This window comes from Canis aureus, chromosome 16 (assembly GCF_053574225.1).
Source record: "Canis aureus isolate CA01 chromosome 16, VMU_Caureus_v.1.0, whole genome shotgun sequence".
Classification (NCBI taxonomy): Eukaryota; Metazoa; Chordata; class Mammalia; order Carnivora; family Canidae; genus Canis; species Canis aureus.
In genome coordinates, this window is record NC_135626.1 from 38,439,595 (window position 1) to 38,562,171 (window position 122,577).

The window sequence follows — 122,577 nt, forward strand, 5'->3', positions numbered from 1 at the left end:
GGCCTCCCCTGCCAGGCCCACTACCCTCTAAAGTGTCACATTAGTTCCCAAGAATTAGGAAAAGAAAACTGTCCTTAGGCTGAAAGCCCATCCAGCCCCTCGCCCAGCTCCAGCCAGCCCCAGAGCTCTCTCCACTGCTCTCACTGGCAAATGGGATCAGGTCTCTGGTCTCCCTTTCTCTCTTAGTTGCTCCTACTTTGTGAAGGGACTGGGGCTGAGGAAGGCCACATACCACTCTCTCTAAGGCTGAGAATCAGCTACCCAGAAGCCACTTTTCAATGTAGTTAGTGTTAGAATACAAAGGCAGGCTGCCACACAATTCCTCTCTCCCTGCCCTGAGTGCTGAGACTGCAAAGCCTGCTGGAGAGCCTCCAAATAATCTGATGCTGCAGGGAGGGAGTTGGTGCTGAGTAGAGAGCCAGAGGAAGTTGCCACCAACCAGGTCCCACCTTTGCTAATCCTAAACTTCAGAAATGGCTTTTTCCTGCCTCTCTCACAAAGGAGGGGAAAGGGAAGGTGTTCTGGAGGAGGCTGAGCAGAAGGTCAGATCACCTCCCAGACTCTGGTCTGACATGTTCTAAGAGAGAACAGAAGATACCAAGACAGGGAGAAAGCTAAATAATCTCTATGCCATTCTCCTAGGACTTTCTCCTCAACACTTTAGGTTTGGGCCCCCAAGTATCTTAAGACTATATTTAAATGCAGCTGAGGCACCTGAGTAGCTCCATTGGTAGAGCATGTGGCTGTTTGAAAATAATTTATTTATTTAAAGATTTTATTTACTTATTCATGAGAGACACACACACAGACAGGCAGAGACACAGGCAGAGGGAGAAGCAGGCTCCTCGAGGGGAGCCCGATGTGGGACTCAATCCCAGTACTCTGGGACCACGCCCTGAGTCGAAAGCACTCAGTCGCTGAGCCATCCAGGCACCCCTCTTTTTTTTTTTTTTTTTTTTTTTAAGATTTATGAGAGAGAGGCAGAGGGAAAAGCAGCCTCCATGCAGGGAGCCCAATGTGGGACTCGATCCTGGAACTCTGGGATCACGCCCTGAGCTGAAGGCAGACACTCAACCGCTGAGCCACCCAGTGCCTCCAGAGCATGTGACTCTTGACCTTAAGGTTTAATTTTGAGCCCCACGTGCGGTGTAGAGATTACTTAAAATCTTAAAAAAAAAAAAAAGTAAAAAAGAAAAACTTGGCTGCATTTAGTGACTGCACTTGATTTTTCCAAATTCCTACGAAACTTGGATGTTTCTGAGACCCCAGACATGAAAAAGCCAGGACTTGCCTGTCTTGCCCTTGGTGGGAGCAAGGGCAGAGCTGTGTCTTGGAATTGAGAGATACTGCAGGGTTGATCCTGCCAAATCCAGTCCCCAACTTTCTCTGGTCCCCTTAGTGAACTAAGGGCCAGTGGAACCAGAACCCGACTCTAGGAGTATGGGAGCAACAGCAGGATGCCAACGGCAGGCTCAGCAAGGCATCAGAACAGATGTCTTATTCAGTGAGAATTTCATTTACCTTGGTACTTGGACTTTAAGAAATAGAGGGGCTAAATTAAGAAAATAGTCCTAGAGACAGAATTAAACTCTTCCATTTTCTGACAACTACAAAGGATAGGCATGCACAATGACTAATTTTAAACACACCAGTATTTTTTTTTTTTATTTTTCAGTGTAAAAATCAAACATGATAAAGAAACCTTGAAAACTATTAGCAGTTTTTTTTTTTCTTTTTTTTTTTTTTTAATGTGACGACGCACTCATTATGGTTCTGGCAGGGTTACAGCATTGCTACATTTCAGAAGCTGACTTTCTTTAAAGAGTCTTTACAGAGGAGTAGGATACCTTACGGTACTCCAAATGGTTGGACTGTGGGTAAAATTCAAGAGGAGTTAAGAGGGAAGGTCACTGCTGGGCAGGGAGGGCATTTCTGAGAAACCCAGATGAGAATGCTATGAGCATAGGCCGTGTCAAAACCACTCGGTAAGGTCTCCCTCTCTTCCTCTTGGGGAGAAGGCCACCCTGAGCCCCTTTGAACCCCCAAACCAGGTTCCCTTCTTCCCCTGTCATTCTGCAGACAAGGGTCATCCACAGACCACACGTGTGGTGGCTTTGGCAACCAGAAATTAAAAATAAGCTATGGTTTTTCCAGTAGCCAAAATGATCCCTCACCAAAGCTCATAGATGAGAACCTGAGCATGCAAAACCACAGTCTGGGTGAAGGGATGTCTGCTTTTCAAATGATCTGCTAATACTTTGCAACCCACAGTAATTTGGTTTCTGTGAACCCACAGAAGCAGGCCCACCTAAAAGGGTTTTGTCTGCTAACCTGGAAAAGTCCTTGTGTAAATGAGTCACTGGCAATGGGATCATTTTTAAGGCTGCCCCATTTTCCTAATACGTTAAAATGTTTGTTCTCAGTCTTTTTAGGAGAGGAAGGAGCAAAGTAGCTTCAGAAGCTAGGCCTCACAGATGTGTGGCACAGGCTTGGGAGAAGGGGGTTGGTTGATATTATGGGACTGCACTCCGGGCTTTTTAGAGTAGGGTGGATATGGAGATGGACAGTGAGGACCATTTGAGGAAACTCTTAAGTTACTTGGGGAGTTAATAATTGAGAGCTGATGAGACAAGGAGGGAGCAAAGCCATTCTACTTCCCTGGCTGCAATGCCGTGAAGGGTCTGTACCATGAGGTTCACTCGTGTTGGTTCTAACAGTCAGCAATATTCTTTACTCTTACTCATTAAAATAGCATGATGGAGACTGTGTGTTAGAGATCAGACGCCTCCACTGCCTTCTGAATTACTGAACTGTGATCCTAGTACGGCCTTTGAATATTTCCATGTCTTTAAATCCACATACCATACATATAGTGGAAAATTTGTAACCATCCAAAATACACCTCCCCTCCCTGGCAAGTAACATCATCTCGTAGACAAAATTACATAAAATCTCATAACATCCTTGGGAGGTAGATATTATGTCCTTACATTTTAAAAAATCAAACATTAACATTCCATTTTCAAATGATAACTCAATCAATATCAATGTACATGACAGTCCAGTCTTGTAATATTCAGAGGAAACTTGCATTCAACTTTTTCAAAGTGCGAAGATCTGTTTATCATGTTGACAGCATGTTGGGGTACACACTATCTACAGGTTGGGTGAATGGAGCTACAGTCTTGTGTTCTGAGCTTAGGCAAGTCTAAAGCCTACTCTTTTCCTCTAGGCTCTTCTGAGTCCACACTTAGAGGCAGCAGTGCCCAGTCCTGGGTTCACTGATCATTCACAGAGTCATTCGATCCTTCAGCTTTAGAGAACAGAATCTTTTTCCTAGGGTGTCCCAGGTCTAGCCTTTAGTTTCAGGCCAAAATTGTCTTCTTGCCAGGCACTTAAGTCCCAAATCCATTCTGTTTTTCTGAACTCTTCTATAGGGAGAGATTCTCTGATCTATACTCTCTGAGCATAAAAATAACTTCCAATTCTTTAAAAGAGATTATCACTGTATATCTCTTCACCTTTGCACAGCCTGATAGTATTTTCTAGGACATAATTTTCCTCACTCTACTTTTTCTCTTCTTGAGCTCATAATATCAATTCCAAGTTTTTGTGAAAAGGCTTGCCTGTTTCTGAGGATTCAAATCTTGAGTGGCCTGGAGTTTCCAAATCTCCACTAGAGATAAATGAACCTATTCTCTGTGGGGTACACTTTAAAGTTAGGACTCTAAGCATTTAAAACATTTCCATTACGGTCTTACTGCCTATGCTTGGATATGTATCAGCAGTAACGCTTTTTCCTTTAAAACATGCTAAATCTCACATTTAGCAGAGAGGAAAAAGCAGAGGAGGAGAATAAGAACAGTGATACAGAGACTACTTGGAAAAACTTTATGTTGGTGTGAGATTTGTTCATAACACAGTGTTTCAACTAAGCAAAATTTTGTGCTTTTTTTCTTTGCAAAAGAAATCTGAGGTCATTTTATATCTGGGCCACTGTGAGTATGGACCTAGCAAAATGTTAAGCACTGCATTTAAAAGGTGAGAAATGTTGTCACTGACAAAGTCAGAAGCTGAGTCAGGAACAGCTCAGAATGGGTAACAAGGCATAAGATTAGTTAGCTTATCTGTGTCAAGGCAAGTATCTTTTAGGGAGAATGACTTAAAGAACCTAAAAGCTAGTGGGTTTATCAATATCTTTTTTGCCCTGGTGGTGGTGGTGGAGGGTAATGGGGAAGACACTTCTGTTTAGTTCTCTGCCAGTAGGAAATACCTGTGCAATGATTCAAGTGAGGTGATAAGGAGTATCTGGAGAGCCAGTTCTCTTCCCTTTCTCCCTCACTCCAATTCTGTCACCTTGGCTGCAAGGAACTTCTCCTGGGGTTGGTTGTTCCTTGAATTGTGGCCTCCTGGTGTGTGGTGGGAAATGATGGAGAGCCCAGACCTATGAGGTGCATGTCAGAGGGACTCTGACTGAGAAAGGAAATGTGCTGCCTGAAGCTGCTGCAGGACCTCACTGTCCAACATGGCCGGATGTGAATCCTGACTCTGTCCTTCTTTCTAAGGGATTTTGCTAAGATTCTCCTTCCCCCTGTCCTCTCCTTCCCACCCCCCACCCCCCAGCAAGGGCGAAGGGCATTTATTGGTATAAGGGGTACCTATAGAAGGAAATGTTTACCTGTGTGGTGGCAACCACTACATACTACCTGGTTTGACTTTAGGATTTAAAAACATGGAATTTGCACATACAAATTTTCTCTGGACTTGGTGTGCTGCGGTCTAGTCCCAGAATGCTACAGTGAAAGTAGCATTTGTGAGTGGTCACCCCACTTAGAAAACTGACCTCTGAAGAATGGAAATAATCTGTTAGTCACAGGGAAAATGAGGGTCATGTCTGCAAAAAAAGTCCCTAGGTTAGTGGGATGGGCCTCTTTCATTATCTTAAGGTGCAAAAGTTGGTTTCTTCAGAAAGACTTTTCCACAGCTCTGTTGGAAATGTTCACTTTCCCTAGCTTTCTCTCCAACTAATACTTGCTTCCAAATTCTCTTTCTTTTGTCCTCTGAAGAGTCAACAGGATGTGTGGCATTTCAAGAGTATAATGAGCAGCTCCATTGCCACAATGGGTGTCAGCAACCTGGCGTAGTTTGGAGTCTAGGATTACGGAAATACAGTGACATGCTGAAGACTATGCACTGAAATACATCTAGTCTTTTAGCTAAAATCTCAAACATGTTGGGACTGTTACCATGGAATTTCACAAAATCTTTTTTCCTGAGACAGACACCATGTTACATGGAAGGATAAGCCATTTGTGCAGTGTGAGGTGGAACATTTTAATTACTGGCAGCACATAAATTAGTTGAGTTTGAGTCTAATGCCTAAGCCCTTTCAAAATATCAAGGCAGATACATAAAATGCGAATCTACCAGGAATTGGAGATTCTTATTCTTGGCTTTGGTAGAATTGTGCACAAAATTGACTCTTAATTTGTAAATAGGTTCCATGAAGTTGTCCCTGGAAGCAGAATTTATTTTCACTAACACCAGTTCTTAAAAAGGGGGGGAAAAAGGTTTTGGCAAGCAGCTGCAGGTGCCACTCTGTGTATATACACTTTGGGGCAAGATCAAAATACCTTCCTGTTTTTTGTTCCTCCCACCATCCTCTTCACATTCACAACTCAGTGGTTAAAGGAAAAATTTAACACTACCATTTTCACACCAAAGAAATGTGAAACAGGTATTCATATACATATTCTCCTACTTAATACCTATACATTAAAAGGCTTAAAAGATAATTAGGGTTATAGCATAATCACATAAATTTAAAGCTGAAAGGGACCTTAGAGAGTGTCTAAGCCCAACTCTTATTTTATGGTTGAAGAAACTCAGTTTTAAGAGTTTAGTGATTTGCCCAAAGTCTTTCAGCTAATTAGCAGCCAATATGGAATGCATAAAGATTTTGGGACCCCTACTGCAGTACTAATTTTACAATTATCCTTGCACTTTTCCTTGATAGCATATTGCATAATTTAATGATACAGCTGGCCAATACATCTGCAGAACCAAGATCTGACTTTCAGGAATCTTTCTGGCATACAGCAGCTCCACTTAGGGAGAAAAACCCAGTTTGATCAAGGGAGAACCTGTCAGCAGAGGTATGTCCCTCTTCACCCCATCAGAAAGCTCAGCACTGACCCAAACAACACTCATGATGTCTGTCCCTGTGGGGAGGGGGAGACTAAGTTACGCTTTTTGGATTGTTTGGTGGTTTTCTGTAAAAAAGAAAAAAAAATCAGCAAGTTTGCTTTGGGTCTGTACACTAATGCTCCATGGAGACCAAAACCTTTCAAGTAGCTGCCCCCACCTCCGGGGTGCTGCTAAACCATTTCCCCCTCAGAGTCCAGTTCTGCCAATCTTGATCACAGGAAATGGATGCCACCATCCATAGCTGACAACTTCCTGGAATTTCAATGATGCTCTATGTTTAAAACCATCAGTTCTTCTGGCACAGAATTTCTTCTATAGATGATTGGTTTAACCTAAAGCAGCTTTTAAATTGATATGGGAGGGTAAAGGGTAGAAGCAGAAGGATCATAAAATGGCTTGATTTTTTTTCCCCTTCTGTGATAAGAAATGGGTCTGCTGTTTGGAGACTGGAGTCTTCAGTTACTGGTAACAGATACTTATTTTATGGCTGTTCTTTTCCTTACTATTAGACTCTAATTTGGGATGAGGAGATTATGTCCTAGACTTTCAGTCTGTGTTAAGTGCAGAAGAGTGTGGCTTCCCAGGGAGGTTAGCTGGTGAGCTCTTCTTTGTGGCCCCGGGACATATGACCAAAAGGCTTTTCCACATATGGAGGATATATCTCAGGAAGAATGTCTCATTCAGCACAACTGGAGGGCTCTTTTGACTGGCAACAAACTCCAAGGACTGCTTGTTCCATTGCTGCAAAAGATAACGACCAAATACTTCACTGGCTTTTAAATATTATAAAACTTCAAGTCCCTGATGAGAAAACAAATGTCTCACAAAAATGATAGCATGATATATCTGCAAACAATTTCTGAATGAAGACAGTGTTTCCCTGTTGCCCATGTGAACATGACCCTTTGGACACTAAAAATAGTATGGGAATGAGTTTGGAAGTGAGTTTGGAGAATAATTCGTTAGGTGGGGTGTCGGTTTTTACAAATGATGTCGAACACTCAGGCGTAAATCATCTCTGGGACCAGATGTTCACTTCAGCATGGCTCTGTGCTCTCCTCTGGCTATGTGAGATGAGAATTCATACCGATCATGGCTTCGATATCCACACATGTTACACTCAAAAGGGTCACGAAAGCCGTGGCAACCCATGTGAATAGTAAACATCACGTAATCCAGGAAGAGGACTCGACAGTGGTCACACCGATACACATCCATCACCTCCCCTTCTTTGTTGATCACTTTGATGGAGTCCCTTGGACAGATAGGTGGGGGCTTGAGGAGTTCATAAGAGCGGGGGATCTCCTTCAGAAGTGGCATCCCATTGCGGGCCCGAGGGGGGACCATGTGATTTTGCTGGTAGATGTGATTCTGGCGTTCTTCATGATTGCTATCAGTGTCCGTGGAGTCATGGCCACTATTGTTGGGGGAGAGGCCTCTTTCAGAAGGCAGGCTCTTCTCTGGCAAGTGGATATTCTTCTTTTCCAGGTCCTGGGGGTTACCATTTGGCATCTCTGCACGGGTGAGGGCTATGGGATACATGCTGCTGATAACTGGAACCATCTCTGATGTGGGAGCAGGTGGGGTCTGGACCAAGGGGCGCAGGGCTTCCGCACCAAGATAGCTGATGGCATTATTGATGGCTTGATCCATTATCCGGGTCTGTATTATCTCACTCTCTTTCTCGTACATATAGCTGGGATTATAGTTGACATCAAAGCAATGGCGCTTCTCACCTAGAACAAGTGAAAGAAAGAATTACAAGAGGAAGAACACAAATGCAGAGTTTGTAAAAGGATTTTCCAGAGTCCCTGAAAAGGGAGGAAACACATGCCTGTTTAACACCCAGCCAAGGCAGGATGGTTCCAATCGGTGCTGGGGACAGTTGTAAGGGACAGTAACTGACAGCACACGCTTGGACAGTCAAAATAAATTAAGCCAGCAGGCAAAAGGGTGAGTCAGAGATGTCATTAAGTTGAGGCTACAATATGAGCTGTTTCCACTGCACACGTCAGAGGGAAGTGCTGGAGAAAACAGAGAAAAAGAAGGAAGAGGACACCGGGTCAGGTTCACAGGGAGCCAGGGAGCTACCACTGTGCAGGAGCATGGCCACTTCTGCACTTCGACTGCTCATGGACTCTCAACACTCAATGGATTCCTAAACTGTTATTTTGTTTGTTATTTTCTGCTCGTAATACTAGGGACCCTGGGGGACGGAAGTGCTGCAAGAAGTGAGGACCTCAGCAACTGGCCTCTGCAGCTCTTTAAATAGCTACAGAGGCAGAAAAAATAGCCCCCAAACCTCCAACTTACCACTCCCCAAACACATTGTCTCCAGACTGAGATTTAAGTAAAAGAACTTCAAATGTAGAAAGTTTTAGAAAAGCCTTCTTGAAAGATCATGGTCTTTGTCTTTTTCATAAAGTATATTATTCTTTTGCTTGAAAAAACTGTATCATTGATACACATGTGATCATTAGGACCCATCTCACGTTTAACTGAAAAATTTATTTGTGGTCACCCTCTCATACTGCTCATGTCAAACTGCTGAGAAATTCTGAAAACAGAGTTTAGCCACCTTTTGGGTGTGTGGGTGTTGTGTGTTAGAAAACAGAGGCTCTCTGGCCACAGGGAAGCCAGGAGCAAGGGTCTGCAGTGATGGCAGATGTGCTCCATGGTGAGTGGCTGGCAGAAGGAAGAGAAAGCAGGGAGGATGTGTCAAGTACTGAAAGTGAGGCTAAGGTATCGCTGATGTTTTTTCATTCTGTAGACACTAGATTCTGGAGAGATTTACTGAACCATATCCTCTCTTCCGTAACATTCCAAAATGTTATGGTTCCAAAATCTGTCACTGCCATGCACTAAAGGGTCTAATAAAGAAACAACACATACACACACAAAAGGGATCAGAAGAACTAGTTCCTGTTCTTGAGATGTCTCCAAACTAGTGGGAGAGAAACAAGTGGGAATTGGAAAAAAAAAAAAAATGTTAGAAATTGTGAAAGGGCTTCTCTGCTCTGTGGGGACCTTTGATTTTATTATTTTATTTTAAAGATTTTATTTATTTATTTTGAGAGAAAGAGAGCATACAAGCAGGGGAAGGGGCAGAAAGAGAGGGAGAGTGAGAATCTCAAAGAGATTCTGTGCTGAGTGCAAAGCCCCATGTGGCGGCTCAATCCCATGGCCCTGAGATCATGACCTGAGCTGAAATCAACAGTCAGATGCTCAATCAACTGAGCCATCTAGGCATCCCTGATTTTATTCTAAATGCCATATTTGAGGCACTTAAGCAGGGGAGTGATACGTCTTCTGTAAAAAGAATTATAAGACAAGAGTAAGGCAGTTTGGTACAAATTGTATATTTAAGTGTTAAGGAAATCATAAAATTCAGGAGTACCTGGGGCAGGGAAAGCATTCTTGGAAAACCCAGATTTTGAGAAGGTTTTTTTTTTTGTTTGTTTGTTTTTTTAAAGATTTTATTCAGGGCAGCCCCTGTGGCGCAGCGGTTTAGCATCGCCTGCAGCCCAGGTATGATCCTGGGGAGCCGGGATTGAGTCCCACGTCAGGCTGCCTGCATGGAGCCTGCTTCTCCCTCTGCCTGTGTCTCTGCCTCTCTCTCTAAATAAATAAATCTTTAAAAAAATAAAGATTTTATTTATTTATTCATGAGAGACACACAGAGAGAGGCAGAGACATAGGCAGAGGGAGAAGCAGGCTACTCACAGGGAGTCCGATGTGGGACTAGATCCTGGGATCATGCCCCAAGCCAAAGGCAGACGCTCAACCACTGAGCCACCCAGGCATCCCAAGAAGGGTCTTGATGAACTGGTACAACTTAGATTTTTCCAAGAGGTAGATGAGACATCCTGATAAGAGGGAGGAGCAACCTGAAGGCAGAGAAGTGGGACTACTTCTACTACTACTACTACTACTACTACTACTACTACTACTACTGGACAGAAACAGGGAAGAGTAAAAGAGTCTGGGTGTAGCTATATCAGGAAGTATGAAATATAGCATTTCTCAAACTTCACTCATCCTTCACATTCTGCAACACTGACATCTCAGGGTAGTGTTGTGGTTGAGTGCATGAGTTCTTGGATCAGATGGACTGATGCTGGCTCATCAGTTACTGTTTGCATGACCTTGGGCAAGTTACTTGACATGTCTATGGCTCCGTATCCTCATGTGTAACAGGGATTATAATTGTATCTACCTCCCAGGGTCATTGGGAAGTGCTTGGAACAATGCCTGGTACATAGAAAGCACCCAGTAAATGTTAGGGCTTTTTGTTTTGTTGGAATCAGCTCAAATTTTCTTTTTTCTCTCTCTCTTTTTATGTCTCTAAAATTAATTTGCTTTTTATTATTTTTAAAGATTTTATTTCTTTATTCATGAGAAACACACACAGAGAGAGAGAGAGAGAGAGAGAGAGAGACAGAGACATAGGCAGAGGGAGAAGCAGGCTCCATGCAGGTAGCCTGACATGGGACTCAATCCCGGGACTCCAGGATCACGCCCTGTGCTGAAGGCGGTGCTAAACCACTGAGCCACCCAGGCTGCCCTGAATTTGCTTTTTAGGTAAACTTTCTATCACTAATATAAACAGAAGGCTAGACTCACGCACCACAAATAGAAGGTTAACTATGAAAAATAAAAACAAGGAAACAGAGCGATCAAGTTTTGATCAGATACTGTGACTACTTGGAAACAAAGATCCCCTCTCTTTGTCAAAAACAGAGATTACCAAATGTGAGATTTGTATGAAAGAAGACTAACATAAAATTAAATCTAAATCTTTTCATAAAAAAAAAAAAACCAAAAAAACAAAAAACTTTTCCCTTGGAATAATCAGCAAGAATGACAGAGAACTAAAAAATGAAATAATTTTCTTGCCCTATGGGTCTCCTGGCACTTTGCATCCCACATTTGGGGGAGTTATTGAAAAAACGTTAATACACAGAGGAACCAAAAGATAGACATTCTGAATGACCAACCACAGGATTTGGATTTGAACAAAGAGCAAACTGCTTCATGCCCTTGAACAAGGGAGGCTTGTGACAAAATGTTATTTTCAGAATATTAATGGAACAGCAAAATGTAAGACCAGAACAGCAAGGAATTGGAGCCTGAAAGACCAGCTAGAAGATCTAATTGAATAAGATGGATTTGTCTTGCATCCCTACTACCTTAAGGCCAACCTGATAGTTTCTAGACAAATACCTGAGAGAAAAAATCTGCAAACACCCTGCCTTAGCAACTCAATAAAAAGCAACAGGAAATTAGACATGTGCCAAAGTCATCAGTGGTTTTTATTTTAAACTTCCAGATTGGATAAATCTTTGATCAAAGCTATTTGAAGGGAAAAAAAAAAAAGCTATTTGAAAGAGTGAGGCTGAGAACATGAAAGTCAGCTAAGGGCACAAATTCATTCCTCTGAAAATGACACAGAAATTGTGAACTTTGGTTTCTTGACCTTTTCAAGGTCATTGATGATTTTCCAGTGTGGCTGGCTCTACTCCACTCCTCAAATACCAGGGGGTCCCTGAGAATCTTTTTATCTTTTTACAGAGAGGTTCCAGAAGGTTTCTGGGGGTAGGACAGGCACATCACAAATTCTGTTTTTATCTTTTCTCCCAAGAGTTTTCTTTACTGAACTAGGCCTACAGTTTCACAGTCTCTACCACCTGCAGCACATGTCAGAACAGAGCTGAGTGCTAAAGTTGTAAGAGGCAAAACAGTAAGAGGAAAATACACCCCTGGATGAGTGGAAATATGTGACTGAGTTCTGTGGTTAAGGCAGACCATTGTTCATTGTGAAGACAGGAGAGCCTCAGATCTTCACGTGCACGCAACCTGCAATCATCAGATCCCCTCATCTCCGAGTTACGGTAACTTGAGTAGTACAGATGATTATCAGTCACCTGTAGACACGATGACTCAATGTGTATGAAACCCAGAAGGGGTTAGCTACAGTAATTGAAAAGCCAACAGCTCACGTTTCTTTAGTAACATACTCATAAAAAAGGTTAGTCAAACCACAAGCGTATAACTTCTCCCAAACCTGCACGGAGCCTCTAGTCCAGCTTGTAGTCAAAATCGTACCACACCTTTGAATGATTAATGATAGCAGCTTCAGGCTGAATTAGAGGTTTCCTTCTGATGAAAGTACAACTGGCAAAAGCAAGTCCTGAGTTTAGGAACCAGGGCCATTCCTTACCTGTGCTTCTTTTTTAAAGGTGTGAATCCCTAGACTTTGGAAATTCTAAACCAAGCAGCCGCCTGACTTGAATTGCTGCAATGTGGTGAGGGTATATATGGGTGTTGTCTTTTTTTTTTTTCTTAAGATTTTATTTATTTATTCATGAGAGACACACAGAGAGAGGCAGAGACATAGGCAGAGGGAGAAGCAGGCTCCCCATAGGGAACTCAATCCCAGGACCCCGGGGTCACAACCCGAGCCAAAGGCAGACTCTCAACCACTGAGCCACCCAGGTGCCCCTGGTTGTTGTCTTTTGAGTGCCAACTTCAAAGTACAGAATCACCACTTAGAGCTAAAAGGGACCTTAACTGAACACGTGGATTCAGACCTCTGCTTCTGGGGTCAAGTGACAAGATCCACCACTCTAATGTTTACCTCTGGTTTTTATACTTCACACTACCTAGCACTGTGCCTTATATATAATACTCATAAAAATAGCTCCTATTTATTGAGCCTTTATTATGTACTCAGTGCAGTCCTAGCTACTTTTTGCATATTCTCTCATTTGCCTAAGATGAATTAGCACCTCTTACTCAGATGAATAACCTAACCTACAAACAGGTTAACTTGTCAAGGCTGCTTAAGTTGGTAAATGGAGAACTAAGTTGTAATCTAAGGGCCCATATATATCTGCCTGTGTCTGAGCTTTTTTTTTTTTTTTAAGATTTTATTATTTATTTATTTATTTATTTATTTATTTATTTATTTATTTATTTATTTTGGAATAGGGAGGGAAAGGTGTAGAGAGAGGAGAGAAAGGGTCTTAAGCAGACTCCACACTGGGTGGGGCTTGATCCCACATGGGGCTTGATTCCGCAACTCTGAGATCATGACCTGAGCTGAAATCAAGAGTCAGATGCTTAACTGACTGGGCCACCCAGGCACCCCTGTGTTTGAGCATAAATTATTGTTTCCTGACTGCTACCTTGCCCATGGCTGCACAATCCCACCACTGGCAGTGACTTCAGATTCTCTGCTGGGATGGTCCCCATAAGCAGTGGACAAGCAACTATGCTTTGTTCCATATGGACCAGCACCGTGCATTCAAGAAGTATTTATGATGCACAGAGTTGTGATGTCTGTAAGTGCTTAACAGAATGCCTGGCATATGTAAGCACTCAATAAGTGGTAGATTTTTTTTTTTTTAATTTACTTGAGAGAGAGGGAGAGTACAGAGGGAGAGTGAGAGTGAGAAGCAGATTCCCTCCTGAGCAGAGAGCCTCATGTGGGGCTTGATCCCACAACCCCAAGATTGTGACCTGAGCCAAAGGCAGATGCTTAACCGACTGAGCCACCCAAGTGGCCTTATATCTTTTATTATTATTATTATTATTATTAGCCTCAAATCACGTTAGGTACTTTGAGGAGTACAAATATAATTGCAGTCCAGGAGATGCAGCATTTATACAATTTCATTGCAAATTAGTACCCCGAACGCTATGTGGTAGAACAAAGTATAGAGTAGTCAAGAAAGTGAAGAGAGAAAAATATGGACAGCTTCTCAATATGCCATGTAATGCGGGACAAATATTAACTTTTTTTTTTTTGAAGTCTGCTTGTAAGTGATGGTGGTGAAGACAGTTCTATATATTACAAAAAACTGTGACAGTGATGGTGGTGAAGACAGTTCTACATATCACAAAAAACTTAAACTTTTTTTTAAAGATTTTATTTATTTATTCATGAGAGACACAGAGAGAGAGACAGAGACAGAGACATAGAGGGAGAAGCAGGCTCCTTGCAGGGAGCCTGATGTGGGACTATATCCTGGAACCCAGGGATCATGCCCTGAGCCGAAGGCAGACGCTCAACCACTGAACCACTCAGGCATCCCAAAACTGTTAAACTTGCCTGAGTACAGGGGAAGAACAGAGCAGAGAGAGAATTCAGGAGACTATGGGAATGTAGACCACATACACTTTTTTATTTATTTTTATTTTTTTTTTTTTAAATTTTTATTTATTTGTGATAGTCACAGAGAGAGAGAGAATGAGGCAGAGACACAGGCAGAGGGAGAAGCAGGCTCCATGCACTGGGAGCCTGACATGGGATTCGATCCCGGGTCTCCAGGATCGCGCCCTGGGCCAAAGGCAGGCGCCAAACCGCTGCGCCACCCAGGGATCCCCCACATACACTTTTTTAAAAAAAGATTTATTTATTGGGGTGCCTGCTGGCTCAGTTAGGCGTCTTTTGGGTCAGGTCATGATTTCAGGATCCTGGGATAGAGCCCCATGTTGGGCTTCCTGCTCAGCAGGGGGTCTGCTTCTTCCTCTCCCTCTCCCCCTACCCCTACTCTTGCTCTCTCCCTCTCTTTCTCAAATAAATAAAATCTCTTTAAAAAATTTAAAAATGGGGATCCCTGGGTGGCGCAGCGGTTTAGCGCCTGCCTTTGGCCCAGGGCGCGATCCTGGAGACCTGGGATCGAATCCCACGTCGGACTCCCGGTGCATGGAGCCTGCTTCTCCCTCTGCCTGTGTCTCTGCCTCTCTCTCTCTCTCTGTGTGACTATCATAAATAAATAAAAATTAAAAAAAAAAAACCAAAAACTAAAATCTTTAAAAAAAAATTTAAAAATGTATTTATTTATTTGAGAGAGAGAGAGAGAGAGAGAGAGAACGGAGTTGCAGAGGGAGAAGGAGAGAGAGTCCCAAGCAGACTCCTTGCTGAACATGGAGCCCTACTCAGGGCTCCATCTTACAACCTGAGATCAGGTCCCAAGCTGCAACCAACAGGTGGATGCCTAACAGACTGTGCCACCTAGGCACCCTAACCATGTATACTTTCTAATTTTTTAAAAATTTTTATTTATTTATGATAGTCACACAGAGAGAGAGAGAGGCAGAAACATAGGCAGAGGGAGAAGCAGGCTCCATGCACCGGGAGCCTGACGTGGGACTCGATCCCGGGTCTCCAGAATTGCGCCCTGGGCCAAACCGCTGCGCCACCCAGGGATCCCCCATGTGTACTTTCAAAGGCAGATGTGAGGGAGGGCATTCCAGGCAGACAGCATGGACATAACGATTACATACAAGAGGGAAAGTATTACATAGAAGTGTGAGTAGTTCACTGTGGCTGAATTAAAAGATCACTTGGCTGAAATGATAAAATTAGAAAAGGTAACTTGGAGACAGATTGTACAAGGCTCAGAACACCTGGGTGGTTCAGATTTTATTCCAATGGGAAGCCATTGAAAGGGTTTTTTGAAGGGGGGATGATTTGAACTTTAGAAAGATAACACATTTCCACTATTATAGGCATCATGAGGGGTGATGAGCAATGTTCAGGTTTTATGTTTCTGCAAGTCACTGAAATGTACTTGCCCTACCTTCCTACCATATCCCATGTGTATTATTGCTTACTCTTACTGCAAGCACATGTTCGATAAAAGGAGGGAGGGGCAAGTAAGGAGGTTAAATGAAATATCTGTGAGGTAATGGCTCTGATCTCAAGCTCAATGAGACTAAAGTGAATAACATTTCTTCCAGGAGGAGGAAAGTAGAAGGGAGCCATAGAACAGGCAGGAAGGGGAGCAAACACAGAGATAGCCATGGGGTGGGGGGTGGAGGAGAGGAAAATTGAGTTGGAGACCATGTTTTGTTGCTGCAGAAGCCCTGTCCTTTGTGAGAGGTGCTATTTGGATGTCATCGGTCCTGACGGAGTCACCAGGGGAAGACTTTTTTAAAAGATTTTATTTATTTAATAAAAAAAAAGATTTTATTTATTTATTCATGAGAGACAGAGAGAGAGAGAGAGAGAGAGAGGCACAGAGACATAGGCAGAGGGAGAAGTAGACTCCCTATGGGGAGCCCGATGCGGGACTCGATCCCAAGACTCCAGGATCACACCCTGAGCTGAAGGCAGGTGCTCAACCACTGAGCCACCCAGGTGCCCCAGGGGAAGACTTATTCTCTCAAGAAAACACACTCCTGAGGGAGAATAACTGCCCTTCTTCAGGGGCTTTTTCTTCCACCAGCTTACATTGACTACACTCCTCCCTATCCAAAGACCTGGTGCAGCACACATGACCCCACTGCTCAGGGGGACCTCCAGGGAAGGAGGCTTTGGCTCCACTATTGGACCTTGGATGGCAGTGCGTTATAAGGTCCCAGTCCTGACTCTGCTCTGTCACCCACTAGCTGTATCTCTTCATCTCTCCATCCTCCCTTCTTCCTTGGGACAAGAACTTTGCTGTGTATTCCTGATATCTCTTCAAGTTCTAATATGCTAGGATTCTGTAATACTTATAGGATTATAGATTTCAGCCCTTTGAGAAGGAGTGGGAGAAGATACGTTTTGCTGTTAGAAATGGGTATTCAAACTGCTTCCTGTAGCTCTGTTAACCAAAGCAGACAATTTCTCATTAGTTACTTCACAGGGAGAATCGATGGTGTTTGTTGAAGTGTCAAAACCTCACTAAACATGTTTACCACGGGTGAGTGAGATCTTTTTTCATGTTCTTTTCAACATAAAAACTTCCTTTAATAAAATAATACATAAAATTAAAAATAATAAGGAGATGCTATGGTAACCACTTTGGTTGGAATAACACATCTGTTTTTGGAGAAAGAATGAAAATCAGAAAAAGAAATATGCAGAAATGTAGTCATTTTCCTCCTCCCTCCAGGAGAGAAATCTGGCCTCTATTTTGAGCCAAGTATTTGAAGATGGCCTAGTTAGAAGTCTAGTCAAACAAGTTTATAACAGAAGAATAAGATGCAGAAAAGGACAACTCTTAAAAGGCTAGGTGCTAAAAGTAAGCCGTTGTGTCCTTCGAAAAGAGCAACGAAGAACTATTTTGATGATGTAAAGATGCCGACATCTAATGAATGCGTGTCAATTTATGTCCTAAATACAGAGAACAAAACAAAATTTCTTGGAGAATTAGGAAAAATGGCTTTATTTTTCTTCTATGTGGGCAATTTAATTTTATTCTTACTTTTCAACAAAGGCATGTTTCTGTGTTTCTAAATGCACTTAGAGGGCACCTGGGTGACTCAGCCAGTTAAGCTTCTGCCTTTGGCTCAGGTCATGATCTTAGGGTCCTGGGATCCGGCCCTACATAGGGCTTCCTGCTCCAAGGGAGAAGGCCTCTCCCTCTCCATCTATCTGCCTCTCGCCCAGCTCATGCTCTCTCTTGCATTCTCTCTCTCAAATAAATAATAAAATCTTAAAAAAAATAAGTGCAGTTAGACTTAACCCAATCTTGTCCCTCTTCCTCAATTCATCTCTAATTTATGAAAAAAGCTACCTACTGGTAATTCTCTTTAGCCTTCTGGGAAAGTAACAGGTTGACCTGATGGTATAATTTCACCTTTACCCTCATAGTTCAAGAGGTCAGGGAAGCCAAGGTTGGTCTGAGTGCTGTGCAACTGTCAGCAAGGATTAAAGAGAGTGACTCATTCTTCCTTCACACTTTACCCTTTGCCATTTCCCTGGCAGCTGAATCTTTTCAGAAAAAGGTGCCTTGGAGAGGAAATACAGGAGACAGGCGAGAAGAGGAGGGAAAACATTAGCCCCGTATGTTTTGCAGCACTTTATCCCATACACTGCAGTGTCAAAATGTTCCTTTTCTCTCCCCAGTATTGCTGTTTTCTATCAAAAAAGTTGACTCCATTAAATGACTCAAGGGGTTTCCTTTATTTAAAAACAATCTCTAAAAGGAAGGTTCGGGATATAAGCTAATGCTAGAAGTTTAGAACAGGGCTCAGGAACAAGATCATGGGCATGGCAGGAAGCGCTGTCCCCATTTCCCGACCAATGAACAGGGGAAAGAACAAATGAACAAGGAGTAACGCCCTCAGTAAAACAGATGAATGTTGGGCTAATGTAGCTGTTTTATAGATTCTCATTTAACCACACCTTCCTAAAACAAAAACAACTAAAATATATGACATGGTTCATAACATAAACACCTTGTCTGTATAGTCTTGAGAAAACCGTTATCTGAATCTACACATATGGGCTTAAAAACACAAAGTGGTATTCATAATTGCAGCCTCTGCTAATTCATCTTGCAGACTTGTAGAATGATAGAGCTGGGAGGGACCTTCCCAATCACCTCATCACCTATTCAGTCTCCTCATTTCACAGATGAGTAAACAGAGGCCCAGAAAGGTTATGTGATTTGTCTAAACACACACGGTTAAGAAATGACTGAGCTAGAATCGGAACCTGGGTCATTTGGCTTCAAATCCAGTGTTCTTCCTACTGCGCTATACCACAATTTACCAAACAAAATTTCCCCCAGTTATTCAGAGCCCTGAAGCCTTGAAGTTGCTACCTCAGCTCAAATCAAGAGCTAACTCTACTGGGTTTCCTGATTCCAGGATAGAATGAACATGATGGTTCAGAAGATGAGAGAAATCAGCACCTACAAGCATCTCTCCTCAGTCTGGAAATGGAGTAAAAATCCCCTGGTTACAAGGGTAGCAAATGGAACAGATCCCCAATGCACCAAGCAGAATGGCAAGGACTTGGACATAGGAAACATGTTTTCTGAAACCCACAAAAATACCAAAGCAGGTTTTATTATATTAAGGAGGGTTTTAGCTCAACTGTAGGTGTAGGGCAGCTACAAGGACCAAGCACCTTCTCTCATATGTAAGTTCTCTTTGACCAAAACGCCTTGACCATAATTGGATTGAAATTGAGTCATTTTACATTTTTTTCTTTGCCTATTTCTCCCCATGTCCCTCTCCACACCAAGTACAGCCATTTCTAGAGTCAAAACTTTCCCCAAATTAAATTACAAAGTAAATTACACTCATAGAATAACAACCTCTACTTTCCTTTGTTCTGACTCCAGTCAGAACTTCTTCACAGCAGTCAAGCTCAAAAGATAATATAAGCAATGTCTTAAAATCATGTCTTGGAATCACATTTGATCCACTGTTCCTAAACTCCACATGGAGGCCACTACATGCTCCCTGACATTTCTCACAAAGGAAGATGGTAACAGGGGTGGGGGGTAGGAGGGGTGTATCTCTCTAAACTGAAATGCACCAACTTAATTTAGTCTGACACAATTCTTGAAGTGATTAAAAGGATATGAAAACTTTTCAGCTAATCAAAATAAAAAAAATAAGGCATAAGCACTTAAATAAACATAAATGCCAAGCTAGGTAATTTTGAAATATATGAGTTCTTTCAATATGTCTCTATAATTCACATAAAATACCTGCCTGTACAAAAATGATCTAGACCAGAATAAAATTTAACCAGGTTTAAAAACCAGGCAGGTACTTAATATCTGTACTGAAAAGAACCAAGCACAAAAGGACTGTAGTAAGACATCAATAGCAAGTATCTTTGGAAAAACAGATTGGCAGTTTTTTAAAAATTCTGCTGGTGTTAAGGGAGGTCTATTTTCGTGTGATAACTATTTTTGTTCAATATCACCAAATTTCAATTTATAGCAAAACTGATGCATTCAATTCAACTGTCCCCTTCACAAATATAAATCTATTTTAAATACGATGGTCACATTTATGTAAACATCTGGAAGAGCTGGGCAAAACATCTCTGCCATTCGGCAATCCTAACACTTAACATAATTCTTTCTTAGCCATCTCATTCTGTTGCATTGTTTGACAATGTGAAAACCGATGGCATAAAAATTAACTCCCTTAAGACAAATGATTGAATCTAGCTTTGTTATTTAAATATCTAATTTTTCAACTTTCTCTTAAAGCCTATCCTCAATTAAATTCAAGAAAGTATGGCAATAAGTTTTAGAACATGAAAAAAGTTGGGGCATGATTACGGAACCAACTTGTAAAATATAATTACAAAAGGTTACAAAAATGCTATCTCAAACATCTTACTGGTGTCAATTGCATAAACTCTCTCATGCAACATATGTCATTCAGAATAAAGAGGAAGGAACAGCATTTTTAACACCAACTCCATTTAGGAAATTGGATATCAAATACTCCCATCTTTAGGAGTTAAGATTATTCAGTTAAAAGATTTTATTCTATTTGCTCTAGCTATCAAAATGAAGCACAAAGAATAAAAGTGTACAATGGAAAACGAATTACCTAATTTTAACAGAGATTAAGGGCCTGTGTAATATATAAACATCCTATGTTATCTCATTTAAACTATCTGCTAACAACAGCAGGAAAAAGGGTCGTATTCTTACCAATGAATTTCTGAGGCATTGAGCTTTTTCGTTTTGCCACATTGCTTGCTAATCTGTCCAGAACGAGAGCTCTTTCACTTCCCATCTCTGCTTTGATGTGTCTTGCCTCCGCACTTGCTGGTTTGGAAAAATGTAAAAAGAAGAGGGAAAAGAACATGGTGATAAATGAGGGAGGAAAGGAAATAAACTGGAAGGAAAAGTGTCAGAGGTCTGATGTACACTCTGTCGTTACCTGTTATTACTGCTCAGATTCTTGCCTGGGGTACCTGCTGTGGTCAGTGAAGCCAGCACCAGGGCACGTTCAAATCTTGCAGTCTTATGCTGAGATGGGAAAGCCCGACCCATCCCCAACCAGTATCTTCATTAGCAAGAGGAAGTATTAAATAAACAGCCTGGACGTGGTTGGTTGCAAAAAGATAGATAGATGGAGATCTTCTAACCCCCGATCAGCCTTCTTTCTGATTCTGAGTAACTGCGTGTGACACCTGCAGACTGATATAATTCTTCTTAACAACTTAAAAAAAAAAAAAAGTATGGTGCCCCAGATTTACTGCTCTGTTTATGTTAATAGCACTTTTGAAAATAGATACACTTACCCAGACAGCAAGAAATCTACTCAGTGATTTGTGTATTGAAATTCTGAGTGGTTTTTTCCTTTTCTTTTCTTTTCTTCCAGCATGCTCCTTTCAGTTCCTATCTCTTAAATTCTATTTCTCTGGGCTCTGCATTATCTGTTTCATATGTTCCTCACATTTCAAACTTGTCTCAGTTAAAATTTCCCTGAGCAACACTTCTGTCTTGAAATTAAAGAGCAATTTGTATAATACATCTTTATATTTCTAATGAACAATGTGAATAAAAACTGCCTAAGAATATGGATTAGTTGTTAATCCACAAATAGACCTTTAAGTGGTGTAGGCCTGTAGTTCTCAGACCTGCCTGTACATTAGAATTAGCTGAAGTGAATGTAGGAAACACTTATGCCCAGGTTCTCCTTCAGATCCTGAAACCAGGATCTCTGGTACAGGTGGCCAGGCCACAGTACTTTTAAAGCTCTCCAGGTGATTTTTTTAATAAAGATTTTATTTATTCATGAGAGACAGAGAGAGAGAGAGAGAGAGAGGCGCAGAGACACAGGCAGAGGGAGAAGCAGGCCCCATGCAGGGAGCCTGATGTGGGACTTGATCCCGGGACTCCAGGATCACCCCCTAGGCCGAAGGCAGGCACCAAACTGCTGAGCCACCCAGGGATCCCCTCTCCAGAAGATTTTATTTATTTTTTATTTATTTTTTAGTGAGCTTTTTTTTTTTTTTTTTATGATAGTCACACACACACACACACACACACACACACACACACACACAGGCAGAGACACAGGCAGAGGGAGAAGCAGGCTCCATGCACCGGGAGCCCGACGTGGGATTCAATCCCGGGTCTCCAGGATCGCGCCCGGGGCCAAAGGCAGGCGCCAGACCGCTGCGCCACCCAGGGATCCCATCCAGATGATTTTAAAATGCAGCCAGAATTAAAAACCACTAGAATATATACTTAGGACTAATGTCTAGTCAACTAAACAGTACACTGGAATAAATAAAGTATAATTTACCCTGGTACAGTAGGCCGTCGTCAATAAGAGTCCAAGCCTAAAGATCAAAGAGATACCAACTGCTCTAAATATAAGACTTTAAGCTTGAACACATGATGCTGACCCAAGCTTGAACACATGATGCTGACCCAAGCTACAGATTAGCAAACTGTTCTGCAAAGGGCCAGATAGTAAATATTTTAAACTTTGTAGGACACACAGAGTCTCTGTCACATATTCTTTGGTTTCTTCATCCAACCACCACCCTTTAAAAATGTAAAAACACCTGTGTACATACACAGTCTGCTGGCTATGTTTGGCCCAAGGGTCACAGTTTGCTCACTCCTGTCCCACACATTCATATTGTGTTACTACAAACATTGCTCTCTGTTTTATCACAAACATTTCAGGAGGTCCAAACTAAAATGATATATCCATATATTTCTAATGTCTCTAAGGAAGAAGAAACTGAAATTAGCTTAAGAGATTGAGTTAAAAGCAAGGGATGGCTGTAGAACAGATTTTTTCCCCCAAAATATATGCAGAGATTTAGGGATGGTCAGTGCTCATTCTGTAAAGGAGTTTGCTGTATGAAGAGAGTCTAATATACAGAAAGAATATCACAAATTCCATAGTCCTCTCAGACATTCGGTACCACAAATTGAAATACCCAGAGAGAAGAAAACTGGCCACTTCTGCAAGGAAATAAGAGAAAAACCTCCAGGACAAGACTGTCAAGTATGGTCAGGGCACAAAAACCAAAGCCAAATTAGAAAAAGAGAAATCAAAATGTTAAATATGTTTCATTTTATTATTAGCATGTTTTTGTCTGTGTTTCCAGTCATTACACAATAAATTATAAAGCTCAAGGCTTTTAAAATTCAGGAATAAAATGAAATCTAGCTCCAAAAAGGATTAAGAGGACGATGACTGTATTTACTAGACTTTGGGAGTTTCTTGTCAAACATAATTATATGCTCCAAAGAAATAAGTCCCAGCCTTCGGTTTCAGTTATTAATAATACTATTTGTGTAAATGAAAACAATAAGGGTCAGAATAAGGGGCCTGGGCAGCTTTGGGGCTGGTGGTAAAACACTATCACTGGCTGACCAGCTGTTGTAAATAATGGGCATGTTAGCGACAGGACACTGTGCTATTGAGTGAAGTGGGTCAAATTCTGTCCAGAACAGGGATAGGTTTAAATGACCAAACAGGAAACTATTATATATATTATTTCCTTTCACACAAACCACCACCAGATGTGGCACTACCCGGAGCCCCAAGAGCAGAGAGATGAAAGACAAAGCTCTGGGATTTGAAATCAGTTCCTGAGGCTGTTACAAGGAGGCTTTTTCTTAGAAGCATCTGAGGGGGAGTTAAGCGGTACTTTCATTGGGGACAGTCATTCTGGTTTGAGCAACTTTGAGAGGATTAAATCCAGGTAAACAGCTGCTCCCCCCACCCCCCAGGCTCCTCCCCACCCCCAACATTGTATTATTATTAGAAAGATTTACAGCAAAACGAGAATGCAAAACAGTCCAGGGGGAATTTTTAACTCCAGCCCCATTTTACCACTATTCATTCATATTGGCTCTTCAGTCACTCCTCTAGTGGGCCAATCATCCCCCAGAGATCTATCCCTTCAGCCCCAGGACTCACCTCAGGCATTATGTCACCAGCCTACTTTCCTGTTCAGCTCTCCACAGTTACTATCTACATTTTACCAACTCACTATCAGTTACCACGAGCAGCTTTCTGAGGATACGTACTCAATATCCTCTATATTTGGGAGGATGCTAGAGCGGGGATACATGACCTAAATAATGTAATGAGGGCATGTCACTAAATGGCAACCTTCCGAGATAATATCACCTTTTATCCCTGGTTACTCACCAAGCCGGTCTTGACAGTCATTTCTAGATAAATCTTACTCTGTAAAACAGTGGCTAAATGCCTGACATTTAAAAAAGATAACATTCTGAAGTGTTTGGCTGGACAGATAATTGGGGGCATGGGTGGAAACTTTCCCATCTCCACAACTCTGGTTAGAGCCAATAAAATCCTCTGAAGGTTTCCCCCCACTCTCACTCCGCATCCCTGGCTTTTTCACTCAAAATATCAACTCCAAGATCCCAACCATCAATGGACATGTAAACACACTCTAGAGATTAAGCTCATCTTTACTGAGTTAACCGATTTCTAATGGGCAAGTTAGGCAAAAGCTCCAACTTCAATAGAATGTGCTGTATGTACTCCTTTTTCCCCCAAACTGTTGGTCTTTTGCCTTGTAGTTGTTGGACAGTTTGCTGCATAATACCGCTACATGGGCACCCTTTATTTTTTTTTTTTTATTTTTTTTAATTTTTATTTATTTATGATAGTCACAGAGAGAGAGAGAGAGAGGTGCAGAGACACAGGCAGAGGGAGAAGCAGGCTCCATGCACCGGGAGCCCGATGTGGGATTCGATCCCGGGTCTCCAGGATCGCGCCCTGGGCCAAAGGCAGGCGCCAAACCGCTGCGCCACCCAGGGATCCCAATGGGCACCCTTTAAAACACAAAGAAATGCTCTGGGGTTAGAGGATCTCTTCAGGATTACAGGTTCAGGTACTCTAAAAAGCTAACAAAGAGGACCACTGCTTTTTGGTCCTCTGCTTCAACTTGAAGACCCAACTGTCTGTTTATATAGTCTAGACTTGTTATCTTGCCACATCATGTCTCAAAAATGTAAGTGGAGGGAAACCAGTTTGGCAAGATAGTAAGGGGACAAGATAATGGGTTTAAATGATGAAATAGGAAATCCGTTCCTGGGTGGTGTTTGGCAGTTTAATGTTGCAAGGGGTGGGTGTGGGGGAATATGGGATAGTGGCAAAGAGCAATTTATACACTTGGTTCCTGAGTGAGCACAAGAGGGCTGTAATTCTGGATCAATTCCCCTTCATGTCACTTGCCTGCTACATAGTGGGTATACCAATTTTCATTAGCAAAATGATTTTAAAGAAATGTTGAAGATATAAATAATAAAACTAATATGAAGTCATAATTACAGAACAAGTTTCAACCTTTAATCTCCATACAAGTCTTAATTGTCTGGTTTTCAGTTAACTATTTCCATGATGCAATTTCTTTCTCAATGTAACTGCAGATTTAACTATGTAATTGGTTGTGTTTTTGTTTGTTCAGAATCTTTCATGAAGTGTTAAATGGAGCTCAACTAAGAGGCATTGCTTCCTGTCTCTTCTCTGGTGTGGTCAGTGGTAGCTAATGGACAGTGGAACATAGAGGTGTTATTGTGTAACAAGAATTGTCTAACAAAAGATTGCTATCAAAGACTGAGGCAGCTTCTAACAAAAAAGTTACATAAAATTGTTGCCTTTTGGAGCAAGTAGAATAAATACTACCTGTAAGATAGTATCATTTTTTAAGAAAAATCAGTTGGAAAGATCAACTTTTAAAACACTTTAAACTTTTTTGTTGGTCTGCTACTTGGCAAAAATGTAAGTTCATTAAAAAATTCTCATGCTTGTATTGGCTCAGCTGAAACAATGAGTATGAAGACTTGAAGATTCATAAATAAATATAATTATCCAATTACTTTAAAAATCTTGTTATTGTTAGAACTTGTCATACAAAAATACGTCCCACTCCAAGTACTCATAATTTGCATGAAATGAGGCTAAATGAATCTCTATGCCAGGTATTAGTCCCTTTCTGGAATAAAGATCAAGCTAATGAGAAAACGAAATCTGTGTTCTTCTCTATTTCTTCTTCTTCTTCGTTTTTTTTTTTTTTTTTTAAGATTTTATTTATTTATTCATGAGAGATAGAGATAGAGAGAGATAGAGATAGAGAGAGAGAGGCAGAGACACAAGCAGAGGAAGAAGCAGGCTCCATGCAGGGAGCCTGACATGGGACTCAATCTTGGGACTCCAGGATCACGCCCTGGGCCGAAGGCAGGAGCTAAACCACTGAGCCACCCAGGGATCCCCCTTTATTCTTCTTTTCATATACACACCATTAAGACAGCAGAATTGGAGTATCTTGATGACATCATTTATGAGGTCTGGTATAGAAACTTGGACTGAAGCAACAATATCACATGTGTCTCTCTTAGACCTTGATAATATATTAGCAGATCAAGTGCCCATTGCCTTGTTGGACTATTAGTTCTCCAAGGGTAGGGGCTAAACTCTCATTTTTACAAACAGCTCTAGCACATAGAGAATCCAACAAATGCTATCTGACTAAAAGAAAAGTGACTAGTAAGGCTATATGTAAGTCCTGTTACCCAATATGGCATTCTTTTGTAGACTGGTGTCTAGTCCAAGCCTTCTTTTCTGTCCTGCTTCCATGAAGATCCGCTTACTCAAAGCTTGGGTCTTATGTTAGGCTGCACTTCAATTTATAATAAGCACTTGATGAATAAAGGGCCACATCCATAGTAGCAATGGCGTACCATCACTTTAAAAGCTAGGGATGAAGGAATAAGATGTACCACTGGTGATACTATGTTGGTCAGGTTCAGACTGGAACATGATATCTAGACTGGGACTCCCAATTTTAAGAAAGAAACAAATGAAAACCATATAGGGAGCAGTGACAAAAATTAAAGGATTGGCTTGTGTGGATTGATTGATTGATTGATTGATTGATTTAATTTACTTATGATAGTCACAGAGAGAGAGAGAGAGAGAGGCAGAGACACAGGCAGAGGGAGAAGCAGGCTCCATGCACCGGGAGCCCGACGTGGGATTCAATCCCGGGTCTCCAGGATCGCGCCCTGGGCCAAAGGTAGGCGCCAAAACGCTGCGCCACCCAGGGATCCCTGGCTTGTGTGGATTAAATATTCTTTACATTTTGGGGGCACCTGGCTGGCTCACTTGTAAGAACCCGTGGCTTTTGGTCTCAGGTTGTAAGTTAGAGACCCATATTGGCTGTAGAGATTACTAAAAAAGAAATAAACTAAAACCCACATTCTTTACATTTTAGATTTCAGGAAAAATCATGGAAGCTATTTGAAATACAAAAGTAATATATTGACTGATATGCAGTTTTTATTACACTTGATTAAACTGTGACTTTATACATTTTATAACATGAAACCACCATTACAAAATATTTTTTGTAAAATGTTTTAAGCAAAAAAATAAAAACTTGCTGACTTAGTTAACCCTTTATTTTTTTGCTGAGACTTCAAGTATGTTGTTGAATGCATCCATCAAACCACCCTATGAAATGCAAATTAACTCAGTCTCTGTATTTCAGCATTTCCTGAATCACCTGAAACCACTGAAGATAGCTAAAATATTTCTTTGATACTTTCCTAATTTGAAATTCCTAAAAAAGGTTATGCAGATGGGAAATAAGGTGGTAACTTTACTTTAAAATCAATAATTTTGAATTTACTACTCACAGAGGATAGTGTACTGATTTTTCCCCTACTTCCAAGAGAATCAAGACATACATATATGCATATGTGTGTGTCTATTAGTATGTGTGCTACTATACTTCTTTGGCTGACCAGATAATATATAACCTTAAAAAAATAGCTGATCAAACCATATTTTCTCAAAGTGGAAAAAAACCAAATGTCTATTAACTGATGAACAGATTTGTTTTAAAACTAGTAAATCCAGGGATCCCTGGGTGGCGCAGCGGTTTGGCGCCTGCCTTTGGCCCAGGGCGCGATCCTGGAGACCCGGGATCGAATCCCACGTCGGGCTCCCGGTGCATGGAGCCTGCTTCTCCCTCTGCCTGTGTCTCTGCCTCTCTCTCTCTCTGTGACTATCATAAATAAATAAAAATTAAAAAAAAAAAACTAGTAAATCCATATAATGAAATATTATTTGGCCATAAAAAGGAATGAAGTCCTGATACATGTATAACAAGGATGAACCCTGAAAACATTACGCTAAGTGAAAGACGTCAGACATAAAAGGCCACATATTGCATGATTCTATTTATGTGAAATGTTCAGAATAGGCGAATCCATAGAAACAGAGAATAGATCTGTGGCTGCCAGGGGCTGAAGAGAAGAGGAACAGGGGATGACTGCTAATGGGCACAAGGTTTCTTTTTATGGTGATGAAAATCTAATGGAATTAGTGGTGATGGTTGTATAACTTTATGAATGTATTAAAAACTATTGAATTGTATACTTTAAAAGGTAAATTTTATGGTAAGTGAATTATACTGCAATGAATTTTTGAAAAAAAAAGAAATATAGCTAATCATGAAAACAACAAAAATTCTAGTGATTTTTAAGTAAGTCACTGAATTTTTTATGAGTTTCAATTTCCTCACCTCTAAAATGAGGTGGTAGGATTAGATGCTCTCTTTAACCTTCTAGCTTTAAATATTAATAATTCTATTTGGAATATATTAGATTTTCATAACCTGGGAATGTCTCACAGCAAGAGCTCTGTCTGTTGTAAACATTTCTCTTTAGAAATAAGGAGGAAATCCAACTCCTTGATAAAACAAAAGATGCCATCAGGATAAAAAGCAGAAGCAGTGCAAACCAACGGAATTCAGTTGGCCAGCTCCTAACACCATAAAATAGGCTTTATCTAAAACAAAAGTTTCCTCTCGCTCAAAATAGGTACTGTTAAGCTACTAATGATTTCCACTCCATTTTTCCTGAATTTCACATTATTTCGGTCATATTTTTGTAATCTTTCTGTTTTAGAACGTTCAAATCATTCAATTCCACCTACTGCTGGCAAACACCAAATCCTCTGAGGATTTGATACTCTGAATATGCAATTGGTTCAATTAACCAAATAAAAATGTCGGACAACCCAAACTGTAGAACCAGGATGACGGTCAACAGGATGGGACAGAGTACAACTGCAAAGATGTGACACAAAGAGGTTTCATGCTGTTTTAACTGAAGAATGTGAAGGAAATAAAATCACGATTGATATATGGAAAGGCATCTAGTGTTTCAACCAATTGCCCTTAGGCATATAATTCAAAACACTGAATAAAATATGAAATTATCAAAGCCAAAGATAAGCATCACAATAAATCATATGAGTAGGTAAGTATATGATTTGGGGCCCTTGGGCAAATAAAATCCTTGTAGTTTTAACTGATTCTGCCTTAGCCACCCCTCCACCTGCTCTGCTCTCAATTGATCTTTCAGGGAATGGCAACTGCATTCTTCATCAAATCCCATGTCAATCTGTTACGAAATCCTGTTGGCTCTACCTTTAAGACACAATTTTTTCCCACTTGAATTATTGTGATGGTTTTCTAACTGGACTCTCCAATTCCCAATCTTGCTGCAAATTCAATGTCTTCTCAATAGGAAATGATTTAAAAGGGTGATTGTTCTAGAATAAGTCTAATCATGTCACCTCAGTTCAAAACCCTTTGAAGATCTTCAATTTCACTAAGAGTTAAAGCCAGCCTTATAATGGCCAACAAGGCTTGATAAGATCTGGTTTCCCATTTCCTTTCTGGTGTCATATTCCCTTACCTACTATGCTCCAACCACATAGGACAATTTATACTTCTTCAAACTCAAGACCCAGGGCTTTTGCCCTTGTTTTCCTAATTATCTGTAAGTCTGTTAAAATGTCACCTCTCTGACTCACCTTCTGCCCTCAATACCTGCTTCATTTTGCTTAATGGTACTTACTACCTTCTAATACACTGTATATGTTACTTATTTACTTTGCTTATGGTCTGTCTTTCCCCATTAAAATGTTAACTGTGAGGGAAGATTTTTTTTTTTAATTTTACTACTACTGAATCCCACCACCTAGAAGAGTAGATACTCACTACATGTGTGTAAAATGAGTGTTGCATGAACTCACCAGTCTCACCGAGGTCTGTGCTCTGAAGAAATGTACGACAGCGTTCCTTGTGCTCCTCAAGGGAGCTTCTCTGCTTATAACTTCTTCCACAAAACTCACATTTATAGGGTTTCTCAACTATAAGGAGAACACAAGAGGGGCATTCAATGACCCTCAGGGGTTACAGAACAAATGGTGTCTTACGGCTCTGTGCAAACTGTCCTTTAGGAATGAGGCTGCTAAGAGAAGCCAGGATATATGGATCCTTTTGCATCTATATTACTTTTAAATTTAATAAACTGAAATAAGATAATAGTCTTAAATTGATTGTTATGTTAGAGTTTTCTTTGAAAGAACAGTCTCCTTTCACATATAAAAGGATTTGGATTGGGGCGCCCAGATGGCTCAGTCAGTTAAGTGACTCTTGATTTCAACTCAGATCATGATCTCAGTGTTGTGGGATCAAGCCCTGAGTCAGGCTCCACCCTCAGTAAGGAGTTTGCTTGAGATTCTCTCTCCCTCTTCCTCTGCTCTCCCCCTTGAAAATAAATAAATAAATCTTTAAAAAAAAAAAAGAAAGAAAGAAAGAAAGAAAGAAAGAAAGGATTTGGATTTAATGACTATCATTGAGCAGAGTATTTTGGTTGCAGATCCATTGTGGTTTCTTCTTTTTTTTTTTTTTTCTTTCTTTCTTTCTTTCTTTCTTTCTTTCTTTCTTTCTTTCTTTCTTTCTCTCTCTCTCTCTCTCTCTCTTTCTTTCTTTTTTTGATTATGTATTCATTTATTCACGAGAGACATAGAGAGAGAGGAAGAGACATAGGCAAAGGGAGAAGTAGGCCCCCTGCGGGGAGCCTGATGTGGGACTCAATCCCAGGACCCTCAGGGAACACGACCTGAGCCAAATGCAGAGCTCAACCACTTAGCCACCCCGGAGCCTCCACTGTTGTTTCTTTAGGAAAAAATATAGGGCCATTTCATTCTTCAAGGAGGTTAGTGTGGCTTAAAAATGAAATAGAAAGAGATCCCTTATTTTGTGACATCTATCTAGTTGTAAGTAAAGAATGCTGGGACTTAGCCATTCAGCCAGAAACTGATGGCCTTTCAGAGCATTGACATATGTGGATACACTTAGCATATCCTTGCCAAGTGGCTATAGCAAAGTCTGGACTAAATCAATAAAAACAGAGCTAATTAAAGTAATAATTCAATTTTGTGGGCAGGGCTGATCTTCCTGATTTGTTGATAGAATGTACCCTATGAATATGTCAGAATTTTAGGAACTGAGGCTTTTATTTTCTGATCCTGTTGCTCTGTTTAAAACAGAGTTTTGGGACTTAAAGCACTAAAAGATCTTACTGGAATCTCAAATTAAAATAAATGCAGGTTTGCTAGGGCTAAAATTATTAGGTTTTATGCATAAATTTGGGGTCCTCTAGAATCTAAAAAATTATCACTATGTTTGGATCTTACTTGAAAAAAAGCAGCAGAAGAGAACTAATTTTTTGGGCCGAAATCATCCTTAATTCATTACTTTGAACAATGAGCTGTAAAAGAAACCCTTCTCTTACCACCTATGATCTCTCATGGTGGGTTTCGCTGGGGCTGACTTGTTTAATCCTTAGTCTCTGAATTGTGACCAGTTGTGGGTTTGGGGCTGGGTTTTAGTCAAAGCAGTACATGGATTGACATAAAAACAAACCTTTTTTTTTCTTCAATTAAAAGTTTGTCAGATAACATCAAGAACATGAGGTCCCAAATTTGAAAATAAACTCAGTTTTATTTTTCTAGGAGGGAAATTCTAAATGTTGAAAAAAGTTTTATTATCTTCCTTGGCTAAATAAAGAGTGAAAACATCAAGATCGAACATAATTTTCTTTTTTTAATGAATTCTTTTGCTGCTCATCTTCTAGAGATTAAAAATAAATAGGCTGATCAAGAAGAAAGTCAGGTTTAAGAAATTTAGTCATGTTACACCTAAGACCAATACAATGTTATATTGTCAATTATATCTCAATTTAAAAAAAGTTTTAGCCCAGAATGGCCAAAAAGGAACCCCCTGTAATGATTTATACTCAGTTTACACTTTTACGTAACTTACTATGCATCATTTGCTCGTCCAGACTTCTGAATGAAAAGTGTGTCCGTGTGTTTTTTAGGAAAATAATCTCTTAATAAAGCTTACCATAAGAAAATACTGATGACTATAATTTTTTTACAAAAATTTAAAAGGCATTTTTATAGGGCAAGCTCTTCCAGTCTGACTGTCTGTTTCTCTAGGGGAGCAAGGATGGTAAGGAGATGATCATCCCCATTGAGCCAGACGGAGAGCAATTAATGCCTTAATGGAAGTGTAATTAGCCCTAGAGGTCTCTGCTGTTGTAACCCTTCAGAACAGGAATGACAGATTAAAACCTCCATACTTAACTCTTTCTAGTTTCCTCAATGGGCACCGAGGAACACACATTTACTAGATATGGAATGTTCATTGCTCTCACTTACCAGAATGTGTCCTAAGGTGACCTGTGAGTGCGTCTCTTCTCTGGCATGCATAGTTGCAGAGGTGACACTTAAAAGGTTTTTCCCCTGTGTGCAGTTTAATGTGGCGGAGGAGGTTACCTTTCTGAGTAAAAGATGCCCCACACTGATTACACTGGAATGGGCGTTCACCTTTAAAAAGGACAAAAAGGAGACTTCTGATCACCCAGCAAGTGGCAAAGTATATGCACAGATTAGATGCCTATGGCAAAAGCTCATCTTTTAGACAGTATCTGTTCATATATTGGGATCAGCTCGGGGCTGTATTTGAAGGCAAGTGTATGACTTACTTCTGGAATCTTCCCTGTGGAAGAGAAAAAACATTCATCTAGCAAGGCCATTTTAGGTATCGTTTTGGATCAGAGGAAAACAAAACAAAACAAAACAAAAACCCAAACAAGAGTAGCTCTAGGAGTGTTCCAGATGTAAGTTTGTAAAATTATTTAGCATTCTTTTTGAATATAACCTCAATGTGAAAAAAAAAGAATCACAGACTCAAATCCTATTAAGGCATGGAGGAGCCAGAAATGCTTCTTTTTTAAAGTTTTCATATCAGATGTCAGATGGAATCTATTGGTCTCAGTGGAACTGTTGTGTTTGTATGCATTTCTGTGACTGTTTATTGTCTGAAGATAAAATTTTTAAACTGGTAATAAAAACTATATCCTTTTACCTATTAAATTTGAACCCAATATAATAAGAAGGTCTGCTTTTTAAAAAGTTATGTAAAAATGTATGAATGATGCTTAAGAAGCATATCACACAATTCAACTCCTACTTATTAACTGAAGAAAAATATTTGATTGACCTAGAACACGGCCCTTACTACAGTGTTTTTATTCATGGCATTTTCAATGTTTGCCAAGCGCATAGAAAAGCAGGAATAAAAATCACTGGGTAAATGAAAATGCAGAGAGGGAGAGATACATCAGAATTATAGCAAAAATCAATGAAAGTAATCAAAAGTCATCCAAATTCTACCATTTCATTTCTCACATGGCTGCATTAGAACAGTTTTCAGAAGAATGGATAAAGGAAACTATTTACCAGTATGGCTCCGCTTATGAACCATTAAGACATTGAAGCTAATGCAGGATAATCCACACACATCGCAATTCATCTTGCCACTGGTTGGCCTGCTACTGTCATATGAGACAACATGTCTTTCCAGCTTAACATTTTCATATTCATTATATTCTCTTGAATAGCTATATGGAATTTCAGGCTCTTCTGCATTTCCCATGGGCTCTGGCTTTAAAATATTCTCATCCCTTTCACTGTATTCATCTTTCACTTTCATTGAATCATCTGCAGGGAAGAAAATGAAAGAAATGAACAATGATTGTATTTGGAGCTATCAAAACAGCTCAGAGAGAGAGACTCTCAACTGAAATTAAATATCAAATGAAGCTAACATAATATTGTACATCTACAAAACAAGAAAACACCATTAGGATGAGCACTCATTATTTGAATTCAGAACCACAGTCAGTGGAAACACACACACACACACACACACACACAAATAGATGACAGTGTTTTAGACCATCCAGAAAATGAGAGAGAATGGATTTAGCAGTGACTGATCAAAGCAACCATGAAAAAAAAAAAAAAAACATTTTGAGCAAGTCTTCTCCAGTACTGGGGGAGAAGATAGGTGCTCAGATTTAGTACCTTTTTTGGTGGCTGCAGTTAAAAGGCAAGATGGTGGAGTTCTTCAGTTTCAAGAAGAAAATACTGTTTTAATCCTTCAAATGCATTCAATTTAAGCCACTAAGAGTGGGAGTTGTATAGTTAATATGGTTTTTCTGATTTTAAGCCATGCTTTGCCTCTTCCCCTTCCATGTATATGCACTGCTAAAATGAGTCTTATCTCTGTTTCTCTTGGAACTGATAATGAGACAACATTGTATAGAGAGGAAGCTGGCCATACTAGTGAAATACTGTTGAGAAAGATAAAAGGAGAAGTAATTCTTTAACATAATCTTCTAAGGAGTCACTTTCATTGACACAGGTAAATGGAGTTCAACCTAAGCAAGGGGAAGCACACCTATACCTATGTTAGGGAGGGTGAAACTCAAGATCCTAGAACCATAGGACTAGACAGGAGAGGAGGGACTGATCCAATTGAGTTCGCTGACCAGGTACTATCTTAAAAAGAGTTGCAACACTCTTAAGCTGAAGAACATAAACAGTGAAGAAGGCAAATTTACATAGTGACACTAATAACATCTAAATATTTGCCTGATAAAATCATGACAGATATTGCAAGGGATTTTTCAGATATAAAATAAACTGTATAAATGCATATTTTCCCCAACATTTATTCTTAGAAATTGGAAGTTATGCTTCCTCATAAGGAATCATAAATCAGTGGAATTTTAGGGCTTGAAGGGATCATCTAATTCAACCCTTTGGTTTTTCAGATAAGAAAAATCTACCACCAGAGATCTTTTTGGTGATTTGTCCAAGGTTACACAGCCAATTAATAGCAGATGTATGATTAGAATACTGAACTTGGATCTGACCTCACACATTAGATGCAGAAAGCCTAGGTGGCTTCTTAGTAACATATTCCACTCTCCCATCAGTGGTGTAGACATTAAAAACCAAAACACACTGAAGAAAAGATATTTAAAAAAATTGTATCCCTTCCAAAAAATACCAGTAAGTGCAGCTCCTGTTGCCACATAGGAGGAAGTACAACTGCAGCTGTGCCTGGCTTGCTACCTTCAACTCAAGTTTCAATTTTCACTTCTATCAAGGTTACCTTTTATCTATATTAACTGTGTTTGCTTAATAGAGCAAGACAGGGCCTAACCACCAACCGAGGAGCCATTGCTGCAACACTGTTCCTCTGCTTCTCACCACGGTTCATGGTTCATAGCCTTTCACTGTTTGATTAGAAGAGATGTAAGGCTGCAGGATCAGTCCAACATGTCTCAAATTTGCCAATTCAATGTATCTGGGTCACATATGAATCCATATCCATTTCCTATATGGAAAGAGGTTCATTCCCTTCGCTCTTTGGATAGATTCTCACCTACTTTCAGATGGAATTTGTTTGCTTAAGTGGTTTTGTTTAAAAAATTTAAGAGAAGGATGCACCTGAGGTTTGTACCCTCCTCCCTTCCTCCAGCACTCCAGCTGTGGGTGATATCCCACCAAAGCTTGAGTGCTCTTCAGTTTGCATGTAGGCGTTTTAAAAGAACCTCAACGGAAAACTTCAGCTACTAAAAACCAAAAAACAGCAGACAGGGGCCAGTAGAAAAAAGATCCTTTTCATTTTGGTTATAAAATGTTAACATGAATAGATTCGGGCCATTCCATGGACAATGACAACAAAAACTAGGAAGATCAGTATGTTGGGTCTTTCTGAAAACACAGGACAAAAGAGAGTTGCTCCTTCCCTCAGGATTTTGGCTTTAATGGGCTTGACCTAGAACTCAAATGCTATACCAACCTGGCTCAAGAGAAAAATCTTGGTTTTTGTCCCTTAGGATTTAGCTGTAGAACATGGAAGATGGTATTTGAGATACAGAACCCTAAGGGAAAGCATAAGAGACATATGGAGAGAATATTAGGAAAGTCCTTTGGTATTAATGGACCAAGAATTCCTCAGTTGTTTTTGTCTTTGGAGTCTTACTCCTTTTTTTATTTTTAAAATATTTTGTTTATTCATGAGAGACAGAGAGAGAGAGGCAGAGACAGAAGCAGAGGGAGAAAGACGCAGGCTCCATGCAGGGAGCCTAAAGTGGGACTCGATTCCGGATCTCCAGGATCACATCCTGGCCTGAAGGCGGCGCTAAACCGCTGAGCCACCCAGGCTGCCCTAAGACTTTGTTATATTTCCAAGTATCTTCCTTCTTCCAGTTCCAAGTCTTAAAAATGGAATCTTTTTCCTTTCAATCTCTACATCAAATTAATCTTCAAGACCTACAGATTCTATGTCCTCAGGCTCTCTGGATGCCAACTCCTCTTTTCTATTTCCTATTGCAATTTGGTTTAGCCTCTCATCCCATCACACCTAAAACTCATCCTCTCTCAACACTCCTTTCTAGAGAGATTTACTACAAAAGTAAGCTACATTTTCTGCCTCTGTATACTCAAAACTAATGTAAAATTCCCTGTAACTGGGCTTCTACTTCCTAATTCACTGAATCTTCTCCCTTGAAGATCATCAATCATCTCCTGATTCCTAAATCTAATGGCCTTTTGTGTGCTATTCTCCCCAACTTCTCTGTAGCCCTTAACACTACTGACCACCATTCCTTCTTCTTCTATACTATTTGTTCAGTGATACTGCAACTTCTTTCCTTACCTCTCTGATTGTTTTCTTCTAGCTCCTTTTCCTCCCTATGCCTCCTAAACACTACCCATAATGCTCTTTATCTTTCCCTCAACATCCCCTCCCCTGCGGCAATTTCATCGACTTTTCAGGGTTCAACCAGCATTTTATATGATTAATTCCCAAAAACATAGATCTCGAGGTGTAATCTCCCTCCTCTTACTCTCCCTTCCATTCCCAAAGGCCTCCTAGGCAGCTTCCTGGTTACTCAGGCTAGATTCCTTACAAGCATCTTTTCTTCCTCTTGTTTGGGTCCCACGTTTAATCACCCATTGGTTCTATTTTTGTATCCTCTCTCCAAGCTGTTTCTCCTCCCTACCATTTTGCATTAGCAGTATCCTGAATCTTAGGCCCTGATTCCTGTCCACATTGTTCTCCCTGCCTCCCTTCTCTCTCTTTCCCAGTTCATCCTATACACAACCACCACACTGTTCTTCCTCAGCTATAGCTCTGGTCATATCATGGCCCTGTCAAAAGTCTTCAATACTCTCTATTGCCAACAAAATAAAGCCCAAACTCAGAAAGAAGGAATTTAAAAGGTCTTTCGGTATCTGGCCCCAATCTGTCTTTTATAATGTTGATTTTGAATACTTATATCTTTAACCAAACTAAACAACTGCTATGTATTCTTGCTTTTATTATTTCCATTGCCTACAAGGTCTTTCCCCAGTGTTGGCACAGGTGGATCCAAAACATACCAATCCTTCACAGCCAAGATTAGTATGCATTTCATCCTCCCAAACATACACACTGATCCCCCCAGCTGCAGAATAATCTGTTCCTTCTTTCTCTGAGTTACTTATAAATTCACCTCATCTCCCATATGGTCATGTAAGCTATCTGAGGTCAGAAGCTACACAGGTTTTTTGTTTGTTTGTTTGTTTAACTCAGTATCCCAGTGACACAGCTTGATCTGTATCTGTAGAGACCAGAGGCTATGTGGTTTTATTATTTATTTATTTATTTTTAAAAAGGTTTATTTATTCATGACAGACATAGAGAGAGAGAGAGAGAGAGAGAGAGGCAGAGACACAGGAGGAGGGAGAAGCAGGCTCCATGGCGGGAGCTCGACATGGGACTCGATCCCGGGACTCCAGGATCGTGCCCTGGGCCAAAGGCAGGCACCAAACCGCTGAGCCACCCAGGGATCCCGGCTATGTGGTTTTAAAATATAAATGTTGGAGGTCCTTAGGGATGCCTGGGTGGCTCAGTGGTTGAGTGTCTGCCTTTGGCTTGGGCTGTAATCCTGGGTCCTAGGATTGAGTCCTGAATTGGGCTCCCTGCAAGGAGCCTGCTGCTTCTCCCCCTGCCTATGTCTCTGCCTCTCTCTCTCTGTCTCTCTCATGGATAAATAAAATCTTAAAAAAAAAAAAAAGAAATGTTGGGGGTCTTATCATAGGCCTACTAATTTGGGTGTAGAGACTAGAAATATGCATTAAACATATGTTCTGTAGGTAAATATTGAGCACGATGGAGTTTAAGAACTGCCACTCTAGGGCAGTCGGGTGTGTGTGTGTGTGGGAAGAACCGCTACTCTACAGTTTGACACAGTGCTCTTCATGAAGTACATACACAATAAATACTTAGTACATGACTGTTAGCATTGCATTAGTCTCCTAATTGGCCCACAGTGTATGAGATCTCTATTTTATACTATATTATTTCCAGATCAATCATCCTGTAGCACTAAAACTCTTTTTCAGAAATTTTGAGTAATTTCATTTTGCTTATAGAACAAAGTCCAAACTCCTTAGCAAGACCTTCAAGGGCCTGCCCTGAACCTACCTAATCACCTCATTCCTCCTGAATCAACCTTTTCCCTGCTACTCAAAATGGGGTCCTTGGATCAGCAGTTCCAGAATCTCTTGGGAGTTTGTTTGAAACACAGACTCTCAAGTCTCAACCCAGACCTACTGGATCAGAATTTGCATTTTAACAAGATTCTCAAGGATTGCTTTGCATATTAAAGTTTGAGAAATTACAGCAGCAATCTGACTAGTCGCAGTTTCCCAAGCCTCTTCTCCAGTCTTTCCACCACCCTTCTCCCACATCAATATTCTATTCAAACTTTCAGATGTTATTGAAATGCCATTTCTTCCATGCAGTTTTCCTCGATATCCTAACGTAGAAAAAAAATTCTCACTTCTGTGCTTTTTCATATACCTACCTCACTCAACTTTCTATTTAGCATGATATCATTAACTTTTACAGATTCACCTTAATATAGTTGATGTGTTCATAAAATGTTACATGTGAAACCAATAATATTGTCCCACTGATTTACATTATAAACTCAGAAATATTTTTCTTCATTTTTCTCTGATTTTTAGTTGTCAGTGACTGGTAACATTTGAACTGTTAATAAAGGCCAAAAATCTTAAAGATCTGGCAAGAAATAGTTGAATATAGTGAAGAACTGCCCCATAATGCCCTCAAATTTTTATAAAGTGAATAAAACTTTTGAAATGTGAAGAATACTCCATTTTAATTCTGTAAATTCCAGTTTCCTATAATATGTGTCAGGTTTCTTAGACGTACAACTTAAACTGCCACTTAAAATACTATCAAGAATCTTCACAGGCATTAGCAATATTTTATTTCTTAAGCCAGGTGGTGGGTCCATGGATGCTTGTTTTGTTGTTATTCTTTAAGTTATACATGTAATTATATTTGTCTTTTTTGTATATATGATATATTTCATACTAAAAAATGTTAAAAGCTTCCTGAATAAATTTTTTATAAGTGAACTTGTGGAGAAAAGAACATACCAAACCACAAATTGCTGATAAAGGTAATTGCTAAACATTCCCAGAGGGGGGAAAAAGATGTCTAAATTGAATCTAACCCATAGGAAATTAGATTAAACTGAACTTCTTCCTAAAGGAGCTACTCTGGGGTACAATTGCTCCCATCTTTGTCTATATTCTGGAGGCCTCTTAGGAAGATGACATACACTAACACACACACCCCCCAGAGAGAATTTTGTAGGCTGAAGAGAACAAAGGCTTGGCTCACTGGGGCTGATGCACATGGTTTCATTTCCTGGGGTGATGGTTATCACATGAAAGGCTTGCACTCCAGAGTAGACATTTTTGGTTTCACCTGAGACATTGCAAAAACAATGGGTCTTGGAAAGGATCCAACAGCTAAATCCTTCAGGGGCAATAGCAGTCTCAGCCAACTGTGCCTCAGTTTGTTTTTACAGGCACATAAAATGCTCAGTTGGAGAGAAGAACCTATCAAAGATGGCAAATGGAACAGGCAACTTGGGTATCTTGGATAGCATGTTAGTAGGAATTTCCCCGTGCAAAAAAGGGGATTCTGAATTTCCACTCTGAATTATGAGCTCTCAGAATTCAACTCAAAGAAGGACAAAGTTTGGAGTAATAGCCTTAAGTTTGCCAGAGATATTGTGAGAGGGGGCAAAACAAGATAGAGGCTGCTAGACAGGGAAGACACAAAAGGGTGATGTTGTTTAAGTGTTTTACAAGGATTAGGGGTCATAACCATGAAATCCTCAGCACATGCAAAAGTCAACTGGATAACAAAGAAGCTTAATCATCTTAATGTGGCATTTTAATGATGCCACTGATTTGCTATGCCAATTCAGAGATAATGAGGCCCTAATGCTACAGATGTTCAGCCAGGCTAAAAGAAAGGGGGGGAGAGTGGGTGGGCTTTTCTAGCATGCCATTTTCTAACTATCCAATTAAACAAATTGTGAAAGCATCTAAATAGTTTACCAGGTTTTGACAGCTGTTAATAGGATTTAGAAGCTTGAAGCACTAAAGAGCAAAATGGGAGATATATGTATGGTAGGTATTTAGTCTACAGAATTTGTTGCTATCATCCAATACTGCAGAAATAGATCAACTAAAATAGTCTTCCTTATAAAATTAATATCTTTACTCCTTTCCCACAATGGCCTCTTTGTATTAGGAACAAGAACACTAAAATCATGGGTCATTTTCATTTCCTAATTTACATTTTTATTTGTAAAGTGAGGAGGGAGAAAAACCAATGATATTTTGCCAAGTAAAGAATACAAAGTTTTAGTATTTGCTAACCAGTCAAATTATAAAGCTTCAACAAAAGCAAAACTTCTAGTCATTAATTTATAGGATTCATTGTATTGTCATGTTTCTCTTCATTTTAAACCTAAAATAATAGGCATCTATTAGTTTTTAAAACACTTATTTAAAAATTAGGGGAAAAAACTGGAAAAGGTGAATCAGACCACTAGGAGATAAAGTATTAATATCTCGTTAGCAGCGAAATAAGAGATAGCAGTTTGGATAATATTTGGTTTGGTTAAAGTTTTCATTAAAACATATTCTCATCAGCCTTTCAAATTTGCCCTTAAAAAAATCTAAACTGGTAATTACTAAATCATGTCACTTCAAATTCAAGAACATTAGCATGAAAACATGAAGAAAGTTTCAGCTGCAAAGAAACCACCCTCCATTTTACTAATGATGTTAATCTTTGTCTTATTATCTGACAATCAAATAGCTCATTTGTTGCCATAATAATAAAAATAATTTTGTTTAATAATTTCAGTGTAATGTTTGCTTCCCCAATAGAACAAAAGGAGATTTATTACTTTGAACAACAGGAATATACTACATATCAGTAGTAGGTGAGGTTCCAGTTACTCGGTTGGGTTAAATTTACTCTTCAGATATCATGGGACCAGGTGAATTCTTCATCCACAGTTGTGAGGATTGAAGAACATGATGTGTGGAAGTTATTTCTAAACTATAAAGCAGCATACAACTATAGTGACTTTTTCATTTCTTTTTTTGTTAAATAAAGATTTTATTTATTTATTTGAGAGAGAGAGGAGCACAAATAGGGAGGAGCGGCAGAGGGCAAGGGAGAAGGAGATCCCCTGCTGCGGAAGGGAGCCCCATGCAGGGCGGGATCTCCAGACCCTGGGATCATGACCTAGCCAAAGGCAGATGCTTAACGGACTCAGCCACCAGGTGCATTATGACATTTTTTCTTTCTTTCTTTTTTTTTTTTTGACATTTTCATTTCTATCCATTGTAACTATGAACTTTCTCTATTGATCATTTAATATATATATATACATTTAAAAAAGATTTTATTTATTCATTTGAGACAGAGAGAGAGAGCATATGCAAGCTCACACATGAGCAGGGGGAGGGGCAGAGGGAGAAGGACAAGCAGACTCCCTGCTGAGCAGGAAGCCAGATGTGCAACTTAATCCCAGGACCCTGAGATCATGACCTGAGCTAAAGGCAGACACTTAACCGACTGAGCCACCCAGGTGCCCCAACCTATACATTATTTTATATTTGTATTTCTTAGAAATAATAGCCATCCATTGAAAAATAATGAATGAAAATACATCTAAAGAAGATGTGGTTTTAGATGTTGCCCAAACTTACTAGAGATAGATTATTTACCTAGTAGACATTTCATTTATAAGTCCAGAAGAAAAATCTTTCTTTTCTTTTATGATTCCTTTGTATAGAATATTCATTCTATTTTTGACAGAGTTCAAAACATTTAAAGCACATTAAAATATACCACTTAAAAAAATAAAATATACCACTTAGAAAAACTAAAAAATTATCAAAATACAGTTAAATTGTCTAAAAACATTCTGACTGTCACAACACCAAACTCAGTCACAGGTAAGGGAAGTAATGAAAATCCCTCTGTCTCCATAACATAAGTTCCTGGTATGCATAGTATGTGTTGTGTTATATGACAGTTAACATGTTTATTTCCCATACAGATAAGGAGTATCTTCAAGGCAGGGGCCATTTTTTAAATTTTTGTCACCAGAGCATTTCAGAGGGCTCATTTACTGTAAGTATTGAATGAATGAATGAATGAATGAATGAATGAATGAATGAATTTCTTTGGGTAGCTTGAACCAATTTAAGAAGGTAGCCAGGCAGGGAAGAAGGAATAAGCCACTTTGATGTACCACTTCCTACCTTTCTACAACATTCTGAAGTTGAGATGTGGTATGCAGAATTTCTCCTCATAATACACCACAAAAAGCCCCACAAGTGATAACCAGTCCTATAGTTTACTTCTTTGCCCATGGTGGTCAGTCTTTTGTTTTCCCTAATCCCCCACTTTGGAGCAGAATGCCATCCTTTGAAATAGGATGACTAGTTCCTGCTTCTTGAACTCCTTCCCTGAGTTCTATTCCTGTCTGATTCTATTCCTACCATACTTATTTATTTTCTCTGTCTACTCCTCTTTCTCTGTCTCCTAGGTGTCAATGGTCACCTCAGGTCTGTTTCTTCAACTTTTTGTTTTCTCACTTTACATATTTTACTGATCCAACAACCTTCTACGGTTGATGACTCCCTACATCTATATTTCCAGCCTAGTCCTCCCTGCTAGCTCAACAGCTATTGACAATCATTTCTTATATTTCTTATACTTGTTTCATACTCAACAAGTTGCAACCTAGCTAATTATTTCTCTTCCTTTGATTTCCCTTCCAAATCTGCTTCTTCTATAATAGTCCCTGTTTTCCCTTCTACCTAGTGGCTGCTTGATGTCAATGTCTGTATATTATTCCACTCACATTCTTAACATGTAGCACAGGACTAGGCACACAGTTTAGCAACTGGAACAAAGGAAGGAAGGAAGGAAAGAAGGAAGGAAGGAAGGAAGGAAGGAAGGAAGGAAGGAAGGAATGAAGGAAGGAAAGAAGGCAAGAGGGCAAGAAGGAAGGAAAGGGTGAGTGATTATCCTGTTTTTTGCTTCAAATACAAAATTAAGGCTGGAAATGTTTGTTTGTTTTTTTAATTGCACAGATTGTAATTTTGCCTAAGGCTAGCATATTAGGCTACAGCGATAACAAATTGTATTTCTAACGTAAGGTATACCAACCAGACCCAAAAGGTACATAAAAGATTCTTGAAAGAGAGGAAAATGAATATGAGGATCAAGAATTAGAAGATTCTTGGTCTTTTTAACATTTAATTGATTAAAACAGAATATATACAAAATAATATAAAATTTACTATCTGCCACATATTATTTGGACTTTTCTTCCTCTCTGCTTCCTCCAATCTCTTCTCTGTGGCTAAGAAACATGGAAGAACTCAGTACTGACTTGTCTTAGGTGAATGTATAACATTAAAAGTGCATAAGGGAGTAAACTATCTTGTCACTGGAACATGGTTGTCCCTGGGGGTAAAGTATAACAACTGCTTAACAGCTGCCCAGGAACACACTTCAAGGCTGCAAGCAAAGATGCATCCTTGCTCCACTAGAAAGAGTGGAGAGAATATTGTCTGGCAGGATAAAACTAGGATGGAATCTAGCCAACAAACTGGAGTATAATTTTTTTTTTTCTGTTTCAAAAGGCAACTTCCAACAATCATGAATAGAGAGGTTTCTACTACCAGTATTCAAATAGCACCAGAATGGGTATTGATAATTATAAGGAAAAGACAATATGGTATTTCATTCTTATTTTGCCCGAAAATGGATTTGAATATATATATATATATATATATATTAAAGTTCTGATGTAAGAGCACAGGCTTTGGAGTAAGATGACATCTAGGTTCAAGTTGTACTCTACTTGTATGATCTTAGCAAGTCACTTGATTTCTGTGAATTTTCTCACTTGTGCAATGATGATATTATCTACACCTAACAGGGTTGTTACTGTAATTACGTTAGGCAAAATAATGTATAGAATGCCTAGCATAGTAGCTGACACATATTATCTTTGTGACCTTGAGTTAGGCAAAGATTTCTTAGATATGATACCAAGAGATGATTCATAAATGAAAACATCTTATAATTCAATAGTAAGTCAAACAATCCAGTGAAAAACATGAAAAATATTTGAATTGACATTTCACCAAAGAAATGATACAAATGAGCAACTGGCTAATGAAATGATGTTCAACATCATTAGTAATTAGAGAAATGCAAACTAAAACCCAATGAAATGCCATTCACACCCACTGGAATGGCTATCTTCAAAAAGACAGAAAACAATGAGTGTTGGTAAGGATGTGGAGAAAATGGAACTGTAATCTTCTGCTGGCAGGTATGTAAAACGGTATAGCCATTTGGAAAAAAAAAATTTCCTATGTAATGGATAGCCTTCTGAAATGGTTCCCAACAATCCCTGACTCCTAGTGTTCATGTCCTTGTACAAACTGCACCCTTTAAATGTGGGTTGGACCTGGGTCATTTGTTTCTAATTAAAAGAACACAGCAAAAATGATGGGAAATCACTTCTGTTGTTAGATTATAAAAAACCATGACTTCCATCTTGTTCTCACTCTTTCCCTGGTGCTTCTCATGCACTTCTCTGATGAAGTAAGCTAGAGAGCCCACATGGCAAAGAACTGAAGGCTGTTTCTGGTCAGCCTACAGTGAGGAAATGAGGCCCAGTCCAATAACCCTCAGGGAACTGAATCGTGACAATGACACAGTGAATTTGGAATTTGATCCTTCCCTAGTCAAATGTTCAGATGAGACCGCAGTCTGAGTCAATACCTTGATTGTGGCTTCATAAGAAGCAGAGGACCCAAATAGGTTGTACCTGTATTCCTGAGATAATAAATTTGTAATGTTCTAAGCTGCTAAGGTTTATTATATAGCAATTGATAACTAATATAGACATTTCTTATAAAATTAAACATAAATTACCATACAACCCACCAATTTTACTCCTAGGTATCTACCCAAAAGAAAACATATATCCACACAAACACTTGTACATAAATGTTCATAGCAGGATCATAAAAGCCAAAAAAATGGAAACAGTAAGAAGGTCTACCAATTGGTGAATTAATAAACAAAATGTATTTTATTGATTCAATAGAATACTATTCAGAAATAAAGAGAAACAAAGTACTGAAACATGCAATAACATGGATAAAGTTTAAAAAAAAGAAATATGTCATGCTAAGTGAAAGGGGCTAGAAGCAAAAGACTACATACTATATTATTCCTTTATACAAGATGTCCAGGACCAGTAAATCTGTAGAGACAGAAGTCAGATAAGTGGTTGCCTGGGGCTGGGAATAAGAATGGGGATTCCCTGCAAACAGGTACCAGGGATTTTTTTTAGGATGATAGAAATGTTCTGAAATATGGTGCTAGTTGCACAAGTCTGTAAATTTACTAAAAATAATGGACTTCAACACTTAAAGGTATGTGAATTAAAGCTGTTAGGGAAAAAAAATAACTCTGTAAGGATTAAAACAAAAACCAACCCAACAACTGATATTTAGCTACGCTGATACTCTGTCTCAAGAGGGTAGAGTTTAGCTACTCATATACCAACTATTACAAGAAGCATTGTGACAAGTGTCATTTTTGACCTATGATTAATCTGATACGACAAATCCTCATGAGACTATCTTTAACTCCTTTTGTTCCTGTATAACTAATGTCATGCCCTTTTCACAGAAATTATAAGTGTTGTATTAAAAAACACAAGGTACATCTGTTACTTGGTAGTAGAGAAGAAAACTAAATCAAATGTTAAGAGTTGGCCTCAGGACATTTCCCATACTTAATTATTTTGTTATTAACTTCAGACTGATATTATTTTATTATCAATTTCAGAGAATACCTAAGTAACCACTGATTTTGCTTTCTAAGTTGTGCTAAAATCCATAAAGACCCAGATTTTCTAACTATATTGTCATATTTTGTGCTTTTATGTCTTATGTTCTCATGTCTCACTTTCTATTCTGTTAATAATTTAGTGTCCCTTACTAGGCTATGGTTATTAATTAATTAATGAGTACTATTCCTGCCCTACAAGTCAGCGATAATATAAGATCACAAGGGGAAGCTCTCTGAGGGCTTACTCAGTGATATGAGAGTTTAGTTCCCCCATGAGAAAAGAAAATACAGAAGTATCTTTTTCATATAGTCTCAGAGACAGAACTAGTGCAACCACTACAGCCTGAAGAACTAGTACAATCTGAAGGAACAGTTCATAACAAAACGCCAGAAACAGTCCTGGGCTCCAAGCAATGAAGAGAGGTAATACACGTAGAGTAAATTGTGTCCAAATTTTGGTGGAAGAGAAGTATGGCCATAAGCTTAGACAGACTTAAGAGAAGTTAATAAACAGCCTTTCCTGCTTTCTCTAGGGCTGCTATGAACTTCCTGGAGGGTGACAAAGGGTAACAAAGGCATAACTGGGATTTCTGCTTCTGCAGACGCAGGTGCAAGAAAGCCTGGTTCTAACAAATCTTGTCAATGTTTTTAATGCCACCAGACTGACTAATATAGTGAAATATCTACCACAACCCCATTTTTACTTATTCAGTTGACATAATTAACAAATCTATTAAGGGTAAGGTCACAAATTATTTTTAATTATTAAACCATCAGTCTCCATATGTTACTGTTTAGACAGCATCACCCCCTGCAGAATAGAGTTTTCAAGACTGTCGTTTCTACAACCTCAAATCTAGATCCAATTGCAGTCAGTTAAGAAGCAGATTTCAACCAGACAGCTGAATGAGAAAACATCTGGACCTAACCAGTAAGAATGAGAAAGGTCACATGTTAAATCCAGATAATCTTGTTTATTGGTGTTTGAAGGTTATACACCAAGGGCAGGATTACCAGGGTCCTCCTTTAGGCTTGGCTCTGACATCTTTACTCATCTGCTATGTGTGTGACACTTTAAAATCCAAAGCTTTCAAACTCCTGTGCTGCCAGTCACCTCCAAATGTAATCTTCCCAATTCTAAGCCTGAATACTACATCAGTATCACTAGACTGCCGAGTATTAGGTGCTAAATTAGATGCTGCATAACAGAATTGTCAGGGATAAATGATGTCTATCTATTCCTTTAAAAAACTGTTTTCAAAATTTCCATCCAGCATTTTTCTAGATCCATTTTCTGTGGACAAAGCAACTGTAACTTTATCAAAATTAAGAAAAAGGAAAGGCCTTTGAATCAGCCAGGAATAAAATTAAAAGATTGCTCTACGATAGGTTTCAGGTTGGTAAAGAAAGGAGAATTATGCTTACTTCATGATTTTTATAATTACTATATGTTATTTTCTATACATACAGAGCTGACCCAAAATTGTTTATGTTAGAAGCCATTCTATAGACCATTACATATGGAACTATTATAAAAACAACAGAGTCAAGAAGCTGTAAGATCTTAAATGTTTGGTCAGAAGTGTACTCTTGGCTCAGATAAAATGTACACGTGCCCATAAACACAAAATTTTACATAGTTTTGAGAGGCTTCCCAAACTTTGAGATTTCAGGTTAAGAATCTTTGTCTTAGACCTTTAAGTAGGCTGAGGCTTAAACTGAAGGCTCTTCTGTGCTACATTGTATATACTTTATTTTTATTTTTCCCCCTGCCACCCCTCCCCTTGTATATACTTCATATGACAGTGGTTGACCTTCAAATTATTTGCTCAAGTACCCTCAAAAGAATTTTGAAAAGTTATGTTTCTCCCCTATACACAGTAGACATTAAGTGGAAATTAAGTTGACATCTACAATTTTTCATCATCATTTAAACATTTTCTAAACAAATATACATTTTGTTTATTGTAAATAATAATGATTAAACTGTTAGTGCACCCTTCCAAATGTATCCAATGGAGTATAAATATTAATGACTGGATTTACTCCATCATTAATTTTAAAATAGGGACGCCTGGGTGGCTCAGTGGTTGAACTTCTGCCTTTGGCTCAGGGCATGATCCGGGGGTCCCGGGATCGAGTCCCACATCGGGCTTCCTGCATTAAACCTGCTTCTCCCTCTGCCTATGTCTCTGCTTCTCTCTGTGTGTCTCTCATGAATAAATTAATAAAATCTTAAAAAAAAAAACCTTTAAAATACATACGCTTTTTTAAAAAATCAGAAATTTTCTCCCTGAACTTCTATTTCCATTTCACTTTACCCATAGAACTTCATCCTTAGGTACTGTTTTTTAAAGATTTATTTATTTATGAGAGAGAGAGAGCGTGCACTTCCATGCACACACATACACAGCTGCGCATGCGTGCATGCAACTGGACGGAGGGTGAGGGAGAGAATCTCAAGCAGACTCCCTGCAGAGCACCCAGCCCTACACAGGGCTCCATCTCATGACCCTGAGACCATGACCTGAGCCAAAATCAAGAGTTGGATGCTTAACTGACTGAGCCACCTGGGCGCCCCCTTATGTACTGTTCTTTTATGCTTGAATCTTTACTACTTGTCCTATCATATATCTCTATAGCAACAACAATATATATGTATAAATAAAAATATTTTTGTTACCATGAAGTGCTAGGGGTAAAAAATTTTCTTCTGTATTATTAAAATTATTAGCATACAATTGATTAAAACCATACAAGAATGTTGCAAATCTTGACCAATAATTATTAAATATAAAAAAAAATTTTGTTGGGAATGTATCTTTTAATGAGATGGATGGAGGGGATACATTTACAAAAGTCTGATTAAAGAAATTATCTAACTGACCCTTTATGTGGCATCCTGGAAGTACTTGTACTGTAGGGCAAAGAGTAAGATTTGGGCTGGGTGAGCAATGTGTCTTTTTTTTATAAAATGGAGAAGGATCCCTGTGAAAGGGGAGATGGGACAGAAGAACCTTAACTACAGCAGTCTTATAGGGCATATCAGATTTAGGAAAGAGAACATATTGAAGTTTAAACCCTGGAAATTGATTGTCTTAAAATTATGCACACCCACGTAATCTTTACAAAGTCTTCCCATATTTGAAGAGCAGTTTGAAGAACACAGCTAAAGGACACCCATTGCCAAAATGTAGTCACATGTTCGTCTTCACTTTACTTAACTGACAGTTATTTAATGAGCACATGGAACAATGCAGGGGATGAATGGATAAATGGATGGCTGGATGGAAAGGCAGAGAGAAAAATGGATAAATACTGAGTGTTTACTATATACCCCAAATTCTGGCATAAAAGGAGAGTGACACTAAGAAAACTCTGCCCTTGCCATGTTGTCAGCTCTTTTTAGGAGACAGTAGAGAACAATAAAACCGCCACAAAGGTAATATGTATAAAATTGGATATAACAGGATTGGTGATCATCTCCAACTGTCCACTCTTCCCTTCACCTACAGGAGCAAGTTAAAATTCTTGTGTTATGAGATTCAGAAGGAAGTTACTGACTCATGATTATTTAGGACATTTTAAGTTTAATGTATGGTCAGTTGGGTCTCGTCTAAACTTCACTGTTGTTGCTTTGCGCTTTTTGTAATAGAAAACTCCCTATTATTTCATTAACTTTACAATAATGTGATCCTCATATTTTAACATAAAATTTGTGGATCCTACCTACCATGTTGTGGAAAGGTCTTATGTACTCTTCTCATCTCCAACACTATTTCCCTTCATGCAAATTACAAAAGAAAAAAGAAAAGAAAAAGGTCCCTCTGACAAATTATGAAAAATGATGACCTAGTGAGCCAGAACAGGATTTCATTCAGCCCTCAGTCCAATGGTGTGCTGGTAAGTGCTTAAAAACCAACTCAGAGAGGGGGAAGGGCTTATTTGTAGCATTCGCTGATGTCAGGGGTATGAATACCATGGCCCAATTCAAGCTACCAATGTGAAGTAAGCCGGCTGACAAAATTCCTTAAAGTTTAATAAGCGATTATGAGCTAACTCTGGCACACCACTGGGATTTCTCACTTATTCCTCAGCAGGGTGCCTTTATGTAGTTACCAAACTGCACCAGGGTACACAATGGCCCAGGTCACCATACTGGTGCCAAACTTAGTTTGAGCAGCTGAATTTGCTTGGCAAGATCAGATATTATGAGAATTAGCAGGCACACATGGGTGTTTCACGTGCACAGCTAACCAACTGGACTGGAATTTGTGTTTTATTTCACACTCATCTTGTTTCTGCTCCAAGGAGGCACAAACACTATTGCTCCCCAGTAAAAAAGAAATAAGAAAAAGAAAAAAGAAAGGGGGAAAGAGTCTTTGAGGACCCACTAAGGACAGTGAGCAGATCCATTTTTCTGCCAACTGATACAGCCATCCATTCTTCTTTTGCAGATGCCAAATAGTTTCCTACTAAGTTCCTTTTAGTTCACTGTGCCATGCAGCTTGGTTAAAAAAAAAAAAAAATCCAGAGACGTTTTTTGTTAAAAAGATTCAAGGAAAGGTGTTCTGTCACCAACAGAACATACCGGTTTGACACAGTAGAAACGGTAAAGCCTCTGCCCATTGCGAACACTTACAGAAATCCCCTGTGAGTGAACTTCTGCAGCAAAGCACTGCTGATTTTGTAAGATAACCCCTGCATCCCATGAGCGACAGGTCTTGATCTGGGCTTGAGAGATGTAATATTTTGATAAAAAACGGCACTTCCTTTTGAAGCATATATTTGCGTGTGCTGAGCAGTACCACTGGAACCTCAGTGAGCGCCTAGGCGAGGCTGACTTGGTCTCTCCCAGCTCGCTCCAGCCATAAACCCCTCCTTCACACATCTAAATGTAGCAGTAATTAGCATCCATAAACCGCAAATGTGGCTTGGGTTTTTTCCCCCCCTTTCAGAAGCATCAACGTAGTTTGTATTTTTCATGAGCACAAATATGTTGTACACCTCTTTGACTTGAGACTCTGACATGGATGGAAAGCTACTGAAGATAGGAGCTGTATCTCCTGAGGTGGGAAGAATTTTTTTTTCAGCAGACTTTCTAATTATTTTTTTTTTATCTTTGATCTAAGGTATCACAATAGAGAAAATTTAAGGCCTATCAAAAAATTATCAAATTCAACTTTCCTCATGGAACCAGGCACAATTCTAACTCTTACAGAAGTAATTAAAAACTGATTAATCACCACTGTACACATAATTAAAAAGGAATCCATTTCATCTATTTTATTTCAGGTGTATTTGATAGTTGTAAAGATTAGAGAGAGAAAGAGTATAGTCCATTGAAATGTCTCCTCAAAATTCATGTTTGCCAGGAACTTCAGAATGACTTTTGTAGATATTATTAGTTAAGATGCAATCACACTGCATTAGGGTGGGTTCTTAATCCAATAACTGTATAAGAAAAACAGAAGACATACAGAGATATACACGTGAGGGGAAGGCCATATGAAGGAGGCAGAAGTTGGAGTCATGTTGACACAAGCCAAGGAACACCAAGGTTGCTGGGAGCAAGCAGAAGCTAGACAGAAGCAAGGGAAGATCCTTTCCTAGAGCCTTTAAAGGGAGCATGGCCATGCTGACACCCTGATTTGAGACTTTTGACCACTAGCCCTGGTGTCCAGAGGCTTTTATTTTATTGTGTTTCTCGGGGAACACAGGGCCCATGCAAGCAATAGGATAGTCTAATGGTATGTTATAAATGTTTCTTTAACTTCTGCTTTTTTTTTTTTTTAAAGATTTTATTTATTTATTCATGAGAGACATAGAAAGAGAGGCAGAAACACAGGCAGAGGGAGAAGTAGGCTCCTTCGGGGAACCTGATGCAGCACTAGATCCAAGGACCCCAGGATCATGACCTGAGTCAAAGGTAGACACTCAACCACTGAGTCACCCAGGTGCCCTAACTTCTGCTTTTGACATTAGGGTAACTCAAAGACATTTTAGTTCCAACAGGAAGGTCCCAATGTCCTTTGTATTCAGTGAAGTGCCTATGGCACCCTTGCACATATCAAACACTAAACTTTTGTTTATTTTTATAAAAGATTTGGAGCTCCCTGGTTATTTCCTACTTCTCAAGATTAGTCTGACAAGGATTGTAGTTCATTACCACTGACAAGAGAAATAATGACAATTCATAGAAATCAATGACCAGGCTTGAAAAAGAACTCTGAAATCTCCATTTCTTGTGTTTTTTGATCCAGTTGGATTATATCACTTATAGGTAGGTATTTTTACCAATATATAAATGTAGGCTACTAGGGCTTTTTTTTTTTTTTTTTTTTTTTTCAAAAAGCTTATAATGTAATAAGGTGAAAGTCTGTCATTTGCACACACAAATCCAAATACAGTATAATTAGGTGCTTAAACAAGTACTAATTAAACAGACTCCAAAAACTCAGCCCTAAGACTACACTTGAGAGAGCTGGGATAGTACAAGTAGATCTTATGGAGGAAACAAACTTGAATTGATGTAAATTAGTCTATTAGATTAATAGATTAGTGCATTAGTCTATTAGATTTAAATTTTCAAAAAAAAATTTTTCTATACTCACTATGTATGTGTGAGATAAACAAAGCTGTTAGTGATATATATTTTTCTAATTTAAAAAATTGTAGTGTTAGGCTCCCTACTGATGTCCTTTTGAAATATTTACATAAATATTGTTCTTTCAAGGAGCAAAACCATTCTTAACTCATCATATAATAAATGTATACATCAGGCCAGGAGTCAGCAAACTATGAGCTATAGGCCAAATCTGACTCACTGCCTATTTCTGTAAATAAAGTTACTGGTATACGGCTATGCACATTCATTTATATATCTTCTATGGCTGCTTTACACTACAACAGCAGAGTTGAGATGTTGCAACAGAAATCATTTGGCCACAAAGTCCACGATATTTACTATCTGGCACTTTACAGAAAAAAATTGCCAACTAGGCTTGTAGGAATATATAATTAAAAAAAAAACACAAAAAATCATCTTTGGGTTGCGAGGTCAAGCCCCATATTGGACTGGAGATTATTTAAACACACACACACACACACACACACACACACCAAAAACTCTTAAAAAATGATAAAAATATCTGGAGGGGAGGAAACAAGTGAATTTATGTTAAATGTTAAGATCTTTTAAAAGTTTTTTTTCCAAATATTTTATTTTGTTTCTCACACAATAATAAAGAAAAATAAAGTGAGCATTTCTAATCTTCTATAAATAATTTTCTAAGAGCTGGAAACTTAGAAAGCTACATATGACATTTCATTTTCTTTAAAATATAAATCAGATATGATTATAATTATTGTGAATTAAAAACATTCTAGGACAGACCTTAGTTTTCAAAAGTTTTTAGATAACATAAAAAATAAATGCTTCCATTAAACTTAAATAGTTTAGGATTAAACTATTTAATCCATTTAATCCATCCATTAAACTTTAGGATCCTCTAAAGCATGCTTTTAAAGTTGTTTATAACCATTATTATATTATAGCTAAATTTCCTTTAAAAGTTTAATTCTAATTACCTTTATTTTTTTTTAAAGATTTTTATTTATTTATTCATGAGAAACACAGAGAGAGAGAGGAAGAGACACAGGCAGAGGGAGAAGCAGGCTCCATGCAGGGAGCCTTTTGTGGGACTCAATCCTGGGACTTTAGGATCACACCCTGGGCAAAAGGCAGGGGCTAAACCACTGAGCCACCCAGGAATCCTCTCTAATTATCTTTAAAAGTATAATTCTAGCTAGTCTTAACGTTTCCCTATGCTGAATATGATAAAAAAAAGTACCTTATTACGCAATAGGCATATCTTCTTTCAGTCAATGCTACTTTTCAATTCTTTTACAATTTAGCATGTATAATTTGTATCTACTGGTCATATTTTATCTCTTTAAAAGGCAGAGGCCTAAAAAAGTAAAAAGGCAGAGGCCTGGTAATAACGTTGTCCAAAGGTATATGACCCAGATTAAGTGCCAACGTTAACAGTACAGTAATCAGTTTGGAGTTTAATCATGAAATAAAGGGTTAATCTTTTTTTTTAAAGGGTTAATCTTTTAATGCTAAAGTTAGCCTGCCCATTTCTTTTTTTTTTTAAGATTTTTTTATTTAAAAAAAATAAGATTTTTTTATTTGAGAGAGAGACTGAGTGCAAGTGAGGGGGAGGGGCAGCGGGAGAGGGAGAGAATATCAAGTTGACTCCCCACTGAGCACAGAGCCCAGTGCAGAGTTTGATCTCACAATTCTGAGATCAAAACCTGAGTGGAAATCAAGAATTGGACTCTTAACCAACTGAGCCACCTAGACACCCCTCATTTCTTTTTAAATCAGGCTTAGAGGAAAGAGCCATTTCTTCTGTCTTTCCCAAATTATTTAGAATGACTGATCATATTTTCTAGTCTCTCTAAGAAATGTTATGACACTCCTAGATCCCTAACAATTGAGAAAAATACACTGATACCCCATTCATCCACTCACATGGAACTGGACATAAGGAGATAGAAATTACACTGGCACTTGACCTAAAGTGAGTGGTCCACAGAGACTGAATCTCTTTCTTTCTCCTTGGATGCACTTCAGGAACAGGGTCAAAATGTAGAGGCCTGGAATCTACTATATGGATTCCTACAGAAATGCTGTACCACATGAGTTTTTACAATATTTGTTTTAAATTCCTGTAGTTGAATGGAATTGGGTTTTTTTGTTTGTTTGTTTGTTTGTTTATATTTGGGTATTTAATCTGGTACTCACTTTGGCAGCACATATACTAAAATGGGAATGATCAAGTATCTATCTGTTGTGTTTTTTTCTGACCACCTGAAAACATAAAACTCATAGGCTATTTCTGAATCCAGAGGGAATTCTAACATAAATGATAAATTTCCAGACCAAAGATCCAGACACAAACTTAATGCCATCACCTACCAAAACTCAGAAACCCTAACTCAGAAAAATGCAAGCCCAGTTATTATCTGCCTCATTTTGAATGTGACTCCATGGATAGCATCTTTAAGACGTTGCATGAAGCTGGTAGAACACTGTATGCCTTTCCTCAGCACAAATGACCACATCCTGTGCCAGGCAGCATTTTTCGTCTCTGTGGTTAAGAACTGGTACAAATTAATGTATAGCTAGGCAGAGCTGGAATGTTAGTTGAAGCTGTGATTTGAATCTCAGAAGCTTTAGAGATAGAACTCTAATTGTTGGTCCCTTAAGAATCTAAGACAAAAGAATCATCTCAAGAACTGATTTTCTTTTTTTTCTTTTCTTCCTCTAAGAAACACATGGATGCACACATGTAATTAATCTAATGCATTCATTTGGTCCCTTATTTAACAAATCTTTATTTTATATCCTACTATAGGCCAAGTACTATTCTATGTGCTGCAAATGCCTAGCCTTGAAAAAGACAGCCCAAGATCCTGGCTCATACAAGGTAAAGAGATAAAGACAATAGAGAAATAAATAAAACTCCAAAATTATCCATGGTAAGTGCCATGCAGAGAATTAAAATAAGGAATGTGTTAAAATAGTTACTGGGTTGTCAGGGAAAATCTCTCTGAAGAAATGACATCTAAGATGAGATCTGAGTGACATTCATAAAGTAATAGTGATCAGATTTATCAACATGAATATTAGCATAAAATGTGTACAATGTTTATATAAATACAGTGCTCAGAATTCACAAAAAAGCCTGGAAGTATTCCACAGTGCTGACAAAGACTATCTTTGGGTGGTAGGGAGAGAGGTGAGTTTTTCTTTTTTCTTTCTATCAACTTTCCAAAATGTGGTAAAATATAAAAACATATTTAGTCTTTGTTCCCTGTTCCTGACAGAGTTCCTAAAACCCTTGAATTTCCTGAGGGACAAGAGTGTCTTTTGTTATTCAATAATAAGGTCCTTTCAATTACACCTGAGTTTATGCTAATGACTTTAGGGTGGGGCCCCTATATAATAATCTCAGGAAGGGATGGTCATCAGGAAGACCAAGTGATTAAGGGGAAAGGAGTATGGGGACTGGAGATTGAGCTTTATGAAAATTCTTGAACAATGAAATTCAGAGAGTTTCTGGGTTGGTGGTCACATCAAGATGATGGGAAGGTGGTGTGCCCAAAGAGGGCATGGAGTTTCCATGGAGTTGTGTCCTTTATAATAAACTAATAATAGTAAGTAAAGTGCTTTCCTAGATTCTGTGAGTCATTCTAGCAACTTGTCAAACCTGAGGAGGATGGTTGTGGAAACCCTGTATTTGTAGCCAAGCAGGACAGAAGTGCTGGTAAGGCAGAGACCTGGTAGCTTCAACTGGTGTCTAAAGTGAGGGAGGGCAGTCTCATGCGACTAAGCCCTTAAACTGTGGGTTCTGTGTTAACTCCAGGAGTTAGTATGAGAATCGAATTGAATTTCTGGATGCCCAGTTGGTGTCTGGAGAAATTGATGTCAGTGTTGGAAAAAACCCAGAATTGGTGTCAGGAGTGGGATTTGCTAGAACAATCTGGGCTCATGGAAACATGTGGTTTGGGAAGAGAAAAGAAGAAAGAGCAAGAAATGAGGAACCTCTGATTCCTTGCCACATGGTCACCCATGTTACGGAAAAACAGCTGTGTTGTGATCAGTGATGAGGTAAAGTTACCAAGGGTTTTCAGAGATGGATCCACCACCTGTGAGCTGGTTCATGGGTACATAAGGAAATGCAAACTAACAGGAAAAAAGTGAAATTAGTTACTGTTACCTGAATTAACTAAAATGAAATGAACAGAAAGTGTTGACCAAACCTTGATGTTGGACCAAGCTCAGACTTCGATTGCTTTAAGCTTCAGATGTTAAGTTCAAAGGTTGCCCTAAAAGGTAAAATTTTGAGGGAACAACAGAGAAGACCTCTAAAACCTCTGTTCACCAAAAAGATAGTTCACATGGTGAGAGGCCAAAACCAAGAAACTACTGAAACCAGGAGGTATAATATGAAGGCATTGTCTCATTTTGTGAATCAGTATCATCAGCTTCCTGAAGAGCTATTACTAAAATGGACAGTAATAGTGACTAACTTAGGGGGAGTATATTTGGTTTTGAATTCTACAGAGAAGAAGAGCATGTTTGGGTTGATACTCAACCCACAGCTAACTATGCAATAATCAGATGGCTATACATGATCCAGATACACAGCAGCGTGGTGGACTAGATGAAAGCCACTGTAGGTTCTATTTACCCTGAGAAGAGGAATATCCGATTCCATCTATAAATGCCAGTGGAACACCCAGATTTAACAGTTGATATATTTTGTATGTAAGCTATGTGGGGGCAGCCCTGGTGGCGCAGCGGTTTAGCGCCGCCTGCAGCCTGGGGTGTGATCCTGGAGATCCGGGATCGAGTCCCACATCAGGCTTGTTGCGTGGAGCCTGCTTCTCCTTCTGCCTGTGTCTCTGCCCCTCTCTCTGTCTCTATGAATAAATAAATAAAAATTCTAAAAAAAAAAAAAAAAAAAAAAAAAGCTATGTGGGACTGGCTTTATGATAACAGACATATTTACTCCTTAAATATGCCAGTTATCCAGGTCATGATAACTGGTTTAAGGGGGTGTTCTAAGAATGTGCATATTGGACATGGTATGGTGAAGTTAGTAAAGCCACAGGAGGAGATAAGAACAAAAATTGGAAGGAAGAAATTTTTTATATTCATGAGACCCATAGAGGGGGTATTGCCACATGCCACACAGGGCCACAGGGGAAAGCACCAGTGTCAGTCGGGAGGCAGAAAAGAGCAGTGAAGGAAATCCTCCTAGGCCAGAGTTTTTATTGGAGTTTCTGAGAAAAGGCAAGGCAGGCAGAGTAAACAGTTTAGGATTGGTTGGTTTGAATAATCCTGACAGATTCTAGAACACAGAATGGTCTCTAGTTATCTGATATACTTGGCTGTGGGATGATTTGGAGCAGAGGAAATATTACCTTGGTGTATGAGAATTAGGTAAGGAGATGGTTGGGAGGCACAGGTTCTGGACTGGTTGGTTTGTGTATGAAAAGAATGATCCTGGCTAACTCCTCTGCTATCTATAAGAATTGGCTATCCCTGGGAAAAGCAGGCTTTCCCTGGGTCTGTAAGGACCCCAAATATCAAAGCGTCCAAGATACAGAAAGACAGTACAGTTAATAAAACTGGTCCTGTGATGAGTGGATGCCAAAGAGACAAATACAGAATCTAAGAAAACAAAGTCAGAACAGGGAACCCCTTTGGCATGGGCATGCCATGTAATCTTCCTGCTGCAAAATCAAGCAACAGTAAAAGAAACCAGATGAATCTGCTATTTTACCCTCCCCTCTTGGGTCTTAGAGATGCTAATAAAAACATTAGGTAATTAACAAGAAAATGAGGAGGGGCAGAAGGGAGAGTCAAGGGACTTGTCCCAGCAAGGTGGAAAATTGTAAATGGTTATTAAGAAAAAAAAAGAATAAAGGGAACACTGGTAAGGCCAAAACAAAGAAGAAAAAAGAAAGGGGGAGAGTCAAAGGACTCATCGGACTGAAAATCTTTAGATTGTTATAAAGAAACAGAATAAAGAAACAGACATTGAGGGGTTTGAAACAAAGGTCTTAAGACAGCACTATGCAAGGTTGGGTGGACCAAAGGGACTTTCTCCATTAAAGGGCCCCAAACAAGTTTGCTCTATTGCTCCAGAGTAAAGGAACTTACAAAGCCAGAAGGCAAAGATTATAAACAGAAACTTGATCTGAAATCAGCTAGGGCAATAGTCGGGCAGATTAATCTTTGTCATGACAAAAGAACAGGGCTCAGCCTCTCACTAGGGACCAAAGCCTTATGCACATGAAAGGGTGAAATGGTCAGGGGGCACAGAAGTTTCTGGGACACCCCACACCCCAACATGGGAGCCTCACTCACTGTAGTAACCAAAACTTGTTAGTGAAGCCCTACAGGGGGCTTCAATTTGACTGAGAGAATACAGAAATGTTTATAAGGGTTGACAGGATTAAGGTGGAGGCTTAGATGGAAAGGAACGTTTAAATAAGCTATTTGTGAATAAATTGTGTCTCCTTCACCTGAAACTGTTATGAGAATGGATATTATGTCTGACTGGGGAACTTCTCCCTCACCTCATTTTATAAAACCAAAACTTGTTGATAGGTCACAGTTAGGAATGGAAGGGTTGAAGGATTAAGGTAAAAGTCTGAAAGAAAGCTGGTATGTCTGAAGTGGCTGCATCTCTTTTATTTGAATGTATTATGGGCATGGACATTGTCTGTGACTGGGTATTAATTGTTTCTGTAAAACAGAAAGCATGTAAATCTGTCCTATTAATTGGACATGCTGAATGGGGATGGATAAGATTGCCCCAGTCCACAGTGTAAATGAGAAGTGGCAGTGCTAATGGGAACAGTTTCTGTGTGGTAGCTCTATGTGGAGCATAGATTGAAGTTTATGGCAAAAGCCTGTGACTGCTTCCCATCAACAACTATTGGGATTATGGAAAGGAGATTTCCATTTGAGAAGCAATTAGTAGCCTGCTATTGGATATTAATTGAAACTGCCCCTATGACTGCAGTACAAAAGCAATCTTAACATCTAAAATGCCCATGTCTTAGGTAATGTCACAGAAATGCTTAAGGTTTCTGGGAGGGCAATGCCCAGGAGAGTTCCATACTAAGACGGAAATGGTTTATACAGGATTATGCTACCTGAGGAATGCAAGCAGGAGGTACTCACAAGCAGTGAGCCTCTTTTCCTCAGGACTGACTTTGGAATCATATGAGGCTGTATCATTACTTGGACAGTGCCCCAAAAGCAGATCTAGACTGAACAACATAGAGCTGCTTGGTTTATGGGTGGCAATTCCAAGGTAAACGAACAATATCCTGTTTGGAGGACCACCACTCTGACTGAAGATGCAAAAACAAATGAACTCAGTAGATGAATTTCATGCTGTTTTCCTAGTAGTGATGGAAGGATGGATCAATGACAAAAGCCTCTATCTACATTTTGGTTTTTACCTAACTCGAGTGATGGCCAGTGGCCTCGCCACAGGGATAGGCAGAAGGAAAACTGGTCTTTTAAAGGGATGCCCATATAGGCCATGACCATACAGAAATCACTAGGGATTTATTTTTAATTTTTATTTATTTATGATAGTCACAGAGAGAGAGAGAGAGAGAGAGAGAGAGAGAGAGAGGCAGAGACACAGGCAGAGGGAGAAGCAGGCTCCATGCAGGGAGCCCGACGTGGGATTCGATCCCGGGTCTCCAGGATCGCGCCCTGGGCCAAAGGCAGGCGCCAAACCGCTGCGCCACCCAGGGATCCCACTAGGGATTTTTAAATAAGATTTTATTTATTTATATTTGACAGAGAGAGAGAGAGAGAGAGAGAGTGTGTGAGCATGTGTACAAAGAGGGGAAGCTGCAGAGGGAGAGGGAGAAGCAGGCTCCCTGCTCAGCAGGGAGCCCAACGTGGGGCTTGATCCTAGGGACCTGGGATCATGACCTGAGCTGTAGGTAGGCACTAAACCCACTGAGCCTCCCAGGTGCCCCCACTATAGGAATTTGAGGGGTACATTAAAGTAAGTATGTCAATGCCCAACAGAATTCCCTTCCGGGTTTGGAAGGTGACTGGAAACAAGTGGAGATCGCAGTGTACTTACTTGAAGTGGCCACCTGGGTCCATGGAAGGAGTAGATATTTGGGGACCATAGCAATACAGAGGACTGAATCTGGACATACTCCTTTTGCACCCTCTGAGGCTCAAAATGCCAACAAGAACTGTTCTATCTGCCAACAAGAGAGACAGAGGCTACCTATGGCTATGGGGAAAATTCCTCAGAGGGACAGCCCCACACATAGCTGGTAAGTAAATGATATTGAACTGGTGCCAGTAGCTGGGTGAGGGGTGCTACAAATGTGTTTCGACAGAATAGACACTGACTCTGGACTGTGCATTGCTTACTTGGTGGTAAATGCAAATGGTAAGAGAACCAAAAAAACAAAACAAAACAAAAAACAAACAAAGCAAACAAAAAACAAACAAAACAAAACAAAACCCCCAAAACACAACAACAAAAACAAGTTTGGAAGATATTGCACCAATTTCTTCAGGACAAGAAACTTTACAGCCCATAAAGTCAAATGGGCAGAGAGATATTGTCCTCAGAAGAACAGTTTCATAGAGATTTGGAATAGGCAACTTAACACTGGTTGTTTAAAAGAGGGGAACTTGTAGGCAGGAAGGGCTGTTATACATATATTTAAGAATGTGCGCTCACACTCAGCATGAGCAGGGATAAGGGAGTGTCCTCATTGACAGATTCCTGTTTTTCTGGTGGATCTGGGGAAGAAGAATGGGGGAGGACGCTATTAACTTTTTCTGTAGGGGGAAAATATTGGTATGACTATAATTCTTCCCAAGAGAAGACACTAGTTTGATGACAATACTATTTTTCTTTCCCTCAACTTTTCTTTTTTCTTTATCACTTCAACTTTCTCTTTCCTACTTGATGCAGTAGTCATGGGACTAGTGCTTCAACAAGTGCTGGAAACAGACATGATCCCTAGACAAGAAATGTAACAATAGTTTTATTTATTTATTTATTTTAAGATTTTATTTATTTATTCATGAGAGACACAGAGAGAGAGAGAGAAAGAGGCAGAGACAGGCTGAGGGAGAAGCAGGCTCCATGCAGGGAGCCCAACAGGGGACTCTATTCTGGGTCTCCAGGATCACACCCTGGGCTGAAGGTGGCGCTAAACTGCTGAGCCACCCAGGCTGCCCAGTAACTATAGTTTTAAACCTTTATGTCAGAATTTTTAAAGGTTTGATAGGGCAGGTTGTGCCTTCACTCCATTTCCCCAACTGGAGTTAACAGTGAATGAAGCTCTATTGTTAGTGGCAAAAAGAGCCTGCTGGTTCTGTACCTAAGTAACTCTACTCTATAGGATCAGGAGTGGATTGATGGGAAGGCACTTGCTCGACTAGTATTGTTGCTTGCAATCTAGACCAGCATAGTAGTTTGTTTGTTTTTAAAGATTTTATTTATTTATTCATAAGAGACACAGAGAGAGGCAGAGACATAGGCAGACTACATTCAGGGAGCCCGACATGGGACTCGATCCCAGGTCTCCAGGATCATGCCCTGGGCTGAAGGTGGTGCTAAACCGCTGAGCCACCCAGGCTGCCTAGTTTGTTTGTTTTTAAAGATTTTTTATTTATTCATGAGAGACACAGAGAGAGAGAGGCAGAGACATAGGCAGAAGCAGGCTTCCTGCGGGGAGCCCGAAGTGGGACTCAATCCCAGGACCCCGGGATCACGACCTGAGCCAAAAACAGACACTCAACCACTGAGCCATCCATCCTCTAGACCAGCACAGTAGTTTAACCTAATGTTCCTTCCAAAAGTGCAAAGGTTCAGGTAGAAATGAAAAGAAAGAATGGTAGCTGAGGGTAAAGAAATGAATCAATGGGTTATATAATGAAGGAAATTCAGTATTATACTAAAATCTCAAGAAAGGCTCAGAGCAAGAGAATAATAAATATTGCCTCTCAGCTCAATTATACTAGATGCTGAAAAGGTGAAGCCATATATTGCTGAGACCACTCCTGCTTTTGGAACCTGACAAAATCAAAACCTGCAAGCTTGAATGGCCTCACCCTGGGAAACATTTTCATATGATATGGTGATGGACTGGAATAATTATTAATGACTGACTGTGACTGTAGTAATGTGCCAGTATCTTGATTTTTTTTATTTTTTATTTTGTTTTTTGTTTTTTTTTTATTTTTTTAAAATATTTTATTTATTTATTTAAAGCCTGTGAGTGGGTGGGGGGTGGTGTTGAAGGAGAGGGAGGGACAGAATCTCAAGAAGACTCCTCATTGAGCATGGAGCCAGACACAGAGCTCGATGAGGGGTTGGGCTCGATCTCATTACCCTGATATCACGACCTGAGCCGAAATCAAGAGTCAGATGCTTAATCAACTGAGACACCCAAGTGCCCCACCAGTATCTTGACTTTTATAATTCTTGTGCTATAAGAGATTCATGGTCAAAGATCAGTGGGTGGCCTATGGTAAAGTACAAAAATATATTTGGTCCTTGTCCTAGGTTCCTGGCACAAGAATTCCCAAAACTCTTGAATTTCCTGAGTGATAGGAGTATCTTTTGTTATTTATAACAAGCTCCTTTCAATCATGGCTAAATTTATGCTAATGAGGTGACTTAGGGTAAGGCCCCTAGGTAACCTCAGGATGGAATGGTCACCAGAAAGACAAAGTGATGGGGGGGGGGTGACTAAAGATTGATCTCTATAAAAACTCTTGGATAATGAGATTCAGAGTTTCTGGGTTGGTGAACACATCAAGATGATGGCAGGGGGATCCCTGGGTGGCGCAGCGGTTTGGCGCCTGCCTTTGGCCCAGGGCGCGATCCTGGAGACCCGGGATCGAATCCCACGTCGGGCTCCCGGTGCATGGAGCCTGCTTCTCCTTCTGCCTATGTCTCTGCCTCTCTCTCTCTCTCTCTCTCTCTCTGTGTGACTATCATAAATAAATAAAAATTAAAAAAAAAAAAAAAAGATGATGGCAGGGTGGTGTGCCCAAAGAGGGCATGGAAGCTCCATGCCCTCCCACCCTATACCCTGCCCTATGCATCTCTTCCATGTGACTGTTCTTGAGCTCTATCCTTTGTAATAAACTACTAATAGTAAAGTAAAGTGCTTTCCTAGATTCTGGGAGTCATTCTAGCAACTTGTCAAAACTGAGGGGAGGGGTTGTGAAAAACTCTGCATTGTAGCCAAGCTGGACAAAAGTGCAGGTGACATGGAGACCTGGTAGTTTCAACTGGTGTCTAAAGATTTTATTCATTGATTCATGAGAGACACACAGAGAGAGGCAGAGACATAGGCAGAGGGAGAGGCAGGCTCCCTATGGGGAGCCTGATGTGGGACTCAATCTCAGTACTCTGGGATCACTCCCTGAGCTGAAGGCTCAACCACTGAGCCACTCAGGTGCCCACTCAACTGATGTCTAAAGTTAAGGCAGTCTTGTGGGACTGAGCCCTTAACCTGTGGGTTCTGTGCTAACTCCAGGAGTTAGTATGAGAATTGAATTGAATTGTTGGATGCCCACTTACTGTCTGAAGAATTGGAGAATTGGTTGTTGGTGGGGAAATACTCCATAATGAACAGTTATTATTTTTATAATGAAAAAGAGTCAAATAAACATTTTAAAAATGAAGTGGTATAACTTAAACACTGAATAAACACCTTATATTCTCAAAGTTTGCTGATATCCTTCAGCAAATTTTTAAATATTAATGTTTGTAAAATGAACAAAACTTAATTATTCCCAACTCAACCCACAAATGCAAGCTTTTCTTGGAGAGTTCCTGATTTCTTCCATATATTAAGCTTCAACCATATCTATAACCATTTTTAGTCGGTCGCAGTGGCTTACCTCCTAGATCTTCATCTTCATTGGTTGGGCCTTCTGCACTGTCCACATTTTCTGTTTCATGTGGTTTGGTTAAGTCGTAGTCATTCAAAATCACTGGACATTCTAGGAGATAAAAAGAATTTTAATCATACAGGCCAGTTTTAAAGGATTTTTATAAACATGTATTAAGTAGACTTCCATTTCAGCATAATCTCTTCATGATAGACAGTGCCCCTTTCATACATACTCCAAGTGGAATACATGTGAAAACTCCTGAGATTCAGAAATATGCCCAGGGTACACCAGAGTTAAAATGCATTCATGTTCCTTCCTGACAGGAATACTCTCTCCTTTGGTATGTCTCACAACATTCAGTAGGATGCTATCGCTATTTATTTATTTGTTTGTTTATTTATTTATTCATTTAAATACTTTATTTATTCATGAAAGACAGAGAGAGAGAGAGGCAGAGGGAGAAGCAGGCTCCACACAGGGAGCCTGATGCAGGACTCGATCCCGGGACTCCAGGGCCATGTTCTGGGCCAAAGGCAGGTGCTCAACCACTGAGCCACCCAGGCTTCCCACTATTGCTATTTATGACCAAGAAGCATTTATGTAGTGATGAGAAATACTGAGATAAAAAATACCGGCATAAAAAAAAAAAATACCGGCATAACCCAATTTAGGAAATATGTTTTCCTGAGAGAAAACCCATAAGCAACTGTATATGAAATCCTATTTTCCTTTTCTGTTCACATTATAAATGTGATTCTGTGGAAGACATATTGGCCCTCGAGTTCCTTTATTTCTTTGGACATTTACTAAATGCTAACAAGGCTACAGATATGAGTAAGTCATAATTCCTGTCCTCAAGGAGCTTATAATTTGCAGATGTAGATAAGTCTGAATGCAAGACATTACAGGTCTATAATGTAGACTCAGACAAAGTATTACAGGAGCAGGAATTCATTTGTGAAAGAGAGCAGATATAATAAAAGCATGCTTAAATAAACAGCAAACTTATTAAAAAATTAAGTCTAAAAGAAATATACTTTTGTATATTTGTATATTATATAAATACTGATAATATTAGATGTTAGAAGAAAAGGAACAATGTAGCAGGTATTATTTCATGTACAAGCATGTAGCTTAAAAAGATGTTAACAAAACAAATCAACTAAAAACTTATTTACTTTGTATCAAACTGATTATGTCCTTCCTAATGTTTAATAAAATATTACTGAGTAGCTACTACATACAAAAAATAGTCAAAGATATTGAATCCTGTGGCATTTAAGCTAGGTAAAGTAGGAGAAGTGACTAGAAACTCTGCAGTGGCATTCCTTCCAGCTGCATCCATGACTGAACACATGGAGCAGGACTTTTGCTGGAATGCAGGAATAAAATGGAAATATATTTCACAAAATCCATGATGAAAAGGTGCTAAAAACATGGTTATTGTGGACTCATGTTTTGATTTATAAACAGGTTAAATTTCTCATTTCTACATATTGTAACATATACTCTATGAACTCTAAGACACTATTCTAAATAGTAGCTCACTTTTCTCAAGCTCAATATGACTAAAATAAAGTGCACACCTAAACAACTAACATGATGTACAGGTTCAATTAAAATATAAGGTTACAATCAACAATAACAAAAAGGTACCTAAGTGATAAATTTTGTAATATAGCATAAATTTTGATCCAAAGGGAGTTAATCCAGAAAACACAGAAGTTATTTCTAAGAAATCTGAAATGTTTATAGTTTATTCTAGAGCAGGAATCTGCAAACCATGGCCTGAGAGCCAAAACTAGCCATGGCTTGTTTCTGTATGGGCCCAGGTAGTAGGAGTGGTTTTTACATTTTCAAAGGATTGTTTAAAAAGGAATATACAACAGAGACCATATATGGCCCACAAAGTCTAAAAATTTACTTATCTTGCCCTTCACACACAAAAATTTGTTGACCACTATCTACAGCACAAGTTGATAAAACATAAGCTACTACATTGTTCAACAAGAACTGTCTTTATTTAAACCAGTAAGTTAAAAACAAATTTTTAAGGGAAAAAACCACAGTGATCAAAATTAGGTGGGGTGTGATTTGGCCCTATGATGCCGAAGAATTTATATAATTGAAATGGACAAGTTGTTTTTATATCAGAAAGACTACATTTTTTTCTAACACATTTCTATAGCATTTTTACTGTGATCAGAATATTATTCTTCCTTTGGTTATTTCAGTAAAGGTATATTTCTAGGGAGGAAAGACCTGATGTTACCTGTGGGCATAGACTCTTCCTGACTGCTTTTCAGTTCCACATTTGGTTTTATATCTGAAAAGAAAAGGATTATAAATATTAGCTACTTAGAGTAAATTTTTTTCAGATTTGGAGCATTCTAAATTTAATAAGGATACCATTTTGGGAGCTTTAGCAGATTTCCTCTTCAGAGCCGGGCTGTTCTTTACCTTTATCCTCCCTTTTTTAGGAGGATAAAAGGAATTATCTACACAGTAATTGTATTTTAGAGATTAAGAGGAAAACATTAGTACTTTGTACTTAACATTTCTAGTACTTTTCATTTCATATCATGTCTCTTCAGCCAAAAGAGCTTCCATTAGCATTTTTTTAAAAGATTTTATTTATTTACTCATGAGACACACACAGAGAAAGGCAGAGACATAGGAAGCGGGAGGAGAAGCAGGCTCCATGCAGAGTGTCCGATGTGGCCCAGGGACTCTGGGATCACGCCCTGAGCCAAAGGCAGATGCTCAACTGCTGAGCCACCCAGGCATCCCTCCATTAGCATTTCGAGTAATGCAACTATGTGAGTGATAATTTTTCCTAGTTTTCGTTATTTGTAAATATCTTTATGCCTTCAATTTTAAAGATTTTTATTTATTTATTTGAGAGTGAGAGAGAGAGAGACAATGAGTGAGTGGGGGAAGGGGGTTAAGGTGGAGGGAGAGGGGCAAGCAGACTCCATACTGAGTGTGGAGCCCAAAGCAGAGCTCAATCTTAGAACCTTGAGATCATGATCTGAGCTGAAATGAAGAGTTGGACACTCAACCAACTGAGCCACCCAGGCAACCATCCTGCCCCTTTTGAAAGATTTTAATTTAATTTTGCCTTCAATTTTATTTATTTATTTATTGATTGATTGATTATTTTATTTTTTTGGTATATATTTTTTTATTGGAGTTCGATATGCCAACATACAGCATAACACCCTGCCTTTAATTTTAAAGGATATTTTTACCTGATACAGAATTCTGGGTTGACAGTTTTCTTCCAGAACTTTAAAGATAGCATTCTACTACCTTCAAGGCTCTATTGTTTCTGATAAGAAATCGGTGATATTTGTATTATTGTTTTCCCACACATAATGTATTCTTTTTCTCTGAATGCTTTCAAGATTTTCTCTTTATCTTTGGTTTTCAGTAGTTTGACTATGATATATCTAGGCGTGATTTTATTTGAACTTATCCCACTTGGGATTGCTGAACTTCTGTAAATTTATATTTTTCACTAAACTTGAAATTTTCAGCCATTATTTCTTCAAATACTTTTTCTCCTCCATCTTCTTGCTCCTTTCCTTCTAGAACTTCAACTGCACATATGTTAGACTTTTTAATATTTTCCCACAATTCCCAGGCTCTGTTCTCCCCCTGCCCCAATGTTTCTTCTTCCTCTGTGTTGTTAGATTGAATAGTTTCACTGATATATCTTCAAGTGCATTCACCTTCTTCTGTCATCTTAATTTGTTAAGTTTATCCAGTGAGTTTTCTATTTCAGGTATTATAATTTTTAGTTCTAGAATTTCCATTTTGTTCTTTTGTCATAGTTTTTCTGTCAAGATTTCCTATTTGTTGATTCATTACAAGCATACTTTCCCTTCTGATTCCAATATCTATGTCATCCTGGGGTTAGCCACCATTGATTCTCTTTTATCTTGAGTATGGGTCACATTTTCCTGCTTCTTCAAATGACTTAATAATTTTGGAGTGTACCTTGGACATTATAAATGATATGTTACAGAAATTCTGGATTCTGTTATGTTCCTCTGAAGAGTATAGAAATTTTGTTTCTTTTTAAAGCATGCAGTTAACTTGCCTAGACTCAAACTTGAATTCTGTATCACTGTAGTGAGCAGCAACTAGGGTAACCAAATGTCCCAGCATGACTGAAACTGAGGGTTTTTCCAGATCAGAGAACTTTTCTAGTTCCAGGGAAATTGGGACAAGTTGGTCTCTTGAAGAGGCATAAATCTCTGTTCAATATTTTAGTCTCAGGTTGGCTGCTCAGAGCATGACCCATATATGTGTGGTTCAAGGATCAGCTAGAGATCTGGATCAGCCAGGGAATTTATGATAAAAAAAAAAGCCCTCTCTTCTTTTTTCATACCAAGATTTCCCTCTTTACTTCCCAGCCTGCTTCAGATACTATGGCTTTTTAAGCCAGTGTAACTGTGGATTATCTACTCAAGTTTTGGTCACCTTGAGGCCAAAATTGGTGCCTACCCGTGGGTTAAAACAAATATAAAAACAAGTTGGTTTTTACATTTTCCAATGCTTTCAGGTAATAGATTTTTTTCATATTTTGTCCAGAATCTATCATTGTTATCGGTTCGAAGGCTGGTTCAGTAGGAGGTACCCCTCTATTGCCAGAAAATCTTCTTTGTTCTTTTTTTTTTAAGATTTATTTATTTATGATAGACATAGAGAGAGAGAGACAGAGAGACAGAGAGACAGAGACACAGGAGGAGGGAGAAGCAGGCTCCATGCTGGGAGCCCGACGTGGGACTCGATCCGGGGACTCGATCCAGGGACTCGATCCAGGGACTCCAGGATCGCGCCCTGGGCCAAAGGCAGGCGCTAAACCACTGAGCCACCCAGGGATCCTCTTCTTTGTTCTTTATTTTAATGAAGATCAGGGGATCCCTTGGTGGCTCAGCGGTTCAGCACCTGCCTTTGGACCAGGGTGTGATCCTGGAGTCCCAGGATCGAGTCCCGTGTCAGGCTTCTGGCATGGAGGTCCCAGGGATCGAGTCCCGTGTCAGGCTTCTCCCTCTGCCGGTGTCTCTGCCTCTCTCTCTCTCTCTATGTCTATCATGAATAAATAAATAAAATCTTTAAAAAAAAAACTCAGATTTGGTAAGTTTAAAAAAAAATAATGAAGATCATATACCCAAAACTGTTCAAAACAGTACTAATTTCAAATATTCAATACCATTATCTAGTCACGTTTCAATTTTTGTTTTGTAAAATAGAGTCACTACATTTATATTCTGTTCTAATTTTAAAATTTTAATGTATTATCCATTAGATGATGGCAGCAAAGTATGTTTTTAAAATAAGCAAAGGGGCCCCCTGGCATAGGGTGTCAAAACCCAAGATAGCTGAGAATAAATCTATACAAGGAAGGGAGGCAACCCAGGGCAGGCTGCTGGAGACCAGCCAGCCTGAAGAGTATGACATATGGAGTAGGCAGTATGAATGAGATAAGGAGGAATTCTACATGGAGGGCAGACAACATAGGAAATCAGAGCCTGAGTCAGCTAAAGAGAGCATTCAGGCAGGAGAACTGCCCAACTTGGAATGCTGGAGTCCAAGAGGGATAAAAAGGGTATCCAAGATAAGAGACAGCTTAGCATAAGTCAGAGCCTGAGCATGGTGAATAAGACATCCATGCATAAAGGTGGTCTGGTGTGGGTTTTCCGAGCCTAAATGGGATGAGTAAGGCACTCACATGGGGACAGTGGAGGAAGCTTCCATACATAGGAATGCTCCAGTCTAAAGTGTCAAAATTTGAGTGGGGTAGAGGGCATCGATATACTAGGGACAGCCTTGCATGGAGGTGTCAGAGCCAAAGAAAGCGTAAAGAGTGTCCACATAGCACAGTAGCTATTGTGCAGGATGTCAGAACCCAAATGAGGCACGAAAAGCATTCAGTGCTGAGGAAGGGATGGTAGTGGCAATGGCTGATTGATTACATAAAGGAGAATTCATCAAATAAGTAAATATAACAAGAATAAGAGTCAGATTTTTCTGTCAGAAAAGGGAGTTACAAATGCAAAAAAAAACAAAAACAAAACAAAAAATTCCAAAAAACCCTGTGGTACTGTATTGGAAATGAAGGTACTGGCTTGCACATGTGATTTCTACTTTATATAAACAGATATAAAATACAGATGTAAATATGTATATATGTGTATGTATATATGTATGGATATGTATGGATATACATACATATAGTCCCTAGCCCTGTCCACTGAGAGTCCCTGGGAGCAGTGACACTACAACAACTTCTAGCATCCAGATATTAACTTCTACATATCATTTTCCACTTAAAGAAACCAGGCTCCTTGGAGAAATGGTTGATTCCACAGTTGGGGCAGGAAAAAGTACAAGATGGGTCTGGAACATTCACGAAGCAAGAAAGTGTGCACAGAATGAAGAGTATATGTTAAAGGATATAGAAATTATCTTGAAGAGGTTTCCACTGCCAAATCTGAGACAGGGAAGTATCAAAATAATAATGATAGTATGGGATTATAACTCATTAAAAAAAACAAATTCATGAGTCTATGTTGACATTAATAAGTAAATAAACTGAAAGTCAGATGATTAATGGAATATCTATATAGTTTCAAAGTGCTTCTCTCAAAATACTTATCATTACAAACATGAAAAGAGCAGTACATAGTGAAGAACTTGGTAGACACCACTGTAACTGAACAAAGTGATCATCATCAGTAATGGGACAAATGAAAATTATGTGCCATCTGATAATAAAAAGAACACAGCATCACTTCTGTGATATTGCTGCCAAATAAGCATAATATGAATCTAACCATGAGAAAATGAATTCTAATTGAGGGACAGTTGACAAAATAACTGGCTTTGTAATCCTCAAAAGTGTCCAAGTCATGAGAGATTAAGGAACTTTAGAAACTGTTCCAGACTGAAGGAGAGTAAAGAGACTTGACAACTAAACACAATGTGTGATTCTGAGCTGACTCCTCCTGCAGTAGATAACACTGTAGAAACAACTGAGAAATCTGGATGGAGTCTGAGGATTAAATGGTAGTAATATATCAATGTTTATTTCCTGACTTGGACATTGTTTTGTGGTTATCTAGGAGAAATATCCTTTAGCACATTAAAGTACTCAAGGGTGATAAGGCATCATATTAGCAACTTAGTCTCAAAATTTCTGAAAAAAAAATTGTACTGTATCGCAACTTTTCTGTAAGTTTGATAGTGTTTTTAAAAAGCTAAATGTGAAACTTTTAACTGCACACTAAAGGGATTCTTAACAGGAAAAAAAGAAAACTAGCTCAAAGGTTTCACATAAACAACCTTCATGTGAAAATATCTTTTAGTTACTACAAAGCAAGATGGCTTTTGATTTGGTGACCTAAAGGAAAAAGGTCCCAGCCCCCTGAACCTTTTAAACCCTCTGACAATGACATTTAAATAGCTCTCAATATTCTTTCAAGCAACCTTTGTGTGTTGTAGAGAACATCAGAAACAATTTAGCACAGTTTCTAAGAGAAAACGGAGATTAGTGTTCAGAACTTAAAGGAGATATTAAAACCATCTATGATCAGGCTACATGGAGGAGCTCCTAATATATATATATAAAACACAAGACAGAAGAGATTGAAATACATTTTTTCCACCTAAACTTAAAGGTCCTCGTAAAAACATGAAACCCAGTAGTGGATAGAGAGTGAAGGAATTTCAGAGAGACCAGAAACCTGTTAAATATTTCTAAGTACAGTAAAAACTTTTCAGTTTTTAATGGATCATTTTGTAATTAATTTCTTTAACTTCAGTCAAAAAAAAACCCTCAAAAATGTTCCATTTGATGGGGTCTTTGTAATATACTGGCAGACAATATAGCTTTAAATATTTTCCAAAAGAATGCTCTAGAAAGCTAAGAATGAAGGGTCCCTATATTGCTTTTGAAATAGTTTCCTATACTTATGTTTATACATAACTAGTGCTAATGATGGAAGAATTCCAAAGTGGGTTAATTTTAAGTATAAATCTCCTCTATTTTCTACATCCCTTCTGTTACTTGAATAGGTAAATCATACTCTTGCCTCAAGACCTTTGCATTTTCCTTCCCTTCTGACCAGAATGCTCTTTCCCCAGATCACCATGTGGCTCACTTCCTCTCTCATTCAGACGTGTGTTCAAAAGTCACCTTACCAAACAAGCTTTACCTAACTACCCCATATAAAACATCATCTTCTGTGGGTAGGTGAAACAAGTGATGGGGATTAAAGAATACTCTTATCGTGATAAGCACTGAGCAATGTGTAAAATTGTTGAATCACTACACTGTACACCTGAAACTAATATAATACTATATGATAACTCAAGTGGAATTAAAATTAAAAACTTAACTAAAAATTAAAAAAAAATTAAATGTCATCCTCCATTGTCACTTTCTTTTCTCTTACCCTGCTTTATTTCTCTTCATAAAATCTCTTCATTGTCACTACCTGACATATATACACATACATTTTTGGGGGTGGGGGGGCAGAGAGACAGGGAGAGAGAGAATCCCATGCAGGCTCCACACCCAGCACAGAGCCCAAGGAGGGCCTTGATGTTAAAATTCTGAGATAAGGACCTTAGCTGAAACCAAGAGTAAGACACATAATCGACTGAGCCACCCAGACACCCCATTGTCTGTATTTTTTATTGCTATTTTGCTGTATCTTCAGATCCCAAAATAGTGCTCACTCATGATGGACACTCAAAAAATACTTATTGAATGAACACATGAATTTTTACATCGATCTAGATCAAGGTTCTGTGAAATGTAACTTACCACCTGTTTCTGTATGGCATGTGAAATAAGAATAGTTTTTACATTTTTTCCCTCCTCTGCTGGTTTTTACATTTTTTTAATACATAAAAAAATTAGAATACTATTTTGTATCACTTGAAAATATATGAAATTCAAATTTCAGTATCCAAAAATAAAGTGTTATTGGAATACAGCCAAACTTCTTCATTTATGTGTTGTCTATAGCTGCTTCTATATTCCAGTGGCAGAGTCAAACAGTTGTAACAGAGACTATATGATTTACAAAGCCTAAAACAGTCACTATCTGTCTGGTCCTTTACATAAAAAGTTTGCCAAGCCCTGCTCTAGATCTGTTACTAATACTAATACTGTATTGTCCAATACAGTAGCCACTAGCCATGTATGGCAATTTAACTTTAAATGTAAATTAATTAAAATTAAAAATTTAGTTTCTCAATCATACCTGCCACATTTCAAGTATGCAATAGAACATGTAGCTAGTGGTTACCTAATTGGCCAACACAGATAAGGAACATTTCTTTTTTTTTTTTTAAAGATCTATTTTTTTTTTTTATTTATTTATGATAGACAGAGAGAGAAAGGCAGAGACACAGGCAGAGGGAGAAGCAGGCTCCATGCAGGGAGCCTGATGTAGGACTCGATTCCCGGATCCAGGATCACAGTCCCGGGCAGGAGGCAGGCGCTAAACCACTGAGCCACCCAGGAATCCCGATAAGGAACATTTCTATCATCACAGAATGTTTTTTTGAACAGCACTGCTCTAGATTTTAGGATATCTTGCTGTTGCTGGGATACCACTGAAAAGTTATTTCTTTAAAACAAACATTAAAACTCTGGATCAGGAAAAAAGACGTAAATCAAACTAAATATAAAAATTAAATATCAAGCAAAATTTTAAAGGTATCATACCAGGAAACAACAATAACCATGTTCTACCAATATTTCCAAAATTCTAGCAACTGGAATTTCAAAAAAAGTTGTGGTTTCCAGTAATGCAGTAGTCAAAGATATATAGTATCTACACAGCACCTTTCATACCAATTGAAACATTAATGTGACCTTTTGGAGGGTAAGAAAACAAAAGCAAAACAAAAACAAAACACTGCATGATGCCAAACATCCAGATACAATATCTTTGAAATATGCTTAATGTATGTGTACAAATATATACTTAGCATCATATTACCATTAGGATTTTTTGGTATCATTAGATAAAACTATTCTTATTTCATTTAAAAGCTAAAGTTATGGGCAGCCTGGGGGGCTCAGCGGTTTAGCGCCACATTCAGCCCAGGGTGTGATCCTGGAGACCTGGGATCGAGCCCCACATCGGGCTCTCTGCATGGAGCCTGCTTCTCTCTCTGTCTGTGTCTCTGCCTCTCTGTGTCTCTCATGAATAAATAAATAAAATCATTTTAAAAAGCTAAAATTATAATCTAGCAGAAAACCCTAGCACACACTCTTTTCCTATCATTTGTCTTCTTGCCCTTCCCACAACTAAATAGCCATCTCCTGATATGTTTTAAGTAAATCATTAGTGTTTTCTATTGACACCTTACATCTTAAGTAACAAATCTTATAAAAGGTATAACTATTTATTACTGATATAGCTGACAATGTATTGGACTGGAAAAATTAAAGGTTATTTCTTCTGTAGCTTTCCAAGTACTCCAGAATTTCAAAGCTTTACTAGCAATCTCAAATTGTTTTCTACCAGTATTGAAATCAAGCCTTCATTATATGTCTACTGAGAGATGACAATTTCAAATTTGTTTTTACTCCTTCAGATTCTCTTTTCACTGACAAAGATGCCTTTTAAAACAATTTCACTAGAGTTTTTTATTAAGATACTGATATTTTTCTCAGAAATTCTAGCATTTTATACACTGCTAAATGAAAGGGGGTAGATTACAAATAAAATTTAAACTTGGAAATGGCAGCAGTCTGGTTGAGAGTTCATTAAGTTCATGGGTGAAGGTTTTAACCTCTTAGCTCTAAAATAAATGATCTATGAACAAAACCAAATATTTACATTAGCGAAAATTTGCAACCATATTTTTAACTCAAATGATTATAAATTTGCCTTTATTTTAATACCATTAAGTAATTATCATTCATTTAAAAAATACCAGCTAACAAAATTCTGTTCATAGTTTCAGAAATCAGATTTCTAGCCTCTGTCTGTTTTCCTGGTAGAAAGTATAGGTGCTAAAGGAGAGCAAAATGTTAAATCTTAGAAAAAATCCTAGAGTGAGTTTGCCAGCTGCCAGCGTCATTGGTGCCTGACAGCTGCCAGAAAGCTGTCTCTCAGTGTTGACACTCCTTTTTATCTTCATAATGGTAAACTGACTCTCTTATCTCCATGCTTCTTTTTGTTTTTTTTCCATGCTTCTTTTCAAAAAAATATTTTCTCTTACTTAAATTGTTCACTTTTACCTTTTCACTAAAACCTTTGGAAACTGAGTCACTGACTACAAAAATGTGTTCAACAATCCCAACAGCAACAGTACTTACTATATATGTGAAAGCAGAAGCGTGAGCTACTATTTCTGAAAGGTCTTTCACCAGTTCTCTTAATACTACCATGTATAATCATTCCTGGAATCTTATCACCACAAGAATCTTATCTTACACAACATAATGTGTAATGTATAGTATAATGTATAATGAAAAATGACCTCTATAACCAATGAAATTAGAATATCAGAATTGGAGTGGATATTTTAGCTATCTTATCTTTCTTTCCCCTGAATTTCCTCCAATATTCCCAAACTTGGGTTGCACAACCTCTGCTTAGGCACTTCCAATAATACAGAATGTTATTCTTTTCCATTTCAGAAAAACTCTAGTGGTTAAAAAAGTTCCTCCTTAAAATAGCTGAACTCAAATTTCTTAATGTTTTGATTTCAGGTCCTAGTTCAGCTCTCTGGAAATGTGTAGGATAAGTTCTAATTCAGATGCTACCAATCAGTTCATAGCCATGATGAGAGCTTTCTTCTGAACCTGTTTTATTTGCTTGTGGCTCTCCAAAAATGTGACATCAAGCACTTAGTCCAGTAATGCAAATGACATTTCATATTATCTCATAGCATTTCTGCAAGATAAACAGGTACAGTGGCATATATTATTTTCCCGATTATACAGACAAAATTCATGACACAAAGAAAGACAAAAAATACAAAGTCATGTAATTGTTTTAAGGGTACAACATCAGAGACACATTAAGAAGAGAAGCAGGATTCATGCCTTGAATTACACCTTTGTTTCAAAGAATTTAATGTTTTAAAGTGCTCTTCTATATAGATTATAAATTTTAGAGGAAGGTCAGAACTAAAAAGGATTCAGATCCAATTATTTCAAACACTTCAGTTGACTATGATTGAGGGGAAAGGAAGATATAAAATGAGAGTAATTCCTCTAACCATGAAATACTTCCTTCCTTTCTACCTTGGACTAAAGTAAAGATTAAGAAATATTAATATTACTTCTCTAGGGATGCCAGATCAAATACAGCCCATATCACCACTACAGTTTTTCCTACTTTATTCTTTCTAAATAAAATATCCTATTTTCCCCCCTAGATTAAATATCTAATGAGGAAATTATAGACTGTTGGGCACAGGTCTAAAACAACAAATGCAACATCTAGTGTTATTTTCTTTGAAAGATCAATTATTCTAAAATTGTAGAAAAATAATTTTTTAAAAAGATTTTATTTATTTATTCATGAAAGACCCACAGAGAGAGAGAGAGAGAGAGAGAGAGAGGCAGAGACACAGAGGGAGAAGCGGGCTCCATGCAAGGAACCCGATGCGGGACTCAATCCTGAGACTCCAGGACCATACCCTGGGCCAAAGGCAGACACTCAACCACTGAGCCACCAGGGATCCCTCAAAATAAATATTTTTATTGTACCATGGATATCATGCCACCAAATGAACATGTGGAGAGAAAAGGAAGAATGGGCATTTCATGTTATTGCTACTTCAAAAATATGTGCTAAAGTGCCTGAATCCAACATGTTCCAACTAAGATTTTCATTTTATAAATGTAAAATATCTAGTTTCTGTTATAAAATAACTGGGGTCAAAAACAGAACCATTATTTTGAAGTGGGTAATAAACCTAAATGTGGCGGTGCCTGGGTGGCTCAGTCTGTTAAATGTCTGCTTTCAGTTCAGGTCATGATCCCAGGGTTCTAGGATGGAGCCCCAGAGTCCTGCATCGCACTCCCTGTTCAATGGGGAACCTGCTTCTCCCTCCCCCGCCCTCACCTCATGCTCTCTCGTTCTCTCGCACGCTCTCTCTCTGTCAAATAAATTAATTAAATTTTTAAAAACTTAAATGTGAAAGTTAAAATAATTAAATTTCTGGAGGAGGTTATTTTTATGGCTTTAGAGTAGGCAAAGTTTTCTTAAATAGGGCATAAGAGGCACTTAATCCCAAAAGAAAAAAATTGATATATTTGTCTTAACTAAAGTTAAGAATCCTATTTATCAAATAGATGAAGAAAACAAGCAATTTACAAACTGGGAGAAAAAATTTGCAATACACATCTGACAAAGTACATGTTTCTTTTTTTTTTTTTAAGATTTTATTTATTTATTCATGCGTGACACCACAGAGACAGGCAGAGGCATTGGCAGAGGGACAAGCTCCCTGTGGAGAGCCTGATGTGGGACTCGATCCCAGGACCTCGAGATCACAACCTGAGCCAAAGGCAGATGCTCAACCACTGAGCCACCCAGGCATCCCAAAGTACATATTTCTAAAATATTTGTTAAATGTCTATAAAATCAACAAGAAAAAATACAAACAACCCAACTTAAAAAAAAAGTAAAGAAGACTTACAGAACTTCAGGAAAGAGGATATCCAAATGGTCAATAAACAAAGGAAAAGGTATTCAACATCATTATTCATCAGGAAAATGCAAATTAAAACCACAACGAAATATCCACACACCCATCAGAATGGCTAAAATTTTAAAAACCGAAGACAATAACAAGTGTTGACAAGATGTCAACTGGAACTCTCCAACATTGCTAGTGGGGTGGTAAACTGGTCCAACCACTTTGGAAACTATCTGGCAGTATATATCAAAGCTAAATATACACTTAACCTATGACCCAGAAATGCTAGCCCTACATCTATATCCAAGAGAAATGAATGAATGTATGTCTACTAAAAGACATGAATATGAATGTTCATAATACAAACACTGGAAACAATCAAATGTCCATCAACAGTAGAATGAGTATACAAATTGCGGAATATTCATATCTTTTAATAATAAAAAAATAAACTACTAACAAATGTAACAATGTGGGTAAATCTCAAAAGTATGTTGAGGGAAAGAAGCCAGACACCAAAAAAGTACATATTGTATGATTTCATTTATATAGAACTCAAGAACAGGGAAACTGATCTATGATGATAGAAGTCTGAATAATGTTTAACTCAGGGCAAAGGGGGCATACCAATTATAAATGAGCATGAGGGGGATGCCTGGGTGGCTCAGCAGTTGAGCATCTCCCTTTGGCTCAGGGCGTGATCCCCGAGTCCCAGGAGTCCCAGGATCGACTCCCACATGGAGCCTGCTTCTCCCTCTGCCTGTGTCTCTGCCTCTCTCTCTCTCTCTCTCATGAATAAATAATAAAGCCTTTTAAAAAAATAAAATAAATGTGCATGAGGGAACCTTGTGGGGTGATGCAAATGTTCCATATCTTGATCAGAAAGATGTGTATATAAGGTAAAAATTAATCAAGCTATATAACTTAAGATATGTGTACTGCATAAGTTATTCCTTAATTTCAAAAAAAATCTGTTGAATACTCAAATATATTCAAATATCTAAAATCATAAACCTTAGAAACGCCATTATATCCCTATCTTCCCACTTTTGAGAAAAGTGCATTTCAAGGTTTTCTCATGATTCTTTGTTTTGTTTTTTTTTTTTAAAGTTTTATTTATTTATGATAGTCACAGAGAGAGAAAGAGAGGCAGAGACACAGGCAGAGGGAGAAGCAGGCTCCATGCACCGGGAGCCCGATGTGGGATTCGATCCCGGGTCTCCAGGATCGCGCCCTGGGCCAAAGGCAGGCGCCAAACCGCTGCGCCACCCAGGGATCCCTCTCATGATTCTTTGTAGAAGAGTACAGATTATATCTATACCAATCATCTACTAAATGGGCAGTATATTTCTTAAAAATTCTCACAGTGGGGATCCCTGGGTGGCGCAGCGGTTTGGCGCCTGCCTTTGGCCCAGGGCGTGATCCTGGAGACCTGGGATCGAATCCCACGTCGGGCTCCCGGTGCATGGAGCCTGCTTCTCCCTCTGCCTGTGTCTCTGCCTCTCTTTCTCTCTCTGTGACTATCATAAATAAATAAAACTTTAAAAAAAATTAAAAAAAATTCTCACAGTGAAGAAATGTATTTACATGGCATATGTCAAGTAGATATGAAGATATTTTCAGTGATAGTTAATACTCTGAGAACTTCTCTGAGAATTGAGATTTCAAGATGTTTCAATTTTGTTCCTGGAGGTTTTTTAGTTTTAGTTTTTTTTTAAAGATTTTATTTATTTATTCACGAGAGATACAGAGAGCATGCAGGGAGCCCTCTGTGGGACTCGATCCAGGGACTTCGGGATCAGGCCTTGAGCCAAAGGCAGATGCTCAACTGCTGAGCCACCCAGGTGTCCCAGTTTTTTGTTTTGTTTTGTTTTGTTTTTTAATAAAGTTAGGCTACAGATAGTGTAAGTGTCTTTGCCTTTGGAAAACAAAAACAAAATAAATCTCTTGATCCATATTTCTCTCCACCAACAGCCCCACTTATTTCTCTGCTTCTCTCCTAGCTAAACTTCTGGGAAAAATGATCTGTATCCACATTTCTACTTCCTCTTTTCCCATCCCTCCTTTAACCACTTCAATTTGGTATCCATTCCCACCACTCCACAGAAACCACTTTTGTTAAGGTCAATAGCAAGTTTTATGTTGCCAAAACCTACTCATATTTTTCTCCTCACTTTACTTGATTTTTCAGCAACATTCAACTGACCACCTACTTCTTCATGAAACAGTCCTATTTCTTGAATTCCATTATACCACAGTCTGTGGGCTTTCTTCCTATCTTGCTGGCTGCTCCTCTTTTGCTGGCTCTTCCTCCTCTAGCTGACCACCTAAATTAGATGTTTCTCAGGGTTCAATCCTGAGTCCCCTTCTTATGCTAGCTCCTCTCTTTAGGTGATCCCATCCATTCTCAGGGCATTAAATATCATCTATGTGCCGAAAATGACCAAATTTCTATCTCTAACCAAACCTCTTATTTAGAGGAGAGGTTCACCAACCATGTCCCTGATCATTAATCTCCATATTAGCACTCTTTTTATTTCCTTCATAGCACTTACATAATTTTAATTTGTTACTTACTTGGTTTCTTTTTTTTTTTTTTTTTTTTTTGGTGTGAGGGAGTCTTTCTTACCTGACTGCAAATTCAATGGCAGCAAAAGCATTGCCTATTTTGTTTACCACTATATTGCCAATATTTTGCATACATGGCACATACTAGGCATCAATACATATTTTTTAAATGAATAATGAAGATTTCTGATTTTGGGGTTGTGTTATAAATGTAACAAGACAATTGAAAAATAAATATTATAAAGCTTTTTGTTATTCAACTATCTTTTAAAATCAGTATCTAAATAAAAAATATATTCTAGGAAAGCCTGGGTGGCTCAGCGGTTGAGTGCCTGCCTTCGGCTGGGGTCATGATCCTGGAGTCCTGGGATCAAGTCCCACATCGAGCTCCCTGTATGGAGCCTGCTTTTCCCTCTGCCTATGTCTCTGCCTCTCTCTCTCTGTGAGGCAGAGAACAAATAAAGTAAAATAAATGAATAAATAAGTAAATAAATAAGTAAAATGAATAAGTAAAATATTTTACTCATGAATAAATAAGTAATATATTTTAATTATATATATTCTAAATACACATATAAAGATGATCCAACACTACTAATCCAACATGTGCTATGAGAGTGAGGATAAGCTGCACTGATACTTTTCAAACTGTGGGCAATGCTTATAAGACTTTAATGTGCACAAGAATTCCCTAGGAATCTTGTTAAAATGCAGATTCTAATTCAGCATGTCTGGCCCAAATTCTGCATTTGTAACATTTGCCAGATGTTGCTGATGCTGCTGGTCCACAGACTAATTTTAAAATAGTATAGGGTCTAGAGGGTCTAATTTTAAATTAGCAAGGGTCTAAAGGATCCTTGTAAATGATTTATGTACTAAAACAAACATTTGCTGGGCCTCAACTTTGTGTCTAGTACTTTGCAAAGTGATTTTCATACACATTATCTTATTTAGGCTGTAGCTGTTCTCTTGTAGTACAGTAAATTCAGAGACGTTTTCAACCTTACCAAGGCCAAGTGTCCCCTTTTTATTTTTTTATTTTACTTATTTTATTTATTTTTTTGTGCCTTGTCATTATATTTATTCATGTCACAAAGGAAACAACACGTCTAGCAAGTGTACAGCAATGCTCCATCTAACAGAGCTTCTGAGATTTACAGCCAGACTCATGTGCCATCTGATATGTACTCCAAGTAAAGCTGGTTAATGATGACCATGAGCAGGTGCAGCACTCCTGATTTTATAAATGATGAAGCCCATCAACTCCATTCATACCCAAATCTCCTGGTAAACTTGAGTAGAGTAGGGCTTTATGAGGACCAAAACTTTTTAAACAAGGCTTTGAAACATCTCGGCGCAAGACATCCAGCTCAGGGGGATCCCTGGGTGGTGCAGCGGTTTGGCGCCTGCCTTTGGCCCAGGGTGAGATCCTGGAGACCCGGGATCGAGTCCCACGTCGGGCTCCCGGTGCATGGAGCCTGCTTCTCCCTCTGCCTATGTCTCTGCGCCTCTCTCTCTCTCTCTGTGTGTGACTATCATAAATAAATTAAAAAAAAAAAAAGACATCCAGCTCAGGCCACCCCAACTCACATTTAACGATCTGGAAAGAAGCATTCCCCTTTTAGAAAAATATGTTATAATACCTCTTTTATAATCAGAATTAAATATAGCCTATCCATACATGTAAGCTTTTTTCTTCTTTTAAAGACTGATTTATTTACTTGAGAGAGAGAGAGAGAACGAGTGGGAAGGGCAAAGGCGGAGAGAGAGAGAGAGAATACCAAACAGACTCTGCCCTGAGTACAGAGCCCAATGTAGGGCTTGATCCCAGGATCCTGAGATCATGACCTGAGCCAACACCAAGAGTTGGAGGCTCAACCAACTCTGCCACCCAGGCACTCCTGCAAGCTTTTAATAAAGCCACATCTGTCATATAAAGGTGAAAATGATAATAAAATAATTTGTATCTCAATATATAAGTATACTAGCACAATTATTCTAAAAAACATAATAATAAGGTAGTCAGATGTATTTGTAGAATCACCATGAATGCAAGAGCTAAAAATATAGAAAGATACAGGTTGCATCAATAATGCCAAAAGAGCTTAGCTCTGAACAGAACAAAGAATCATTGCCTCCTCATTTATACAGTAGTTGCATTCTTAGACAATTTAGATTGTATTGAAACCATGCAAAAATACTTCATGTTTATAAATAAAATGGAGTTGGGTTCTGGCAGTTATTAGACATAAAATGTCACTGATTTTCAGAATAACAGAAAAATTCCAACGTGGAATGAAGAATGGCTTCCTAAAAGGGATGGCATTTGCAATAGAATATGGCAAATGAATAAAGATTTCAATGGGATTGTAGTACTAACACTGTTGGGAAGTCAGAAGTTGGTTTGGGTTGGAGAGACGAATTCATTTTTGGACTTGCTGGGTTTGAACAGCATTAGAAAATGGGAAGTTAGGAAAAGTAATGCAGGTTCAGGGAACACTAAGCAATCAGAATAACATTAGAGGACAGAGGATATCACTGGCAAAGGTATACTGAAGCTACATTGTGGATTATCTTAAATGCCCTACTAAGAAATTCTTAAAATGGTTTTTCAGTAGAGGAATAACTTGATAATATTTTAGGAAGATCATTCTGGCAGCAATTCTTAAAATGGACTGAAGAAAGTAAGTCTAGATACAGGGTTACCAATAGAAAAGAACATGTAACAGTCTGAATCTATAGTTTTCAAAATGTGTTCTATGGAATTCCAGGGTTCCAGAGGGCTGCCACATGTGCCAATCTGTGTCATAAGGAAAGGGCCAACAGTTAGGCAAGCCTAGCAGTAGTCTGTTGCTCTCTCCCTCCTCTCAACTGGAACATCACACTTGCATCTGCCCCACATAAGATTTTTGTATAAAAGGGTATTCTGTTAATAAAAACATTTTTTTTTCTTTTTGTATGTGTCTCAACAAAATTCTTGTTGAACTGTGAGATGGACCATGGACTACCTCAAGGAGTCTTCATATAATATCAGTGTCATTGTATAGAGTTCTAACCACAAGATCCATAAGCATTACATTCATTCTTACTATCAACTTTTTAAGTCATTATTTGTCCCATTATAGAGAGTATGTCTCCATCCCTAAATTAGATTATGTGTAAAAATTCCCTGGGTTTGCTTAAGTTTGGAGCAAATAGGACCATATTAAGTCACTGATGTTTGCAATGGAAAACTGTGGAGTCCTTTGAGAATCTCCAATTTTATAAATAAAATAAGAGATTATTTATTTATTTATTTATCTCTCTCTCTCTCTCTCTCTCTCACACACACACACACACACACACACACACAGAAGCAGAGACATAGGCTGCAGGAGAAGCAGGCTCCCTGCAGGGATCTCGATGTGGGAACTCCATCCTGGACCCCTGGATCACACCCTGAGCCAAAGAGAGATATTCAACCACTGAGTCATCCCAGGCATCCCTCCAAATTCCTTTTATTAACGTGTGCATGGATGCCGTTGCTTAGGCTAATATAAAAGCTATATACTTGTGTACTTTGGTTTCTCAGTGCTACTAATTCAAATTTGAGGTAGGACTTCTATATACATTACCCTATTTAAATCTTTACAAGAACCATAACATTTAGAAATTTCCACGTATTATTGTATTCCTTAGGGTCACTCGTAAAGAGTCAAAACAGCTGGTTACATTCGTAAATGCCAAGGGCCTATCTTATACTGAAGTACTGTTTACCAAACAAGTTCACAGTCTTATTTCTAGAATGCATGATAAATGTTAAAATGGTGACTCATCCTAATTCTTTTACTGATTAATTCTGGGGAATTTTGTCTTTATAGTCGCAAGAAGTGTATTGGTCAGGATGGTCCATAAAGTCTTTTGTCTTACTGAAATGATTCTTAAACCAAGAAAAGTCAAGAATCAGTGGTTTATACCAGTTATGAATAATCTCTCTCACCTTGTCCCCTTAAATCCACTGGCACACAACTGCTTTAGACAAATATTTCTTGTAGGCCAATGGGCCAGCTATATCTCAAGGTTTGAATGGTACAGCATAACATCTATGGTATCAAAATGAAGTTAGGAAGCTTAGTCTTAAAAAAGGAAGTTGTAGAGCCAAAGGGAACAGGGATTAATTTCTAATAGTCATAATTGCTACAGAACTTGCTGAATCTTAGACAATACTGGCTTCCAGAGACAACTTGGTTAGAAATGCATCTTCTATTCCATTAGTTTTAAAATATTTTTTTGAAGAAGCACTTCATTTTTCAAATGAAATCTTACACAGATTGCCATACATAAAACAGATAAAAAGGTATCTTAGTAGTATACAATACAGTAAGTTCAAATACATAATTACTGATGAAAGGTCAAACAATGAGGACAGTAAGCCTGTTTTAATAAACAAAAACTAAAAATCTATAGATACAGATGAAACTTACAGCTTTACATCAGCTTGAAACAAATACATTATTTCTGTATTTTGTCTTATTTGTCAATATGAAAAGAAATGACGATGCATATATATATATATATATAAACTGTTACCACCTGCAAGTGTTTCACCTTTTCAGAATAATTTTTTTTAAGATTTTAAAAAAATTTATTCATCAGAGACACAGAGAGAGGCAGAGACACAGGCAGAGGGAGGAGAAGCAGGCTCCATGCAGGGAGCCCCATGTGGGACTCGATCCCAGGACTTGGGGATCACACCCTGAGCTGAAGGCAAACGCTCAATTGTTGAGCCACCCAGGCATCCCTTCAGAATAGTTTTTAATTTATTCCCTGAAATTTGGAAGAAGATGGTAAGTAATCAAAGCTGAATCACTAAAAATATCTAACAAATCTTCACATTCTTTAATTCTAAACACAAAAATCAGACAAGTAACCAAACCTTACAATAAGTACTCTAAAAATTTATAATATATAATCATGAGGTACCATGCTGCACGTTCTTGTTACTGAGCAGTTCATTACTACACTGTGGCAAAAGCATGTTCCAAGCACCTTAGCTTGAGCCTTTATGAGCACTTAGTTAAACAGAGGAAATAGAAGAGTTAATGATGTTCTTACTTAAATAATTTTACATGAGCAAAACATGCATGGGGAAAAAAATACGAGTACAGAACCACAATCTTACTTGTCACATTTATAAAATGTTAGTATTTCAAAGAGTTTCAAAGAGTTAAAAAAGTTTTATTTTGAGGTCAGAGTATGAATTTATACATTGAATAATCCTCAACGCACCAAAACTTGGTAAATGATACTCAAAAAAGTCAAATGAAATTTAACTCAAGTTAGCCTCTGATGCACATCTGTGGTACTATCTACATGTATGCAAACATAAAATCAACTATTAATATTAGTGAGTGAATTCCTAATTACAGAGATAAAGGCAAATTATAGCAAAAATGATTAATTGTTAAATATAAAAATTAGTAACTTTCAGTTTTAAGACTGGACCTGTGATATATCAACTATGATGTAACTCCACATCTATAAAAAGGCTTGTGAGCATGATTTTTTCTCATATACACAGACTCTACATGACTATTACAGGAAACTATTCTGATATGCCAAATATTCTGATAAATTAATAGTCTTTCAAATAGATATTACTCTGCAAGTGAACTGATAGTGCTGTGAACTAGAACTCTAAGTGAACTACGTTGTCAACTTTAAAAACCAAAACATTTGTTATAAAGAAATGGTTTATCGTGGAAAGTGTAGTGCTTCCCTGAAATAAAGAATGTAGCAAAAATATTAAACAAATCCAAAAGTTAGAAGGCACTATATTATTTTGCTCGAGTAGAGCCAATATTGGATTAGAAAAAGATGGTAGTATTCATATTGTTGGAGTTGGCCAACACCCCAAACTCTTCTACCAAACGTTTAACGGCACCTCTGACAAATTAACTAGCAAAATTAACCATTTTCTTTTTTATTTTATTTTATTTATTTATTCATGAGAGACACAGAGACATAGGCAAAGGGAGAAGCAGCCCCCAAGAGGAAGCCTGATGTGGGATTCAATCCCAGAACTCTGGGATCACAACCTGAGGGCAGATGCTCAACCACTGAGCCACCCAGGTGCCCCAAATTAACTAGTTTCAATGTCACTATTACCTTACTCTTTACCTTTAAAGCTGAACAAACAAACAAACAAAATAAAATGACCAAATACATAAGAAACTCCTTCATTAATTTATTCAATTAATATGACTAGTTTTACTACGTGCTGAGGAGTGGGCTGATGATAAAAAGATGCCTACATTTTGTAACCTAACAGTCTAGAAGGGGCTACAGGTATATTAACTAAAATAAGCAAGAAAGCAGAGCCCAGCTGTCCATCGACAAATGAATGGATAAAGATGTGGTATATATATATATATACGCTGGACTCAGCCATCAAGAAAAAAAAAGAAATCTTGCCATTTGCAACGACATGGTTGCAACTAGAGGATATTATGTTACGTGAAATAAATCAATCAGAGAAAGATAATTATCATATGATCTCACTCGTGGAATTTAAGAAAGAAAACAGGCTAACAGATATTATATAAGACTGATGAATCACTGACCTCTACCTCTGAAACCAATAACACATTATATGTTAATTAATTGAATTTAAATAAAATTTACAAAATAAGTAAGAAATCTAGTTACCTTTAGATTATTAAGAGCTACAAGTAGAAAATATAGCTTTGTATTGTTTCATTGGTGATGTTATTGAAATATTTTCAATTTCTCTTATTTTAAAAAAGTTACCTGTATAAATGCACAGATAATCTGATGTGCCAAAAAATTTCATCTCTAAGAACATATATTAACAAATATAATTTTGGGTACATTGCCAATTCTTTCGACATAAAAAGTCAGGAGGTAAGCTGGTTTTGAATTTTTGACAATGAGTAAAGAGTACTGTTCCATAAATGCATTTTATTGTTTCATATCCATTATTAAACACCTAATTTTTTATATCTCCTAAGTGGAACACATATCTAATATAATACAGGATAAACTCCATATTACTTTGATTTATTCTATACCACTTTGGACTCTAAGAACTTTAATTTTGGATGCAGAAAGCAGATCTCAATTAAGGCTGAAAAAATACCCCACTCAAAATCACTGGGGACTAAAGTGTTTTGATAATTATATAGTAATAATAACTAATAGTTATGCATAGGTAATATCTCAAATAATCTACATATAATAGAAATATAATTGGTTTCATTATTTTATCTTTTTTTAGTGATTAAAAGACCTTAGAATCATCCTTATGTTTTTAATTATTACAAATATACAGTTAGTAAAGAGTTGTATTTTTAAAAGGCTAGATAGCAGAGTGATCTCTATGTCTTTGTGATGTTTAGGATCTCTTTTCACAATAATTAATGAATCCTTAGCATTTAAAAATCATTTATTGAGCACCTACTACAGGCAGGTTTCTGTATTAATCTCTCAACTCTTCTCATACAGCTTGAGTCAGGAGCCAACTAACATTGGATGTCTGATAAAAGATCTATGAATAATCTTTTAGGGGGACACCTGAGTAACTCAGTGGTTGAGCATCTGCCTTTGGCTCAGGGCGTGATCCCAGAGTCCCAGGATCAAGTCCCACATTGGGCTCCCTGCATGAAGCCTGCTTCTCCTCCCTCTGCCTATGTCTCTGCCTCTCTCTGTGTCTCTCTTGAATAAATAAATAAAATATTTAGGAAAAAAAAGAATGATCATTTAGTCCTACATAAGGAGTATATATAGTTAATATAATGAGAACTTTATAATAACGTATTAGAAAGGTATCAGTGGAAAGTTGTATGCTAATTTTATGGCATCATCTATATCTTACTGATTGAGAAAGCAAATTTCTGCTCATATTTGATCCATATTTTAATGAACTAATATGTGATCCTAAAATCTGCTGATATAAGTTTAATAGGAATTATTTGACTTTAGGGATAGTTTAGCCAAAAGAAAGCAATTACACTTTTGTTTTCTTGGCTTTCTTTTTCTGTTATACCATTTAATTAAGTACTTTTAAAATTTTCTGAGTTCTATCAAAGAATTGCTAGCACCAATTTCCTACTCATAAAAATTAATTAAATAAAAGGCACAATAATAAACATAAGAAAAATTGTTTTTCAGCACTATTTTCTTAATTGAATGTAGCAAACTCTAAGGGTCTTTTATGAACCAGGAATTATTCCTGGCACTGAGCACACAAAAATAACACAGATTCTCTGCCCTCTAGAAGCTTAAAGACCAGTGTGAGAATAAACATTTAAATCAATAAATAATTTCAATACAATTGGTAGAAATATGCACATAAAGGAAAGACTCAGCCTTTAGGTGGAGGGAGGTGAGGGACCAGTAAGGTGACCACCAGAAGTCAACAGAGAAGTTCATCAGAAGGTCTGCAGAGCCTTCAGGGTGATGATGCTCTGAGCAGACTTCTTGGATGAATAGGCTTAACCATGTAAAGAATGGAAAAATTTAGTGAAGACATGGAAGTGTGAAATAGCATGTTGGATCATAGGAAGCACAAACAGGAATTTTCTAAATTATGTTCTATCAAGATCCTGTGGTCCTTCTGTAGCTTTTGTTCCTTTGAACTTTACCATTTCATCCCTTATGCTCATAATGGAGGGCTACTAAACTCCACCATCTGAGTCTATATCTCTGTAAAACTCAACCATCCAAAGCATAGAAAGGAATTTAGAAATGAAAAATGGCTTCCACAAAAGCCATGTGGTAAGAAGCAGAAGCTGACATCAAGAAGGAGACAAAATTTGTTTAATAACCCTGGAATATTTAGCGTAGGGGCATTCAGCTCTGTAAAGTTAAAAACCCCTGTGAGAATATATTATAGAATAGTAATACATTACCAGATGGTCAGAATTGTGACCCAGGGTCACCAAGATAAAGTTATCTCTTGTGTATCTTGTTTATAAGATAGAGGGTTGTGTAATAAATACAATTTGAAAGATCTCTATCCAATATTGTTTAAATAGAAAGGTTTTATAATAAATGAGAAACATGTCAATACCTATGAAATTCATATTTGTGAACCACCTCATTTCTCAACCATAACAGATAGAAGAAATACTGTTATTACAACACAAATAACAAAATTTAGCAACATCAAGAGTCTTTGGATAGAAAATATTTAGGATCACAGATTGTGAGAAAAGAAAAAAGTTATAGCTTCTGATTTATTATATGTATCAACTTTTCATTTTTACATGACAAAATTTCAATTTCAAAAGCTTATTTCATCTGACATCTTCACACATGGAAAGTCTCAATAAATGTCTGTTGAAGAATAAACTTAAAAAAGATTTCATATGCTGTTGGAATGCCTAACTAAACAGCCTCACATTTAACAATAAACTGTAGCATGTTAATTTGACCACCATATTAAGGCAGAAAATAAAGGTATTCCATAAAATATTCTACTTTCTTATATTGCCAAGAAATGAGAGGTACACACTATTGGTCAAATCTCTGTATATTGAGGCCAAAATGTCAAGATAATATAAATATATTTTAAATATTAAACACACAGGCCAGATGAGTCAATCTCAGGTGGCTATAATGAACTAGATATTTTACTACTTCAACTACTCTGTCCTCAAGGACCTGGTGTTAGAACAGCCAAATTCACATCATTAACCTTTTTTTTTTTTTTAATTTAATTTTTTCATTTAAGTGTTGAAGTTTTTGCACTATCCTATATACCATCCATCTCTATGGACCTATAAATTTAATCTAGACATCTAAAATCACAACTGATCACTGCCTATATTCTATATTCCATTTCTTTCCATTTATAGTTTGAACATTCTAAATCAAATTCTCTACAAGTTTTCATTTCTTTCTTTGATTCAGAGAGTCTTTATTCAGGCTTATCTAAAAGTCTTTGTTAGGGGCATTATTATCCCAAATTATGCTATTTAGTTAATAATTTATTTCACATTAAATAAATGAATTTAGGAGTATTAATATTTACAGGGAAACACTCTAGCTTCCACAGATTTACACTATTCTGTATGTTAGTCTGGAGAAGTGAAATGATTAATAATAAGAAAAAATAGGGATCCCTGGGTGGCGCAGCGGTTTAGCGCCTGCCTTTGACCCAGGGTGTGATCCTGGAGTCCTGAGATCGAGTCCCACATTGGGCTCCCTGCATGGAGTCTGCTTCTCCCTCTGCCTGTGTCTCTGCCTCTTCTCTGTGTCTCTCATGAATAAATAAATAAAATTCTTTAAAAAAAAAAGAAAAAATAGTGTTGGATATTAATTTATAACCACAAAAACAAATTCAGTAACTTATAATAATCAAAGCATGAGTTTTTTAAATTATTTTTTCATAGTGTACAGTGACCTAATTTTTTCCTGTTCTTGGCCAACAAAACCTTTACATGTTAACAATTACACTTCATAAACTTCATTTTTAAATATTCACAATGTCCATTTTTAAGAGCTATTTTTAAGCCCCAATAATTAAAAAATTTAAAAGCATAGTTTTCCATAAAAGAAAACACCTGAGGGATTATTCATAATGGTCATTTTAAAGTTTCCATATCCATACTAAACACATACTGTTCATTGACTTGTTTGGCATTCTATCTAAAAAGAAAAAATTTATATGGGCCACGGCAGTTAGAAAGATTGTAAGCACACCCATGTACAAACTGAGGATCCAGGATCATAAAATTGCACTCAATTATATTGCGGGGGGTGTCTACCACCTGTATCTTGTGTTCCAGAATATTTAATAAAATTTAAATGACTTCATATACTCCAGACTTAGAGTTGCCAAAGATCAAGGTTCATTGACAACAGAAGATCCTTTTATTTTTATGAAAAAAAAATCCTATGCTATTCATAATATGTATCAAATTAACGTTTTCATTAGGTGTCAGTATCTCATTAAGGGAATGAATAGGTTTCCCACAAATTCTGATCTTCGAAATATCACCACCTTCCCCAATTTGAAATGCAGCTGCCATTTTCAAGGTTTTACAAACACTTGTTGAAAAGACCATTAAGAAGTTTACAACTGTAGTGTGAAATTTTAGTTTTCCTAAGTAAGTATCTACTGGAAAGTTTCTGAGAAGTTAGGATAGTTTCATGACTTTAAAAATTAATTCACATGAAACTTTTAAATTGAGCCTGATTTTTGCTTTGGGTAAAAAAGGATCATTAGAAGACAGAGTTCCAAGAACCACCAGTGCCAACCACTTAAAAAATTTTACCTTTCCCATATGACAGCATTTACTCTTACAAGAAAAAAAGAAAAACTTTCACATTTCATTCTAAATAAGTCACTCAGATTAGCATAATTCCAATGGACACTTGAGGCCATGGATGAAAAAAGCATCCAAAAAGATCAGTGACTCCAACCTATGTCTGCTGCCATTTCAGGGATGCCCCTTAAGTACTCTTCCTCTGCATACTTCGAGTCGACCCCTCATGTCTGACAACCCCTAAGACACAAAATTGAGAAGTTATCACTTTTCAAAGTTAGGTGGGGGCTGGGAGGGGGGCAATATAAAGAGACTTATGAGAACCAACACGCTTTGCCTTCTGAAATTCCTCTTATTTACTCTTGACAAAAGAAATAAATAGAAGCAAAACTGAGATTCAGAAAGAACTCTCCCTGCTGCGTGCACTGGTTGAGCTTTTCAAAGACCCCTTAGAAAAGAAGCGGGCTGGAGGCTCACCTTCCATCTCGCCGGCGGGCTGGGCTGGGTTGGAGCTGCGCTCTGGCTACCCGGCGGCTCCACGTGCTCCTGCCGTCGCCGGGACGCAGCGCGCAGCTGGCGGGAGATTCCCGGCGCGGGGACTCCCCGGGATCCGGCCGCCGCGTCGGCGCAGATTGAAAGGGGCAGGAGCCGGCGACCCGCCGGTGCGCGGGGTTACAGCGGCGCTGGCTGGCGGCGGCTTTAAAGCACGATCGTCGCGGAGCGCCCGAGGTTCCGCACCTCCAACCCCCTTTTGAATGTGAAACCCAAGAACCAGATAGGATAGAAATGGCGCATCAGTAAATTGTCCCAAAGTGTCTATCTAATAAGGATAATAGATGGGAGAGTAATACGTGGGAGGAGGGGAGATCTGGATCGTTTTCTTACAAGTTTAAGTTCAAAGAGGTTTGTCTTAAATTTAACAAGATCTGGAACTTTTGGTCTAGATTAGGGGATGATAGCCATGAATACCGTCAAAGAGAACTCACTTCCTTCGAAGTATTATGTTTTTCCTCCTCTGGGTTTTTCTTTTCACATGATAATTCCTGGTTCACGTTTTCAGAAAATTCTAAGACAGCTCAAAAGAATTTGGGCACTTTTATCAACTTAACTTTTTCATTTCGGGAAGCAAAAATTCTCTACTTTTGTTTTCCCTTCTGAGAACTACTTGCCACCACTCACAAAATACTATGCACTCTATTTACATGTTTGTTTTCTACTCTCCGCCTTCTAAGTGGGATCTGAGCTTACAAAAATACATATACATACATATAATGTATCAGAAAAGTAAGTAAAGAGAATTAAGGTGTGTGTGTGTGTGATAAGATAGTTAATTAACTCAAAGATGTTACTGCACAGAAACATACCAGTCAACATCTTTCCCTAACATCCTTCCCGCTTTTAGAGGTAAAAGCATAAGTTTGACTGTAGGAAAAGGAAAGAGGAAGTGCCTATACAACATTTTTTTCAAAAGCAGAATTTTTCTTTACATTGAAGTCTAAGGGACGTTGTTCTGGTGAATCCTTATAAAGATATCTATTGTGTTGAATTGGACAACATGTGAATGATTCTCAAAAAGGCAACTTCCACCCTTGTTAGAAAATTATATTGTTACTGTATAAAAATATATTACAGGCTTAAGGTTGTGGGATGTGCACCAGCAGAAACCCCACACTTACAAGTTAAAGTGTACATGTTGTGATTTTATGAATTTTAGTTTATTTTTAATATGCCTTGGTATAGAAGGTCAACATACATATATGTGTGTGTATGTGTGTGTGTGTGTGGTGGGTGATTTTTTTTTAATGAGTAAATAAACACATTGGCTTTGTTTTAAGATTATGACACCATGGTAGTATCTTGGTAGATTGCATGGGTTGGAGTTCCACAGGATGATATCAATTTTGGAGAAATACTCTAAACACCAGGTCTAATTATAGTATTGAAAGGGGAAATTTGTTGTTTGTTAGTTTCTAGAAGCAAAAATAGCACATCAAAAGTAGCAGAAGAGGAACTGTAAAATTTCACAGGGATGGTTTAAGGATGAATAGTTATTTGGTTATTAAAAGGATGTAAAAACTGTTATTATACTTAAGCAGTGGAACGTGTTACTACTCTGTAAGTAATTAGTTCAAAATGGAGAATTTCAGACTCCAGAGAATGGTACTTAAGGGAATAGATAAAAAGTAGATGGATGAAATAATTTATATAGCTACTCCACCGTTAAGGAGGTGGAGCATAAATCCCCACTCCTTAAATATGGGCTTCCTATAGTGACTTCCTTCCAAAGAATACAGTATAAAAGGGACGGAAAAGAGTAATTTTCACGTAGAGAAACCTGACAAACACTACCTTAGCCAGGTGATCAGGGTAACATCAACAGTGATAAAATGTGTTGATAGTATGTACCCTTAATGTGATATAATGGGAATGGCACTTTATAGTCTTCCACCCCAAAATCTATAGCCTTAGTATAATAAGAGAAAACACCAGTCAAATTTTAATAGAGAGGCATTCTACAAAGTATCTAACCAGTTAAGGTCAGGTAATGTCATCAAAATTGTCATTAACTTTCAAGGTTATCAAAAACAAGAAATGTCTGAGAAACTGTCACAGCCAAGAAGAACCTAAGGAGACCTGAGGACTTAATGTAGTGTGGGAATCTGGATGAGATTCTGGAACATGAAAAGGACATTAAGTAAAAACTAAGAAATCTAAATAAAATGTATACCTTATTTGATAGTAATGTATCAACTCTGGTTCATTAATTTTGAGAAATGTACTAATGTAAGATGTCAAGAGTAGGGAAAACTAGGTGGAAGTGCACAAGAACTCTGTACTCACACTTTTTCTGTAGATCTAAAATGATTCTACGATTAAAAGTTTATTTTAAAAGAATGCACGGGTCCTTTCAACAAATAGCTACTACTTATTTGGTTAAGTCTCTTCTCACACTATTCAAAGTTTATTACATGGGATTTATAAGGATCTATTAGGATTTATAATGTACTTTGACTAAAGCTGGAATGGCGAACTGCTAGGGAATTAAAGATAATGCCTAAATTTGTCTTCATTATCACTCCCTCAAGAAGGAAGGGAACAGTTGAGACTAAACCATGAATCTAGACACAGTAACTGCCATTGGGTGGATCTGACTCACCGAATCACATCTCATGGTTTAAGCTATGTAGGTATAATTAACAGTGACTAAAAATGAAATTACTGACAAAGGTTGCTCCTGGACTATCTGAGATAGTCCAAGTACTGACTTGGCTCAAAGGAAATAAAACTGAAAACTCTTGATCTCACCCAAAATAATCATTCTGCACCCTGTCTGAACCTTGGTCTCTTTACCCATCAGCCTACTCAAAACCACCCCAGAGGGTGTCCCGCTGCTAAGAAATAGACAACAAACAGGCCACCAAACTGGTATCCAAGAAGGAACCATGAGCTCTGTGATCTTGACTCATCTATCATCCATCCCTACGGGAAAAGCATCCCTACTTGGTGGATCTTGCCTTTCAGCTGGGCCCGTTTTCTTTTTTCTTTTTTAAAAGATTTTATTTATTCATGAGAGACAGAGAGAGAGAGAGAGAGGCAGAGACATAGGCAGAGGGAGAAGCAGGCTTCTTGTGGGGAGCCTGATGTGGGACTTGATTCCAGGCTCAGGACCACGACCTCAGTCAAAAAAGCAGAGGCTCAACCATTGAGCCACCCACCTGCCCCTTGATTGGGCCCATTTCCAAAAGCAAGGTTAGTTCACAACCCTAGGTAAATTTGCATGGGGGTCTCCCAACACCCTTCGATATTTGATGTGAAAAATAGAGGTGAGGGCAGCCCGGGTGGCTCAGCGGTTTAGCGCCGCCTTCAGTCCAGGGCGGGATCCTGGAGACCAGGGACCAAGTCCCACGTCGGGCTCCCTGCATGGAGCCTGCTTCTCCCTCTGCCTGTGTCTCTGCCTCTCTCTGTGTGTCTCTCATGCATTAATAAATAAAATCTTAAAAAAAAAAAAAAAGAAAGAAAAGAAAAAGAAAGGTGAAATGTTCCTCTAGTGTGGGAAGGGCTGGAAACGCCTTCTTGGCACATGAGTGGCTCTTCGTTTTTGGGGGGAGGGGTACAAAATGCGGCTAGGTAAAAATAGGGTGGAAGAGTTTGGAAAAGATGCCACACACAACTTCAGGCAGAATTCATGAGGAGCAAGGAACGGGAAATTCGCACAAGCTCTTTGCTTCCTACTAGGAGGAAATTCTCACATGCGTCTCCCTCCCTCCGATTCTAATGTAATTGCATCCTTATTCGCCTTACCCCATCGTCCCACTTGGGATCCACAGTGTTCCTCTGGTGGATCGCTTCAGCTTCCAGAAAAGGAAGTAACTGAAACGCGAAGGCTTGGCTTCTTTAACATTACCCTTTCCTTAACTTGGGAAGGGGCGTGGCTACTCAGAGAGCTCGGTCACAGAGAGCGCGGGAAAATGGCGCGAGGCGCGAGGCGCTCACACGAGGGTAGTCGCGTGCACACGCGGGGTTGAGGCGCTCGCCTCCCACGCTCGGGCCCAGCGTGCGCCCGCTACCTCCTGCGCACGCGCGCGCGCACGCGCGTGCAAGGCCCCAGAGCGCGCATGCGCTCTCCTGCGCGTCCGCTCCCACTGTAGCTAGGGACCGGTAGGGGAGCTGACCCCGGCGGTTTGCTCCGCTCTGTGGAGGAGAGATGGGGAGGCGCTGGGCCTGGGCTGAGGTAGGAAGGAGCCCGCCCCTCGACGCCTCCCGCGACGCTAGCCCCTGAGCCGTGATGCGAGCGTGGGTCCTACTCTCCGCGGTGCTCTGGTACCTCACTGGAGGTGGGGCTCCTCCCGTCTGCCCCCCTCTCCCCTGTCCCCCACCCTCAGTCTCGCCCCTCTTCCCAGTCCTGCCCGTTCCGCTTCACTTTGCCCTGCCCCACTCTGAGCTCCCACTCTTCTTCTACCTGAAGTCACTGGTTTCTTTCTTCCACAGTTGGATGGCAGCGTTCTTCTGAACGCACCGGGAAAGGCTTCATTTATGGCAGACCCGGACACCCAGGTACTGAGGATCTCTTCACCTGAAGAGTCTATCAGAAGAGCCTGGTGTGCAGTGGACCTACTAAAGGCTCTTCCAGCGGAGGGAAAGGGAGAGAAAGTTCATTGAACGTCCACCTGGTGCTTGGCACTCGCGTCATTTCATCCTTACAGCGATGCCTGAGTGTGTATCATCTGGCCTAAAGCCACGCAGCTCGGATTCATTCCAAGATTTTCTCGATGCCACCTCACTGCCAGGCGTCTCCGCTGCTTTGCAACCTGCGAGGCCCACTCAGAGTCATTTCCAGGGCTGCAAGTCCCTCTATTTGGAGCTCCTACAGTCCTTTTTTTTTTTTTTTTCCTAAAGATTTTATTTATTTATTCACGAGAGATACAGAGAGAGAGGCAGAGACATAGGCAGAGGGAGAAGCAGGCTCCCCGCGGGGAGCCCGATGTAGGACTCGATCCCGGGATCCCGGACCGGGATCACGCAAGGCAGCTGCTCAACCAATGAGCCACCCAGGAGTCCCTCCTACACCTCCTTTAAGGCTCAGCTCCAATGTCCTTTATCACTGTGATGACTCTTTCCCACACTCTCCGAGGAAAATTAGTCACGTAGCTGACTTTTAGATAATTTGGGGCCAGTTCACGGCATTTGTCTTATTTTGGGATCTCTCCGTGTTTGGAGCCCCTCTTTTCTCCAACACCCAAATTGTGGTTTGGTGTCTTCTTTTAAAGTTTAGGACCCGGCATTCAGTAGACTTTCTTTTCTTTTTTAAGATTTTATTTATTTATTCATGAGAGAGACAGAGAGAGAGGCAGAGACAGGCAGAAGGAGAAGCAGGCTGCTTGCCTTGAGCCTGATGTTGGACTCTATCCCAGGACACTGGGATCACGCCCGAGCCAAAGCAGACACTAAACCACTGAGCCACCCAGGCATCCCTCAGTAGACTTTCAAATCAATATCTTGTGGGACTGCATTGGTTCTAAGTAGAGTATTGCTGCCTCTACTAGATTTGAAACAGAATAGGTAATTACAGAAAACCTCTCTAGTATGCCCCCATGTAAGTTTAATTATTGTCCCCCAAAGAGGGCATTTGTAGATAAATATCAAGTTCCTTTTAGGGATGACAATGATCATCTTGAGAATAGTTTCACAACCAATTTCAAATCATTTTCTGACCTGTAAATTGATTCCACTAACCCTTCAAAAAATTGTGATTTAAGTAAGTTCTGAATCTGTGCATTAAGATGAATCAAATATATCATGTACATTTTTATAATAAAACTATAATATCACAAAAAAGAATATGGACTATCAGTCTAGAGTTTTAAAAAAATAAGGAATTTATGTTAGCATTCTCAATGTTATAATGATACGCTGATTTTCAAAATACTGAAATTCAAAAAGAACTAATCAGTGTGTCTTTGGGGCCAAAATGTTAGGAACTATATTTCTTAATTTAATTTTGCTTTATATTATTTTATTTTGTCATAGTGAAAATATATGTAAAATTACATCACAATAGCCCAATCCTTGCCTGTATGGATTTTAGACGTGCTAAAAAAGAAACAGTGGACCCCACCTACTTATGGATTGGGCCTAATGAAAAGCCATTAACAGGTAATTTATTTGATCTTAGTATCTTCTTTTTAAATGATGGGGACTTTTTTTTAAAAGAGAAAAGCACTGTCACTTATTGGATAGAACAAACTGAAATTTAATTTCAACTGCAGTTTCACTTGCTCCATATTTAGATATAACATCGTATCTTCATCTGTGCTTTATTTTCTCTTTATGAAAAAACTGAAGCAGTAATTTTTGTATCCTACTTCCCAGAGCTATATTAGTTCAAAAGTTTTTATAAAACCTAAATATTATCTTTATAGCATCTATATTGGAGATAAAGTATCGAATATGTAATTCTTCATGATGTTAGAAGAGTGTCTTGGAATATTAGCATTATTAATTTCTGTCTTATGTGAGGAAATTGTTTAGTATGACAGAGCAGTGTGATCTCATTTACTAAATTGTCAACATAAACCAATTGAAATTAAAGGCCAAGAAATGAGCTAAAGTAAACCAAACAATATATATCTATCTATATATATTTTTTAAGATTTTATTTATTTACGCATGAGAGACACAGAGAGAGAGAGAGGCAAAGACACAGGCAGAAGGAGAAGCAGTCTCCATGCAGGGAGCCCAACGTGGGACTGGATCCCGGGTCTCCAGGATCACGCTCTGGGAGGAAGGCAGCACTAAACCACTGAGCAACCCAGGCTGCCCCCAAAATATATTTTAAAACTGTACTTATGTGGTTTTCCAGAGAGTAATAACAGAATTAAGATTTTTTTGAATTCTTGAAGTTAAATAGTCCATTTTTTCATTTTTGTATTCATTTGTAACCCCAAGTTTGCTAAATAATATTTGAATTGTTATATGTTAAATAACTAATTTACTATTTCTGTTTAGTAAATGATCGAATAAATATAACTAAAACAGGAAAGCTGAAGGTGAAAGATTTTCTGGAGGCTTTGTCTGGACTTTACACGTGTACTCTTTCTTATAAGACTGTCAGAGCAGAAACCCAAGAAGAAAGTATAGTAAAGCAAAGATATGACTTTCTGATCTTTGGTAAGAATATGGGCACATTTTAACTTACACATTTAGCTTGGATAAGAATTAAGTGAATGGTCTCCTCATTTAGTGAAAATGAGTCTGTTGTATATAATCATCATGACTTACAGAGTATTTTAGCATATTTGACCACACAAACTCTTAAATTGACATCTGGATAGTGTGTGTCCTAAATAATCCTCTTTCAGCCTCCTGCTTTCTACCATCTAGGTGTGCATGCACAATCTACTTTATCACAATTTGCCAGGTAATTTAAAACTGATGTTTAATTCTATAAAAGCAAATCGATGATCCTTTTCACTGGCCTGTGTTGACAACAGTGACACTTTCTGCAAATTAAGACATTTCTCCATCTTATTTTTTTTTGATACTGTTAACTTATCTATACATTCAGCCATTTCTTCTCTTGTACTGAGTAGATAACATTCCAGATGAAAACAACCTTTTTTCATTAAATTTACTAGTTTTGTGTATTTTTTGAGGACAAACTGATAAAACATTTTATTAGATAAGTTTCTATGTTGATTTGCAAGATTAATGTGATTTAATATTACATGTTATTTGCAAATTGTTTGGTAGAGGAAATTAATGGTAAGCACAATTGTTTTTATTCTCATCTTTTTTTTAAAGCCTATCGGGAACCTGATTATTCATATCAGATGGCTGTACGTTTTACCACAAAGTCTTGTGAAGGAAGATATAATGACCTGCTTTTTAGAGTGCTGAAGAAAATCTTGGATAATTTAATCTCTGATTTGTCATGCCATATCATAGAACCATCATATAAATGCCATTTTGTTAAAATTCCAAAACATGGCCTCCTACATGAGCTATTTATAGCTTTTCAAGGTAAAAAAAAAATTAACACTTCTTTAATTTGAGATGTCTTACAAATAGTAGGCATTACAATATTTGTTAAGCACTAAAGTGTAGTGTTGATTCTAGCCTGGTTAAGGTTTTAAAAATGAACAATTAATTATTTACCTTAACAGTAATATATTGTTGCTTATCTTTTATTTTTTGTTCATTTTATTTTTTAAAATAGGGTCAAACCCAATGTGAGGCTTGAATTCACAACCCTGAGATCAAGAGTTGCATGCTCTATAGACTGAGCTAATCAGGCACCCCAATATTGTTACTCATCTTTTAGAAGTTGATATCATTTTATACATACTATGCAGCTAATATTTAATTTATAAATTCTTATAAAATTTAATTTGTATTTTTTAGAAGAACTTAATAAAAGGGTGGAACAAAACCAAATTTATTTCCATTCATTTTAAAGCCTTGTAGTTACTTTGATTAGCCCCCAGATGGAGTGAAATCATAATGTATAAATTATTCAAATTGTACACTTTATTACTAGGATTAGATAGTTTAAACACATGCATGCATGCATACTGAATTCAGCATTTAAAGCTTTATTGGAATGTTTGGAATTTTTTAGAATTCTTTTGTGAAGATATCATTTTTTTCCTCTCCAGTCAATCCTTTTGCACCAGGGTGGAAAGGTGCATGCAAGGATTCTGTTGATTGTGAAGATACCACTAATCATAATATCCTCCAGGTGAGAATTTCAATGTAGGGGGAAAGTATTTGAATAGTTAAGAAAGCTATGTAAAAATTTTTGTAAATATTTCATTTTATTAATTTAAAAGTTTCTTCAAAAATCGATTTTTCCATGTTGTATTTATTAATAATAGGCATTCTAGCAAGTAGATTTAATTATTATTTTAAAAAATATGAAGCATTATTGATTTTTGTTTCAGTTTTTTATTTTTTTTTAATTTTTTTACTTATTTATGATAGGCACACAGTGAGAGAGAGAGAGAGAGAGGCAGAGACACAGGCAGAGGGAGAAGCAGGCTCCATGCACCCGGAGCCCGACGTGGGATTCGATTCCGGGTCTCCAGGATCGCGCCCTGGGCCAAAGGCAGGCGCTAAACCGCTGCGCCACCCAGGGATCCCTGTTTCAGTTTTTTAAGCAGAGATTGTGAGAGTCTTGCCTATTTTAAGATGTTTTGTTTTGTTTTGGAATAATACACTTAGAATAATACATAGCTCCCCAGGTTAATAGTACGTATTTTTTCTCTAATGGAAGAATGGATCCCTGGCTTTTGTTTCTCAAGTGGTAACTAAGCAGCAACTTGAAGAACAGCCCCACAATCATGTAATCCTAGGTTAAACCAGTAGTTCTTCCAAAATTGTATCTATGTTGGTCATAATAGTTGCTTTCCCCTCTGCCATTCTCAGAGGCTAAGGACATAGTCTAAAAAATTACTCTCCTGATCTAGTCCTGACCCCATACCCTTAATATTGTGCATGGCTGGGATCCCTGGGTGGCGCAGCGGTTTGGTGCCTGCCTTTGGCCCGGGGCGTGATCCTGGAGACCCAGGATCGAGTCCCACATCGGGCTTCCTACATGGAGCCTGCCTTCTCCCTCTGCCTATGTCTCTGCCTCTCTCTCTCTGTGTGTGACTATCATAAATAAATAAAAATTTAAAAAATAAATATTGTGCATGGCTTATGGAAAGCATTCAGTTAATATTAGTTATTATTAAACTCTGTTTTCAGGGGCACCTGGGTGGCTTAGTGGTTGAGCATATACCTTTGGCTCAGGACATGATCCTAGGTCCAGGGATCGAGTTCTGCATCAGGCTCCCCGCAGGGAGCCTGCTTCTCCCTCTTCCTATGTCTCTGCCTCTCTCTGTCTCTCATGAATAAATAAATAAAATCTTTAAAAATAAATAAATAAAGGCTGTGTTAAAAAAAATAAAATAAAATTTACATCATTGGTTTCTAATACTGATTAGAGAACAGTTTTGGTTTCTATTTTGTTTGGCTCTTTGGAATTAGAAATAATGAACTCTCATGGAGTAGACATGCTGCAAATAATTTAAACCTCAATTTAATTTTTCTTAAATATTGTACATATGAACTGACAATTGAATAAGATCAAGGCTAGATTAATTTTAGTATTAACACAACTTTTCAGGAATTCATCTGTTGGATATAGCATGATATGCTTATACTATGTTTCATTGCCTCTGATACAGAGGGATAAATTTGGTTCACAGTTTAGTAATTGTACTTCTTTCTGGTATTTTAAAATCTTAGGCAAGAGATCGGATAGAAGAATTTTTCCGGAGCCAAGCATACATTTACTACCACGACTTTAATAAAACTATACCTGCTATGCACTTTGTGGACCACAGTTTTCAAGTAGTTCGTTTGGATAGCTGTCGTCCAGGCTTTGGAAAAAATGATGGTCTACACAGTAATTGCGCTAGCTGTTGCGGTAATTATAAAATATAACTATCTAAATATTTAGGTTATGTAGTCAGAAGAATAGATGAATAATTACCTTAGGATTATTGAATATAGTGGTTCTTTCACAAAATGTTATATTTAGTTAAAGGGAAGTAAAAATTCAAAGTCTAAATTTCTAATTATAAGTATCTTTATGTATATTAATTCTTCCTAATGCATTCTTCTGTGTTATAAAACATTTCCATAGTGTTCTGAGTTAAGCTGCTATGCTATGAAGGAAAACAACAGAATGGTCCTACCTAGGAAACAGAGTTGGAAATAGAAACTAGAAAATTAGAAATAGGAACTCATAAATGGGGCACTGCAGAAGAAGCTGTAAAATGCTGATTTTAAAGGGAAAAATAGGATCCTAACTTTCTCCTACCTTTAAGATCATGAAATTACAATGTTTCAAACTCATAATCTTCCACAACTTAATTGGTGAACATTACTCAGTATAATAAAGGTATAGAAACACTGTGATACTGAAAGCAGATTTATATTACTGGTATAAAATACCTCTAACTGAAATGATGGTAATCTACTCCGTGTTTTTTCCTCTGCAGTGGTTTGTAGTCCTGGGACTTTTAGTCCTGATGTTGATGTTACTTGTCAGAACTGCGTTTCCGTCCGTATTTATGGAGCTAAATCTTGTGCATAAACTTCAAACAAAAATTGTAATATGAAGACTAGAGGTGAAAGTGTGTTCCTTGCTTGTGGAGGTGGGGAACATAAGATAATTTGTTCACATCCCGGAGCATCAAAGATCCATTAAGTAAGATCAGTAAGACCAAAACATTGGAAAACATACATTTTAGAAACTTTAAAAAATAGTTGACTTGGCATTTCTAAGAAGGAATTTAATATCTCCAGTGTACAAAGGAAAGTATTAGCGGATGTTTTTCAATGAAATATGTTTTGCTGTTTAGAAACTGAATCTGTTGCTCTGTACTTAAGACTATATTAAGGTCAAGAAGAGTAGCAAAGGATAACATAATAAAAACTTTATACTTTCTATATATTAATTTGTTTGAAATCACTCTGATATATGATATAAAGGCATGTATATTACCTTTGTAATTAGAACCAAAAAATTTATTTCCTTTGGTCCCTTTGCTTTTAGTTTGTTTTTAAAATAATTTGTTTTGAAAATACAGTTTCAGATTTATAGATAACTGAGCAGATATTAAATAGAGTTCTGTATACCTACTCCAGCTCATGTCCCTCACCCTTCCCCAATTTCCCCTACTGTTAACCTCTTGCATCAGTGTGATACATTTGTTACAATAATGAACCAACATTGATACTATTATTAACTATAGTTCATAGTTTACATTAAGGTTCATTCTTTGTATTATACAGTTCTATGGGTTTTGACAAATGCATAGTACCTTGTGTTTACCATTACAGTTTCATACAGAATAGTTGCACCACCCTAAAAATCCCTTGTGCTTTACCTATTCATCTTGCTCTTGCTCCAGAACTCTTAACACGACTGACTTTTTTTATTGTCTCTATAGTTCTGACTTTGCTAAAATGTCATGTACTTGGAATTATACAGTATGTAGGCTTTTCAGGCTGGCTTCTTTCACTTAGCAATATGCATTTAAGGTTCCTACATGTCTTTTTTGTGACTTGATCATTTTTTATTGCTGAACAATATCTCATTGTATGGATGTATGAAGGACGTCTTGGTTGCTTCCAGTTTTTGGTGATTATGAATAGAGCTGCTGTAAACATTTGTGTGCAGGTTTTTGTGTGGACTTAAGTTTTCAACTCAATTGCACAAATACCCTAGGAACATGATAGCTGGATTGTATGGTAAGATTATGTTTAGTTTTAAAAGAAACTGCCAAACCATCTCCCAAATTAATTTACCATTTTTCATTCTCACCAGCAATGAGTATGTTCTTGTTGCTTCTCATCCTCACCAACTTTTGGTATTTTCAGTTGTTCGGATTTTGCCATTCTAATAGGTATATAGTAGTATTTCATTGTTGTTTTAATCTGAAATAATTACATCTGATGCTGAGCATCTATTCATATGCTTATTTTGTATATCTTCTTTGGTAAGATGTCTATTCAGATCTTTGTTCATTTTTTTATTGGATTGTTTATTCTCATTGCTGAGTTCTAGTAGATCTTTGTATATTTTATCTACAAGATCCTCCGATACATGTTTTGCAAATATTTTCTCCCATTCTTTTAACAGTCTTTCATTAAGCAGAAGCTTTTAATTTTAGTAAAGTCCAACTTAACATTTTTTTCTTTCATGGATCATGCTTTTGGCATCATACCTGGGAACTCTTCATCAAACCCATAGTCATCTAGATTTTTCTCCTATTCTAGAAGTTACATAGTTTCATGTTTTACATTTAGGTCTAGCATTAATTAATTTTTGTGAAGAGTATAACTTGTGTGTCTGGATTCATTTACTTGCATATGGATGTCTAGTTCCAGCATCATTGTTGAAAAGACTATCCTTTGTTCCTCCGTCAATGATCCATTGACTACATTTGTGTGGGTCTGTGTCTGGGTTCTCTATTCTGTTCCATTTATCAATTTTTCTGTCCTTTCATCAATACCATGCTGTCTTGATTACTGTATAGTAAATCTTAAATTTGGTTAGTATCATCAGTCCTCTGACTTTCTTCTTCTTTAGTATTGTGTTGTTCTGGATCTTTGACCTTCCATATAAACTTGAATCAGTTTGTTGATAACCACCAAATAGCTTGCTGGGAATTTGGTTGGAATTCCATTAAGTCTAGATTGAATTGGGAAAAGCTGACATATTAAAAATATCAAGTCTTCCTATCCAGGAACATAGAATATGTCTCTATTTATTTAGATCTTCTTTGATTTATTTAATCAGAGTTTTGTACTTCTCCTCACATAGATGCTGTACATATTTTCTTAGATTTATGTCTAAATATTTAAAGTTTTTGGTGCAAATATAAAATATATTGTATTTTTAAAATTTCAAATTCCACATGTTCATTGCTGGTATTTAGGAAGGCAATTGACTTTTGTATATTAAGCTTATATTCTGTGATCTTAGTGTAAATTCTTATTAATTCAGGATATTTTTTGTTGATTCTTTGGACTTTTTTTTTCTTTTTAAGATTTGTTTATCTGAGCACGTGCATGAGGAAAGGGCAGAGGGAGAGAGAATCCTAAGCAGACTCCATGCTGAGCATGGAGCCTGATTTTGGGTTCTATCTCATGACTTCGAGATTATAACCAAGAGTCAGATCCTCAGCCAACTGCACCACCCAAATGCCCTGATTCTTTGGGCTTTTCTACCTCAACAATAATGTTATCCATGAACAAAGACAGTTTTGTTTCTTCCTTCCCAATCTTTTTCACTTTCTTGTTTTGTCTTACTGCATTAACTAGAACTTCCAGTATGATACTGCATAGGAGTGGTAAAAGAGGACATCCTTGCCTTGTTCTGGATCTTAGAAAGCATCCAGTTTTTTTTACCACTAAATATGATGTTAGCTATAGTTTTTTTTTTTATAGATATTCTTTGTGAAGTTGAGGAAATTCTACTCTATTCTCAATTTTCTGAGAGTTTTTATCATGAATGTGTATTGGATTTTACCAAACGCTTTTTCTGCATTTATTGATGTGATCATATGATGAGATGGATTGCATTAATTGATTTTCAAATGTTGAACAATCCTAGTATATTTAGAATAAATCCCTTTTGCTCATGGTGTATAATTATTTTTATACATTGTTGAATTTGATTTGCAAATAGTCTGTTGAGGATTTTTGCTTTTAGGTTCATAAGATATATTGGTCTGTAGTTTTCCTTTCTTGTAATATCATTATCTGGTTTTAATAATAGGGTTATTTCGTATTACTATTAACATGGTAGATATGCAGGTTCTTTATCTGGTGGAATGACCAAAACCTTCATTCCCAAAGGTATGGGTCCTCATATTCTGCCCTTTTTTATTAGTGTTGCTATGTAGTTTTCCATTAACCTTTATTATTGGGCAAAGAACTAAGAGGCACCCCAGAAAATCTCCTGGGTTCCAGAAATGGTCCTCCTTGCTGCCATCATGAGAGAATAGCAACTCTATTCTCCCTTGGTAATCAGAATCATCACTCTAGTCAGTAAGTTAACACTCTACCTCCTTTTTTTGTGGCCTGTTGTTTCCATAGCATATGGAGCTTAAATGTCCAGGTAGCAGTCTCATCTTCCAACTCAGGAAAGAACCATTGTTGTGTTTCCTGGTAGAAATATTCCCCACTTGAGGATGGTGATCTCCGAACCAGTAGAGCTCAAAGTCGCCAGGATAGGAAGTAAAATTCTGCAAGTGGGTTACTAGGTGTAATTTTGAAAGTATCCATTCCTACTTCCACCTCTGATTCTGGACTATATTGACTATGAAGGAGAGACAGCACTGTATATAGGTCCCCAATTCAAAGCATTTGCAAAACCCCTTCATTTCAGGGTATTTTCTCCCAACTGACACTGTAACTGAGATTTTAGCAAGCCATTTCACCTTTCAGTTATGCCAGCTGCTTCTGAGTGATGGGGTATGTGGTAAGACCATTTAATTCCATGGTTATGAGCCCATTGCTTTACTTCCTTTGATTTGAAGTGAATTCCTTGATCAGACACAATGTCGTGTAGAATATCATGATGGGGGGATCCCTGGGTGGCGCAGTGGTTTAGCGCCTGCCTTTGGCCCAGGGCGCGATCCTGGAGACCCGGGATCGAGTCCCACATCGGGCTCCCGGTGCATGGAGCCTGCTTCTCCCTCTGCCTGTGTCTCTGCCTCTCTCTCTCTCTCTCTGTGTGACTATCATAAATAAATAAAAATTAAAAAAAAAAAAATTTAAAAAAAAAAAAAAAAAAAAAAAGAATATCATGATGGTAGATAAGGCAAAGGCACTCTATGAGTCCACTGGTGCTGCCAGAAGCATTATGAACACAAAAGGCAAATCCACACCCAGAATTTGTGTCTATTCCAATAAGGATGAATCTCTGTTGTTTGGATAGTTTTACTCTATAAGTGTAAAAAGAATTAGTCATACAGGTTAATGAATATAATGTTGCCCTCGATAGACTTACACATTATTCTTTTTTATTTATAATAGCTTATTTCATTTTGAAACAGAATTTTATAAAAGTGATAAATATAATGTGAAGATTTTAATGATTGAATTCTAAAGGGAAACTTCTGTCTCCTTAAGAATTAAATGTCTTGAGGTGCCTGGGTGGCTCAGTTGGTTAAATGTCCAACTCTTGATTTCTGTTCAGGTCATGATCTCAGGGTCTTGATATCAAAACCCATGTTGTGCTCCACCTTCAGTGGGGAGTCTGCTTGAGATTCTCTCTCCCTCTGCCCCCCACCCCGGTTGCTAATACACACTCTCTCTTTCCCTCCTAAATAAATAAATAAATCTTTGAAAGAAAAAAAAAAGAATTAAATGTCTCCTTCTTGAAGGTAGAACTACCACCAGAACCATTCTAGAGAGATAGATGCCTAGGGAATTGAAGGCGGAAAGCTGCATGTGCTCCTAAAGAATAGCTGACACCTATATAACACTATGTGCCAGGTACTATTCTAAATGTTTTTTATGTATTTTCTCAATAGTCCTCATGTCCATAATGGTAGGTACATACTCATTCACATTTTATACAGAGCAAACAGAAGGACATAACTGTTAAGTAATTTGCCCAAAGTCACACAGCTAGTAAGTGGTAGAGTTGGCGCTGGAAGTCTCTGGAATCTAAGCTCTTATACTAGCTCTTTCTTGGCAAGTTTTATCTTAACAAGTAATAACTATTCCTAACATTTTGTATGAGCTCTTCAAATAAAGCAGTTTAATGAGATAATGCCCATAGGCAAATATGATATGAGCAAAATACAAACTTTAACTAACCCCAGTGAGGGAAAATGAACAGTACAGGTTAAAGGGAGAACTAGTGATGGTATTGAGTACATAAGATTGCCATATGCTGCTTTCTGATGATATGACTGTGACTTGACTTTTCCCTGGCTCTTTAGATAATCCCACAAAATGTAGGCACTGCTCTTGAGTTTGTGAATTTCTTTTTTCCTAAACCAGGAAACTATTTTCTCCTTTTACATTTTGTTTTTCATCCTCCAGTGTCCTTTTACACTTTAGGTTGTTGCCATATTTGCATCTTAACTGTGTTCACCCGTGGCAAGCTTTCCCTACCCCACAGCCCATGCATGTGATAAATGTTTCTCAGAGCCCTTCTTGCCTTCCTCCTTTGTTTCATAAACTTCTTCAGTCCCTCAGAAGGAAGAATATAAATAAACTGACAGATTAGTATGATTACCTTTAGCTCTATGAGTAGAAATAGTTTTACAGTCCAAAACAAAACATGATCTCAAGAAGGAAATTTTAAGGAAAGGAATTTTTGAGTTACAGTAATGAGTAAGAACACAAGATTACCAGTTTTGTGCAGGTGTCAGTGGCCTAGAGTAGAAATTATTTTCTTACCATAGCAGGCTTATTTCACCAGTAACTCATTCCTCAAAATTGAAAATTCAGTAGCCAAGAAAGAACAAATTGTAGCTGTTAGGAAGTAATATAACTTCAGACAGCTATGACACAATAATGAAAAGTCTGAAAGTCCCTAAGGTTGTAGAAACATGATTAGTGCCAAAGTATAGTTCCAGAGTATCAGTGCTTATTATGAAGACTGCTAGAAATGTGTGGTGGAATCTGGATAAGCAGATACTATGCTATCACTTTAGATCCCTCCAAGGGTAACAATACATTGATAGCTGGTATCCAAATCCAGAAACAAATAGAGAACAATGAAGGTGTTTGGAAAACAAAAGAGATAAGGAAACAGGAAGCAAAAAAGAGAAAAAAGTGGTTTTAACCACCAACCACTGATTAGAAAATGTTACATAACAACTCGGAGAGTAGAGGAAGTACACCTCAGTCCAAAGGAGCTTGAAGTCAGTTTCTTGCATAGCTCACACAGCTTTTGACTGAAAAAGCTCCTAGACCCTCCCTCATTTCTGTGGAAGTTTTCTGGAACATGGGTCACATAGAAGAAAGCCAATCAAATTTTAAAATGCAGAGGTTAACTAAATTGAGGGTAGAGATATGTGCATGTGCTCTTCTCTTCTTTCCTTCTGACCAAGCTCTATTTGAGTCTAAAATTCATTTGTCTTTTAAAGTATCTCTCAAGGGGCACCTGGGTGGCTTAGTCAAATAAGCATCTGCCTTCAGCTCAGATCATGATCCCAGGGTCACAAGTGAGGAAGAATCTGCAGTGTACAGTGGAAAGATCCTGGCTTTCTGATTCTAGTCCTGACTCCCTCAATTTCTAGTACATCTTTGGCATCATCTCAACTGTGGGGAAATTAATCCTGGTTTCAACCTCTCTTACAGTGTAACTTTATGTAGTCATACAATTTATAAGAAAAAACTTTGTAACCCATTAAACAACAATTTCAAGGCTCTGTATTAGATTGTGAGACCTATGATAAAGAAGTGATTCTATACAGCTAGGAATCCACGGCTTTCACCACAATGTGTATACATTAGTCAGTAAGTTTTCATTTACCACAGGTACTATGCTCAATAGTCTCAGTCTCTGTCGCCAGAGAGGGCACAGACTAGTGACTGAGACAGATTGGTAGAGTATTGTTTGATTAAGTGCTATTGCAACCTAGATGGCAGCCTAGGACCCTCTGTCCTTTGAATATTTCAGTGGTAGCCTTTAGGGAAAGCAGATAGAGGAAGGGTTTACACTGCCTCCACACACACAAAAAGCTTCAAGTAGAACAGTAAACATCACCGTTCTTTCTTTTTTCCATCACTTTTATTGTGAATTATAATGTGAATATAGAAAAATGCATTACCCATAAAAGTATAGCTTAAGAAATAATTATCAAATAAACATCTGAGCTACCTATCATCCAAGTGAAGAAATAAAATACATCTAGCATCCTAGAAACCCATTCCTTTCCTATGTACCTCTCCCTGATTATATCCCTCCTCCAAAAAGTATGATTCATAATTCTTTTTATTTATTTTTTTAAATTTTTATTTTTCATAATTCTTTTAAAATTGATTTTTACAAGCTCCCTATACTGGATACTATTGATTTATGAGTCACATGTGTTTTAGATATATGCTCCCACTCTATGGTTTGTCTTTTCACCTCTTTAAGATACCTTTTGGTGGGCAGCCTGGGTGGCTCAGTGGTTTAGCGCCTGCCTTCAGCCCAGGGTGTGATCCTAGAGACCTGGGATCGAGTCCCACGTCGAGCTCCCTGCATGGAGACTATTTCTCCCTCTCTCTCTGTGTCTCTCATGAATAAATAAAATATTTTTTAAAAAAGATACCTTGGGATCCCTGGGTGGCGCAGCGGTTTGGTGCCTGCCTTTGGCCCAGGGCGTGATCCTGGAGACCCGGGATTGAATCCCACAACGGGCTCCCGGTGCATGGAGCCTGCTTCTCCCTCTACCTATGTCGCTGCCTCTCTCTCTCTCTCTCTCTCTGTGACTATCATAAATAAATAAAAATTAAAAAAAAAAGATTTAAAAAAAATAATAAAAAATAAAAAAGATACCTTTTGGTGAATATAAGTTTTTAATGTTAATAAGTGTAGTTTTACCTTTCACATTTAGATCTAAAATCCATGTGGAATTAATTTTTATATATGCTGTGTGGTAGGGATCAAATTTCATTTTTTATCCATGTGCTTACCCAATTGCCCTGGACCATTTATTGAAAAGTCTAGCCTTTCCCCACTAATCTGTAATACTTCTCTCATATATGAAGTGTCCATTTATGCATGAGAATCTATGTCTCAGCAGTTTCTTCTGTTTGTCTATCACTGCTCTAATGCTACACTAAAATTATGGCTCTTATAATCCATCCTGATATCTGGTAGAGCAAGTTTTTTCACCTCATTCTTTAAGAGTATCATAGCTATTTTTGTCCCTTTGCACTTCTATATAAATTGTAGAATCCACTTAAGTTATATACTTACACAGAACTATTGAAATTTTGTTGGGATTGTATTGTATCTATAATTTGGGAAGAATTGACATTTTCACAATATTGTGTCTTATAATCCTTCAACATAGTATCTCTTATTTAAGTATCCTCAGGTCTCTCAATAAGATTTTAAAATTTAATGTGTTAGAACTCTTTCAGACCTTTAGATTCCTATGTATTTCATATTTTGAAATTAAATTTGAATATATGCTATTACAGTGAGTATTTTTCCAAATTTCATTTTTCATTGCTGATAAATGTATAAGAATATGATTGCTTTCTGTATATTGATTTTAGCAAATTGACTTATTCACTTTTTAATAATTTATCTGTAGACTCTTTTGGACTTTCTATATATACATTGGATCACCTGAAAGTAATGCTATTTTCTTTTTTTAATCCTTATATGTATATATTTTTTACTTACTGTACTTGCTAGACCTGCTATATAGGGTCAAATAGAGAGGCAGTGAGAGCAGGCATCCTTTACTTGTTTCTCATCTCAGAAAGAAAGCTTATAACATCTCACCATTAAATATGATGTTTACTACAGATATTTTATAATATGTTTATCAGGTTAAGAAAATTCCCTTCTATTCCCAGTTGTCTAGGAATTTTTATCATGAATGGAAATTGAATTTTATCAAGTGTATTTTCTTTTTCTCAAGTGTATTTTCTGTATCTATTGAGATTATCATGTTATTCTTCTTTCTTAAACTGTTAATGTGGTGAATGATATAAATTGATTTTTCATTGTTAAACCAACCTTGAAATCCTAGATAAATCTAAACTTATCCTAATGTATTGTCTTTTTTTAATTATTTGATTTGATTTGCTATTTTATTTTCTTATTTTTGCATGTAAGTTCATGGGTAAAACTGGCCTACATTTTAGTTTCTTTTGTTCTAGTTAGGTTTTACTAGCATTATAAATGGGTTGGAAAGTGTTTCCTCTTTTTCTGTTCCTTGGATGACTTTATTTATATTGGAACTATTTATTTTTGAACGCTTAATTGAATTAACTGGAGAAACCATTGGGCTTAGGATTTTCTTTGTGGGAAGATATTTTACTATTGATATAATGTCTTTTGTGGTTATAGGATTTTTCATATTTTCTCTTTCTTCTTAATTTAGTTTTAGCAAATTATAAAGTCTCAAATTTATTGATATAATGTTGTTCCTAATATTCCCTTATCTTTTCAATGCCTGCAGCATCTATATGACTGTCCACTTTATGTATGTGCTTATTTTTTTCTTTTATCACTCTTGTCAGAGGTATGTCCATTTTATTAACCATTTCAAAGATCCAATATCAGTCTTCATTGAACCTCTTTATTATTTGTTTCCTATGTTATAAACTTGTGCTCTGTCTTTATTTTCCTTCCTTTCATTTGTTTGGTTTTATTTTGCCAGCTTTTTTTTCTAGCTTCTTGACATAGATACTTAACTCTTTGATATTTTCCCCCCTTTGGTCTTTCTTCTTTTCTAACATGAATAATTAAGGTGACACACATTTTTACCTCTAAAATATAGCTTAATCATGCAAGTTTGATATGTATATTTTTGTTATTGTTAAACCCCCAAAATATCTAATTTTCATTAGGATTTCTCCCTTGACTCATGAGTTATTTATAAATGTGTGCATTACTTTCCTAAGATATGATGATATTTAGTAATGTTTTCTTATTGATTTCCAGGTTGTTTTACTGTGGTCAGAGAAGATGATATGTATGATTTCAATTTTTAAAAATATGTTGAAACTTATGGCTCAACCTATGGACAATGTTTATAAATGTGTCAGGCATACATTCTACAGTTATTATTGAGTACAGCTTTCTAATATGTCTGTTAAGTTTGCTAATCATGTGTTTCAACACATCTATATTTTTACTGATATTTTTAGCTGCTTATTCTATCAATTACTAATGCAAGTGGTTGTGTATTTGATCATTTTGTCTTCTGATCTGTCAATGTTTGCTTTCTATATTTTGAGGCTATATTATGTGTATAGCAATTCAAAACTGTTATATATTCCTGGTAAATTGAACTTTTATCATTATTGAGTGACTTTCTTTGCCACTAATAGTGCTTTAATCCTTGTTTATTTTGCCTAATATTAATATAGTCACACCTGCTTCCCTCTGATTAGTATTTACATATCCAATATATTTCTATCCTTTTATTTTTAATGTTTTATATCCTTATGTTTTAGATGTTTCATAAACAGCAAATAGATAAAATATATCCATTCTGACAATATATGCATTTTTACTGGTCATTTAGCCCATGTACATGTAATGTAGTTTCTAATACATTTGGATTTCATTCCACATTTTCTTTTGGGTTTTTTGTTTCACCTGTTCTGGGTTTCTCTTTCATTCATTTCTTGTATTTTTGTTGATAGCTTTTTTATCATTATATTTTTCTTCCCTTCACTGGTTTGATTCTATTTTACTAGTAGTTATCTTAAAAATTATAGCATGCATACTAAATGATCAAAGTCCAAAATTAAGCAATATCTTTTCTTTCTTCCCAGATAAAATGTAACATTTTAATAGAACCTTTTAATAAATTCATTATGATATTATGTTATTTAACTCCACAAGATACTATCATTTTATTATTATCATTTTAAAAGATTTATGTATTTATTAATGAGAGACACAGAGAGAGAGGCAGAGACATAGGCAGAGGGAGAAGCAGGCTCCCTGTGGGGGTCCTGATGCAGGACTCAATCCCAGGACCCTGGGATCATGACCTGAGCCAAAGGCAGACACTCAACCATTGAGCTACTCAAGTGCCCTGTTTTATATATATATATATAATTAGTGTTCATTTATTTTTAAGTAATCTCTACACCCTACATGGGGCTCGAACTCATGACCCCAAGATTAAGAGTCAACATGGTCCACACCCCACAATTACTGTTCATTTGGATTTAACTATGTATTTACCAGGTTTTTGTAATTATTCTTCATTACTTTTTCATTACTTCATGTACTTCTTCATGACTTCTCAGACCTTTCACTTGGAATATCTTTTGCAAGAATTTACTTTAGTGAGAACATACTAGTGGAAAACTCTCCCAATTTTTGTTTGTCTAAAAACTTTATTTACCGTAATTCTTAAAAGATAGTTTTATGAAGTATAAATTTTTAGGTTGGCAGTTATTTCAACACAGATATAATTTCATCATCAAATGAATCCCATTAAAGTCAGTTTCAGTTAAACTATAACTCCTTTGAAGGTAAGAGATCTTTTTCTCTGGCTGTTTTTAACATTTTATCTTTGCTGTTGTTCTTCAATTTTATTCTGATTTGTCTAGATGTGTATTTCTTTTTATGGATCCTGCTGTTATTCACTGAGCTTCTTGAATCTGTGGCTTGATATCTTTCATTAGCTCTGCAAAAATTCTTAACCATTATCTCTTCATATATTGTCTTTGCCTTAATCTCATTTTCCTCTTCTTTTAGAACACTGATTAAACATATTTATTCCCTGTCATGCTATCCTCCATGTCTCTCAACCTCATTCTGTATTTTCCATCTTTTGTCTCTATATTTTGAGTATATTTTTCTGATTTCAATTTCACTTTCTCCTCAGTTACATCCACATATTCTTTTTTTTTAATTTTTATTTATTTATGATAGTCACAGAGAGAGAAAGAGAGAGAGGCAGAGACATAGGCAGAGGGAGAAGCAGACTCCATGCACTGGGAGCCCGATGGGGATTCGATCCCCGGTCTCCAGGATCACGCCCTGGGCCAAAGGCAGGCACCAAACCGCTGCACCACCCAGGGATTCCCCACATCCACATATTCTTTTACCTATCTTGTTTTTTGTTTTGTTGTTGTTGTTGTTGTTTTTACCTATCTTGTTTTTAATGTAGGATCAAATATCTCATTTCTAAAGTTATATTTGGTTCTTTTACAAATAGGATAGGTAACTTTTTTATAGTTTCTTCTTGCCATTGGTATTATCAAGCTCATTTTACAATTTCTTCAAATTAATGAGCATATATTTACTCTAGTAAATTCCAATAATAATATCTTTATAAGCCTCTTTCTGCTGTTTGTTGTTTCTGCTTATTCTTGCCATCTCCTTCTATGCTTTGATATTTTTTTGCTGGGAACTATTCATTGTCCTTAAAAAAATTATTTGTGGAAATTAAGATGACTTCTTCCAGAAAAGACTTGTGTTTACTTCTGACTGGCATCCAGGGACACAACTAATCCTGGACCCTCACAAACTAAGTTTGCAATTTGAGATTCTCTGAAATACCCAGATGATGCAAATCCAAGCTAAGTTCTCTGAAAACATAAGCCTATGGCCAGAATATTTCAGAACTTTTTCCTTTTTTTCTTTTTTCAAGCCTTTTTTCCACTCAATACCAAAGTCTTCCCTATATCCCCTGCAGGTGAGGCAAGAGTATGGGTTTCCTGATGATTCACTTTTACCTCAGTGATGTAACCCTTTGAAATTCCAGTTTAATATGAGGAAGATCTCCTTTTTTAAAAAAATTTATTTATTCATAGAGACAGAGATACAGAGACATAGGCAGAGGGAGAGGCAGGCTCCATGCTGGGAGCCAGACGTGGGACTCTATCCAGGGTCTCCAGGATCACGCCCTAGGCTGCAGGTGGCGCTAAACCGCTGCGCCACCGGGGCTGCCCGGGAAGATCTTTAATTAGATTTCCCACCTGGGTGGGTCCTTGGCCTTAACTTCTAGAGTTATTAATCCACAAGTTTGGCCAAACTGAAGCCCCAGCTTGCCTGGATTTGCAAATCTCAGTCCCCTTCATGTGGGGCAAAATTACATTAGTGTTCTGATACTTTATTTATCTCCCTGGGTCTCCTTTTTACTTATATTTTGGCTTGAGCTTCTTGTCAGCAATTTGATGCTTTTTATGAATGGTTTTAAATTTCTTATCTAGAGGCACCTGGGTGGCTCAAGTAGAAGATCATGCAACTCTTTATCTTGGGGTCATGAGGTCAAACCCTATAGTGGATATACAGATTACTTAAATAAATAAAACTTTAAAAAATACATTATCTTTTTTTTTTTTTTTTTTTTTAATTTTTATTTATTTATGATAGTCACAGAGAGAGAAAGAGAGGCAGAGACACAGGCAGAGAGAAGCAGGCTCCATGCACCGGGAGCCCGACGTGGGAATCGATCCTGGGTCTCCAGGATCGCGCCCTAGGCCAAAGGCAGGCACCAAACCACTGTGCCACCCAGGGATCCCAAAAATACATTATCTTATCCAGAATTTTAAATTATCTTCCAAGAGAGGCCTAGAGCAAATAATCCAGCTTATTAGATTTAAACCTTGCTCTCCAGAAACATGTTTGGTATCACCATTCTTGAATGTTCTTCACCTATCTCATATCTAGAAGTTTTTACTACCTCACCTAGTTTCAGCCTCTCTCTCTCTTGCTTGTGCTTCTCTCCCTTCATTCTCTCTCCTTCCACTGTCCCTCTCCTCTATCTTAGGAGCAAAATCAATAAATTCCTTGATTTGTTTCCTACAAAGTAGTTTTCCCCCTTATCCAAGACACCCAACTCCATAGGATCATATCTACCCCCAGGCGGCTTAACTAGCATTTCTCCAAAAGGGTTTCCTTCCCAAAAAGGATAAACACAATGTGTTTAGAAATCTCTAACTAGACTGGAGAGATAAAGAAACTATCAGAGATGGGTATTGCTTGTGAGCTAAGAGTTCTGAAAAATGAGTAAGAGTTAGTGGAATCTTCTCCAAGCTCAAATAATGACTATCCCAACCGCCCCCATTTCAAAGCCATCTCTATCCCAGTTTGAGCTGCTGGAACAGGAAATTTCTTACAGATACATGCAGTTAATGTATTGAACTTTACATTGGAATCAGGAATGTGAGATAAGGGAAATCAGCAAATTAAATATGAACCTCAAGTTCTGGGTCAGTTTAACCTCCCTTAGACAAGTAGTCCCTTGCTGAGACTCTGAGAGGATAGAACAAAATTTCTTAGAGACAATTGGTAGTTCTGAGGTTGAGCCAGCCTTATGAAATTCTGGATATGTCTCCCAAACTTCCCCCAACTCAAAGGCATTTCTGAAGAAAGCGATTGTTTATGGAGCCTTAGCAAAGGAAAGCTAGATTTTTTTTTTTTATTTTTATGATAGTCACAGAGAGAGAGAGAGAGGCAGAGACATAGGCAGAGGGAGAAGCAGGCTCCATGCACCGGGAGCCCGACGTGGATTCGATCCTGGGTCTCCAGGATCGCGCCCTGGGCCAAAGGCAGGCGCCAAACCACTGCGCCACCCAGGGATCCCGGAAAGCTAGATTTAAACCCTGTTCTCCAGAAATTTCACATTAGTGAAGCAGACATATGTACTAATAATTTCAGTACAATATGATAAATGCCATAATAGAGATGTATTCAGTGTGTTACAGGCCATACAGAAGAAGTAACCCAATTCTTTGGGTAACTGGGATGATTACTGAAGAAGAGATATTTGAACTGTAGCTTAAAGGATGGATAAGGTGAGGAAAGGTAATGCACGCAGAGGGAGAGTGAAACTTGTATTTTTAAAACATATGTCATTATAGGGGTGCCTGGCTGGCTTAGTTGGCAGAGCATGCAACTTTTGATCTTGGGGTCATGAATTTGAGCCCCACATTTGGTACAGAGATTACTTAAATAAATAAATAAAAACTGGGATCCCTGGGTGGCGCAGCGGTTTGGCGCCTGCCTTTGGCCCAGGGCGCGATCCTGGAGACCCAGGATCGAATCCCACATCGGGCTCCCAGTGTATGGAGCCTGCTTCTCCCTCTGCCTGTGTCTCTGCCTCTCTCTCTCTCTGTGTGTGTGTGACTATCATAAATAAATTAAAAAAAAATTAAAAATAAATAAATAAATAAATAAAAACTTAAAAAATATTTTCAAAGATAAAAACAAACAGGGCAGCCCTGGTGGCGCAGCAGTTTGGCGCCTGGCACCGCCTGCAGCCTGGGGTGTGATCTTGGAGACCCAGGATCAAGTCCCACGTCGGGCTTCCTGCATGGAGCCTGCTTCTCCCTCTGCCTCTCTCTCTCTCTGTGCGTCTCTATGAATAAATAAATAAAATATTTTTTAAAAAGATAAAAACAAATAAACAAACAAACAAATAAATAAATAAGCAAGTCATTGTACAAGTAGATGGCACGTTCAAATAAAAGGCCAATAGTTTGGTGTGGCCGGAATCAGAATTTAAGGAAGACAGAAGGGGACAATGTCAGAGGTAACCCTATTGTCTTTCACTAAACACTTTCATAAGTACCCTGCATTTTTTAAATAATAGTCTTCCTACTTTGTACTACTTATTCAATGTCTGGTTTTCCCAATATTCATCCTTAGTACTGAGAAGTCAGTAAATACTATCTAAAATTAACAACTCAAAAACAAATATAAGAATATAATTTTTAGTTGTAACGATAACAAACAAAAATTAAATCAGTGACTGTCTAAAGAGAGTGGGACTATGTTATAGGGTAAAGGGATTTGAGAGGAAATTTTTATTTTTTATATTATTCTGTTTTGTTCAAGTATATTTCCATGTGTATGTATGTTTTTAAATTAAAATTTTTATTGAGGTAAAAAATTACGGTAAAGTGAAGTTAAAAACAAAGTGCTCAGATCTTAAATATATGCCTTAATAAATCTGTATACTTGTAAACATCACATAATCACTATACTGATCAAGTTATAAAATATTTCCAGCGCCCCAGAAGATTCCCTCATGCCCCTACTGTTCTGACTTTTACCACTATCATTTAGTTTTGCTTGGTTTTAACTTAATTTTTTTTTAAAGATTTTATTTATTCATTCATGAGAGACACAGAGAAAGAGAGGCAGAGACACAGGCAGAGGGAGAAGCAGGCTCCACACAGAAAGCCTGATGTGGGACTCAATCCTGGGACTCCAGGATCACGCCCTGGGCCAAAGGCAGGCGCTAAACCGCTGAGCCACCCAGGGATCCCGGTTTTCACTTAATTTACATGGAATTATGCACTATGTACTTTTTTAAAAAACTTTTTTATTAATGTATAATATAGCAAAATATAGTAAATAGAGGTGCACTGATGTGCCGTTGGCCGCATGGAGTGTGCCAGGGAATGCCCAAAGCCACTGTGCATTTTTCTGACATATACATTTAACCCAAAGGTTTCTGGAGGAAAAAAAGAACTCAACTAGAGTATGTATTAAGGGAGCACGTGGGTGGCTCAGTCGGTTCAGCATCTGCCTTAGGCTCAGTTCATGATCCCAGAGTCCTGGGATTGAGACCCTCATAGCTTCAAGCCCCCTGCTCAGCAGTGAGTTGGCTTCTTTCTCTCCCTCTGCCCTTCCCCCTCTGTTCCTGTGTCTCACTTTCTCTCTCTCTCTCTCAAATAAATAAATTAAATATTTAAAAAATATATGTAGGGCAGCCCCGGTGGCGCAGCGGTTTGGCGCTGCCTGCAGCCTGGGGTGTGATCCTGGAGACCTGGGATCAAGTCCCACGTCAGGCTTCCTGTATGGAGCCTGCTTCTCCCTCTGCCTGTGTCTCTGTCTCTGTCTCTCTCTCTCTCTGAATAAACAAAATCCTTAAAAAATAAAAATATATATAAAGTATACTGATCTTAAATGTTAGCACAATGAATCTTTATATATTTCCAGCACCCCAGAAGATTCCCTCATGACTCTTCTTAGTTAAGACTATTCCCACTAAGATAACCACTATTCAGAGTTCTATCACCATTGCTTAATTTTCCCTGTTCTTGAGCCTCATATAACAGAATCACACAGTATTGTGGTAGCCATGGAGGATTTTCCTTAGGAAAACCTGCTGCAGGAAGCACAGTTGACTAAGAACCTCTCCCTACTGCCTTATAAATCTACCTCCTGAGATCAAGCTTCCCTGGGCTGCTTCCAGCCCAAGGCTGAGTATGGGGGGTGGATACTAGAGCCTGGCCATTCCTGCCTGATGTGGACTCTTCCTGTAGACCACCATTGCTCAGGTCAACTTGGCTGAGACTCTTGAAAGTGCCCCTGCAATCTGAGACTTCCTATTCAATCATTCCCTCTTCTCCTTTTACAGGTTTTAGACCGGCATTGAAGACTTGCCATTCCTGCTCCCTTTCCCTTTATTTTTCACAGGCTCTTCCCTTAATAAAACTTTAGCACATCTAATTCTATTTTGGCACCTGCTTCTCAGATGACCAAACATAAATATGTTCTTTTGTGACTGGCTTCATTTGCTCAACACCTTGTCTGTGTAAGCCATCCATATTGTAATGTGTAGCAGCAATTTGCTTTCTTTTCTTGCATAAATATGCCACAATATATGCATCCATCCTAAAGTTATTAGACATTTGAGTAGTGTTCAGCTTGAGGCTTTTCATGTTTTTGTATATGCATGTCTTTTGGTGGAGACATGCACTCCTTTATCTTGGGTATGTGCCTAGGGAGTGTAGTGGCTGGCTCATAGGCATGTGTTTAGCTTTAGTAGATACTGTCAAACAATTTTCTAAAGCAGTTCACTCCCAACAGCATTTATGAGAATTCCTGTTATTTATAATATTTTTACCAATTTAAAAGAAAAAAACAACTCTAGAACCAAAGATAGAAGCAAATTTTTTACATTATCCTAGCTTCATATTTAAATTACCATTTTAGATACTGCTTCATAGGAAGACTGTTAACATACCCCCAAAATGTTAACAGTGGTTATATTAGAGGAAGAAAGGGAGATCACCTTTGGCTTTGAAAAATATTTGAAATGCTTTACAACAATCATGTATTTATCTTACTTTGAATTACCTTGTCTTAAGAAATACTACAGAGAACAGGTTCATGATGAGAGAACAGCAGTGTCCTCCCCTCAGGCCCACACGTCCCGACTTGAACGCCTCTAATTACCTTCTAGTTTCCAAAGATGTGTCAGAATCTCTTATCTGCTGCCTCATTCTCTTTATCATTGTGGGTTTACATCTTTTCTATCGCTTTATTTAGTGAGGTTTCAAGAGCAAGAGAAAATTAATATGACCAATCTGCCACTTTTAATCAGAAGCCCATGCATACAATCCAG

At 38.1% G+C, this 122,577-nt stretch overlaps 2 protein-coding genes across 6 annotated transcripts; one reads left to right on the forward strand and one right to left on the reverse strand.

Moving 5' to 3' along the window:
• Nucleotides 1–1,634: 1,634 nt before the first annotated feature.
• IKZF3 (IKAROS family zinc finger 3) lies at nucleotides 1,635–93,186 on the reverse strand. Of its 3 annotated transcripts, XM_077853091.1 has the most exons (8): nucleotides 92,978–93,186; nucleotides 67,246–67,299; nucleotides 64,980–65,081; nucleotides 33,580–33,840; nucleotides 32,497–32,664; nucleotides 30,019–30,135; nucleotides 20,613–20,729; nucleotides 1,635–7,943 (listed from the first exon to the last, which is right to left on the reverse strand). In XM_077853091.1, the coding sequence occupies exons 1-8, from the start codon at nucleotides 92,982–92,984 to the stop codon at nucleotides 7,240–7,242; spliced, it is 1,530 nt and encodes a 509-aa protein (XP_077709217.1). In that variant the 5' UTR covers nucleotides 92,985–93,186; the 3' UTR covers nucleotides 1,635–7,239. The 3 variants fall into 3 exon arrangements, with proteins under 3 accessions (XP_077709217.1, XP_077709218.1, XP_077709219.1); XM_077853092.1 differs by lacking the exon at nucleotides 30,019–30,135; XM_077853093.1 differs by lacking the exons at nucleotides 30,019–30,135; nucleotides 32,497–32,664; nucleotides 33,580–33,840; ... (1 more) ...; nucleotides 67,246–67,299; nucleotides 92,978–93,186 and adding an exon at nucleotides 20,845–21,484.
• Nucleotides 58,476–104,499, forward strand: ZPBP2 (zona pellucida binding protein 2). 3 transcript variants are annotated; one of them, XM_077853096.1, is made up of 8 exons: nucleotides 58,476–58,496; nucleotides 97,490–97,555; nucleotides 99,029–99,154; nucleotides 100,007–100,168; nucleotides 100,802–101,020; nucleotides 101,656–101,738; nucleotides 103,289–103,469; nucleotides 104,047–104,499. In XM_077853096.1, the coding sequence occupies exons 3-8, from the start codon at nucleotides 99,076–99,078 to the stop codon at nucleotides 104,139–104,141; spliced, it is 819 nt and encodes a 272-aa protein (XP_077709222.1). In that variant the 5' UTR covers nucleotides 58,476–58,496; nucleotides 97,490–97,555; nucleotides 99,029–99,075; the 3' UTR covers nucleotides 104,142–104,499. The 3 variants fall into 3 exon arrangements, with proteins under 3 accessions (XP_077709222.1, XP_077709221.1, XP_077709220.1); XM_077853094.1 differs by lacking the exon at nucleotides 58,476–58,496 and adding an exon at nucleotides 97,124–97,335; XM_077853095.1 differs by lacking the exons at nucleotides 58,476–58,496; nucleotides 103,289–103,469 and adding an exon at nucleotides 97,123–97,335.
• Nucleotides 104,500–122,577: the final 18,078 nt, after the last annotated feature.

Bases quoted from the DNA above. Each gene is read 5' to 3' on its own strand.
- ZPBP2 (XM_077853094.1), top strand. From the start codon at position 97,287: ATGCGAGCGTGGGTCCTACTCTCCGCGGTGCTCTGGTACCTCACTGGA. The intron at 101,739-103,288 runs GTGAGAATTTCA...TTAAAATCTTAG, and splicing joins CTAATCATAATATCCTCCAG to GCAAGAGATCGGATAGAAGA. The intron at 103,470-104,046 runs GTAATTATAAAA...TTTCCTCTGCAG, and splicing joins TAATTGCGCTAGCTGTTGCG to TGGTTTGTAGTCCTGGGACT.
- IKZF3 (XM_077853091.1), bottom strand. The intron at 32,665-33,579 runs GTAAATAGTTTC...TCCTTTTTAAAG, and splicing joins TCATAAGCGGAGCCATACTG to GTGAACGCCCATTCCAGTGT. The intron at 7,944-20,612 runs GTAAGAATACGA...CACTTGTTCTAG, and splicing joins AATGCCTCAGAAATTCATTG to GTGAGAAGCGCCATTGCTTT.